The sequence below is a fragment of the Megascapheus bottae genome, chromosome 18 (genome assembly GCF_031878675.1).
Source record: "Megascapheus bottae isolate mThoBot1 chromosome 18, mThoBot2.hap1, whole genome shotgun sequence".
NCBI lineage: Eukaryota > Metazoa > Chordata > Mammalia > Rodentia > Geomyidae > Megascapheus > Megascapheus bottae.
This window is the reverse complement of record NC_143526.1, coordinates 19,188,276-19,315,735: the sequence shown is the minus strand read 5'-3', so window position 1 is coordinate 19,315,735 and position 127,460 is coordinate 19,188,276. Positions and strand designations below refer to the sequence as shown.

Sequence of the window (127,460 nt, the reverse complement as noted above, 5' to 3'; positions counted from 1 at the left end):
GTCAAGAAAGTCCATGAGATTCTTTATCTCCATTTAACCACTAGAAAAATGGAAGTGAAGCTGTGGTTCAAAGTTGCAGAGCATTAGCCTTGAGTAAAAAGAGCTTAAGGACAGAGCCTAAGCTCTGAGTTCAAGCACCACAAACAATCCCCCTTCCTCCCAAAACAAAAGAGTAGAGCAGATGAGGTAAGGCATTGATAGCTCAGGCTTATAATCTTAGTTACTCAGGAGGCTGAAACCCTATGGTCCAAGTTTGAAGCCAACCCAGGTAAGAAAATCTGACTTTTTTTTTTCTTGCCAGTCCTAGGGCTTGGACTCAGGACCTGGGCACTGTCCTTGGACACTTTTTGCTCAAGTCTAATGCCCTGCCTCTTGAGCCACACCACTACCTCCAACTTTTTCTGAGTATGGGTACTGAGGAATTGAACCCAGGGCTTTGTGCATGCTAGGCAAGCACTCTATCACTAGGCTGTGGTCCCAGCCCAGAAAATCTGAGATTCTTATCTCCAATTAAGCACCAAATATCTGGAAGTGGAAAGTGGCTCAAGTGGAAAGTGCTAGTCTTATACATAAAAATCTAAAGGACAGTGCCCAGGTCCTCAGAATACATAACATACACACACATATATGCGCGTGTGCGTGTGCGCACGTGCAGAAATAATCTGAGGTACAAAATAGAACAGGGTAGGTTATAGCCAGACACCACTGTATTTTGCCATTGTATTAGAGACATAGATAGGACATTAAGGGGCTAAACAAGATAGGATTTAACCTTTCTATTTTGAAAAAAGACAGCCCATGGTATTGAAGCTCTGTAAATCCCTCAGTGATCCAACTCCTTCCAATTTACTACTCCCTTATCCCTAGGAACCAGAATACCGCTTTTGTTTTTAGGATCTGAGAAGGCTGTTCAAACTCTAGCTACTGCATGTACATCCCAGGCAATAGAGGAAAAAAGGGAAGAAGGCAGGAGATACATTTTACTAGTGTGCTGATGTCAAAGATTTGTACAAGCTATCCCTTGCTTTCAGATAAGGCTGCAAACAAGAATGGGCACATTTTTATGAAAAACTAAATGGTTCTATTAAATGTGGAAGATGGAGAGAGCAAACACTGGAGAACAGCCTGGTATATACAGACACAGTTTCCTAGGACCATGTATGAAAATTCTCCTGGTCCGATCTGCTCAATGATCTGAATTATGGCCTAATCACTGATGTAGAGGGTTTGTTTATGTGTGTGTCTGAGCACACATGCATGTGTGTGTTCACACACCTGCACAGAAGCACCAATAACAGGGACGATTTAATAATGTCAGTGCTTTCTAAAGATATGATTCTGTTTTGTTCCTCTATATTTTTCTACCTGTTATATCAAGACATTTAAAAGTATTTTTTTATGCTTTGCCACTTAGAAACTGTTTTCCCTCCCTTATTATTTTGATATTGTTCCTAGTTTTGCATCTATTAAAATATACTATGTTGTAAGACTGCATTTTTAACATCAATGTCAAATTTTAATATCAATGTTAACTTATAAACCTAGAAAACATATACTACCTTTCAGAAGATACTGTATTTAGTTTATACCTGCGGCGAGCTCCTCGACCAGCGAGGAAGAACGACCACCACGCGAGGATTCTTCTCAAATCATACTTTAATGGAGAGCCTTTTGATTGAAGGGGGAGCAGGAAGCGAAAAAGACCGAGGCATCAAAAGCAGCAGCTTATATAGGGAACAGGAACACGGATCGCTCCACCATTGGCTGCCGCCCTACAGCCACAACGAGGTGCCGCGGGATTGGCCAGGGATCATCATGTGACTCACGCATGCGCGTTTGTCCCGGCTCCCTACAGCTCCCCCTTCTTGTTTTGAGCATCAGGCAAGAGTAGGGGTCTGTTCTCTGAAGAGGATAAGGACAATGCAAGGCCTCCTCTCCAGGCTCTTTCCCAGAGGGTGACCCGCCAGTCCGATGCCCTTTTTTCAGAGGTGGGAAATTTTGGCATCTACCCACATGCAAACAGACGTGCTCTTCTCGAGAAAAGGCATCTCCCTTTTCCCAAGTGCAGTGCATACGCCTCGCATCCTGTTTGCTCCAGATCTTAAGCTGCATACCTGTCCCTGTGCAATGGGATCTTGTCCCCCGGGGTGCAAAGGCTATGCAGAAAAATAGGCTCAATTGCCCTTTAAGGCTGGAAGCCATATTTGGGGTGAGGATCCAACTTCCAAGGCGGCTAATGCTTGCGAAAATCATTACCTTATCCCTCTGTGTTTGGGCTTGCAGGCGACAGACCAACCATAGGCAGACCACATGTCCTTTTCTTTCCAAGCTTACTTAACCAAACTTGGGGGGAGTCATGCATTTCTAATGCTGCAAAAGCCTGTTTTATAATAGCATTATCTCTTTTTCGTTTATAACTCATTTTACATAGCATCCAACACAAAATCCCCAACCCACACATCATTAATCCCAATAAGGCTAAACTTCCAGCCCATTCTTTTACCCAGGAGGACGCCTGTAATATCCAATCAGTAATTTTCCCGAAAAGGGGCCACATTTACCCTGGTTGAATTAACAATCATAATTTCATATCTCAATTGGCTTGTAAGGTTTTCAAAATCATGTGACCATTGTCCAGTTAACATTTGACCTAATTGCCTTGATAAATTAACGGTATAAAGACATAATTGTCCAACTGTCTGCCCATGGGAAGAAAAGGTAACTGCAATGATGAATTGGTCGTGAAAAGATACCGGAAACCACGAGCGTCATGCTTCACAGGCATCGGTATTGGAAAGATCTTCATCAGCGCCCACAAAATCCTCTCCTGGGCCATCACTGGATCTGCTAGTATTACCACCAACATGAGAATGATCTTCATCGTCAGTGCCTTTCTCGGGTTCTCCTTCCACCTTTCGCGTCAATCGCAATGGGACCCAAAGCGGTGTTTCCTGCTCCTGTGGAAAAACACAAACAGCTCCCCTGGATCTCCTTACTACGGGATCCGGTCCGCACCAATTATTTGTAATAACATCCTTCCATTTAACCATCTCAGTTATAATTTTAGAGTTCTGGGCAGCATGTCTATCTGCTGCTGACTTATCATCACTATTTAAAATTAAAAAATTTAAAGTAAAAAGTGCAAGGGAAAGTCTTTCCCTGGGAGATGCTCCTTCCGCAATTCCCCCTTTCTGTTTTTGAAGTATTTCTTTTAATTTTTTGTTGGTTCTTTCCACAATTCCTTGTCCTTGCGGATTGTATGGTAACCCTGTTGTATGGGCTACTTGCATTTGCGCACAAAAGGCGCGGAAACCATGAGAAGTATAGGCAGGGCCATTATCAGTTTTTAAGTGAAGGGGTTTTCCCCAGGCCGCCCAGGCTTCTAAACAATGTACTTTTACATGGGAAACCTTTTCTCCTGCCAAGGGCGTGGCATGTACTATACCAGAATAGGTATCCACTGAGACATGTAAATATTTTAATTTTCCAAATTCCGCTAAATGAGTAACATCCATTTGCCATAGGGCATTTGGTTTTAGGCCTCTAGGGTTTATCCCCACATTAGGAGAGGGGAGAAAAATCACAAGAGGAGGAATGGGCTGTCCATTAATATCTTTTACTGACCTGCATTCATTGGCCCAATGTTTTCCCTTCTTGCACCTAGGACATGTTCCTGGCATCTTTTGAACTCCCTGAGGATCCTGGGGAGCAGTTCTGGGACACTGGCGTTTAAAGTGTCCAAGTTGGCCACATTTGAAGCATCCTTTACCTTTAGAGTCCTTGGCCGCTCGGGTGGCTGACAGTACAGCTGCAGCCAGGCCTGCATTAGTTAATGGCCCCCCTATTTCCCTGCAGGCTTTTATCCATGCTTCCAGGCCCTTTTCCTTGACCGGCATAATAGCTCTCTGACATTCCTTTGTACATTGCTCAAAAATAATTTGTTGGACAACTGGCATAAAGACTTCAAGATTTTCAAAAACGCGCTCTGCCGTTTCGAGCACACGGGCCACAAAATCGGAGAATGGCTCCGTGACAGCTTGAGTAACTTTGGTGAGGCTGCCCGTGACCTGGCCTTTGTTTGGGATTGCCCTCCAGGACTTGTAAAAAACCTCATTTATTTGTTTATAAACATCCCAGGGGAAGTTTGTCTGATCGGCAGCCCATTGTCCTTGCCCTAGGAGCATGTCCACGGTCCACTAGGGCCGCCCTTCTTGTACATTTACTCTATATTGAGCCTGAGCTCTGTCCATAACTATAGACCTGAAGTCAAGGAACTGTCCATAATTGAGGCATGTCCGCGCGACCTCATACCAATCATTAGGTGTCATAGCATTAGCAGTTAGTCTTCTAAGCAAGGCAGTGGTATAACTGGCCGCAACTCCATAATTACGTACTGCCTCCATCAAATCCTTTAACTGTTTATAGGAGACTGGTTCAAAGGTCCTCTCCTGGGTAACTGGGTTCTCAAAAACTGGGAACGCAGCCGCCAGGCGGGACCACGTGCTTCCTTTTATGAAATGACTTTTTCCCGCTGCCACAGGATAGGGCGGGGGCGCAGAGGGCATGGCTCTCTCTTGCTCATTTCCTTTAGACACTCCGGCCAGAAGAGGTCGCTGAACTCCATACCTACCCTCCTCATACCTAGCAGCCGCCTCCTCCAAGCCTTTTCCCTCTTTCGGGTCCTGTTCCTCATCTGAATTGTTAGTCACTTCCTCATCTGAGTTGCTTAACTCCTCATTTGAATCGTTTAGCTCCTCATCTCTAGACTCCCTTATTTGTAAATGTTGAAACCTGCCCGGATCCGGGTAAGACTGCCCTGGGGGCGGCTCCATTGTTCTTATGCCTTGGTCCTCCTTATCTCCCTCCTGCACGGTATCTTGAAAGGGTGCGTCCACCCTCTGTTCTTTGACATAAAGTCTCCCTTTTTTATTTTCTTTCCCTTTTCTCTTTGGCCTACCCTTTTCCTCCCCATTTGATTCTGCCTCAGAGAGACTATCCTGGTGCTTCGTCAATGTCCTACTGGCTCTCTTAAGAATCTGTAAGTTGCCGCAACGCAGACAAATGCAACAAAGACACACCAGCAGCAAGCAAGGAAGGACAACAACAAGCACCCAGAATTGTACCCAAAGAAACAGCATATCTGGGGATCTCAGCTGATCAGGCTGATACTTATCGACGTCTCCTCTCCGTATGTCGAGTTCTGAATCCTCCTCGGCCTTTTCGCTTGTCGTCCTGTCTTCCCAAGGTCCCGGGTTTCCGGCACCAGTTGCGGCGAGCTCCTCGACCAGCGAGGAAGAACGACCACCACGCGAGGATTCTTCTCAAATCATACTTTAATAGAGAGCCTTTTGATTGAAGGGGGAGCAGGAAGCGAAAAAGACCGAGGCATCAAAAGCAGCAGCTTATATAGGGAACAGGAACACGGATCGCTCCACCATTGGCTGCCACCCTACAGCCACAACGAGGTGCCGCGGGATTGGCCAGGGATCATCATGTGACTCACGCATGCGCATAACTTAGGACACGTAGTCGAGCACCGCATTGCCTTATGTGAAGTCGTTTACCTCTAAGGAGTCAGGAAACGGGCGCCATCTAATGGTGTTTGTCCCGGCTCCCTACATATACCAATCTTTTGGGGTTTTATTTCTGTTTACTTGTATATAGCATGTCTAATTTTCCTGATCAAGTGGTTAATTAATAGTTCATAAAATCTAAACCAGATGAGATCCAAGAGTGTTAAGGCCTGAAAAGTACATTTTAATTTTAAAAAGAATTAGCATTTTTTTGAGGGTAGATACCCTTCCAGAGCATTCTAAAAACTTGAAGGACAGAAATGTTCTCTTGCTATGAACAGAAAAACCACTGCAGATCTCATGAACATTTCAAGTGCTAGAAGTTATACAAACTTGGAACTGCTTTTCACGGAGTGGGGTCATGGTCACATTTCCAGGTATTTTCCCAAAGACTAGTTTACTTCATGAAATGAAACAAAGTAGTTCCATACCAAATAGCATTTTGTTTTATTCATAAAGTATGAACAAAACTACTGAAGATAACAAACTGCATGAAAGTTTTTAGCTTCTGAGCTAGAAAAATAAATTATCTTGGTAGCTTTATAAATCTACATTATTTCTGGAGAATTTAATGTATTACACATACATATTTTCCACAGACTTAAGAATAGATGTTGCTCTACTTTTACACAGATTGTAAAAAAACGTTGATCTAATAAGGATCATGGTTTGAAGCCACCTGGGGTAAGAAAGTCTGTAAGATTTTTTTCTCCAATTAACCACCTAAAATTTGGAAGTACAGATGTGGATCAAGTGCTTGAGTGGTAGCTTTGAGTGAAAAAGCTCAAGCCTTGAATTCGAGCCCAACTGCCAATACAACAAAACCAGTCTAGCTAACAAAACTAGTCTAGCTAATTTAGAGTAAGTTTCTACTAGTAGGAAATTAACTTCCAAATTTTAAAAAATCCTATATACCTTATTGTAAAATTCAGGAAATTTAATTGTGACTAATCTGTGAAAATGTATATTACAAACCAGTGTATCCCTAATTAGGTACAACAGGTATGTATGGAAACAACCTTTATAATGGTCAGAAAAAGACTTGTTTACAGTCCTGATAGTCCTTCTGCTATTTCTGTACAGTTTAGGAGAACACATTCTCAGTCCAAAGAAACAGTACCAGGTTATTTGACTCTCTGTTTTTTTCTTGCTTGAAATTGTTCTGTTTTGTTCTTTACAGATTTGATCAGCAATGACAAGGCAGGATCGATGTTCTTCTTTTGTGCACTTTCAATCTCATTCTCCTTTTTCTTTATTGTCTGAATAAGATTTTGTTCTTTTTGTTCTCTTTGGCGAGCTTTCTCCTCGAGGATCTTTTCCATTGCTTTTGTTTTCTTGAAGTTAGGATCTGAGGGATCCACATTGAATAAGTGGGAAGTATACATTGCTTGAAACCGGGCATCACTAACATTTACCTGAAAATTCAAAAGGAGTAAATAAAGGTGGTAAGGTGTTGGTCATAAAAACACAAAATCAGTAGTTTGCTCTGATCTATTAGAAACTTGTTTTTCTACATTAAAAAAAAAAAAGTCAACTAGTTGTACAAAGGCGTTTCAATTCAACAAATCACATTATAAGTACAATGTCATTCCTTCCATTGTTCTCCCCAGTTCCACAAATGTGTTGTGGCATTTAAGTCACACTCCTGGAATTCCACATTGTAGAATATGCAGGGTGTGCTGCAGTCATCAAATGGCAGCCACCTATTTGAAAGGGCTCTAGAATGGTGTAAGCACATGTACCATATACATGTGTGTATGTGTTGCAACCTACAACAATGATGATTATTTTGAGCTGAACCTTGGTCCCCAAATTAAGTGGCTACTGAGGGTGACTCATACAAAGAGATTTCAAAAACCTTGTTTGCCTTTCTTTTTGGTAAAAAAACTAACTCATCAAGAACTTCAGTATAACTGAAGCAAATGTGAAACTGTGTGTAATGGTGCTATGGACTGAACTTAGATTCTTGCTAGGCAAATGCCCTATTACAGAACAGCACTTCAACTGCCTTTAGAAGCTAATGAGGCTAATGACTTGTATTCCTGGTTACCTCAAAATCATCCTCTATTAATTCTTTCCTTTTCATAAGCTGTTTTCTCTTCTTTTTGCTCAGATTCTGGTGTTCCACAATCTTGCTGTAATTGAAATGTTTCTTGCCATCTTCTTCCTCATCCATCACAAGTAAAGCCATTTCAGCCTGCAGAGAGGAAAAAAAGTTGAGCTATATAACTGTATTTCCCCACTGTTACTTTAAAAGTAAGGAACAGTGAATAGAAAGACATTAAACTGGAAATATAAGAAGCTAGCCAGGTTCATTCACAGACAGTGATGCATTAGACTTAGGGGTAGGAGAAAGGTGATAGCTTGTACTTAGTTCACTTACCGAAACCAATTAGTACATTACAAGAATAACATTCCCAACTCTGTTAAATACAAATTTCTTTTTTAGCTTGCTCTTTTAAAGTAATAACATTGAACCAAGAAAATGGCACGACATCTATTTTGTGATGCGAATTATATTTTCCAGATGTGTCCTTTAATAACCAGATTTTCTTTTACTTTGGTAATATTAAAAAGTATGTGGCTAAGATATTTAGTTATGTATTGTTAATTTCAATGAGAATATGGGTTTTTAAAATGAAAGACAATAAAAATTCTTGTGTACAATTTCATCTAAGTTGCATGTGTCAATTATTCACTATGTATGTAACAATGAGCATGTTCTACCTTTTGCTTTTCTATTTCCGTTTCTTCCTCTGGAGATGGGCCATCTTTTGAAGCTTTTGTTGATTTTTTCTTCATCCCTGAAACAACAAATCAACATATAATGGTTAAAAATTACAAGACAGCAATCTATTCACATTATAAACAAAATCTCAAGTTATCTAGGAATAATCTTAAGTGTAAAAACTAAATGAAAAAAAAAAAACCACTTAGTACCCAAATAAGGGTGTGAACCATTAATACAATACTTCTGGATGGCACAGCTATCAACAGTATAGTCTGTCAGGCATGATGGCCAATGCATTTTTGTAATTTTAGCACTCAAGAGGCTGAGGAAAGAGGACCAGGGTTCAAGGCCAGTCTGGACTACACATTGAGATCCTGTCTTTTTTTTTTTTCTCTGTATATTTTTTATTGTAATTAATAGAAGGATTACATTATATTCACCAGATAGAAGATGCATTACTTCACAAACATTGATACCCTTTGTCATGTCTTGGTCCCCATTTCCCCTCGCCCTTTATCTTGTTTTACCTCCTTCCCTATCCTATTTCAAATAACCAAATAAACACATATACAATATATCAGATAACAGGTGAAATACTGTGACAATATGAGATAACCGTGGGACAACAAAAGAGATGAGAGATAACATAGTACTTTAAGGACAACAATCACTCATTATATGGCTTTTCTTTCTATATCCTAGAGGTCCTTTCATTTAGCATCATACTATATGGCCTTATGTATCTAGGTTTTGTTTTATTGTTAAGTCTCTGCTAGGAGAGCCCAAGGTTTCTACTGATTATGACAAATGAGGGAAACCATTGAACCTATGTTCCTTTGAGTCTGGCTTACTTCACTTAATACAATTTTTTCTAAGAGACCCTGTCTTAAAACCAAACCAACAAAACAAAACAAAACCACAAAACAAAAAAACAAGTAAATAACCAAAAAGTCACCATGCTACACAACAAATACAACAGAAAACAATGGCTTAAAACTCTTGAGAGTGGAAGCAGGGTACAGTGACTCATACCTCTAATCCTATCTATTCAAGGAGGCTGAGATCCCAGGCTTGTGGTTCAAAGCCAGCCCTGGCACTACAGTCCTAAAGTCTGTGACACTCTTATCTCCAAGTAACCTCCAGAAAACAGGAAGTGGTGCCATGACTCAACAGGCAGGGCATTAGCCTTGACTGAAGAGCTCAGGGACAATGCCCAGGCCCAAAGTTCAAGTCCCATGACCAACAAAACAAACAAAATTTGAAAGTGAGATTATTCAAAAACTTACACTGGGCATCGTGTTCCATTCTGGAAAATTACCTAATAGACATGATGGAAAATAAGATGTGCAAAAGACTGGATAAGAAACAGTTGATCTTAAAACTCACCTTGACAAAAATAAGTTGATAGTCACAAATATGAGTTCTCCAAGAACATTTATTTGTATTTGTATTGTGTGTGTGTGTGTGTGTGTGTGTGTGTGTGTGTGTGTGTGTGTGCGTGCGCGCATGTGCTTGCCATTCTTGGGATTTGAACTTAGGACCTGGGCACTGTCCCTGAAGTTTTCTGCTCAAGGTTATTGCTCTGCCAGTCAGGCCACAGCAACACTTCTGGCTTTTGGGTACATAATTGGAATGTCACAGCCTTCCTGCCTGGGCTGTCTTTGAACCACAAGCTTCAGATCTCAGCCCTTCTGAGTAGCTACAATTGCAAGTGTGAGCCACTGGCAAAGTGGCTCTCCAAGATAAATGTGCTCTTTAGCTAACTTTCTGGTGCTATGATCAGGAAACTACTTATGGTAATGTGGCTCCTGACTAAGGTCTCTAAATGCTTATAACTTTGGTGTTCCCTTGAAGAATGCCTCTTAACAGTGGTGTGAAGTATGGCATGAAGAGCTCTGAACACTATGTGGAAGGGCCACTGGAATGGTATCTGTACCTATTTGGGAAATGGGAATTGCAGGCAGCAGGGACAACTGAATACCGTCTCCTTATATCTGAGCTATCTCATTGAGCAGCTCACTATGAGTCCTCACAGTACAGAAGAACCGGCTGTCTTACTGGTCTTCTAGATTTGAACCACTGTAATTGCCAAGTATAAGCCTGCAAGTGCAAGAGCTTAGTGGACCCTAAAATCCTCTGGTCATTATACTACTTTTAAGTAAGTAGTTAGACAATTTGACCTTTGGTGAAGCCAGATATGAAATGAACCCAAATATGTGATATATGAAATCTATACATATATGTGATATATACAAAAAATTCAGCATTGACCTATGAAATACCCTTAGCAAAAACATACAGTCTGAACTAAGGTGAATGACTAGGCTATTCTAAATTCAAACTTATCACAAATATAGGGACAGAGGGAAGGACAAAAATCTACTACAAAGTAGAACGCGGAGCATTAGCCCACTAACCTAGCTCTGAAAAAGGCAATGTTTTAAAAAGGAAAAGTTTATAGTCTTATGGCCATTAGAATGTACCAGAGATAACATGCACCATATAAGCCCTGACTGAATAAGAGAGGGAGAGAGGGAGAGGGAGAAGGAGAGGGGGGGCGAGGGGGAGAGGGAGAGAGGGAGGGAGAATATGAATGTACTGTATGTATATATAGTGCTATAAAATTCCCTTGACAACTGTGGCTATTCAAATACTGAAGAACACAGATAAAGCAAACAGCAAATAGCAAGAACTGCTGAATATAGGTGATAATCTCATTTTTCCCCATTTCTGAAAGTTTATGAATTTTCACATTAAAACAAATGGTTGGCTGGGTGCTAGTAGCTCATGCCTGTAATCCTAGCTACTCAGGAAGCTGAGATGTGAAGATCATGGTTAAAAGCCAGCTGGGGCAGGAAAGTCCATGAGACTTTCTGGTTGTTTTCTCTGATTAACCACCAGAAAAACCGCAAGTGGAGCTGTGGTAGTGTTTGCTTAAGCAAAAGAGCTCATGGACAGCACCTAGGCCCTGAGTTCAAGCCCCAGGATCAACAAAATAAATGAACAATAAACAACAAAAAATGGCTGCTAATATTATAAACTGCCTGACTTTTCTATTTAAAGAACTCATGTAAACCATTGAGAATATTAACAGTTAAGGACATAAGTTGTAGAGAGCTTGTCTAGCATGTCTAAGGCCCTGTACCAAAAGAAAAGCAACCAAAACTTCTAAAAAAAAACCCCAACAAAACAATACTTAGAAATTATAACACTCAGTGATTATTATCCATGTCACAAATGTTAACTGAATGTCCATTATGTTTCATAAAGGAATGGCAAATCTGCAGCAGGCAGGCCTTGAGATGCAGTGGAGACAGGAAAAGGAAGTGGAAGGTAAGGTCAGAGTGACAGAGAAGTTAGCATCTAAAACTCAGGCCACCCACAACCTGATCTCAGCTGACACCATCATTTCCTATTTGCTAAGAAACAAAATGCAATCAGCGCCAGGAGTTTGGCCTAGTGATAGAGTGCTTGCCTAGCATGCACGAAGACCCGGGTTCGATTCCTCGGTACCAAATATGCAGAAAAAAGTCAGAAGTGGTGCTGAAGCTCAAGTGGTAGAGCTCTGGCCTTGAGAAAGTCCAAAGACATTGCTCAGGCCCTGAGCTCAAGCCCAGGACTGGCAAAAAAAAAAAAAAAAAAATGCAATCAAAAGTGAGCTTTAAAATGCTCCCACAACAGGGCTAGGAGTGTGGCGTAGTGGTAGAGTGCTTGCCTAGCATGCATAAGTCTAACGACAGTGCCTGGGCAGAGTTCAAGCCCTAGGACCGGGGAAAAGAAAACAAACAAACCAAAAACAAAAAAACCTCCAAAAAACAAAGAAAAAAAAAAAAAGGTCCCACAACAAGTATTCTCTGCTGTACAGGAAAATGGGTTTGAAATCCAACCATTTACTATCTGGTGGCCTTAACTAGAAGCTTAATTAATTTAACTTCTCAGTAACACATTGCACTATAAGGTTTCTGTGAATACTAAATGAATTTAAAAAGGTGAGTGTTTAGAACAGTGCCTGATAGACAATTAGCAGTATTTAGGTGTGGGTTGTTACTCTGATGATTACTTGCACACATGATGTAAACCAGTTCCATTACTTGAATCATGGGTTTTACCTCTCATTACCTTTCATACACAATTCTTGTAATTATTCCCTATTTCCCCTGCATCACTGATTTTTCCTTCTACCAGACCATTTACATCAGTGCATAGAAATCACGAACCTCTCAATTTAGAAAACAACCAACCAGCCAGGTACAGTGGTACATGCCTGTAATCTCAGCTACCCAAGAAGCATAGGATCACAGTGTAAGATTGGCCCTGGAGAAAGTTAAGGCCCTTTTGGAAAAATAAAGTCAAGCCGGGTGCGGTGGCACATGCCTGTAATCTTAGCTACTCAGGAGGCTGAGATCTGAGGATCAAGGCTCAAAGCCAGCCCAGGCACTAAAGAACTTGAGACTCTTATCTTCAATTAATCACCAAAAAAAAAAAAAAAAAAAAAAGGGAAATGGGACTGTGGCTCAAGGGGTAGGGTGGTAGCCTTGAGCTGAAGAGCCCAGGGACAGTGCCCAGGCCCAGAGTTCAAGCCCCATGACCAACAACAAAACAAAACAAACACACACACACACACACACACACACACACACGGGACGAAAGAAAGATAACTAAAGCCAAAAGTTGTGGGGTGGGATGGCTGAAGTGGTAGAACCACCACCATTAACAATCATGTAAACCACCAAACAGAATGAGGCTTGACCTTTTTTCTTCACTAGGCTAAGGGCTACCTACCTCTTCCTCCTCCCTTACCAGGCTCTTGGGGTTGCTTTGCTGACTATAAAGACTGTACAGACTTAGGGCCCAGTCCTTGGATCTTGCTCTATCTATGCAACTCTTAAGGTTCTTTTATCCAGCTTAAGGTTTAAGACATCTCCATGCTGTTACAGCTTTTTTATTTCTAGCCATAACGCCTTTTAAATTCAAAGCTGAATTCCAATTGTCTCTTGAGATTTATTTTGCTCATAGAATAAAAATGTATTTCTAAGAATTTCTAGAAATCCCCTTAGCATTATTGAATAGATTACATCAATTTAGGATTAGCAATTTAGAAGAAAAACAGACATGGACAATTTGCTGCAAGTAAGTGTTACTGGAACTATCAATGGTGAATGCAGGGACTTCTGAACATGTAGGATATTAGATGAGATGCCCTTGCCTGAATAAGAGAGAGTGTGCAGAAGCTAAGGGCACTTAACTCTGGAGCAGTTGGCTTGGCTTAATGCTGAGCCTACTATATTCCAGTTGTAGCAGTCTGAGCTGGTGCCCTTATTTGTAAAATGGAGATTTAAATAATGACAGCTACCTTTTAGAGTCTTGGTGGGTTAATGGATTAGCAGATAAGAGTACAGTTATACTTAGTAAAATAATTAAAATTTTCTCTGTGCCATGAAGTAGTGCTATTATGTAAATTAATTATTTCAATTCATCTTTATAACAATGCTATGTGATGGACTTAGTATTTAATTCTAATTTTTGTAGATGAAGAAATCAAGGAACAGAATGGCTAATTTGTCCCAGGTTTAGTAAGTGAGAGAATCATGGTGCATACCCAACCATTATGCCTCAGGCTCTTTAATGACACATACTCCTTCCTTCACAATCAATAGTTACTGTCCCAGTAATGGCCCTTGCAGCTTAGAATGCAGTTGATTGTGAAGTAACAAAATTAAAGATGCCAAATATGCGATTGTGGTTCAAACACTGCAGGGAAGGGAGGATAATAAGCAAAGCAGAGACCAAAGTCAAGAGAAGCTATGGAAACTGCTTTACATGTCCCTGTTGTGATCATGCAGACTAGTAAGAGAATATGCACAGCGAAGTGAACAGTGTGCAGCTCAGTGCTACCATGGCATCTGTTGTACTTCCAAGAAAGAATACTTACGGAAGGCATCCCTTCTCTGCAACGTGAAAATCTTTAGTCTTATCTGAATTGTTTTTAGGGAATGACACCTCTATCTAACAATGCTAAGTTTCTGTCTGTGGCAATGTATTTTTATGGTTAAGTATCAAGGCTCCAATTATCAGAGCTATGTTTTTAACTCCGTCCCCTTCGCTACTTGTGCTCTAAGGCGGCCTTCTGCAGAAAGTAGATAAGGGCCATATGCAGAGGATCACTGTGCTGCAGAAGGAACACCAGGCTGTACGTGATTAATGTGCAAAGGAGATAAAGATTCTCACATACAGCTGTGGAATATAATTTCAAAGAGCCCACAATGAACTGCTCCAGATTTTATAACAACCTGGTGAAAAGTCATAAAAATAACATGAAAGGCAGACTGCAGTAGGGAGAAAAAAAGGAATCTTCAAGACTGTCAAGGCTAAAAGTGATACCCCATTTGAGCATGATGAAAATTTCCTTACTCACAAAAATTTACTATCTGCTAGGCTGAACTATTTAGTGAAAAGATTAATAAGTATAGAAATCTTTTCTGAACTGTTAACAAGATCTTATTAAAGGAGTGCATCTTCCCTCTGGAAAATTTTCCCTCTGGAAGTTTTTGGGCTTATACATACAACCACAAGGAATGAAAACACTAAAGTATAAAGAAATCTTCTGACTATGTGAAGTTATTTCTTTTCTCTTTTTTTCCACTTATGGTTAATTTCATGTGGCTACTATATCTGACTTTGTTACCTGGTGTATTGTATAAACGTTTATTTGTTTATTTGAAATAGGGAAGGGAAAAAAACAAGATGATTGGAAGGGGGTGGGGAGAGGGCAAGAGGGACTAAAACATGAGAAGGGGTTCGAGAAGTAATGTACCCACTACCCGAGGAATGTAAGCCCTCTATACATTATCCCAACAATATAATAAATTAAAAAAAATCTTCTAGCCAGTAAGAAGTAGTATCCCCTAAACTGGGCTTGGAAGCACATGCCTGTAATCCTAGCACTTAGCAGCTGAGACAAAAGGATCTTGAGTTTCAGATCAGTATGAGCTATATTAACATTACACTACTACAAAAATACAAAAGGTTTGGTAGCTGTAATCCTACCTATTCAGGAGGCTGAGTTCAAAGGCAGCCTGGGCAAACAAATCTGATATTCTTTTTTTTTTCTTCCACATATTTTTTATTGTAATTAATAGAAGGGTTACATTATATTCACCAGATAGAAGGTGCATTACTTCACAAACATTGATACCCTCTCTTATCTAAGATTCTTTTTTTTGGGTAATGGGGCTTGAACTCTAAGGCCGGGTACTGTCCCTGAGCTCTTCAGCTCAAAGCTGCCACTCTACCCCTTGGGCCACAGCACAAATTCTGGCTTCCTGGTGGTTAACTGGAGGTAAGAGTCTTATGACTGTGATCCTCACATCTCAGCCTCCCAAGTAGCTACGATTACTGGCAGGAGCCACCAGCACCCAGCTAAATCTGAGATTCTTATTCCCAATTAACAATCTGGAAGTAGAGCTGTGGCTCTAGTGTTAGAGTACTAGCCTTGATCAGAAAAAGATCAAGGACAGTGCCCAGGCCCAGAGTTCAAGCCTTACAATTGGCATACATACATAAAAATCTTATGTCCTTCTGGAAATGCTATTAGAAAGTATACAAAGATAAATTCTAATAGGTCAAAGGTCAAATACCAACAAAGAGTACAAATCAGATGTTTTATAGTTGACAAAATGCCCTGAAGTGTTCCTGTCTGCCATCTTTATGATGCAAGCTGAACATGTTCATAAGTATTATTCTATTCTGGCTCTTAACCTTTTAACCATGTGCTCCATGATACTGAGCTAAGCATGGACCCAAAATATGTCTTCCCTCTGTCCTTCTTGAACTATGACCCCAAACTGAGCTCAGGAATGGGCCAATCTCTATGGTGCTCTTCTTTATACACACAGATTATTTCTCCAAATAAATCCCTATGTTTCATTGTTAAGGAAAGACCTTCACTTAGAAATAACTCTCATGTTCTCTTTTCTTGCTACAGGTAATTAGTCTTTTCCATTATTTGACTTTTTGGTTGGGCTTATTTTTAGCTTTGTATTAATCTCAATGCAAGCCCCTACATTAAGATACAATATTCACTGTGCTTTTCAAGTTGAGTTCTATAGTACTGCCTGTGATAAAATATTACAAATGTACACAGTCCATATATTTTACAATGTTTTTGCCTTGCTTAATGGCGAACTTGAACCACCCATTTTTCTAAATATTAAAAAGTCAATTTTGTTATCTTACATATTTTTGGAAGCCAGTCATGATCCTGCATAATGACAATATTTTACTTCTAAAGTGTTCTATAATTATTTATTTTGAGAAATAATGAAGGCAATACTGTGCTGACACAACTTATATCACTGCAGTTATTTTACTCAAGAAAAAAATCCCATAAATTGAGAACCTTGAACCAAAAATCCAACTTTCCCTTAAGTTCACCTACTATAAAGCCTTACATCCTTCCTCTGCCAAACACACACATTCAAACTTATCACCATTTACTTCTAAATAAATGTTCCCTAGAGCTATGAGTATCAGGGAAATGTCTGAAGTGTTAGAATGCCTACCTAGCAAGCTCAAGACCTGGAGTTCTGTTCCCAATATGGGGGGGGAGGGGAGAGGGAGAGTGCCTTTCTGTTCTTTAAAATGACTAAACAAACTCATTGCTTAAGACCAGACACAAACAATTCTTTTTCAGAAACAGTCTAGAATCAAGAGTATACCAAAAGCAAGCAAATACCTTTCACTTGGGAACTTGGGATACTAACTTTAGAGAATACTAATACACAATTTAAATATGCGGATTCCAAGAAACTGGCTGCTCTATGCCATGGAACCATTTAACTTACTCTTTGAATCCTATTCTGAGTTCTGTAATCTGACCAGATTTCGCATGCCAAATGAGGCACGTTGGACAGAGAACAAGGAAATTGTAATTTCTCCATTATGAACTTTGGTTTAGCCAGAGGATAAGGCTAAAATCCATCATCTTCTAAAAATGACTACACAGGTATGATAAAAAGCAGAATATGCTAAGTTTCCATTTCTCTTTCCAATTCCCAAGAATCTCACATCCTATAATAGACTTTATTCATTTCATCAATAAAATGTCAGTGCTAAATGGCTATAACAACCAGGAAATAATTTTAAGCAATTTTGACTTTCCTGTTGAGAACTATTCTGGCCCACTAGTCTGGAGGGACAAGAAGCCGGGAAACTTCATAAAAATCCCTCTCTTTACAATGCTAGCTTGGAGTCACTCCAAGAGCAAGTCTTTGGGGTTCATGGGTATGGTATAAATATCAGGGGAAAGGAAAAATGCTTACAGTGGTCGCTGTAGTGATTTTTCCAAGTATGGCCAAAACCTTCCCAAACACATTTACATAGCCCAAAAAGGTAAGAATAAAAGCATTCCAGAAAGAATAAGTGGTACATACAGAATGGAAACAAGGCTGTTTCCTGAATTCAGGAAATGAGAAACCAAATAGTTTAAGGACAAAGAAAAGGGAGAGTAAGAGAAAAGCTAGCTGTTAGCTAAAATTAGGTAGAATAAATACAAAAAGGACAAGATGAAAGTAGGTGCTTTTGAGTATTTGAGCAAAAAGGCTAGTATATTACAATTTCATCTATAAATTAAAAATATACATCTCAATACAAATTCACCTCATTTTGACTTTTCTGTAATCTCTGCAGAGAGAGATCTAAGTAGATGTATAACAAAGAAATGGCAAAGCACAAGATTGAAGAAAACCAGTCTCTCCATTTCTTCTCATCCTTTCATGAGCTACCTCTGAATAGTTCCCCACTAGACTGTTAAACCAACCATGTTACACAAAGTCTCCAATACTAAACTTATTTCTTGCTATATACAGGGGCATGCTGGCCCTTCCCAATATGATCAATGGACAGGCCTCACATAACAGACATCCCCATAAACTACTAATGGAGCAACCCAAATTTTAGTAAATTTGTGTGCATTTGTGTGTGTATGTGTGTGTGTGTGTATGTGTGAATATGTGTGAATATTCAGGCTTGAACTTAGGGTCTCATGCTCTAACTTTGTTTTGTTCAAGGCTGGCAGTCTATCACTTGAGCCATACCTCTATTTCCTGCTATTTGGTGTTTAATTAGAGATCTTAGATCTGAGCAACTAAGATTATAGTGAGCCACCACCACTTAGCAAAATTTAGTTTTTTGTTTGAACTCAGGGCTGCTTCTACTCAAGGCTAGCATTTTACCACTAGAGCCACAATGCTATTTCTGGCTTTTTCTGTTTATGTGGTACTGAAGAATCAGAACCAAGGCTTCATTCATACTAGGCAAGTATTCTACCTACCCCTAAATCACATTCCTAGCTCCAGTTATTTTAAAGAAAATTACTCTTTTTTTTATTCATGTCATGTTTTCCTTTGTATTCCAATTGAAAATTCAAATGCAACCTGGCTTACCTATTTTTTTAACCTCTTCAGCAAAGTATGGATCACTCAAATCAACATCTGAAGGAAGTTCATCTTCACTGGCTTCTTCAGCAAGAGCCTTAAAGTTGAATTTAAAAACACAGTTTCATTATTATAAAGACTCGTGTGTGTGCGCGCGCGTTGTGTGTGTACACATGTATAATTTTCTTTATGCATGTCTTTGGGGAGTGACAGTGAGACTCTATTTCAAATATCAAAACATAAAACAAAACATGACCTAGGAACAGTAGGACATGCCAGTAACCCTAGCTATTCGGGAGGCAGATATATAAGGAGGGTATGGTTCAAGGTCAGCCCAGGACCAAGGTAAGATCCCTTTGAAATAACCAGGTGTATACCAATAATCCTAGCAGTGCAGGTGGTACAAGTAAGGAGGATCACTAAGACGAGCATGAATAAAGAGTGACAGATATAACTGAAAAATAACTAAAAGAGAACTGGAGATATAGACCAAATAGAGCACTTGTCCAGCTAGCACGAGGCACTGAATCAAGCTCTGGTATACAGAACAAAAAACCAATTAAAGAAAAATACCTATAATAAAACAAACAAACAAAATACTCCACTGCATCATCCAACTTTGTGGCCTTTTACTTTTGTAGCACTAAAGGCAACAGTTGTAGCAAAAGCGCTGCAAATTCGTTTATAGCGAGAAACAATACAGTATGATAGAATAAACAATAGGCTGAGAGATTATGGACTCTGGTCTCATCTTAGGCATTTATAATCAATGTAATAAATCATTTGATTTCCTAAATCACAGTATGGCACTAGACATATTCATTTAAGATTCGCCAAGTTGTAAAATGCTTTGGTTATCAATGATAACATTCATAAAGCAATGATACTACTGCCAGAAAGCTGCATGAGGTCAGTGACAAGATAAGGTTTTTAGTGATAAAACCTCAAGTCGTCTCTGCTGTTACAACTCTGGAAAAAATATTCCTTGAATGATGGGAGTCAAGTTATACTTTCCATAGGTACTCAATATTAGTGCAGAGAAAGCATTTTTCATGAAGGGCTTGATGACAACAGCAAATAAACAAGCCATACAATAATCAACAGTGAAAAATAGATGAACAAAATAGCAGTATACAGTATAATCTCAAGTTAAAAACTTCTACACAGCCAGATAAAAATGGGGTGTATCTGTAATCCCAGCTTGCAGAGTCTGAGGTTGGAAGATTATGAATTTGAGGCCAGCTTGGGCTACAAAGTGAAGCTTTATCTCGTCTTTTGTTTTCTGGGGGTGTTTTCTTTTGTTTTGCTACAAGACTTGTACTTGAACTCGGTACCCGATGCTTTCCATCACTACCAACTCAGCCATGCCTACAATCCCAGGAAACCTTATCTTACAACCAAGACATGTGAAAGGGTATCAATGTATGTGAATTAATGCACCTTCTATCTGGCAAATATCATGTAACCCTTCTATTAATTACAATAAAAAATATATGAAAAAAAATAAAATGAAACAAAACTTTTTTTTTTTGCCAGTCCTAGGGCTTGAACTCAGGGCCTGATCACTGTCCTTGGGCTTTCTCAAGGCTAGAGCTCTACCACTTGAGCCACAGCATCACCTCCAGCTTTGTCTACGTATGTGGTATCCAGGAATAAAACTTGGGTCTTTGTGCATGGTAGGCAAGTACTCTACCACTAGGCCAAACTTCCAGCCCCAACAAAAGCTTTTGTACAAATATATTATTAAGTAGAAATGTTTTTGGTTTTTGTCTTTATTTTATTGTTGGAATAATGTACAGAGGGATTACAGTTACATTTGTCAAGTAGTAGGTGCATTACTTCTCGCACACTGGTATCCCTTCTCATGTTTTTGTCCCTGTTTCCCTCTGCATACCCCCTCCCAATCATCTTGTTTTCCCCCTTCCCCTTTTGTTCTGTCAGTTGTGGGGCTTGAACTCTGGGCCTGGGCGCTGTCCCTGAGCTCTTCAGCTCAAGGCTATGGTCCTACTCCTTGAGCCACAGGGCCACTTCTGGTTTTCTGGTGGTTAATTGGAGATAAGAGTCTAATGGACTTTAGTGCCCGGACTGGCTTTGAATTCTGATCCTCAGATCTCAGTCTCTCGAGTAGCTAGGATTACAGGCATGAGCCACCACAACTGGCTAGAAATGTCTGTATACAATTCTCTTTTTCAAAAACAGAATGGGATCATACTATTTACATCTATACATTGACTACCAACATCCTTCATTCAGGTAGTACATACACATAAAACATCACAACCCATGGAGAAAGTGGCTCTCAGCTTTTACTAAGATCATATACCATTCTGTGGTCCTGAAGAAAACATTTAAGTTCTTTCTTAAAATGGGGATGAGAATAAGGTCTACTCTGTGAGTAGCTACATTCTGAGATAACAGATGAGGAGGGTGTCCTACATATTTGGTATGCAATAAATATCTGTCTGTGACTATCATTAGTACCTTCTGTTTCTTTTTCAGTTTTTTCTTCTCTTTCTTCTTCTCTAAAAATTGTTCCCAAGGTGTTAGTTTATCCTTTCCTTCCAATTTGTTTTTGACCATCTCTTCTGCACTTTCTTTGAGACCTATGGAAAAAAATACAAACAGTTTAGCTGAAAAATGCTGTATCTTCTAGCATTTTGAAGTTTATCTATCTGTCTGTCTGTCTGTCTGTCTGTCTATCTATCTATTTATCTATCTATCTATCTATCTATTTTTTTTTTTTTGGTGCCAGTCCTGGGGCTTGAACTTAAGGCCTGAGTGCTGTCCTTACCACTTGAGCCACAGCTCTATTCTGGCTTTTTGGTGGTTAACTGGAGATTAACAGTCTCATGGATTTTCCTGCCTGGACTGATTCTGAACCTTGATCCTCAGACCTTAGCCACCTGAGTAGCTAGGATTACAAGTGTTGAGCCACCAGTACCTGGTCAAATGTAATTCTTACAACAAGATAGTTGTTATACTCCAAGTTGATAGTACTCCAAGATCACACAATGACAGTGAATCAATTCCTATGAAACATATTTCCTACTAACAAGCACTAATAAACTTCAACAGATGAAACTAAAATAAACCAACATATCTAGCAACTTGATATAGGATCAAGTTACTACAGAAAACCTCTTTGATAGGAAGGAGTGGTAGCACACAGCATTTAGTGAGGCAGAAGGATCATGAATTCAAGGACAGCTTGACCCTTAAAGAGAAAAAAAAATGTCTGAAAGAAAATTATTTTTTCAGGTTTGAACTTAGCCTGTGTTCCCTAGAAACTATAGGTGAACAACAATTAATTGGTATGATAATCCCCAGAGAAATACCCCAAGAAATAATTCTCATTCCTCTGTAAGAACACATGGTAAAGATCAAAAGGACAAGCAGCTTTACATTCTATCCTGTCTAGCTTAAGTTTTTTCAAGGCTCTTATTCTGCTGTCACTGATTCATGTTCCTAGGTGACTTATCTATTTCACCATTCTGTATGTCAAATTACACTGTGGTTGTATCTAGTAATAAATAGAATAGAGCACAATGAGTGAGGAGTTCAAATTCCATCTCTGGGCCTTCCAAGCTGTGTGTGTTCTTAGGCATTGTCCTTGGGCTTTTTCCTTAAGGCTAGCACTCTGCCACTTGAATCACAGCACCACTTCCGGCTTTTCTATGTATGTGATACTGAGGAATCGAATCCAGGTCTTCGTGCATTCTAGGTAAGATCTCTACCACTAGGCCAAACTCCCGGCCCCTCATTAATTATTTTTTAAAGAATATTTTGCATCATCTATGTATCTGAAATCATCATAAAGTTCTCCAAAAAAGGCGGGCGTCAGTAGCTCATGCCTTTAATCCTAGCTACTCAGGAGGCTGAGATCTGAGGATCACGGTTTAAAGCCAGCTTGGGTACAAAAGTCTGTGAGACTCTTCGATTAACTACCAGAAACCAGAAGTGGCACTATGGCTCCAGTGGTAGAGCACGAGCCTTGAGCTGAAGAGCTCAGAGACAACACCCAGAGTTCAAGGGAATAGCATTATCAAAAGGACTAAAAAAGCATTTACATTTCCCTTTACTATGGCACTAGTGAGGTTCCATAAGGACTGGTCAGCGTTGGGACTCCCTGCCCCCTTCCTCCCTTTTACATTGTATAGTATGGGCCTCAGTTTCCCTAACAGAAGAAAAACAAAGCTGGTATGGATCAGATGTATGCAACCACTCCCTCCCACAGATACTTTACTTCTCCCTCAAAATATCTGGTAGAACTCCAGGCTTATGAAACAACTAACTAGAGTGCTTCTGGAACATAGGCCCCAAAGAGAAGTTTGAAACAGCTGGAATAGATGATCTCTGAGGTTCCTTCCTGGCTTTTAAGCCAATATTTAAACTGCAGATTTCTAGGACTTAGGAAAGTATTAAATTATATACACACTCAAGGTTATGTAGATTTCTTTTTATTACATATTGCTGGTAGGACCTCTGATTTGCTGGATGTAAATGAGAAACACAACTTTCAATTAAAAAATATTTCTTACAAGGAAAAACATAGTTCATTTTACAAAAAAACTAATCAGAATAGATCTGTGTTATTTACTTTAGGTAACTAGAGCAGTGGCTTAACATAATTCTACTAGAAAAACTTGCATATAATGTTCAAAAGAACTTATGGATACCCAGTGATCATCTCTGTATCAAGATACAAGGGCTGTAGGCAATGAACACTCACACTGGTAGTAAAGGTTTTGGGAAAGAACTAAGTATAACTCCTACAACTTCAAAAATGATCATAGATTCCACTAACCTGGACTGTTATGGTCTTCTGCTTCCATCTCCTGAGCATTGGGATTATAGGTATATGTCACCCACATTGCCAGTTCTATTGATATTTTGATATCAAGAGCTATCATGTGCACTGGAAAATATTTAGCAGTATCTCTGGCAATGCTGTATTCAGCTGTGAAAGCAAAATGTCTCTAGACACTGCCAAAGTCCTGTAGCAAAGTATTGCCCCTAGCTGAATACCACTGTTCTAGACAATGATCTGAGATGATTTCTGAAAAGACAGACTATGGAATTATTTGTACCACATAAGTGATGCATTGCATTATTTGATACTTGGTTATATAATGTCTTTCTACTTTGTAAGTTTCATCTTCATATGCCCTCTCTTTAAAAACTGGGTCCAAACAGCTTAAAGTCCCTTTTCTTGTATTCTATAATATTTAACATACTGCCAAACATACAGTACGTACTTAATAAACACTTAATTGATCTGTCTTGAAGGAAAATTCTTATTTCAAGCCAACTGTTTGATCTTTCATGTTTGGAATGTATTCTCTCCAACAGAAAATGAATCAAAACTTAAAAGTCTACATAAACGGTCTTTATTCCTAAATAGTTCTTGTGGGTTATTTTTTTGTTTTTGTTATTTTTTTTTTAGAGGAGACTTCTTACTCTAGAATAATCAAAAAATATTCTCAGGAAAGAATATTTTCTGGAACATGGTTGGTTTATTATCATAAAGAAATAGTAACCTCAGTTAAATACAGCCTATAATTTTTTTTGTCCTGGCTCTCACTTAATGTACCAAAATAGTAGAATGACAAACACATTGCAAAGAATTAACACACCACTACGATAACTCAAAAATGCTTTGTTCTCATTGTCATCATGAGGTCACTTAAATCTTCCCACAGATCACAGTTGTTTATGTTCTAAGTTCTTAAAAGTATGCCCATCTCAGAAATCTCTTGGCAAATGCACAAGGACATTCTTGAGAGTCAGCCTGAGCCTCATTTGAGAGAAGCCACTATACGACTGAAAAGAAAAAAAAAAAAACCCTTCATTTATAACTCCTTTTTAACTTTACATAAATTTGTTTAAAAATTCTTCAGATATATCCAAGGAATGCTAAATGAGGTAAAAATAGCAACAATAATCCCAGAAAAAAGAGGCAAAAGTCCCTTTCAAATCAGGAGATGAAGCCAGATGATTTAGTATGACAATAGTACTAATTTCAGTGTAATCCATTCAGAATTATTTTGTCAGTTTGCATGCATTTGAAAACACTCATAAATATCCACTCTTACAGTGGATCTGCTAAAATAAAAGAACAGGCATTCTATCTGACCTTGCTCATACAAAATACTGAAGTCTTCAAAGGACAGGTCAAGAATATCTTAAAAGTAACTCATTTCAATACTATAATAGGCATGCTTCAAGCTTTCTGATATACGCTGGAACTGACACTTTCTTCTACTATATGAAAAAAAAAGAGAGGTAAAATGAGGACTATAAAGTTGATGGCCTTTGTGGGAACTATTTATCATATAACTTAATTCTGTATCTTCCAAAATATTTGATAAAGTATGCACCGAAAATACCCTCAACTTGCTGATTGAACAAATGTGAATATTTTCTGCTGCTGTTTGCCTAAAAACTTCCTCGCTGGGTAGGTACTTCTTTATAATTGTCTGGAAATTAAGTTTATCATGAGCTCTAATTTTTTTCAAGTTTCCTTTTTCCTTCTCTTAAAATGGGGCCTTCCATTCACAAACACCTCTTGTTTATTGCAAATCAAACTGTCCCCGCCTCTTGCAATCAAAAAGTTTTTAAAAAGTTGACTTCAGACCTAGAATAGCCAAAACAATTCTAGGCAAAAAGAGCAATGCAGGTGGTATTACAATACCAGAATTCAAACTCTACTATAGAGCCATAATAACAAAAACAGCATGGTATTGGCACAAAAAAGACCAGAAGATCAATGGAACAGAATAGAAGATCCAGAAATAAAACCACATACCTATAGTCAACTTGTATTTGACGAAGGAGCCAAAGATATACAGTGGAACAATCACAGCCTATTCAATTATTGGTGCTGGCAAAACTGGGCAGCCACATGCAGAAAACTAAAAACTGACCCTCGCCTTTCTCCATGCACAAGCACTAACTCAAAAATGGATCAAAGACCTCAATGTCAGTCTGGAAACCTTGAAACTGCTACACTATAGAGTTGGAGAGACACTGGAACTCATAAGCACAGGCAAAAACTTCCTGAACAGAATCCCAGGGTCACAACAGATTGGAGAGACTTGATAAATCGGACTACCTAAAAATAAAAAGTTTCTGCACAGATAAAAGCATAGCCGCTAAAGTAGAAAGACAGTCAACCAACTCGGAAAAGATATTTACCAATAATACATCATACAAATGCTTAATATCCAGTATCTACAGGGAACTCAGGAAACTAATCCCCCCCAAACCCAACAAACCATTCACTAAATGGGCAAGGCAACTAAAGAGTCTTATCAAAAGAAGAGGTTAAAATGGCAGAAAAGCATAGGAGAAAATGTTCATCGTCTGTGACCATACAGGAAATGCAAATAAAAACAACCCTAAGATACCACCTTACCCCAATTAGAATGGCCAAGATTTTGAACTCAGACAATGACAAATGCTGGTGGGGTTGTGGAGAAAAAACCCTACTGCACTGCTGGTGGGACTGTAAGCAAGTTCAGCCACTCTGGAAAGCAGTGTAGAGGTTTCTTAAAGAACTGAAAATTGGGCCGGGAGTTTGGCCTAGTAGTAGAGTGCTTGCCTAGCATGCACGAAGACCCGGGTTCGATTCCTCGGTACCACATACAGAGAAAAAAGCCAGCAGTGGTGCTGAGGCTCAAGTGGTAGAGCTCTAGCCTTGAGAAAATCCAAGGACAGTGCTCAGTCCCTGAGCTCAAGAACTGAAAATTGACCTTCCCTACGATCCCACCATACTACTCCTGGGCATCTACCATGAACATCATAACCCAGGACACCTGCTCAGCTATGTTCATCTCTGCACTATTTACAAAAGCCAAGCAATGGAAACAATCCAGATGCTTTACTGCAGATGAATGGATACAAAAATGTGGTGTATATATATATATATATATATATGTATATATATATATACACACATACACACACACACATTCACATATATGCAATGAAATTGTACACAGCCAACAGACAAGATAAAATAATGGCATTTCCAAGGAAGTGAATCAATCTAGAGCAAATCATGTTGAGTAAGACAAGTCAAGACCAAAGGAACAAAAGGTGCATGGTATCCTTAATATGTGGCTATTAGATCCAAACAGTAACAGTACTAGAGAAGGAACTCAATATTTACGCACCCAATGCTATGGACATGATATTGGAAATATAAACACAACTACATAGACATAAAAATCTACGACTCTGTAGACATGTTTTATTATATAGATTAATATATATCTATGACCTACAAACCCTCAGCCTAATTTTAATTGTGTTCTAAAATTTAAGTGCCAGTGATTGTTACATAGAGATTCCTTTCTTGAATACTTGTTTGTTAAATACATCATATTTGAAATATTATGTAAAAATCAATGTTAATAAATCCTTTAATAAAAAAAGAAATTAAGGTAAAAAAAAGTTGACTTCAAATACAATACAACATTTGGACCTCATTAAGGAGCTATTGTTTCCTGTATTTGCCTGCAGTTTATTTTTATGTTTCTCTGCTTTTCAAGCAGTTTGTAACAAAAACTGTTCTAGTATTGACAGACTAAAATTTTGATGAAGGTGGCAAAGTCATTTTCCTAATGAACTCATGGCAAAGAGACTGAAGAACTATTTGTGCCACTCTATATTGTCACATGTGCTTATAGACAAGTTAGAAAATTTATGAAAACTCTTTAATAAATGACTAAGATATAAGAAAACAAAGGGGGAAATCTAGAGTCCAGTTTCAACAAAACAACTCAAAAAGAAATTCAGAAGCTGGAGTCTTCCTTGAGGATACACACTAATCTGACATGTCCAGTATGTTCTCAGAATTGTTATGGGCAAAGGAGCAGGAGACAAAGTTTGGCATCTGATCATGGTGGATGGTCCCATCAGAGACCACTACACAAAGCCAGCACCCTTAAATGTGCCCTCAGCAAATGTCCCTCCCTCGTCAGGCAGAAAAAATACATTCCCATTTGGGGTCTGGATGTGGAGTAAGTAAAGTAAAAATATACTTTACCCCAGAGAATTTAAAACCACAAGGCCATAAATCCATGGACTTGTGGCTGAATTCACACTACATGTGTGGTCCTAAATATTCTAATTCAAAAATCCAGTTTAAATAGATCTTGGATTAGGAATGCTCTTAAACACCTGGCAACTCTTAAAGAAACACTGCTAGCTGAACCGGCCTAGTGGTAGAGTGCTTGCCTACATGCATGAAGACCTGGGTTTGATTTCTTAGTGTCACATACATAGAAGAAGCCTGAAGTGGTACTGTGGCTCAAGTGGTAGAGCTCTAGCATTGAGAAAGCCCAAAGAGAGTGTTCAGACCCTGAGTTCAAGCCCTAGGACTGGCAAAAAAAAAGGAAGGAAGGAAGGAAGCAAGGAAGGAAGGGAGGGAGGGAGGGAGGGAGGGAGGGGGGGAGGGGGGAGGGGGGAAGGGGGGAGGGAGGGAGGGAGGGAGAAAGAAAGAAAGAAAGAAAGAAAGAAAGAAAGAAAGAAAGAAAGAAAGAAAGAAAATAATTTGCTGGACACTGTGGCTTACGCCTGCAATCCTAGCTACTCAGGAGGCTGGGATCTGAGGATCAAGGCTCAAAGCCAGCCTAGGCACAAAATGCCCTGAGACTCTTTATTTCTGATTAACTTCTAGAAAAAGGGAAGTGGGGCTTGGTTCAAGGGTAGGGCGGTAGCCTTGAGCTCAAGAGCTCAGAGATAGCTCCCAATCCTAGTTCAAGTCTCATGACTCACCAGACAGACAGACAGAAAGAAAGAAAGAAAGAAAGAAAGAAAGAAAGAAAGAAAGAAAGAAAGAAAGAAAGAAAGAAAGAGAAAAGAAAAGAAACACTGCTAGCTGAGCACTGGTAGATTATGCCTATAATCCTAGCTACTCTAAGGACTGCAGTTCAAAGATAGTCTGGACAGGCAAGTCTGTGAGACTTTTTATCTCCATTAAAATACCAAAAACCCAGAAGTGGAGCTGTGACTCAAGTGGCAGAACACTAGCCCTGAGTAAAAAGAAATGGCATGGTGGCTCACACCTGTAATCCTAGCTACTCAGGAAGCTGACATCTGAGGATCTCAGTTCAAAGCCAGCCCAGGCACTAAAGGTGAGATTCTTATCTCCAATTAATTACTAGAAAATGGGAAGTGGGGCTGTGGCTCAGGGGTAGGGCAGTAGAGACAATGCCTGGGCCAGAGTTCAAGCTCCATGACCTACAAAAAAAAAAAGAAAAAGAAAGAAACTCAAGGACAGTACTCAAGGTCCCAAGTTCAAGCCTCACAACTGATTAAAATAAAAAAAGAGGAAATTAAAAAAAGAGGAAATTAACAGATCAGAGTATAAAAAATAATTATAAACAAAATGTAATTGAAATTAAGTCAATGGCTAAGTTAAACAGCATAGTAGACAGAACAAAATGGTGAGAAAAACAACAAAGGGCAAACCAATGCAATTGCTATACTCACAAGACATTATGCTGGAAATGAACTTTACAACTTGGGAGGGGAGATTGGGGGGAAAAAGTGGGAGAAAAACGAGGAAGGAGGTAATGATGCTGGACAACAAATGAACTCACTATCTTATGGACGTAACTGTAACCCTTCTGTAGATCACCTTGCCAATAAAATTAAATTATCAACACGAATAGAAATAAAAATCAGAATTGAAGAAATTACCCAGCAAGTTGTATAGGCTCAAACTGTATGGGAAACATGAATAGTCAAACACAGTGTGAGAGAGTAGCACACTTATCACACAGGACTTCCATAAAAAGACAAGATAAAAGACAAACCTTATTTCCAGAAAAAGCTGAAACTGGTGGTGTGAAACAAGCCCAATGAAATTAAGGGTGAAGCTGAAGAACTAAGACAGCTTACAAAGTACTAGGCAGAATACAAGAATGGAAGCTTTTGGGAAAAAATGGTTATCTTTTAGAAGTAATTATGAGCACACTGTACAATCAAGAAATTCTCTCTCTATATATACACATACAAAGAAATTCTTCATATATGTATATAAGGCTAAAAAGACAAAAACAGTTTGAAAAGTGCTGTTTATTATAATAGTAATATGCTACAAAAATTGACATTAGACTCAAGTAGATGTTGTGATAAAATAAAAATTCCTATGTATAAATGAAAACAAATAAATCATATCTGAGGGTATATATCCAGCTAATTATCAAAAACACAATGCTTAAATAGCAAAAGCAAATATCAAAAGAATATCTGCTTTTATAAGGCTCAGAACTAACAAAAACAAATACAGACTATTTAGGAAGATGTGTTTGTGGTAAAACTATAGAGAAGAAATGGAATGATGAACACAAAATGAGGTAAATACTGTTGGGAGACAATAGGGACTGTAAACATTGATGAAAATCTGTGAGTACACAGATGACTGTTTCAGTACTTTTTTCTCAATGGAGTAATCTATGATTTTTGCACAATAAATTATAAAAATTTTAAAGATAAGTCAGTGAATGTTTACTTTTTGTGTTCAGTTGGCGTTAGTCATTTCTTCCTCACCAAATGGTAAGTAAAATCCAGGTTATTTGAGTGTAAGCTCTCAAGGCCCTTTTCATGATACATTAACCTCTAAACTTTTATTGCTATTACACTTTTGTGCTGAATAGGTCTTAAGCCGTATATTTGTGAAGGGAACCAGTAAGCTGCTGGTTTGAAATTCAGGAAGCTCAGGGATGTCTAACTTGCTTTCCTACTGGGAGAGCTTCTGACCATGGAAACTATGAATATGTAAGGATAAGATAAGGCTGATGCAATAAAAATGACATTTCTAAGCCAATTAAAACATTTTTTCCTTGTTGGGCCTATTAATGTGGCTCAGTGGTAGAGTGCTTACTTAGCAAGAATGAAGCCCTGGGTTCAATTCTTCAGTACCATATAAAAACAGTAAAGGTTAGAGGTGGCTCTATGGCTCAAGTGGCAGAGTGATAGGCTTTAGCAAAAAAAGTTCAGGGACAATGCCCAGGCCCTGAATTCAAGTTTCAAGACTGGAAAAAATTCCTTGTTATGAAAATAAAAGGAAATGAAATACACTTCTATTTCCCCAGTAGTCTAACATTTTCAGACGTTTATATCTACATTCGAACAACATTTTTCTGGCTACAATTTACACCTTTTCTTCATCAAGAATATATACATATACATATATATATATATACACACACAATATATATATATTGTGTATATATATTGTATATGTAGACATTGTGTATATATATATACACAAACTCATATGTGTATATAAATGAGTTTATATATATGTGTTTATACATAATTTTTTCCAAGTCTTTTCATTTCCTTACAAATGGGGCAATGTCAAGGGTTCTGATGAAAACATAGAATTCCATTATGTATATATATCACATTTTCTTGATCTTCTCATCTACTGAGGGACATCAGGGTTGGTTCCATATTTTAGCTATGGTAAATAATGTTACAGTGGACATGTACTGGTTAACTTTAGTGTGGTCTTGTTTGTGATCATTTGGAAAAATACCTGGGAGTGGGAGAGGAAGAGCTCTATGTTTTTAGTCTTTTGAGAAACCTCCATACTGCTTTCCAGAGTGGTTGAACAAGTGTACACAAACAGTGTAGTAGTATTGCCTTTTGGCCAAATCCCCACAAGCTTCTGTTATTATTGTCTTGATAATGGCCATTCTAACTGGGTGAAGTAGAATCTCAATGTTATTTTGATTTGCAATTCTTTTATGGCCCTACATGTTGAACATCTCTTCATGTACCTACTGACTATTCTGACTATTCTTATTTCTTCTTGAGAAGTCTCTCTTTATTTATGTATTTTTTTTATTATTATTATTTTTTGCCAGTCCTGGGCTTGGGCTCAGGGCCTGAGCACTGTCCTTGGACTTTCTCAAGGCTAGAGCTCTACCACTTGAGCCTCAGCAACACTTCCAGCTTTTTTTTTTTTCTATGTATGTGGTACCGAGGAATCAAACCCGGGTCTTTGTGCATGCTAGGCAAGCACTCTACCACTAGGCCAAACTCCCGGCCTCTCTTTCCCAGCTTTTTGATCTTGAGAAGGTATGTGCTTCAGTTTTCTCTTCTGCAAAACACAGTACTAACCACTTTGTAGAATTTATTGTAATATTGCATATAGAGAAGCTAACATAACTCTTGGCACATGGTTGGCACACAAGTATATTAACCTTCCCTTCTATGTAGGGTATTTTAAAATGTAATTCTTCTGAATTGAAATTATGTATCTAAATAAATTACTTAACAATCCCTTTAATTTCCTAATAGGAAGATCAACTAAAAATATGTTTTAAAACAAATCTAAAGTAACAATGCTTAGAAAAGTTTGATTACGAAACAGAAAAGCTTTCCTTGTTATGTAAGTCCATTCCTAAGGAAGCTTATTCTTTCCAGCTACATGCTTCAATTCACTACCAAGGCACATCATTCCAAATATATAAAGGAACTGATCCATGTCAAAGTAGTAGTACTTAATCTTTGGGCATACATTGATCAGATCTTCAAGTTCATGCCAAATAATTTTACAGATAAAAGTTCTATATGCTGATGGAACTAAGGATATATTAAACAAAGGGCATGTGTTTTAATCTTCACTTGATGCGTTATTCCACTCACTCTTGACAAAGATTAAAGTGAGAAAGGAAAGTACCCTCATACTCCCTTCTGCCAGTAGATTATATCTGGCAAATGTCAATGTAGAAAGAACACAAGGTTTCTCCCACAGGAAATTAGCAAATTAAATTCACCAAGACACCAGTTCAAGTCATATAACTTTTTATCAGCTCAGCCGGTGAGCAATTGTCTACAATAGCTTACCCATTAAAAATGAAACAAAAAACTGAGAAAGACAGTAGTTTTCTTCAGTGCACAGGAATGTAGTATATAATCCTAGAGTAAAATAAGATCAACACAGAAGCATTTATGCCCTAGCCTTTACATGGCTTCAGAACCTAAACCTATTATTGAAACTAGATTGGTTTTAGGTTTAATTTTATCAATATTTCTGAGTCTTAAAAAATTAAAAAAAACTGCCTCAGCATCACAAATTAATAGAACCCTTTCAAAGGCCATTAAAAGGTTATAACACTGTAAAGTACCTAAAGTATAACACCAGTAATTATTTATAAATTAGCAAATAGGAAGAATGAAATGTGAGAAAGACCTTATGATTTTATATAAAGTTTACTTGAAAACACATAAAAATAAATGAAATAAGAAAGCAAAATAAGATTATCAACTATATGCATTTGTGTAAAATAGTCTCTAAAAATTGATGTATTAAATTAGGAAAATTTATAGGTTATATGACTCTTCAATTTTAGGAGGAAAAAAGGTCAGCAGTAGCAAAACGGTTCAAGCAAGTAATCTGAGTGAATTCTGTCAAAAGAAACATATGAAACATGTGTGAAGAAAAGTCATAGACTGCTATCCAGGCAGTCAGTATATATAGATAGAATGATGATGTGGTACAACCACAAATAAAACAGGCAAAAATTCTGCTTTAAAGACTAAAGAATTCATGACTTCAAACAAATCAACATAGCTGTGGCCTCTGGGAAAACAATCTATATAGCAAACTCTCTCTTTTTGAGCTGACTTTGAGCAGATTCCAACTCTAAGGCAAAGTCAAAGAAAAGTCCTATGCCTGGATGCAGGGGCCACAGAGACACCTGGTGTTATGATACATGTGCAGAGGAGGACTGCATTAGAAGATTCACTCTAGATCCTTGAAACCAAAGGTCCTTAACTGGGATTATAGAGGAGGGATGGAGGTAGAAAAGGAGAGATACAAGGGGGGAAAAAAGAGGTACACAATTAACTTGAAATGTCTTAAGATCTTTTAGTACCTTCCTTAAACCACTAGTGTAAAATTATCTTTAGGTTTCACTTTCAATCCTTTTCAAGAGCTTTTGGAAAAATATTTATGAAAAAACAAAAACAAAATCATCACACAAGAATGAAATCTTTTAGTAATCCAGAAAACGAGAAAATTTCTACCAACTCTATGGAGAAAATAGCAATACTTTCAGATAACCCTAGAAGCTTCTCACTTTTATGATACATGACATACATGATTCAATTTTTATTTTGCACAGTGTGAAGTTTCAGCTTATTACCTTATAAAGCCGTCACAACCAACCTGTTGATGATTCAAAGAAGGAACACACTTTAAGTTTTAAACATCTAGCCACTTAAGAGCTGTGTGGCTTTGTACAAATTATGACGGTACACTGACTTGATATATCCTCCTCAGCTTCAAAATAGGAAGCAAGCTCAAAATTCTTTTAGTGAATTTTTAAGTTTAGGTTTTTCCATTTAATCCTCTCAACTCAACTCAAAATTTCAAACATCTGGTTATTTTAAAAGTTCCAACCAAAAAACCATTTTGTGAATATATTTCAAATAGTGAGCACATTGGCAATAGATGGAAACAGAGATATAGCCAAAAGTAAATAGTGAACAGGTCTGAGATGTCTGAAAATTAAATGTCTGGAATGGAGCTGTCTAACAAAATGAATGCACAACTGATTGAAAAACAAAGTTTCTGAGTAAAAACTAAAAACAATGGATAAAACATGTCTATGCATGTAAACTTCCCAAAGGAAGATTGAAGAGTCAAGATGAAATCATGAAGCTGGGAGGAGAGGAGGAACAGACACCAAAAATCAAAGCAAACCACACTTAAAACAAGGAATAGTGACTTAGTGGCTTTATTTTTCTGAAAAGTTTGGTGTTTTGGCGATTCAAGTCATAGAAAGAATCAATGAATGATAGAATATGAAGAACCCATACTGACCCTCTGTGGCTGAGTGAAGTAAAGCACCAGAAAAGTTCAGTAGTTCAAGGTAATTATTACTGAAAACTCCTTTCTTTTCTTTTCTTTTCTTTTCTTTTCTTTCTTTCTTTCTTTCTTTCTTTCTTTCTTTCTTTCTTTCTTTCTTTCTTTCTTTCTTTCTTTCTTCTTCTTTTCTTTTTTAAACATATGTGGTACTGAGGAATCAAACCTGGGTCTTCGTGCATGCTAGGCAAGCATTCTACCACAAGGCCAAACTCCTGGCTTCTCTCACTCTCTTTTTTTTTTTTTTTTTTGCCTGTCCTGGGGTTTGAACTCAGGGCCTAGGCTAGCACTGTACCATTTGAGCCATAGCACTACTAAGGAATCAAATATAAGGCTTTGTGCATGCTGGGCTTTTTCTTAGCATTTCTATTTTTAGGAAGCTAGTCTATGAAAATAATTCAAGATACAGAAAAAGCATCCTAGACACTTTATAGTATCTGAGACACTTGTCATGTGAGACTTAACAATTAAGATATTGACACTGGCTGTATTTTGTTGGTCTTGGGGCTTAAACCCCTGGCCTGGCCACTATTGCTGAAGTCATTTTGCTTAACCAACTTTGAGCCCAGCTCCACTTTGTTTTCTGGTTAACTGGAGTCTCATGGACTTTCATGTCTGGGCTGGCTTTGACCTATGATCCTCAGATCTCAGCCTCCTGAATAGCTAGGATTATAGATGTGAGCCATTAGCGCCCAGGGACACTGATAGTTTTTAACCAATGATGAAGGAATCACAAGCTGAATCAGTGCAAAGAGGTAAAGTTACCTAGTGAGGAAGTTGTAGAATAGTAGTAGTCCTGACTGCCTATATATTTTTGCTTCTACCCATGGCATGGTTACATACTTAAGTATGTAAAAGTATTTCTAGAAAGGGAAGGCATTTTTGTTCAAAAATAGTTTTTTAAAGTTAAAAGCCTCCCCCCCACCACCCCAAGCCAGCCAATTACTTGGCTGAGGATAAAAGTGAAAGATCTAAGGAAGGACTGATATTTGTGGGTTTGGAAACTATTTGTTTTTAAGGCCATGAGTCTACTGTAGTGAAAGACTAAAATACAACTAAATATTCAAACAACAGCAAAATGGCAAAAAACCCCACAACCTACCAAAACAGTGGTAAAACATAAATAGTAAAATTACAAGTGATAATATTTCATTTCTAAATATTCTATGTAATAGTAACATTCCAACTTCAAATTAAAACATCAAGATGAGATGCTGAGCACGCTGGATTGCCCATACAATTCCAGCTACTCAGGAGATGGAGATTGGGAGGATCAGAGCTTAAGGTTATCCTGGGCAAGAAGTGAGCTAGATCTCTATCTCAATCAATAAGCCTGGCATGATGGCATATATCTGCCACCCCAGTTACAAGGAAGGTTATAGGTAAGAAGACTGGTAACCTGAGGCCAGCCCTGGGCAAAAACTCAGGATTTTTATTTTTTCTCGTGCCAGTCCTAGTTTTTGAACTTAGGGCCTGAGTGCTCAGGAACAGTGCTCTACAATGTTAACAACAGCTCCACTTCTGGTTTTGTGGTGGCTAGACATAGAGTCTCATGGATTTTCTTGCCCAGGCTGGCTTTGAACTACAATCAGATTTTAGCTTCTTGCATAGCTAAGTTACAGTTGTGAACTATTAAGAGTCTATTTTCAAGATAACTAAAGCAAAAAAGGGCTGGAGACATGGCTCAAGTATAAGGCCATGTTCAAACCTCATATGAAACAACAAAAAAAATTAGAAAAAAATCAAGACAAAAATGTGCCATTAAATAGAAGGAACAATTTCCAATTCACTCCATGCCCACATTACCCTAACAGCTAGAACATTACAATAAAACTACAGATCAAAATTCCTCACTAACACAGGAACAAAAACTTGTATCCAAGGATTCTATATCCATACCTGCTACAAACTAGCGACTAAAAAACAAAACAGCAGGGTGTGGTGACTCACACCGGAAACCTTAGCTATTCAGGAGGCTGAGATCTGAGGATTGCAGTTCAAAGCCAGCCCGGGCACTAAAGGGCACTAAAGACCATGAAACATCTCCAATTAACCTCTAGAAAACAGGAAGGGATAGGGAGGTAGACTTGAGTTGAACAGCTCAGGGACAATACCCAGGCCCAGGGGTAGGGCAGTAGCCTTGAGCTGAAATGCTCAGGGACAGTGTGCAGGCCCAGAGTCCCAGCCCTACGATCAAAAAACTAACAAACAAACAAACAAAAAATCACCATGGGATTTTTTTTGTTTTGTTTTGTTTTATTTTGTTACATATCTGATGTATGTACCTGTAACCTCCCCATGTATCACTTTTATAATAATAATAAATTAAAAAAGAAAAAAATAACAATATGCACCTGAACTGAACATGCAGACTTTTTTATGTCATTAGCCTTTAAACATACAGTATGACCACTCTGTGCAAAGCCCTTACATTGTACAAGATATTACTAGTAGTCTACAGATGATTTCAATTATATAAGAAGAGGCATGTAAGTTACATGCAAAGAAAAAGCCATTTTGTATAAGACATTAGAGTGTCTGTTTTGGTTTCTGGAGGAAGTAGGAGGGTTCCCAGAATCAATTCCCCAAGGATAGAAAGGGACTGGATGTAAAAAGCAATAATCTTCAGAAACAGTACTGTTTATTAAAGCATATACTGACTTTCCAAGGGCTGTTGAAAAAAATACCATGTATGCCTTAAAACAATCTCTATAGCCTTACTATTCGTTTATCTTTGACATTGTTTTAATTAACATTTTAATTGTACTATACCATATTTCTTTGACTATTTACAGCAAAACTGAGCTGGAAGACCTTATTATACGCATTTTGCATTAGTGATATCTCATGAACTAAAAACAAGTAGAAACTATGGGAGTAAAGACACTTGGTGCTTCAACTCAACCCTCTCTGTTCTAACAATGCAGGAATTAAAACCAGGAAAGATCTACTTGCATAAGTGATTTGTAGTTAGTGGTTAAGAGTAAGCTGGATTGTTAAATGAAATAAGCATTGCAAAGAAAGAAAAGTATTAGGAAAAGAGTAATACAGTGATTATGGGACCAGATATTTTGAGAAACCTTTCTTGCTTTATATGGTACAGTATTACTGTAATTAAAGCAAATGAATTATATTATTAAATCATTTCATTAAAAATAGTAAATTGCCAAGAGTTTAAAATGCTACTCCTAAAGTGAATGAAATACTATGTTAATTTAACCAAAGTATTTCTGTAAAAAAAAAAAAAAGTATATTTCCAAAGTTACCTTTATATCTAAAATACCTTCAATACCATCAAGAAAACCAATGAAACATTTATTTATGTATTCCTTACCTGGAACCCACTTAATTTCCATTTCCATATCATTTTCTTTGCCTTTCTTTTCTTTTTCTTGAATAACCTGCAAGAGCTGCCTGTATTTAGCAATTTGTTCTTCATCATCTTTCTGAGGTTTCTTTGTTTTCCCATCTTCTACAATGACTCCATCACCTAATTAAAAAATAAAATTGTAACTGAATAAAAGAAACAATTTCTAATTTGTTTAGATTGCAGCCACTCCAGCAGCTTTCTAAAAAATATTACCATAGACATACTACACAGAATACCATAAAGAAATAAAAAATTCTAAATCTTGTATGAAATAAAAATCAGTTATAATAAGTTAGCACTGTCATTGTAGTACACTTTGGAATTAGTGTTTTCATGAAGTCATTATTTATTTATTTATTTTTTTGCCAGTCCTGGGCTTGAGCTCAGAGCCTGAGCACTGTCCTTGGACTTTCTCAAGGCTAGAGCTCCACCACTTGAGCCTCAGCACCACTTCCGGCTTTTTTCTATGTATGTGGTACCAAGGAATCGAACCCGGGTCTTCATGCATGCTAGGCAAGCACTTTAACCACTAGGCCAAACTCCTGGCCCTCATGAAGTCATTATTTCAAAATAATTTGCTGAGCTGGAAGTGTGGCTTGATGGTAGAACACTTGTTTAGCAAGCACAAAGCCAAGAGTTCAAATCCCCAGCACTGGAAAAAAAAATGTGTAGCAAAGTAATTTGCCAATTATATAACATCCTTGGAATTCTTTATGCTACCAGCTACAGGCCATTAAGGGTGGTATATTAGAACCTTTTTGCTGTTTACTATCTAGCCCAGCAGCTTTAACAATGTTCTGTGCAATAAAAGAAGGGCCAATGTTGTTGAAATAAATTTAGAACAAGACAAACTTCTCAGATGAAAGAAGTTGCTTATACTCCAAATCCTTTCCATTTGACTGTGAATAAGCATACCTCAAAGATCTTATAATCTATCAATGATCAAAATGAATTAATTTCAGTTCAAAAAAATATTCACATTTGGGCTGGGAGTTTGGCCTAGTGATTAAAATGCTTGCCTAGCATGCGCGAAGACCCGGGTTCGATTCCTTGGTACCACGTACATACAAAAAAGCTGGAAGTTGTGCTGAGGCTCAAGTGGTAGAGCTCTAGCCTTGAGAAAGTCCAAGGACAGTGCTCAGGCCCTGAGCTCAAGCCCAGGACTGGCAAAAAAAAAAAAAAAAATTCACATTTCTATTTTCTAGTTTTACAAAAATAACTAGAATACAAAGAAACATTCATGGGTAACAAATATCAGAGAAATTTAATACATAAAGCTTCTCTGCTGTACACTTTCATTCTAATTTTCTAAGTCAAAAACATAAATCAGGGAATGGCTCAGTGCCTACCTAGTAAATGTGAGGTCCTAAGTTCAAACCCCAATATTGGGAAAAAAATACACATACATATATATGCCACAAAATTATGTGTGTGTGTATAGTAACCTATACGTTGATGTAAAACATAGACTTACTAAATAATCTCAATATAGGAAAATTTAATGACAACATAATGAAGTCCCACTCTTTTATAATCTATAACTAAGTAGTCACCAAAAATGTCTGTCATTATTAAACATGAAACTATAAGATACAAGTATTCACACACTGTCCTTACTTTAAAAAAAAACAAAAACGCCAGTGTCAGCCAGTGGCTGACACCTGTAATCCTAGGTTCACAGGAGGCTGAGATCTGCGAACAGTTTAGTTCAAATCTTGCCTAAGCAGAAAAATCCGTGAGACTCCTCTCTCTAATTGCCACAAACTCACAAGTAGTAGAAATGTAACTCAAGTAGTACAGTGCTGGCTTTGAGCACAAACGCTCAGGGACAACACCAAGCCCCGAGTTCAAGTCTCAGGACTGGCACACATGTGCTCACACATACACATACAATATGAAAAAACTGGTTAATAGTTTTATTTTGTCTAAATTAACAAAAAATGGCTAAGGGCATTCTTTCCATCCTATCACACTTTTACATTTTTCACTGAAACAGCTGAAGTTCATTTTTTTTCCTGTTTGTGCTTTGTGCCACAATAATAATGTTGGATGGAATTCTGTCATGGATCCTGTAATTCAATGGATAAAACATCAGGAACACATTAAGAAAATGGCAATGTATTTCTTTCTATTAAAAGCTTACTTCTCAAAACGTAATTAGAAGCAAGCTCCTTCCAGGTTGAAATTTTAGTGGTAAGTCTCTGATGGCTTACTTTAAATTGATTTTTTCCAGTACTAAAATTTTACTTTCTGAAGCTCTAAAATGTGGGATAATTCATGTAGGTCTGTTTTCTTCTGAATTCAAGGACAATACTTTGTGAAAGTTTTAATGTGAATAAGAATTAAAAAATGTTTTCAAACAGTTAAGCTCCCCTTATAAACAATAATCAGGAAATATCTAGTAAGTCCAAAGCCTTCAAATATACTAATTATCTAAGATACTAAATTACAGATTAAAGTAAGCTTGCAATCAATTAAAATACTAAAGTAAAAGACATGCTCAAAAAAAAAAGTGAGTAGTACAGTTCAACAGAAAGGCATTAATCTCTATAGTCTTAAGAAATAAAAATAGATACAAAGTAGTAACCTTTATAAACTTTGAGCATCATATTTTTCCAGCCATGAACCAGGTACTATTAACAGGATGCCTAGAAAACCTGATGCAAATTATTTTCCCCAGGCAGTCAAGTCAGAACTTCAAATAAGTACAGTCCAAAATCTTAAGCATTTTATGTTTCTTCAAACCAAAATTGCAAACTATTTGAAAAACTTGGAAACAATCTTTACAAATGTTCATGAAATACCTTTTTGCCTTTATTTCAGAGCTGAAAGTAAAGCAAAAATGTCCTATAAGTTTCAGAAAAGTTCTAAATATCTACAGAACATGGAGTATAATTTTTCCTATTTATTTCAGAACTGATATTAAAGGATAATGACTTGTAATTCTCAAAAAAGTGCTAAATATCTACGCAGACATATAAATTTATCTATGGGGGAAAAGATGTAAAATAAAAGCTATCTGAGAAAACTTCTATATTCCGTGCACATGAACAAATAAAATGTTCAAATGCCCCCAAAAATTAACATTTAGTTAGCCCTCAAAAATGTGAAGTCTTTAAAAGTATATTAAAGTCTTTAAAGCAATTATGTGGTTTCATTAACAGGCGACATCTGAACAAATAAAACTAGAATTATTAACCATGATTTTTCAGTGCATACATGGAACACCATTCCCTGTGGTATTTTATAACAACAACAGCACGTGTGGGGAAAAAAAAAAAAAAACAAACCAAAAATAAAAACTAGCATCCTTTGTAGTAGTCTAAAATAATGACAGACCAAATCATAGGAAGTAACTAATAAAATTAAGGCTCAACAGCCCTACATGAATACTAAAGAAAGTAATTTAGATTTAATTTTCCCTGAGGCTATAAAACAAAAAAGAATGTGTACCTTAAAATTTTTTTAAGTTGTAGTACAAATGGGTTTCTCTTCAACAAATCAGTTTATAAGTACAGAGCATCTTGATGAGTCACCCCTTTTATCATACTTCATACTCAACTCTCCACCCACCTCCTACTATAAGGTGTATTTTCACATATGCTCATTGAATATTATGAATGCATTCAGCCATCACTGCTCTTTTTCATTCATTTCCTTAGCACCACATACCCATCAGAAAGCCATGTTTCAGCTTCCTAATATTCATTTTGTCAAACTATTAAATGTTCAAAGAGGTCTCATGAAAACCCATCTCCCTATGTGTACAATTGCTTGTTTTAGTTCTAACTTTCATGACTTTAAAAAGGACCCAGATCAGTTTCACTGTGGGTTTTTATTCTTAATAATGTGGTGATTTGGAACAAGTTGGATAACTGTCCTTTTCTTAGTCTTGGAACTAATAAGAACTAGTTTTATGACTCTCGTCCTAAACTAGCTCTTGCACTGATGAGAATCTTCTCCAAGTGATTCACTGAAGAATTGTGGGATAGGGAAGTCTGAGGAAGCTGTAAGAAGAGGAAGCTGGTAGAAGGGAATAAGTGATGGAGGAGAATGTTCAGGTAGACTCCTAATATCACGCGGTCCTCAGGAAGCTTCGAGTGTAAGTTAGACCACAGAGTTGGGCTTTTGCCCAGGCAAATGAGTTGGACTTTTATATTCCAAGTGATAATCAGGTACACATCAAGGTTCACTTTCTCTTTAATTGGAATAGTTCTTGTATTAAGTATGCTACTTGAATTTGAAAGTCTTTGTTAATTACTTAACAAAGTGCCTAGTACAAAAGAACATGGCAGTTGTATGTAATAAGAATTATTATTGAAGAAACTGAGCAAGTTATGGAAGAATCACACATCCAGCTAGGGTAGAACCTTGGAAGAAAATACATGCTTGGACCTTTCCCTTCAGACTGTAGTAGTCACAGAACCTCTGAATTGCAGGCTTACATTCTGGATTGACTGTTACTTAGTATACTCTGGGTGGTTGTGATCTTCAAAATACACAGAAACAATTTCTTTTTCTGTGTGAGATCTTGAGAGTAGTTCTGAACTTTTGAGTATACATGATTAACAAGTGAAATGCATTGTTTCTTGTGGGTGTTTTATATGGAAGTAAAATTGATTCAGAAATAGCATACTGCACACTGCTTACACAATCATATTTTTTAGTTAAAAGGATATACTGTATAGACAATTTCTTAATTCTACTCAATATTTTTCTTTATTCCTGTGTGTGTTCTGAGGACTGAACTCAAAGTCTCCTGCATACTAGGCAAGCACACTCTCAGCAAGCTGCATCCTAACGTGTTTTCTTCCTCCCTATTCTCACTTTCTTCTAACCTTTACATGTGTACCTGTGTGTGTGTGCAGATGTGTTTTAACAGTACTAAGGCTTGAACTCAGGGTCTCATGTATCTTATTTGACTCCCTCCACCCCCTCAGTAATGAGGCTTGAACTCAGGGCTAGAGTACTGGCCCTGAGCTCTCTTGATCAAGGCTACTACTACCACTTTAGCCACAGCTCCTTGTTCCATTTTCTGGTGGTTAACCTGAGATAACAGTCTCAAGGACTTTCTTTCCCAGACAGGCTTTGAACTTCAATCCTCCTGAGTAGTCAGGATTACAGACATGAGCCAGCAGCGCACGGCTGATTTGGCTTTTTTACTCAAGGCTGGCACTCTTATCATTCTGGCCACTCTTCCATTTTGGCTGTTAACTGGAGATAACCAGCAAAAAGCCAGAAATGGAGGTGTAGCTTACATGGTAGAACACCAGCCATGGGGAGGGGGGTGTGTATGTAGAGGGAGAATTCACCTAAAATTTTTTCAAACATGTCTGCCAGTAAAATAATACTATGTATCAAAATTATACTTTGCAGACCTCTTCAGAATTCATTTGGGTCTTCCCTTAACTTACGGACAGAGACATAGTTTCATTAACAAGTCACTAAAAGACCAACAAATACCTTGTAGCTCTTCGATCTCCTCTTCCTCTTCACTAGAGGAAGCTAGATATGCTTGAAAGTCCATGTCTAAAAGCTCTTCTTTTTTAAACTTCCTGTTGAGTGTTGTGATTCTTTCATGGTCAGTCTCATCCCAGGTGATCTCCACCTTTCACCAATGAATAGAGGAAACAGACACACAAAAAATGACTCAGAAATGTCAGCAACTCATGCCTATTAAAGAATACCTACTGTTAATTTGGATATTTAACACTAATTTGAAAAAGTTAAAGCAAGCTGGGTACTTGTGGTTCATGTCTGAAATCCTAGCTACTCAGAAGGCTGAGATTTGACAATCATAATTTGAAGGAGGCTGGAGACAGTGCCCAGGCCAAGTTCTAGCCCCACAACCCACAAAAAACCAAACTAACAAAAAAGTTAAAACAAATACATGAATAATACAGTTAATAAGCAGTATCCTATTCGTGAAAAAAGGAAATACTTGTACCTTTCTTTTCCTAAATCTCAAGACTCCATTATTGGTCATAACAGAGTATGTAGATTAATTGTGCTAGAAAACAGTGGGTTCAATTTTTCAAAAAAGACTAAGAGCCACAAATGAGAATGGTATCTATTAGACAAAAGTACACTAAACCCCCACAAGAGGGAAGGGTTTTAGGTGTTCTTTCTGTGGTGCTGAGAAATCCAACACTGGAAATTTCATATTTCAGGCAAGTGCTCTACCACTGTTTCATCCTATCCTCAAGTGATCTGGTTGAATAGTGTGTGGGCAAGAGAGAAAAGAAAAAAGAACCATTAACAGACAACTGAGTCAGGCTTAATGGCATAAGGATCTGGAAGTCAATTCTAACAGCTGTGGTAAGTAACATATGTGTATTTGTCTCATTTGCATTTGTGCATAAAATTTTTGAATACTGTCCATTTCTAAAGATCCTGTAAATAAATAATGCACACATCACTTCTTAAAGCAAAATAACACAGCTCCGTATGTCTAAAAGCTAAAAAATACCGTTGATGTTCCCATTGCAGCAGATGTGAAGTACTTTGGTTTATATGCTGTTAAATCCACTTCTGAAGCTACATCCTTGGGCTCATCATCAAAAGTAATATTATCTGGTATAAACCTAAGAAGCAAAGAGAATATATAGTTAAACATATGCTGGAGTTATAAACAAATAAGAATTTAGATTCTTCACTAATTAGTTATGGTTTACATATACATACATACATACATACATACATACATACATACATACATATCAGATACATTTCTACAGAACACACATGTAGAAAGGCAAACATCATTAGATTTAGCATTGGTAAAAACAATTCTAAGATTCATAAACTAAGAGTCTGAAATTCCACTTAAGAATCCTTATATTAGGAGACAGTATAACTGAAGGGAAAGCACATATATCTATCTCAAAAACATCCAGATTCCTAATGGTACATTCACTGGCTTACTTTATGACACTCTGAAGATCAAAGTGATTTAATAGTAAGTGTTTTGAACACAAAACATATGTACATGAAATGTCATTGAAAATAAAAGCTCAAAGTTCATTCCAAAATCTAAATATATCCTTATAATTTACTTCACAAATAGATAGCTTTTGAGTGTCAATTAGTCATAGTAGTTCATAATTAGTCACAGTAGTTCATAATTTTTAGTCATCAGGCTAAGAAATAGAATACAGTTGTTACAGTTAGGTTTTACAACTTACGTAAGAGACTTTCCACATACATAAAAATCATATAATTTTATAAATACATTGTTTTGCTGTTAATGGACAGATTTGCATAAAACCTTTCTATAGGTACATTTCTGCACAGACAGTGGAAGAAAAATATCTGAGAGCATTTTTTTTTTTTTTTTTGCCAGTCATGGGGATAGAACTCAGGGCCTGGGCACTGTCCTTGGGCTTTCTCAAGGCTAGAACTCTACCACTTGAGCCACAGCACCACTTCCAGCTTCTTTCTACGTATGTGGTACTGAGGAATCAAACCCAGGTCTTCGTGCATGCTAGGCAAGTACTCTACCAGTAGGCCAAACTCCTGGGAGCAATTTTTTAAATGCTATATTTGCTTCTATACATATTTTCCAATAAACCAAAAAAAAGTTTCCATAAATAAATGGATAGCAGCAGGAAATTAACTCTTTTTTTATGTGTGTCATTTTAATATTATGCATGACAAATAAAACGGAAGAAACTTTTTTCCATGATCAATGACCTTATTTTTCTGGGTACCCAGAAAAGTCCCAGAAGGAAATATAACAAAACACTCCTAAAAACAAGTCAGCACCAATTTATAATATTCAAAAGAGAAAAGACACAAATGTTTGATAATTACTAAACAATCAAAACAAGAACCTCTACTGTTATTTTTAACAGTAATAAGGAAAGTTTGTCTGATTAGATCATGCCATTATTGCTATAATTGTAAGCATACTAATAAAATATTATACCAAATTATAGTATTTGATAATTTTTCTACCAGTCTGAATATCTTTGAAGCCTGAAAACCAAAGCAACTATGCATTTCCCCCCCTGGAGTATTTCATTTTGAGAACAAAGCCTCTAACACACCTATATCTAAAGAATGATTTTATTCCACATGTCACAGTGGAATGGTTTAAGGACTCGAAAGGGCTAGATATAATGATAAAATGGTATGGTTGTTTCGTTTTCTTAGAACTGAAATTCAAGCCAGCTAAGGCTCTTCAGCTCTGGGTTAGTGAAGCCTGAGCACCTGCTGAAAATAATGTGCCCGTCTGTAGACAATGACAGTAACAATATTCACTCACTGAACCAACAGTACTATCCAATCTACCACTGTGTGTCCAATCTTGATCCTGAGATGTTTTGGACAGCACAGATCCTGAGATACCAGTGACTAGCACATTGCTTTACCCCTACTTCAGTGCTTTTCGCCAAGTTATTTCCTCTAGTTCCAATTATAAAATAGCTGCAAATATATATTACATATAATACTTTACCTTAAAAAATACAGACATGTTTGAAAGAACATAACTATGGTAATACATGATATGTAACACTTTACATTTTATTCATTTTCCTTCTTAGAAGTTTACTCATAGGGCCCAGGAGTTTGGCCTAGTGGTAGATTGCTTGCCTAGCATGCACGAAGACCCGGGTTTGATTCCTCGGTACCACATATAGAGAAAAAAGCCAGCAGTGGTGCTGAGGCTCAAGTGGTAGAGCTCTAGCCTTGAGAAAATCCAAGGACAGTGTGCTCAGGCCCTGAGCTCAAGCCCGGGACTGGCAAAAAAAAAAAAAAAAAAAGAAGTTTACCCATATTATTATTTGAGAATGACAATGAACATAAAGCACTATTAGTTCAAATACTTTATTTTTATAATCATGCTAAGATTTAGCTGATAACAACTGGATTACCTTAGGTCTAGGAAAGAACAACTGCTTTCAAATTCCAGGCCATCACAGTCCTCATAAATTTTACTTGCTGTTTCAGGAGAATCACAGTCTACTACTGCATAATAATACTTCAGACGTTTAAACTGATAATCTCTCAGCTTTTCCCTAGAAGCCCTTAAGTAAAGAAGAAATCATTAAACTTACTTATATAGGAACAGAGAAATCTACCTCCCATTTAAAAAAAAAAGAAAGAAAAAGGATGAGGCTCTAGATTCAATCCCTAGCATAAAAAAACAAAAAGTAAAAGCATATGCATTTATTATTATTGTTATTATTATTAAAAGCTGGCCTTCAGGACTTTGCCTTGTGATCATAACATAGCCAAGCTCCTTTTCCTTTTCTTTCTTTTTTTTTTTTTTTGAACTCTGACAAGTATAGATTTTTGGTGTTTGGACTGTAATTATCTACAATTCCAACTGGGAGCAAGGCCTAGTGACAGAGTGCTTGCCTAGGATGCATGAAGCCCTGGGTTTGATTCCTTGGTACCATATACACAGAAAAAGCTAGAAGTGGTGGTGTGGCTCAAGTAGTAGAGCTCTACTCATGAGAAAGTCCAAGGACTGTGCTCAGGTCCTGAGCACCAGGACTGGCAAGGAAAAAAAAGAAAAAGGAAACTGACAATTCAATATACTTAACCTTTTAATCTTTTACTGTGCTTCTTAGAATAGTTATTTTAGTTTTTCCTTGCTTTGCTACCACATACAGCACTTTCAAGTAAAACTACTAGACCAGAACATTGTATTATAAAGTATACCTGGAAGGGATTAACTCAATCCATAAAAAATTCCTTGATATTGGCCCGGGAGTTTGGCCTAGTGGTAGAGTGCTTGCCTAGCATGCACAAAGACCCGGGTTCGATTCCTCAGTACCACATACATAGAAAAAAGCTGGAAGTGGTGCTGAGGCTCAAGTGGTAGAGTGCTAAGCCTTGAGAAAGTCCAAGGACAGTGCTCAGGCCCTGAGCCCAAGCCCAGGACTTGAAAAAAAAAAAAAAATTCCTTGATATTACAAAAAATTTGCTTCAGAATCCTTTGTCATGAAATATAAAAGGTTTTGAGTTTAATTTCATTTAATTACAATATATACTTGGAAGAATTTCATTTGTTTTTCCTACCACAAAATTGATCACAAGTTCTATTAAGTGCACAGATAGCTCCACCTAGTGGCTCAGAAATGATCAAATTATATTTCTACACTATTATGATAAAAAGAACCTTTTGCATTCATACATTTTCCTATTTAATCCTCAAATTAAAAAAAATCCCAAACTAACTCAGAGATCTGAGGGTGAGAAAACCTAAATTACTTTAATTTTGAAATATTTTTAAAACTTCAACAAATATTTTCAAGAATACATATATATTTCAAGAATATATAAATACTGCTGAAAGTGTGCCACTTTGACATACTCATGTTTCACAAGCTACTTGGATCATAAATGTTATAAATGCAAGCTTTAGTCCTTTTTTATTTTTGTGGGTCATGGGGCTTGAACTCAGCCCAGGCACAGTCCCAGAGCTCTTCAGCTCAAGGCTACTACCCTACCCTTAAGCCAAGCCCAACTTCCCATTTTATAGAGCTTAACTGGAGATAAGAGTCACAGGTCCTTTTGTGCCCGGGTTGGCTTTGAACCTTGATCCTCAGATCTCAGCCTTCTGAGTAGCTAGGATTACAGGCATGAGCCACTGTACTTGGCAGCATTAGTCCTTTTAAGGTAACCAGGACTCTAAATTATGACATGAATTCATGAGGTTTCAACTTATGTTCTATAGTGATTCAATACCAGTCCTTTTCAGGCGCATCTTCGGGAATACTTAGTAATTCTACTGGTCCTTGAACTTGCTCTTCCTTCATCCGCTCTTTTCCAAACTCTGAAGGATATATCTAAACACACACAAAAACATAATAGTGCTGTATACATTCTTTTCACAAAATAGACAGACATGTCAATATCAGGCCAAGGGTCAAAAACCTGACTCAATGAAGGTAACACTTCATGAAGAGTAAGGCACTTCTAAACTTACTACAGCAGCTTATGCATTTTGTGGAAATTTCTTTCAATTACATCATTTTGGCCAAAGAGTAACAGATATGGGACTTATGAAGAAAAATTGATCATTTCCTTCACATACCAACCAGAATGAGATGGTTCGGGTATCCAAAGGAAAAATGAAGAAAAGCTAAACAAGATTTTAAGTTTAAAGAACTATAAATATTAGGAAAAAAATGACTTGTTTAATTGGTTTACATGAAATGCACTTAGAGAAATATATAAGACCAATTTTATAATACTCATTATATATTTACATCACAGTATTTCTCAACTGTTTTTAGAAGAAATTCTCCACATAGTAAAAAACAAAATTGGTAACAATCTTACCATACACATATTTTAAAAAATGAATTACCAAGCTGGGCAACAGTGGCTCATGTCTATAATCCTAGCTACTCAAGAAATCTTAGCTATTCACAAAAGTCTGTGAGTCTCTTAATTTCAATTAACCCCAGGAAACCAGAAGTGGAACTGTGACTCACGTTGTAGAGCACAAACCTTGAGCTGAAGAGCTCAGGAACAGGGCCTAGGCCCTAGAGTTCAAGCCCTAGGACAGGACTGACCAAAAATCACTTTCAGTAGGTTTTCTTTTAATGGTATCTACTTTCAGAGAAAAAAAAATGCAATTAACACTTTGATGCTGATGAGCCTGAATAGACATTAATATATTTTCCAGTTGTCTGAAATATGCAATTTATCAAAAGTATTGAGGCAGAGAGTGTGGCCTCATGCGTGAAGCCCTGGGTTTGATTCCTCGGTACCACATACACAGAAAGCCAGAAGTGGTGCTGCGGCTGAAGGATAGAGCTGTAGCCTTGAGAAAGTCGAAGGACAGTGCCCAAGTCCTGAGTTCAAGCAAAAGCACTGGCCAAAAAAAAAAAAAAAAAAAAAAAAAAAAAAAAAAAATTGAGGCTTGAACTCAAGGTTCTCTAAACTTTTGTGCTCGAAACTAGTGCTCTAACACTTGAGCCACTTGAGCCACAGTTCTACTTCCAGCTTTTTGATCATTAACTGTAGAAATTCATGGACTTTCTTATTGCCTCAGCTAGCTCTGAACTGTAATCTTCAGATCTCAAGCCTCTAGAATACCTAAGATCACAAATCTGAGCTACTGGCACCTAGCAGGAATATTTGAGGCTTTTGTTTTGTTTTCTGTTTTTGCCAGTGCTGAAGCTTGAACTCAGGGCCTGGGCACTGTCCCTGAGATACTTTTACTCTTCCACTTGAATCAGGGGCTTCATGCATGCTAGGCAGGCACTCTACCACTAAGCAACATTCCCAGCTCTAATGTTTGAGTTTTGTAATAGGTTGATATGGAAGCTTCATATGTAGTCATATGTTGGCCATATTAATTTCTTCCTTTCGTTTTTCTGGCTTGGAAGTGTTTACTTACAAGCAAAATACATTTTCTTTGGTCATTCTGTTTCTGTGGTTTGCTTCATTCTAGAGTGTATCATGGGCCATATTTGGTCACTACCTGAACTAAGGTGTCTATTATTTTTGTCCATTTGTCTTGACAAAACACATTTAAGAGGTTTATTTTTGTCTAAATTATCATTTAGCTTACTTATTCCATGAATTTATGCCGTTTTTTTCCAAACCTATAAATTCTCATAAGACCATAAAAATACAGACATTCCCTTTTTGTGGTGGGAGAGGGTCATTTTACAGGGGCATTTCTCAAATATTCATTAGGTATTTTTGTTTATCCTTTTAGATGTATACTGATATCCTTTTTCGTCAGTTGTGGTACTTGAACTCTGGGCCTGGATGCTGCTCCTGAGCTCTTCAGCTCAAGGCTACTGCCCTACCCTTTGAGCCACAGCCCCAATTCTGATTTTTTGGTGTTAATTGGAGATAAGAGTCTCATGGACTTTAGTATTTGGGCTGTCTTTAAACAGTGATCCTCAGATCTCAAACTCCTGAGTAGCGAGGATTACAGGGGAGAGTCACCACATCCAGCTAATGATATCCTTTTTCTTAACCTTCACTATAACTGGAACTTTACTAAGAACTGTAATAAAGTAGGGGTTAGACGTATGGTTCAAGTCATTGAACACCAGCCAATGAGCAAAAGCAAATGGGTTCAAGTCCTAGTCTTGGACAAAAAAATTATAGAACATTAAAAAAAAATCTTTACATAGAATAACTGAGACCTGTTTCAAGGACTGTGCTAATAAGTAAGTACCCTAAATGTATTCACTTAATCCTCATAGTACTATTGTGAACACATTTATGATATTAATAAAGCAGGACTGGGAGCATGGAATAGTGGTAGAATGCTTGCCTAGAATGCAAGAAGCACTGGGTTCAATTCCTCGGTACCACATACACAGAAAAAGCCAGAAATGGTACTGTAGTTCAAGTGGTAGGTACAGTGCTGGCCTTGATAAAGTCCAAGGACAATGCCCAGGCTCTGAGTTCAAGCCAAGGACTGGTAAAAAAAACAAAGAAAAAAAATAGTTCTTAAAAAAAAAAAGAAAAAGAGAGACAACAATCACTCATTATATGGCTTTTGTGTCTATATCCTGGAGGTCCTTTCATTTAGTGTCATACTATATGGACTTATGTATCTAGGTTTTGATTGTTGTCCTTAATGTACTATGTTATCTCGCATCTCTTTTCTGTTCTTTGGTTATCTTATATTGTTAAAGATTTTCACTTTGTCATCTGATATATTGTATATATGCTTATTTGGTTATTTGATATAGGATAGGGAAGGGGGGAAAACTAGATGAGGGGCAGGAGTGGGGGAAGCGAAATGGGGACCAAGACATGAGAAAGGGTATCAATGATTGTGAAGTAATGCATCTTCTATCTGGTGAATATAATGTAGCCCTTCTATTAGTTATAATAAAAAATACATGGGGAAAAAAAAAGAGATTACTAAAGTAGTCAAGATTGCACAGCATTTATAAAAATCAATATTCAAACTTAAGTCTGTGTCACATGCAAAGCTTGAATTTTATGCTGGCTTGTAACACAGTGTCTCAACTTGTAATATAGTATCTCTAACTTGTAAGAATAATAGTTTCCTTCATGTATCTTATATATGAATATAAGATTAATAATTGCCTAAAATTCTTTTTTTTTTTTTGGCCAGTCCTGGGCTTGGGCTCAGGGCATGAGTACTGTCCTTGAGTTTTCTCAAGGCTAGAGCTCCACCACTCGAGCCACAGTACCACTTCTGGCTTTTTTCTATATATGTGGTACCGAGGAATCGAACCCAGGTCTTCGTGCATTCTAGGCAAGCACTCTACCACTAGGCCAAACTCGCAGTCCAATTGCCTAAAATTCTGTTTTCTTTCTAATGTAATTTGAATTATTTCTTAATTGGTTAATGTTAGTAATTTTTAAAATTTATTTTATGCAATTTATTTTTTTACTAGACTTTGTCCATTTAGGGTTATTTATTTTTGTTTAAAACAGCTTGGCTTTGTACACCAGGCTGGCCTCAAATTTATGATCTCTATATTCTAGTCGTTCACGTGCTGGGACTACAGGTATATATCACTATAGTTGGCTTTCTTTGCAGTTTCAAAGTATAATAACAAATGTAAGACCTACAAATAATAGCTCTATCTACCCCTTTCTAATGCTTATACTTATTTCATGCTCACCTGTATTAGACTATTCCAAGATTAATTACATTCTTTAAAAACAATACTACAGTTTTTAAGATTTTTGTTGTTGTTGTTGTTGCTGTGGTTATGGGGCTCGAACTCAGGCCTTATCCCTCAGCTTTAGCACTCAAGGCTAGTACTCTACCACTTTGAGCCACTAATCCACTTACAGTTTTCTGGTGGCTAATTGGAGTTAAGAGTCTCACAGATTTTCCTGCTCAGGCTGTCTTTAAACTATGATTCTCAGATCTCAGTTGCCTGAGCAGCTAGGATGACAGGCATGAGCCACTGGTGCCTGGCTATTTAAAGCTATTTTTTTTTCTCATTTTAAAATGGGTAAATAGATAAATTTCATTTCAATTAAAAACTTTTAAAACTTCATATAGATGTAACATTTGCAATAATCACAAAACAAGATAATTTTCTTCAGAAGTGAACGGCAGAGCAAGCTACTGTGGGTCTGAATGTTCAACACTATTCAGCAGTGATTCTTAAAACACACACCAAGCAGATGAATTCCCAGAGAATCGTGTGGACTGAGAAAAGTCAATTCCAGCTTATGCTATGTCTCATTCTCTGTATGTATTAAACTTTCTTAAACCAACACTAAGAATTGAGTCATGGTCTTCTTTTTAAAGCTATTTTTAAAAGTTAGACTTAGGTTAAATGCCTAGAAATATTTACCTCCAAATGAAATCAATACTTACCTTTACAGAAAATACAACACCTCCCTTTGGTTTAAATGAATTGAATAGAGCCAACAAATCCTTGGCCTTTAATCTATCCCAGTCCATGTTGCAAACTGCTAATCGACGTGTAATCTGAAGGAAGAAGATTAAATACTATTATTTACACCATTTCAGTGATGTGAAAATTAAAGACAAAAAAAGAATGTACTTCTTTTCTCACATTGTAAAGCTCACTAGTACAGTTGTTACATAAAACTTTCTCAAATGAGAGAACTTCAAATGAGCCCAACAATAATACAATCATATAGATACTTTCTCTTAGATTGTGACTTAGATTACGATCATAAGGTGATTTTTTTCTTTTTTTGGCCAGACCTGGGTTTGAGCTCAGGGCCTGAGCACTGTCCTTGGACATTCTCAAGGCTAGAGTTCTACCACTTGAACCTCAGGACCACTTCTGGCTTTTTTCTATGTACATGGTACTGAGGAATCGAATCCGGGTCTTCATGCATGCTAGGCACTCTATTACTAGGCCAAACTCCCAGCCTGACTTTTTTTTTTTTCCATTATAGAATATGGCTACAATATTCTTTTTTTAATTAAAGAATTCATTAACATTGATTTTTATATTTCAAATGTCATGTTTAACAAACAAGTATTCAAGAATGGAATCTATATATAATCACTGGCACTCCCAACTTTTTTTTTAAATGCCTGTCATGAGTCTTGAACTTAGGGTCTAAGCTCTGTCTCTCAGCTTCTTTCTGCTCAAGGCTAGTGTTCTACTACTTAGTGCCACTTCCAGCATCTTCTGAGTTGTTTATTGCAGATAAAAGGTCCCATGGACTTTCCTGCATGGGATGGCTTCAAACCATGATTCTGAGATATCAGCTTCCTGAGTAGCTAGCATTATAGGCATAAGCTACCAGCACCCAGCATGCGGTTAACTTTTTAACCACTACCTTTGATTAGCTATTCTGCCACCCATGCATGAGAGGTAAGGTTCACAGAAACAAAAATATAAACTATCCACAACACAGTATGTTAGAAATGAACTGGGGTGAGGGGAATGGGAGAAAACCATGGGAAGGGGTAATAACGTTCAAAAAGAAATGTACTACCTTACATATGTAATTGTAACCCCTCTGTATATCACTCTGACAATAAAAGTTAAAAAAAAGAAATATAAATGACCAGCTAAAATTTTTATGTGACTTCAAATTAAACTTAAAGTAGCACACACACATATACAATGTATAGTATATACATACACATATACATATTATTCTAATATATTACATATTATATAACATACACAAGTATATGCATGTATGTATATATTATATGCTTATGTAATATATATATGTTAGACATATACATATATTTTCTCCCTCATTATCAGTAAGTTTAAATCAATTAAGTTATTGTTACCAGAGGTTGGAAAATGTGACTCCGTAATAGCAAAAAAGAATACATTCTGTACATACTCATGTACGCATACACACAAATATTTTTATCAATAGTTTTCACACTTTGGGGTTTGGGAGGAGGGGGGTTCCAGGGACCAAATCCAGGGTCTTACACATGCTAGGAAAGGATTCTACCACTAAGCAACACCACTAATCTCTTCCCATTTATTTAATGATACCAATCCTACCATCTGTTATAACTCATGGTACTACTTTATTCATAAATGATGTACCAAAACGGTACCTCATCAGCCCGAGGAGCATCTTTATCTAATTCTCTCCAAGCATGCTCAACACCAGGTTCTTCAGGAAATACATCAGCCCAATCATCTTCATCTTCAGAACTAGTTTCTATATTTCCTTTCCCCCTTGCAAGATCAGGGCCACTGTCACTTTCATCATCATCATCACTGTCGTCTTTCTCTTCATCAACTTCACTTCCATCATTATCAGCTGAGGTTCCATCATCACTTGTGATTTCATCTTTAGATTCCTCATCACTTCCTATTTCATTAGCATTATCTGAATCTTCGTCCACAGAATCTTCATCAAACACCTTTCCATCATTGTTTTCTGCCATTACAAATTGAACCAATAGAAAAGTTAAGGGTAGGGGGAGGAAGAAAAATGAACCCACTGAATTAAATTGAATCCAAAGTAACTGTTATTAGATTCCGTAGATATATTACTTAAATGAAATGGAGGAAAATATAAATTCAGTAAAACTTATGCTTAACCAAATTACTTAAGAGATATCTTAGTATATACTCAAATCATGTAAGTAGATTATTTATGGTGTATTTTTTTTCCTGCTTTTTGCCAGTCTTGGGGCTTGGGCACTATCCTTGAGCTTCTTTTGCGCCACAGCACCACTTCCTGTTTTTTCTGTTCATGTGATACAGAGGAATGGAACGCAGAGTTTCATGCATGATAGGCAAGTACTCTACCACCAATCCACACTCCCAGTTCATGTCTATATTTAATGCCCTCTATCAATTCCTAGTTTTGATGGAGGCATGGCTCATGAAGCTCTGAGTTCAAACCCCTGTGCTACTCATAAAATAAAAATAAAATCTAATTGGATCACAAATGACAACAGGTATCAATCCAATAAAAACAATTAAGTCAATATGAACATGAGGGCTTGCACACATGTACACACACATACACAGCTTATGCACATGACATATACACAGCTTTTTGATGTACACTTTTCTATCCAGGCTCGTTATGAACCACAGTCCTCACATCTTTGCCTCCTGCGTAGCTAGGATTATAAGCATGAGACAGCAGCACGCAATCATACTACCTTTTAAAAATTTGGATAACCTGGTTAACTATTTCAAAATTCATTTCACTTCTTTCCTCATTTAATATGGCTATGTAAGACTAAAAATTACCCACTTTTATTGGATAGTGTTACTTTAGACCACTGCACAGACTTTTCCCTGTATAAGAGATTTACAAAGGTGTAGGGAAGGTGAAATCAAAGCCAACCTCCATACATCAAGCCATGCACTCAGCAGGAGAAGTTAAGGTAGAAGGTGTCTACTGAAGTGACAACCCACTGTTTCATTCCATCCCCCCATTAAAGTGTGAACCCCTGAGATGATCTGTGTGCTGAGAGGGCTTACTTTTTTTCCTAATTAGTATAAAAGCATCCTATAAACTAGCGATAATTTTGAGCTGGGAGAGTATGCCTTACATAAGTTCTATTTTAGTATATACTAGGTGTTAAACAGTTAAATGAACTGATGAATGACATCTGATCCTACTTAATTTCTTCAGATAACATCTCTTATCATATGACAATATATAAAATTTCATCACATTAAATCATTTAGATTCAAAGTTGTATCTTGTAGTGCCAAATCAAAAATAATTGCTGTCTATTTTTCTTTCTGTATTGTTTACAAAATAAGGATTTGGCCATCCCAACATACTCTGAAAATAATTATCATTCTACCTTTTTTCTTTTTAGCACTAGTTTAAAAATACTGTACCACCAAAGAATCATTATTCTCAACCAACCTGGTTGTTTTTCTCTTTTTGTCTTGTAACAACTGGTCTTAGGAGACTTCACAATTTCAGATGTCCTCAGTTCTGCTGCCCTTAGTTTTCCTTTGGGAAAGGTGTCTGTACTATGTTCAATGATATTTCTTTTCTCCTTTGTACTTTTTTGGGTAAATTCACTACTATTCTTTTTGGGCCTTATTTCTGAATCTGTCGTCTTAGATTTACATGCGCTTTTCATTTTTTGACTTTTTTTAGAATTATCTAAATCATTTTTACTTATAGAATCCTTTTGGTCCATTTTCTTCATTTCTTTGTTTTGCTCTTCAATCAGACTATTTGAACTATTTTCTTTAAAGGTTTGGGTTTTCTTCTTTATTTTCTTTTGGTTCAGTGCTTTGCCTTCTTCATCAGAGAGATCAGAATCAGAATCTGACAGGTCATAGAAACGTTTCAAGTCTTCTGTAGTGCTATGGTTGATGGGTCGCCCTCTTTTGTCAACAGCATAGTTCAATTTGAACTTTTTGTCATGAAACATGGCTCGAAATCTCTTGTCAATCTTGACTTTTCTATCCTTTTCAGGCATTTCCCAAAATCTGGGGTCCTTTGAAACCCGCCTAAACCGCTGGTCATTCATTATTTCTTGTTTGGATGACATTTTGAAATCTTACCAAAGAAACCAAATACTGAAAAAGAAAACAAATGTTACAACAATGAATAGCCAGTAACACAATTAGGATATTTTAACTCACAATAAAATGTGCGTAAAATAAAGGGACATGAAGTTCAACCCCACCTTCCCAACTTATTCTGGGTTACATGGAAAAAAGCAAAAACAGCCAACTGTTCTCTTTTCCATTTGGAGAAATAAATTTAAGGCATATCATACAGAACCTTGGGGTTTTATGATGGGTAGTACTTTATTAAATTCACTTACAATTTTTATATGCCCATCTACATTTCTGTAGGTGATGCAAGTTAAGAGCTAATGCATTTAAAAAATACTACTATGGGCCAGGAGTTTGGCCTAGTGGTTAAAGTGCTTGCCTAGCATGCATGAAGACCCGGGTTCAATTCCTCCGTACCACATACATAGAAAAAAGCCGAAAGTGGTGCTGAGGCTCAAGTGGTAGAGCTCTAGCCTTGAGAAAGTCCAAGGCCAGTGCTTAGGCCCTGAGCTCAAGCCCAGGACTGGAAAAAAAATAAATTAAATAAATAAATAAATAAATAAATAAATAAAATACTACTGAAATGTGAAGGTCCATGCATGTAATCCCGGCATTCAAAAGACCAAAGTAGGATAGTGAGATGCACACCAGCAAAGGTTACAGATAGAATGAATTACAAATTAGACTATAGGGATGATTTCCTGTCTCAACACTTTGCCAAAAGAAGAAAAAGAGCAACACACACACATTGCAGTTGATACCATTTGTTCCCTGATTCTCTTTCACCTGCTGCCATTCCCAACACAAGTCCTACAATGTTAGTCTCCTAATCAAAGACCAAAATCAAACCAGATTTATTTAAGAAAGTTCCTTGTTTAAATTTACAATTGGACAAGAACAAGACTACTAAGCACTCCACTTAATATCTCTCTTTTTTCCTTTCTTATTCTTCTTCCTCTTCCTCTTCTTCTTGAATTAGCTATTCTGGAAGTAACTAAGGCATCAAAGGGTCAATTACCCAAAAACACACTAAAATGTACAGGTTCATGTCCACTGACTGTCACACCCTTAAGCCTCTGATGGTTTGGCTTTAATGGGATCTGAATGCCAAAAGCCAATCAACTGCCTATTAACCTACCTACAACAGAAAATCTAACACTGGAGGCCAGCAGATACTTGGAACCCACACACAAAGGGAGAAATCTCCCCTCCTTCCCCCCATCTCAAAAACAACCAGCAAAAAGTTTTCTCTTCTTTTTAATTAAAAACAAAAACATGGCCGGGAGTTTAGCCAAGTGATAGAGTGCTTGTCCTAGCATGCACGAAGACATGGATTCGATTCCTCCGTACCACCCACACAGAAAAAAAGCCGGAAGTGGTGCTGTGGCTCAAGTGGCAGAGCTCCAGCCTTGAGAAAGTCCAAGGGACAGGGCTCAGGCCCTGAGTTCAAGCCCAGGACTGGCAAACAACAACAACAACAGGGCTGGTTTCGTGGTTGAGAGATGAGACAGCCATAACACACTCGAGAACCAGCATGGGACCTAATGGGACCTCAGCACCGAAGCAGTCATTCCCTCAGCCCGGAAGTCTACCCACCCTCACACCCCGGCAAAAACACTGAGGAAATCTGAAGATGGCCCAAAAAATGAACAAGAGGAGGACGAGGCTCACTCCTCCCCGGTGTAGAAGAGGCCTTGACAGAGGCGGGTTCACCCTCCGAGTCCTTCTTCTTAAGCTCTTCCACCACTCACCACAGAGGATTCCTCCCGGAGACTCACGTGGAACCACACCCACAATCCTCCGCGCGACGCTCCGCGCCGGAACGGCACGCGAACGGGACCAAACTACCCGCGGTTTCCTCCCTCTCGGAGAACGTCCTTCCTACCCTTGCGCTTGCCGTAGGCGTTCCGGCGCATGCGTACGGCCGCGCGCCTGCGCAGTTTTGTGTAGCTGCGGGAGATGTTGAGGCGAGTAGGGCTTCGCCGCTCTTGGCGGTGGCTGGAGACGCCTGTTTTCCCCTCGGGGGGTGGCGGCCGTCGGGAGGTCGCTTCTGGTGTCCCTCCCTCCGGTGTGACCGTGACTAGAGCTCTAAATATCTTCGACCGGGATTTGAAGAGGAAACAGAAGAACTGGGCGGCCCGGCTGCCCGAGCCGATGAAGTTTGACTACCTGAAGGAGGAGGTGAGGCGGGGAGGCCTTGGGAGGGTCGGGGTCGGCGCGGGGTCCTCACTTCCGGCCCGGAGGTTCCCCTCCGACTTCACCTGTGTGACCTTGAGCAGAAGCTTTGCCTCTGGGCCGCTACAGTTATGGCTGGAAAGCTAGACTTGGATATTTGTAACAAGTCATTCATTCATTCACTCATTCATTCGTTCGTTCATTTATTCTACTTGGCAAACACCGCTGAGTTACCTGTATGGCCGGGTTCTTGCTAGACTTTCAGGAGGTTGGAAGAGGCGACCAGAGGCTTAAAGGAAATGTTTCAGCTAACAAGCAGTAAGGTGAGGAGAAATTGAAGTGATGCCCGGGCGGCGTAGTGAGAAAATTAGACGAGGTGAAATGGAAGGTGGAGTGAGCCTTCCGAAGGACAGGGAAAGACTACTACGTCCAGGAGACCCAGAAGATCTTGCCTTAGTGAAACTCCAATAAGAAAGAGAGTGGAAAAAGGAGGGACCCCGGGTTAATTAGAGCCCTCTGGGGCAGAGAGGCTTTGACTCGGTTGGTTTTCGTCCAACTGTGTTAATGCTGGTGTGTGTAATCCGCTTGATGGGTTTTTTGTTTTGCTTTTTGCTTTTTTGCCAGTCCTGGGCATGAGCTCAGGGCCTGAGCACTGTCCTTGGACTTTCTCAAGGCTAGAGCTCTACCACTGGAGCCTCAGCACCACTTCCGGCTTTTTTCTATGTATGTGATATCGAAGAATCCAACCCTGGTCTTCGTGCATGCTAGGCAAGCACTCTACCACTAGGCCAAACTCCCGGCCCCTTAATGGGTGTTTTAAATGTAAAATACACACCGGATTTCAGTATGTGATGCAAAAATGCCCCATTATTAGTTCTCGTGTTGACTACATGATACTTAAAATGATATGCTCCACATACTGGGTGAATTAACTAGTGGTAGAGTGCTTGCCTAGCATGCATGAAGCCCTGGGTTGGATTCCTCAGTACCACATACACAGAAAAAGCCAGAAGTGATTCTGTAGCTCAAGTGGTAGAGCTCTAGCCTTGAGAAAGTCTAAGGACAGTGCCCAGGCCCTGAGTTCAAGCACCAGGACTGGCAAAAAAAAAGATTAATTTCTCTTCCTCCATTTTTTTTTTTTTTTTTGTGGGTCATGGGGCTTGAACTCAGCCTGGGTCCTGTCCCTGAGCTCTTCAGCTCAAGGCTACCCACCCTGCCCCTGGGCCTGGGCATTGTCCTTGAGCTCTTCCTCTTCAGCTCAAGGCAACCACCCTACCTCCAGTCTAGCCCCACTTCCCATTTTCAAGAGGTTAATTGGAGATGAGTCCTATGTCCTTTTGTGCCCGGGGCTGGCTTTGAACCTTGATCCTCAGATCTCAGCCTCCTGAGTAGCTAGGATTACAGACATGGCTTCATGATCCTTTTTTCTTAAAAAGATATTTTAGACATTTTTTAAATTACTCATTCGATGGTCAGTGGGAACAGGACCACCCTAGAGGAGTGTAAGAAGTAGTATGAAGTAAGGAGTAGTATGAAGATTGTTACGTTTTAAGAAAATTAAACTTCAACCTCCCAATTTGTGTATATCAGTTTGGGAACCTGCTTCCTCTTTGTTTGGATACACTTAGTATTGAGAGCTGGACACAACACAGTACTCAAATCTTAGTAGATATTTCTTCAGGGTTACAGCAAAACTGCAGGCAAGTATAATAAGCTCTTTCAAGCTAGTGCATCAAAGAACAATTGAGTAGTAGCCTGAGCAGACAAATGGCAATGTGTCAGATTGCAGGAAGGCTTACATTGAAGCAATTGAGAAATTGATAAAGTGTGTGGCAGAGATAGAAAGTCAACTTCCAATACATTTTGGGTGTTCCATCTGTAATCCACTGTACTTACTATTCTGAGTCTGCTGGTTTCCTTCTGAAGAGTTCATGATGTCATGTACTTGGGAGATTTCATTCCTGATGCCTCTTTCCTCTCACGCCACAAGAAAAGCATTCCAATTACAACTTGACTGAAGCCTTGCCAATGTGCAGAATTACAATAGATGAGATAGTTTCTGGGAGTTCTTTTAGTAAATGAAAGTTATTGGTATTAGGAATGATTACAGAGTGACCACCTCTGGGAAAGTACTTCTGCTTTACCTCCTTTTGTAGCCCTCTTCTCTCCAAAAGTATATGTAAAGTTCTGAACTATTCAGTCTTAATGGCATCTCTGTGATGTTCATGAGGAAATGATGAAGCTAGTCCAGTAAAAGCAGGTTTTGCATTATAACCTTTATTAAACTGGGATAGAATTAGGGGAATGGTGGACTTTCTTGAGGTTTAATTTAATTTGCTAGTGCCACTCAAAAAAAGCTGTTAATACAGGCCAGTTGTAGTGGCACCTGCCTATTATTCCTAGCACTCAGGGGACAGAAGCAGGATTGTGAACTTGAGACCAGCTAAGTACATTACACAGTGAAACCTTTTCTCAAAAAAAGAAACAAAAGAGAAAAATGAATATATTTTAAGATTTGTTTTCCTTTTCTCTGAAAAATATTTCATAAATTTCAAAAATTTCTCATGATGCTCACTGGTTTTGGACAGTGAGCACAAAGAGTACACTAGAAAAATGTGGGAGACTCTTAAGTGACCATAAGCTTTAAAGTGATATGATTTGTGTTTTCGGAAAAATAGGAGTTTTACAAAATTTGTTAGTGAATTTTTTTTTTTTTTTTTTTTTTTTTTTTTTGGTTGTGGGACTTGAACTCAACCTGGGCACTCTCCCTGAGCTCTTCAGCTGAAGGCTACCTTCTACCCCAGGGCCTGGATGCTGCCATGAGTTCTTCAGCTCAAGGCTGCCACCCTACCCCTTGAGCCATAGCACCACTTCCAGTTTTCTGGTGGTTACTTGAAGATAAAAGTCTCACCTTTAGCGCCCAAGCTGGCTTTGAACAGCGATCCTCAGATCTCAGCCTTCTGAGTAGCTAGGATTACAGGTGTGTGCCACCATGCCCAGCTTGTTAGTAAATTTTTATGTATTGATCTGTAATAAACTATCTAACTATATAAGATCTGTTTTTACTTTAATATGTCTTAAACTAATATAGGTGGCAACAGTGTACTTACTGTGTTCCTGTTAACTTTCCCTCTCCCTCCCTTCTCTTTCTGCAGGTCCTGGGATTTGAACTCAAAGCCTGAGCTTTGTCCCTGAGCTTCTTTTGCTCAAGGATAGCCTTCTACCACATAAACCACAACTTTACTTCTAGCTTTTTTGTACTTAGTGGTAGTAAGAATCACATTTCTCCTGCCAAGACTGGCTTCAAGCCTCAGCTCTCAGCCTCTTGAATAGCTAGCATTAACAGGTGTGAGATACCTGTAGCTAGCTAACTTTTCGTTTTAAAAATCATATAAACTGTTTGGGTAAAATGTATATATGAGTGTAGGCATCTGTATATACTTTTAAGATTTATTTTATTCGAAGCTGGGTGTGGTAGCTCATACCTGTAATGCTAGCTACTCAGGAGGCTGAGATCTGAGGATCAAGATTTATTGCCAGCTCAGGCATAAAAGGACCTGAGACTTATTTCCAAGTTTCTCTAGAAACTTGAAGTGGGGCTTGGCTCAAAAGTAGGGTGTTAGCCTTGGAGTGAAGAGCTCAAGAAAAGCGCCCAGGCCCAAGTTCAAGCTCCATGACCCACCAAAAAAAAAAAAAAAAATATATATATATATGTATTGTTCAGACTTTATTAAATAATTTTTTTCATTAGCTACTTAGTTATTAAATAATTTGCTTCAGATTATTTTTCTCTATATTTACTATGTTTCTACTTAAGTTGCTGTGGGATAATTGAAAAAAGGATAAAAAGAAGGACTTATATTGAATCTTAAGTAACCTGTTCCTGGGGAAAAAAATGTTACTTCTAATTCTCAGCTTACTGATGGCATTGCATTTTGTAATATTTCAGGTTGGAAGTCGGATTGCAGATCGGATATATGACATAGCCAGGTAAATGATTGTACCACAATGAAATTCAAATGCAGGATCTGAAAACAATGATGTGTAGTTTATGCTTTAATAAAAATAGCTATATCACTTGTGTTTTAATGAAGGGGATATTAAATTTTGCAAATTAGTTTTAATTTTACAAACATTTTATGTCATAGCTCTGAGCAGAATGCAGTCAAATTTATGTAGAGACTTGTGATAATGGCTAATAGCATGTTATAAACATGATTGGGGTTAAATGATTAGAAATGCCTGTTTAAGTATCCTTGTATTGTGATAATGGCTAATAGCATGTTATAAACATGATTGGGGTTAAATGATTAGAAATGCCTGTTTAAGTATCCTTGTATTAATGTCCTGTCGTTATAGACCTAAAGTTTTAGACCTGGAGAGATAAACCAGCCAACAGTAGAATGCTTGCCAAAAATATGCAAGGCCCTTGAGTGTAAGAAGAAACAACCAGAAAAAAAGAGTAGTTATATATTGTCAATGCTGATCTTTTGTTAGCTTTAAAAACTAACCTGTCTGATTTTTAAATGTCTTATTTGTAAGATTTGAGGCCCACTTAAATATTATAATCAGTGATAATAGCAACTAGTTTTATTGAGGATTTATTCTGTGCTAAATATTTTACATGGACTATTTCATGCAATTATCACCAATTCTGAGAGACATAGTTATCTTTTCCATTTTATAGATAAGGACATTGAAGATTCAACAAGGTTAAAGCACCTACACATAGTCACAGGATTAATAACTTGAAGACATAATATTTGAACTCATGCCTTTCTCATTCCAAAACCTGTACCATACTGTGTATGCTCATAGTCAATATAGGTCAGTAGGTTTAAAAACATGGCCATGGCCAAGTTTCTTCCAACTATATGCTAGTGTTCTGTGATTTTGATGTAAATTAAGAATTGACCAGACATTTTGTCTCAGTATTTCTGGGGGAAAAAGTTACTAGTAGATAAATTATTAACTTTTCTGTCATAAATGACTTCAGACCTATGGACTAAACTACATTTCTGTACTGATTTAGTATTAAATGATATATTTAAAGGAGATAACACAACATGGACAGTGCTTGTTCTGACTGAACTTATCATATTGGTTGCTTCCTACTAGTTGAAATACTTGAGTTGACATACTTAACACTGAGTTTTTAGTAAAATGTACCTGTTATTTTAATGTTGCTTTTTTTTTTTTTTTTAAATTCCCGCTTAATGCAGGGGACCAAACTCAGGACATAGTATGGACAGGCAAGTTCTCTGTCACTGGGCCATTGCTAGTCCAAGTTTAACATAATTCATGTGAACATTTCTAAGTGTGCTGCCTAGATAAATTTGAGAAGTAGGGATAATTAGTATGTTCCTGATAAGTATGCCAATTTTTTCAGGTTAATTTACATGTTTTATTGAATTAAAATACCCTAAGAAGTCTGTCTAATTCACATCATGAGTCAACTTGTATAAGCTGTTTTGTTTTGTTTTGCTTGCAGAACCAGATACCTCACTCCACTACAACTTGAACACTAAAGCTTGTTCTATATTAGATGCTATTTGTAGGTGGGTGCCGGTGGTCTATACCTGTAATCATAGCTACTCAGAAGCCTGAGATCTGAGCATGGAGGTTCAAAGCCAGCCCAGGCATGAAATTCCATGAGATTCTTATCTCCAATTAACCACCAGAAAATGAAAGTGATGCTGTAGCTCAAGTAGTAGAGTTAGCCTTGAGCTGAAGAGCTTAGGGACAATGCCAGGCCTAGAGTTCAAGTGCTGCTACCGGCCCCCCCACCAAAAAAAAAATGCTATTTGAATGGATATTTGAATGGATTGAACAGACTCATGATAGATGTAGCTTATAAGATTCAGGCAACAAAGGTAGTGGGTATAAATTTCTGAACAGTGTTTTGACTTAACCAATTTGTACTTAAGAAAAATAAGCTCTTAATTGTTCAATAGGCTTATTACAATAGGCTGTAATTTCTTTGTCTTTTGTTTTTGTTAGAGATTTTCCTCTTGCTTTGGATGTTGGTTGTGGAAGAGGTTATATAGCACAACATTTGAATAAGGTATATTTACTCAGTAACTTAATTTTAGTTGATGACATAAAATTGGCTACTTTTTTTTATTGTTAATGATTAAGTAGTTGTACACAAGGGTTGAATGCAGTTCCACAAGTCAGTTTGAGTGTACAATGCCTGGACATTGTCACCCCTTTCTTCCTTCTCCCTACTTTCCCCCTTTCATCCTTATCACAAGTTATGCAATTTATTTTTTATTAATTTTGATAAAGAGTACTTTAGCTGTTTAGTTAAGCCTTTGGGTTCCTCTCCTAAGTATACCCTCCTTTAGTCAATGTTTTTGTACATTAATGCTTTGAGCACTGTAAGTGTTATCATACCTAGTTGTATTTTACATCTAAGTAAGGTATTTATATACCATACCAGTATTAATGAAGAAAAATACTATTACAAAAGTGGAAAATCAATGTGATTAGCACCTTTTCCTTTAGAAATTTCAGCAATTGTTTCACTTTATTTATTGCTGCATTTATAGGTTTCTTTGTTTTTGTACAATCTGATCACCTTTAATTATTCATTGCAGGAAACTGTTGGAAGGTTTTTTCAAACAGACATTGCAGAAAATGCATTGGTAGGTAGATTTTTAAAACATTTGACTTCTGACCGGGAGTTTGGCATAGTGGTAGAGTGATTGCATAAGATGTACGAAGACCTGGGTTTGATTCCTCCTGTGCCACATACAGAAAAAAGCCAGAAGTGGTGCTGTGGCTCAAGTGGTAGAGCTCTAGCCGTGAGAAAACCCAAGGACAGTGCTCAGACCCTGAGCTCAAGCCCAAGATGGGCAAAAAACAAAACAAAAAACACTTGGCTTCTGATCTCCCAATTTGATTTCTATTTCTTTATTTTCTTTGAAATGAAAATAGCTCTTGGAGCTGGGAGTGTAGCCTAGTGGTAGAGTGCTCACCTCACATATGAAGCCCTGGATTCAATTCCTCGGTACCACTTACACAGAAAAAGCCAGTAGTGGCATTGTGGCTCAAGTGGCAGAGTGCTAGTCACAAGTAAAATGTGTCCAAGACCCTGAGTTCAAGCCCCAGAACTGGGGCAAAAAGAAAATAGCTTTATTTTTGGTCTGATTATTAATATAATACTCATGAAGAATTAAACAGCAGTAAAAAAGAAAAATATATGTAGACCTACCACTCAGAGGCAACTACTAGTGACATTTGGTTAACATCTTTTTAGACAAGTGACTATCCTTATCCCTATGTTTATGGAATAGTATTGTGCAGTGTTCCTCATATTGCAGAAAATTTCATTCTTTTTTGTCAGTGAGTATTATATATGAAAGTATGTACCATCTTTTCAAATGGTTACATAATCTTCCAGTGTATGAATATTTTATAAGTTAGTTAATTGAAGCACAATATATATACGTACATGTATATATAATTTTCATTAAAAAAACACTAAGATGAAAATTTCTTTGTGAAGCATCTGTGTTTTTCTACCTGAGAATGAATCCTAATAGGATTTATGGATTCATTTATGTTACACTTTCAATATATTTCTCCAGATAGTCTATAGAAAAATTGAATTATTTGAAAGTAATTTTTTTTCTCTTTTTTTCTTTTGTGATATTGTGTTTATCAATTTGCTAGGCAAAAATTAGCAATAGCTTCTTTTTATGTGAGTTTCTTTGATTATTAGGTCAAACATCTGTTGATGTCTTTTCACTATTGGCTTTTGGCCTTTGATTTCTCTTCAGTTTTGTAAGCTATTTTGTGGCGAGCCTATACTTTCAATGACTTTAGCCTTCACATATTTTTATTCTACGTTGTAAGAATTTGTGTTTTAGCGATATCAGTCCATCATATACATTTAAATATTTTCCACAATCTGTGTTTATATCATTTATTGCCTTTTAGAAATTTTATCTTAAAGTATCTTATATAAAGAAATACTATGTAATATGTAATACTTTAAATATTATATAAGTAATTATATAATATAAAGTCATATAAAGATATATAAAATATATTTTTTATTAGTTTCTAGCTTTTGAATCATTTTTATATAGGCTTTTAAAATCTAAGTATACAAGTATTTGACTACATTTTCACCTAATGCTTGTGGCGTTAATTATTCTACTGAAATGCTGAATTTTGAGCATAAGATAGGTATTCTGTTTGTTTTCTTTTGTTTGTACGAATATCTAGCCAGTGTTTTCTTACTGATTTTCTGTATTACATAAGATTTTTTGAGTGTCTTATATTTTCTTTATACAAACTGACAAATAAGTAGGTCATTAATTTCAGTTTAATAGCCATTGAGTCTACTTAAGCAAATTTTTGATATTTAATTTCTTTGTCATTAGAAAAATTCCTTAGGAACAGATATTCCTACTGTCAATGTTCTAGCTGATGAAGAATTTCTTCCCTTTCAAGAAAATACATTTGACCTGGTGGTTAGCAGTTTAAGGTTGGTAACTTTTTTTAAATTATATATTGTAAATAGGAGATTTATGATATAAAATTTCATCAGGTAAAGAAAATAGACAGTGCAGCATTTTTTGAGTAACTTCTTAATCTTTTTTTAATAAATTGTAATTAATTTATAAACTGTTAAGATTAGTGAAGATTTAAAGATTCGTGGTTCTCTAGTAGAGAGATATTGTGATGTAGTACTTCAATTTTTTAAAAATCTTCAACTTCCTACATCTTGTTAAAGCTCATTTATGAAAGATTTTCCCCTATATAACTTAGCATTTTGGAATTGTTCTTAATGGGGACCAGAGATTGAAAAAGTATTTTGACTTCATCAGTCAAGTGTTAGCATCCTTATCTAAAGCCATTTGTTAGATAAAGAAAAGCTAGTGTTTCCATTTATTCTTCTGTATAGAAACACAGCCTTCAAAGTTCCTTTCTTTTCTTTTTCTATTCCTTTTTTTTTTTTGCCAATCCTAGGACTTGAACTCCGGCCTGGTCACTGTCCTTGAGCTTCTTTTGCTCAAGGGCACTACTCTACTAGTTGAGCCACAGTGCCACTTCTGCCTTTTGTGTTTGTTTGGTTGCTTTGGGACAGGTTCTCCTATATAGCCCAGGCTAGCTTTAGATTTGTAGTCATTTCCCCAGCCTACTGAGTGTTAAGATTATATCTGTGTTCTACCACACCTTGCTGAAAACCAGTCTAGATCTAAGGGAAAGACCTTTGAGCAGAGAATCAGAACTTGACTTTTAACTTTAGCTTTATCTATTTTTTATTTGCTAGTAATTAATTCTATTGCTTTCAGTTGTGTGGTTTTTCATACTAGTTAGTACTAATCTAAAGCAAATATGTGTTTCTGTATTTTAGTTTGCATTGGGTAAATGACCTTCCTAGAGCACTTGAGCAGGTGAGAGAATTTCTTTTGATTCTATTATTGTTATTTATTATTAGAAACTGACAGCATAGTGTGGTAGTACATGCCCATTATGTAATCCTAGCACACAGGAGACTGAAGCAGCAAGACCATGAATTTAAGGCCAGCCTAAAGTTCATCAAAAATGATTGGCCAGCCTCAGCTACATAGTAAGACATTAAAAAAAAAAAAAAAAAAAAAAGATGCTGGGCACAATGGCTCATGCCTGTAATCCTAGCTACTCAGGAGGCTGAGTTCCAAAGATCATGGTTTAAAGCCAGCCCGGGCACTAAAGCCCATGACACGTAAGAGTCATCTTCAGTTAATGTCCAGAAAACCAGAAGTGGTGCTGTGGCTCAAGGGGTAGGTTGGTAGCCTTGAGCTAAAGAGCTCAGGGACAACACCCAGACCCCGAGTTAGAATCCCACAACCCACACACACAAAAAATTAAGGGCAGGGAGTATAGCCTAGTGGCAGAGCGCTAGCCTTTAGTAAAAAGTGTCCAAGGACAGTGCCCAGGCCCTGAATTGAAGTTCCAGGACTGACAAAGGAAAAAAAGGAACTGACAAATGTTTCCATTTTCATCAACTATTTACTTTTAAGTCTGACAATTGGAGAAAAATCAGGTATTATTTTCTATAAGTTGGATATACTTGCCAACCTTTGACATGTTAAGATGTATATCGGGTGAGACTCTCCTCTTAAGAAATTTATTAAAAGAGATGTTTTGAGTGTATTTATGAGAAGATTTAATACATGTGTCAATATTAATTTAAGGCATGTTCTATATGGATTGTTTTGAATTCATAATTGCCTATAAACTGTCTATAGATAGGAACATACTCATACTTGTTGTTTGTTTGTTTTTAGTTAGTACTTAAGTTTGAATTTAGGATCTTTCACTTTATAGGCCCACAATCCATGCCTCCAGTACTACTTTTCCACTGGTTATTTCTAGGATAGGATCTTGCTGCCTGCATTAGCAAGTGACTAAGCCATGAGCCTCCTACTATGCTTCCTGTCAGTGCTGAGATCATAGGCTCACACTGCCTTATCTAGCTTCCCTCTGAAGATGGCATCTTCATGGCTAACCTGGAACTATGATCTTCAGATATCAGCCTCCCATAGAGCTTGGAATTAGTCTCTTACCTCTGTGCTCAGCTATCACTTAAGAGTTTTGTGCAAGAGCTGGCCTCAAACTACAATTTTGTTCTTAGTCTATAAGTTAACGAATGTTATAAGTATGAACCACCAATGACTAGGTGGAAGCTTTTTCTGTTTGTGTCAGCCCTGGGGCTTAAAATCAAGGGCCGGGCACTGTCCCCTAGTTTTACTATTTGAGCCACAGTGCCACTTCTAGATTATTTTTATGCTTAATTGGGGATAAGAATCTCACAGGATTTTCTGACTAAGCTGGCTTTGAACCATGATTCTTAAATCTCAGCCCCCCGAGTTGCTTAGAATTATGACAAACCACCAATGTCCAGCTTAGAAGCTATTTATATTGCTTTGAAGTTATTTATATTCGTATTTTTCCTATTCTTTATACTTAGAACAGTTCGGTGTTAGGTAACTTATTAATTTATAATAGGATAATTTACATTTTGCTCTGTACTCATTATTGTCAGTACTAAGTAAAATGTTAATTGACTTTTTTTTTTTTTTTTTTGCCAGTCTTGGGGCTTGAATGCAGGGCCTGGCACTATCCTTGGATACTTTTTGCTCAAGGCTAGTGCTCTGCCACTTAAGCCACAGCTCCACTTCTGGCTTTTTCTATGTATGTGGTACTGAGGGCTTTCTGCATGCTAGGCAAGCACTCTACCACTAGGCTAACTGAAATTTATCACTGACCACCTGTGGTCACAGGACAAAAAGATCACTGTGGCTTGGAGTTGCTTAGGAGAACTTCATGAGGAAGAAATTACTTAAGCCAAACCTAGATTAGGAAGAAAGCATTCCAGGAAGAATCATAGCATAGGAAGGGAAGTTCAAGAGCCTCAGTAGCATAAAGATACAAAGAGGAAATTTATTGAAGGGCTTCATGTTAAGTGAGAAGACAAGATATATTGGAGCCATCTATAGGAGGCCTTGCTTATCAGGTCAAGAAATTTATTCTTGATGCCATTCAGACCTATTAGAGAATGTCAGAGATAAAGTGATAGGATTAAAAAGCTTAATTCCCTGGGTTCCCTGGAGGCTCACACTTGTAATCCTAGTAACTCTGGGGGCATATATATAAGGATTGCAGTTAAGCCAATCCAAGCAGGAAAAAACATTAAGACTCTTATCTTCAATTTAATCCCCAAAACCTAAATCTTAGATACTTAGTATAAGAAATAGAGTCTGTTGACAAAAGAAGGAAAGAATACTAAAGAGGCTTAAGGGAAGAAACCAAAGATTTTAGTGGTTTGCTTTGTAATTGCTTCAGAATATACTAAACTGAAATTTAAGACAATGCTTTGTTAGAAATTCTAGTCAAATGGTTAGAAGTGCCAAGTAAAGCTGAACAAGCTCAAGAGCCTGAGGTTCTTGGTGCTGCCACTAAAAAAAGTGAACTAAAATTACCTCCAAATTAAAAAAAGTAAATAAATAAAACTTGATTTGAGTTCTGATTAACTTCAGAATTCAACCCTCATCCTCACTGGTTATACATTATGGTCTAGGAATATTGATGAGTAAAAATTTGTGATTCTGAAATTCAATCTAGCCACAAGTTTGCATGGGTTTTTTTTTGTTGTTTTGTTTTGGTTCAAAGCTAGAAAATTTTACTTTTCCTAAAGAAAATTAATGTGTTACTAAGTAAATTCTGTGACTCCTAGTGATTTCTCTGTGGGGTTTTCTTTTTTCTTCACAGTACAGCTCAATATAATGACTTAACACAATATTTGTTAGGCTCACAATTTTGTGAGCTAGATTTAGTTAGGAAATTCTTCTGGATCTGGCTTGGCTCGCTCATAAGTCTGTTATCAGCTGCCAGATTGGGTGCTGGCTGGTTTAGGTTGGCCTAGCTGAGACAACTAACCAATCTCTGCTTCCCGTGCCTCATATCCTCTGCCAGCTAGCTTAAGCTTCACAGCGTGGTGGCTGGGCAGGGCTCCAAGAGAGCAGGTGGAAGCATGCAAGGCCATTTGAAAACTAGACTTGAAACTAATACTCTCACTTCTGCTTACTCTTTTGGCTAAAGCCACTCATGAGACTGTTCCAGATGCCAAGGAGAAGGGAAATAGACTCCATCACTCTATAAGAGTCCTAACAAAATGACAGTGACATTTCACAGGTCAGAGGCATGGAGCAGATTGTGGGTTTTACAATCTGTCATACTTTAATTTTTACTTAAAAAAAAAAATTGGGAGGCGGCAGGAGTTTGGTAGAGTGCTTGCCTAGCATGCATGAAGACCTGGGTTTGATTCCTCAGTGCTGTGGCTCAAGTGGTAGAGCTCTAGCCTTGAGAAAAGCCCAAAGACAGTGCTCAAGCTCTTAAATTCAAGCCCCACAGCTGGCCAAAAGTGGTTACCATTTAGCCTTAAAAACAAAATGTAACATATTCTTATAGCTGCTAATATTGAGTGATTTGCCTGTCTTTTACATCTACATCCTACAGCAATGGCTTTCGAGATATTACATATTATCTGATTATTTGACAAAACAAGATAGATAGTAAAAATGTCAATTTAGATATGATATATTCTTTTGGTATTTTTACCTATAGAATTTTGAATAGTATTGTCTTGTATTTATTGCAGATTCATTATGTTTTAAAACCAGATGGAGTATTTGTTGGTGCAATGTTTGGAGGTGACACGCTCTATGAACTTCGGTGTTCACTACAGTTGGCAGAGACAGAAAGGGAAGGAGGGTTTTCTCCACATATTTCTCCTTTCACTGCTGTTAATGATCTAGGACATCTGCTTGGAAGAGCTGGCTTCAATACACTGACTGTGGTAACTATCAAGAGAATCAAGTAATCCATTTTAATCACACTGTTCAGAAACAGCTTTTCACTGGGAATGTGAAGCCCTAGGTTTGACTCCTCAGTACCACAGAAACAGAAAAAACCAGAAGTATTGCTGTGGCTCAAGTGGTAGAGTGCTAGCCTTGAGCAAAAGAAGCTCAGGGACAGTGTCTAGGCCCTGAATTCAAGCCCCAGAATGGGGGGGGGGGGGATTGAGTTTGGCTGGGAATGTGTCTTAGTGGTAGAGTGCTTACCTAGCATGCATGAAGCCCTGGGTTCCTCAGTACCACATTAAAGAAAAAGCTGGAAGTGGTGCTGTGTAGCATGCTAGCCTGGAGCAAAAGTAGCTCATGGACAATGCCCAAGCCCTGAGTTCAAGCCCCAGGAGTGGCAAAAGAAAAAAAAAATAACTTTTCATATTAAAGGTGGACCAATATATGATATATATTGGTCATGTGGGGGCATTTTCTCTTGCTAGTACCTACCCCTCCCCCCCCTCACACACACACACACACTCTCTCTCTCTCTCTCTCTCTCTCTCTCTCTCTCTCTCTCTCTCTCTCTCTCTCTCTCTCTCTCTCTCTCTCTCTCTCTCTCTTTTATTTTTCTTTTTTCTTTCTCCAGACAGGGTTTCCTGACCATGTTTGGTATGCATAAATACTACTTCATTGACTTTAGACAGGAATGTAATATTTTTACTATTTGATACCAAAGTAATACTCCATTAGAATCTTCAAATGCAGGGTTAGTGTAATATTGCTAGAACATTGCAAATGATGGTAAAAACCAGGTTTTCTACAGGGCATGTATAATGTACTACCTCTTACCACCAGCACACCTAAGTTGAAGCAGTACAACATGAGGCAGAAATGATTGTGCCCTTTTCTATGTGTGTGGTAGTCATGGTAAGACATCTTGTATTCTACTAGGACTAGAGGGTTCTTAAAAGAATATTGTCAGTATGTAGTCAGTGGTATGGTGATGGGGTAGGTGTGCTATGGGTAAAGTTTGAATCCTTTTCCAGCCCTTTTACCAACTAAATAAATTCAGGTGATAAACTTCTCTTTTGTAAGCATTGGTTTCTTTTAAAAATGCAAATCTATCTCTGGTGGCTGTTGTATTAAGTGAGATAAACAATACAAAGGACTTGGGCTATGGTGTAGGTGCAATCATAATAATTTCTTCCCCATCTTTTTTTGGGGGGGCTTTACTGGGGTTTGAACTCTGGGCCTGGGCTCAGTCTCTGAACCTCTCTGTGCTCAAGTCTAGCACTCTTCCTCTTGAGTTACAGTTCCCATTTCTGGTTTTCTGGTGGTTAATTGGAGATAAGAGTCTCATGGACTTTTCTGCCTGGGCTGGCTTTGAATTGTGGTCATCAGACCTCAGGCTACTGAGTAGCTAGAATTACAGGTGTGAGCCACCAGCGCCCAGCTAGAAATTTATTTATTTATATTTAATTTTTATTTTTTGCCAGTCTTGGGTCTTGAACTCAGGGCCTGAGCACTGTCCTTGGTCTTTCTCAAGGCTAGAGCTCTACCACTTGATCCACAGCACCACTTCTGGATTTTTTTCTATGTATGTGGTGCTGAGGAATCAAATATCAGTCTTTGTGCATGCTAGGCAACCACTAGGACAAACTTCCTGCCCCTACAAATTTTATTTTATTTTATTTTTTTCCGGCTAATTTCTTTTTTATTGTCAAGGTAACATATAGAGTGGTTCCAGATACATTCCTCAGGTAGTGGGTACATTATTACTTCTTGAACATTGTTACCCTTTTCATGTTTTTCTCCCACTTTCCCTCCACCCTAACCCTTCCCAGTCATCTTGGTTTTCTCCTTTCCTTCCCTATTTCAAATAAGCATATATACAGTATACCAGGTAACAAAGTCAGATACAGTAACATCATGAGATAAACCATAAAGGAAAAAAGAGAAAAGAAATAACTTCACATTAAGGACAGCAATCACAAAGACATTTTATTTTTCATCTTAATATTTCTTGTGTGTGTATGCATGTGTGTTCATGTGTGTGTTGGCCCCCAACCGAGAATTTTTGAAAATAGTTTGTTAATGAATATAATATATATAAATGGAATGGTCTTGGTTTGTTTAAAGTCCATTTTAAGAAATGTCCATTACTCAGATAAATTATTTATTTTTATTTTGTGTGTATGCACCAATCCTGGGGCTTGAACTCGGAGCCTTGGTGCTGTCTGTGAGCCTTTTTTACTCAAGGCCAATGCTCTACCACTAGATCCACAGCTCCACTTCCAGGTTTTTGGTTGTTAATTGAAAATAAGAGTCTCATAGGCTTTCCTGACTGAGCTGGCTTTGACCCATGATTATCAGATCTTAAGTCTTCTGAGTAGCTGTGATTGTAAACATGAGCCACTGGTGCCTAGCTGACAAATAGTTTCATTTAAAGGCATGTATATAACCTGGCCTATGTGTATGTTACCCCTCTCAAAAAAAAAAAAAAAAGCCCAACTGAACTATATATAGAAAATGAGATAGTGCAAGGTCTAAAGTGAAAAGAAATCTCTTCCTTAGTGTAGACACTGTCATTCTTCCCCAGTATTTATTAACTTTATTCTATACTTTTCTTCAAAATAATTATTCCCCACAGACCAGCATATGGTATATGATCTTAAATAGACATTTTTTTTTTTTTTTTTGCCAGTCCTGGAGCTTGAACTCAGGCCTAAGCACTGTCTTTGGGCTTTTTCCTCAAGGCTAGCGCTCTGTCACTTGAGCCACAGCACCACTTCCAGCTTTTCTGTGTATCTGGTACTGAAGAATCGAACCGAGGCCCTCGTGAATGCTAGGCAAGCACTATGCCAAACTCCCAGCCCATAGATATTTTTTTTAATTGTTTTCTCAGCTGATGCTTCTAGCCAAGCATCATGCTGGTTATTTTGGAGATAGACTTTCAAAGACCATCTGCAATCCTCCAGATCTCAGTTTTCTGAGTGTCTAGGGTTATATGCATGAGTCACTGACACCAAGCCAAATAGATGTTTTATTTAATCAACCTTTTCATAATGACATTTAGATTTATTTAGGACCAGTCTCCAATACAGACAAATTTTATCTTAGCAGGTAGCCCATAAAATTTTATCTAATTACTGTGTCCAGGGAAATGTAGTTGTAATATGTAAAGATCAGAATTTTTAGTCTTGACCAAGAGAGTTATAGCTTGTATAATATAAAATAGAAATATTCTGTGTTGTTCCATGGGGAGAACTAGAACCAGTTGATGGAGTTTTAAGGAGATTTTTCTCCCAGTGTGGACATTATGAAAGATACTTTCTTTAAAAACAAAAACAACTGCTGGATACTGGTGCTCACTAGCTACTTAGGAGGCTGAGATTTGAGGTTTGAAGCTAATACTAGCAGTTAAGTCTGTGACACTGTTATTTCCAATTAACTACCTTAAAAGGTCGAAACAGAGATGTGACTCAAGTGGTAGAGTGCCAGCCTTGAGCAGAGAGCTCAGGCATAACTCCCTGACCCTGAGTTCAAGCCCAGTATGTGCACAAAAATTATTAAAAAATTGTGGAGCTAATGTGTAGCTCAGTTTTAGATTGCTTGCCTTGAAAATGAGAGGCCTTATTTAACTCTAAAAAAGGGATTAGAGAGTTGGGGGAAGAAGACAAGAGATGGGAAGAAAAAAAAAGAAAATTTCCTGCTTTTCATGGGAAATTGCCAATCCAACCCCTTTTTAAATTTGAATTTTTATGATGAATGTCAAATGAATATTATTTTTCTTTTTAAACAGGACACTGATGAAATTCAAGTTAATTATCCTGGAATGTTTGAATTGATGGAAGACTTACAAGGTAAGGCATTTTAAAGGACTTTCAAACTCCGTTTGAGAGACATTTTGAGTCTACTCTGGCACTCACCAGGCTAAGCACTAGGAATCCATTCATGAGAAAGGAGACTCTTCATGAAGGTTATAATGTACAAGTGGAGGAAGTAGAACACCTGGAGCTATCACATAGTTCATGGTCATGCCATGAAGTATAGGCACATATTATAGAACCTTCTTGAAGATTGTCAAAACTTTCCTAACAGATAGGATAGGAAAACACTTTGGTACTTCATAAAAAATCAGATAGTTGGGTAAGTTTAGTCAGTAGGATTGATCCTCACCTAAGAGACCTTTCCAAAGAAAGCTTGTTTGAGGAAATTGAGATTAAGCTGTGAAACAAAGATGAGTTACATGTGCAGAAAAGGCAGGGAAGTGAGCCTATGCAAGAGTAGTGTATGCAAAGGCTCCTTAAAGAGGAAAGAAAATGGCAAGATTGGAAAGAAAGGTGTTTAGCAGAAATACCAGGGAAATGTAGAATTACCTAAACCAACGGTAAAAGAAGTTTTCAGAGCCAGAGGAGGACCTGAAATGTTAAAGTATCCTAAGCCAGGTACTAAAAACCCCTCAGTGAAACAGAGTGATTGATTAGCCTACAGAACAAAGAGAAGTAACTAACCTAGAATTAGAGAGGTAACACAGCCAGATTGTTAATCTAGGCAACCTAATTCATATCCTGAAATCTCAACTGTTCTAACCAAGTCAGAGGTTGGGAGACTTCCAGGTGTGTTGCTTTGTTGACTAAAGATATCACTTTGAATTAAGTTTAGGAATTTTACATGTGAGTAATACTTTTTCTCTCCCTGCTGGTAGGTAGTATGTGTTACTTTAGTTGCCATTATTATTAATTCACAGAATAAAAAAGTCTAGAATGTTACCTAATTTTATAAAACATGTTACATATCACCTGATGAATGCATAAGAAATTTTCCAGGCTTTCACAGTAGTTTTAAGGTATGTTCAGTTATTTTTTTTTAAGGCAATACTCAGTATTGTTACACTAGTAAAACCTAATAAGCTTCTGGTTTTGTTTGTAAAAGAAAACATTGAACTTCATCTTGAAAACACTGTGAGAGTCTTAATTACCTGCTGGCTAAAATTTTCTGTTATCCCAAGCCCAGGTTGAAACTGAAGTCACATTGAAAAAAACAAACAAACAAAAACAGGTTCTGAACCTTGAACTCTAGGCCTGAGCATCATCCCTAAGCTCCTTTTGCTCAAGGCTAGCATTCTACTACTTCGCTTTTTTGTGTGATTAATTGGAGATGAGTCATTTGGACTTTTTTGTCTGAGATGGCTTTGAATCAAAATGCTCAAGATCTCAGCCTCCTCAATAGCTAAAAATTTTGTTAGTAAGTAATTTTCAATAAGATTTCATCATGATATACTATGAAGTGTGATTACATTTTAAAGATGTAAAATCAGATAACATATTAATGGGGATTAAAGCACTTTGTCCCAGTTACATAAAATTGCAATCCCAAAGTCTAGATTCTTTTCACTATTTCAATCCTACAAGTTCATTGTGGAAGTGTACTTCCCTGGTGAGGAAACAGTAGACATTGGCAGTGATTACTGCCTGTGCTGTGTAGCCATGCTCTTGAATTTCTCTATGACTGAGCTGAGAGTCATACTTGCAGAGCAACCTTGTTAACATGTATGTGTGAATACTGATTCTTAAGGAATTTTAAAATGTCTGCATTGTATATTTACTTTTTGAGTGTGTGCGTGCTCACATGTGTGCCAGTCCTGGTGTCCCTGAGTTTTATTGGGTGTTGTTGTTTGTTTTGTTTTGTTTGCTCAAGACTATGCCCTACTACTCCAGCTACAGCTCACTTGGTTAGCTGTTGGGTAGCTAATGGGAGATCAAAGTATAATAGGCTTCCTTGCCTAGGCTGTCTTTTGAACCATGATCCTCAGATCTCAGCCTGTTGAAGAGCTAGGATTACAAGCATGAACTACTGATACCCAGCTTATACATATTTTAAAAATTAAGATCTGGTTTTTATCAATGATTTATATCTAGTGAGTAAGTGGGCCCAAGCAGTAAGAAGTTGAGCAGAAACTAAAACATCACATCCAGCATTGGTTCCTCTTTCCTTTGGGTCATTATGAAATTACTATGAAGGAGAATATTTGGAAAGTATATTATAAGGTGATCTGAAATATTAGCACCAGAAACCTTTAGAGGTCACCTTCAAGATCCAACGTGCTTGATCTAGACCAATTTCTTCATGATATAAAGGAATAAGCTCCACAGTTTTCTTCATGTACATGTCATGAATTCTGATATTAGACTCATATGATACAGAAAATTGAGTTCAAAATCAGAGATGTGCTATGTTAGAGAATACGAGGAAACTTTCAAATTAGAGAAAAGAAACTGAGTTATTGAAGCTAACTCATTGATTTCATAAAGCTATTAAAAATTTGGTAAAATATTATTTTAACCTATTATGAATTCAGGGAAGTTTATTTTTTATTGTGAAAGTAGAAATACAAAAGAAGATGACAGTCACAGTAAAGTTTAATATAAAGAATAAATACTGTCTAATGAGTCTTCTAAATTTCACACATATACTTACATATACTTACATGGCTGAGGAGTTAAATACTGTGGTCACTGTCTTGTCATTCTTCAAAAAACACAACTAAGTTGCATACCAGTGCCTCATCATTGTACTCTTCAACTACCTGAGAGCCTAAGACCATGATTTAAAGTCAGCTCATGCAGAAAAGTCCATGAGACTCTTCAACCAGCCGAATGCCAGACTGGTAGTTCAGTTATAAGCAAAAATAGCTGAGCAAGAGCAAAAAGCCCTGAAGTCAAACCCCAGTATTAACACATACATACACACACAATAATAATAATAATAATAATAATAGTAGTAGTAGTAAACCTACACCTAAAAGATATAAAATGTGGCAGCTGTAAAAAGGCTTTTGTCAATACTGTCAATACTGATGACTCACCTAAGGGTCAGTCATCCTTTAAACATTGAGATTTCCCTTTTTTATTTGTCTTGCTATTTAGGATGCTTCAAGTAGTTTTTTTTCAGAATCACTAAGAATGCTAGCTACATGAGATTTGTGACTGTCGGATATTGTGGATGGATAATCTGTATGTTGTGTGAGATGTGTTAACTCTATACTGTTGAGCTGCTTGGGTTGTTTGTTGTATTCTCTCAAATTGCCTGTTGTGTATTTTTAGGGATGGGTGAGAGTAACTGTTCTTGGAATAGAAAAGCCCTGCTGCATCGAGACACAATGCTGGCAGCTGCAGCTGTTTACAGAGGTAAGGAGCCTGCCCACTCCTTTCTCCCAGGCATTACTGAGTGTCTCAGGCTCTGCCATGTCAATTCCCATAATATTTCTAGGGCTTTTTTTTTTCCCCCTGCTTATGTGCCATCACTGATGTCCTTGCTATAGGTTTTATCTTTTTTTCAGGCACGTTATTTCCTTACTGTTCAGCATTATCAGTATTAAGAATTTTTCTTGTGTAGTATTTTCAGAATCTTACAGTTATCCAAGTGGTTTTTAGATGATTTTTTCCCCCACGCATTTTTTCAGACTTGAATCATTATTTACCTCTATAGAAATGTACGGAAATGAGGATGGCTCAGTACCTGCCACATACCAGATCTATCACATGATAGGATGGAAATACCATGACTCTCAGGTAACATTATTAAGGCATCACTTTTCTTTGTGGGTTTATATTTGTTTATTTTCCATTGTTTACTTAAAATTTTATTATGTACAACAAGACTAAGAAGTTAAATGGGGCTGTAATAATCTATTTCTAATACCTTTCATCTTTATTTTCAGGCAAGACCAGCTGAAAGAGGTTCTGCAACTGTGTCATTTGGAGAGCTAGGAAAACTCAATAATCTTATGTCAGAAGGGAAAAAATCACAATAAAATACCTTATGCAATGTTTATGTGTTCCAGAGTTTTCATCAGAAATGAGTAGCTCTCAAAAATAAAATGTTGTCTGTAAGCCATTTACTGGCAAACTTAAGTGATGAGAATAACCTAATACTACATTTACACTTAGTAACCATTTCACATTCATGGTTCTTATTTTCATACGGATGCTGCCATCTGATGATTTGGTTGTCTTTATTTTGTGCAAATCCAGCCTAAAAGCAAAGAAGATATTTTCCTGAAAACTCACAAACGTAGGTTCCCATGTAAATGCATAACTTGATAGAAAAACAGTGTTCGTGCTGACATTTTGTACTTTTTTCCCCCTTCTGTTTTTTGTTGTTATTATTTCTGTGGGAGGGGCACAGCCATGCAGATTAGGAGAGGAACAAATTGATAGGTTCTTTAAAGTTCTAGCTCATTTACAATAACTGCAGCAAGACAGTTAAGCCAAAATTATTTATCTCACTGTTGTCTTTGTCTTGAAGAGGAGCAGAGGACTATTTCTCCAAAGCTTTTCTGTAGTTTTTGGATGTTGAAAGCATGTGAATCTTTATTGAATCCTCTTCCTGTCCTTTTTTTTTGTTTCTGTTTTTGTTTTTTTGTTGTTGTTTTCTGTCAGTTGTAGGTTTGAACTCCAGCCTGAGTGCTGACCTTGAGCTCTTCAGCTCAAGGCTGGTGCTCTACCACTTTGAGCCGTAAGTTCTACTTCCAGTTCTCTGGGTGGTTAATTGGAGTCTTGATGACTTTTGTGCCTAGGCTGGTTTTGAACTGTGATCCTCAGATATCAGCTTCCTGAGTAGCTAGGAAGCTAGGATTATAGGCATGAGCCACCGGTGCCAGCTTGCACCTCTTTTTTTTTTTTTTTTTTTTGCCAGTCCTGGCCTTGAGCTTAGGCCTGAGCACTGTTGTTGGGCTTTTCTCAAGGCTAGCACTCTGCCACTTGAGCCATAGCACCACTTCCAGCCTTCTTCTATGTATGTGGTACTGAGGAATTTAACCTGGGTCTTCATGCATGCTAGGCAAGCACTCTACCACTAGACCAAACTCCTGGCCCTTGCAGATTTTTGGTTTATGTTTGTTCATCTTTTTTCCCAGTACTGGAGTTTGAACTAGGGCTTCACACTCTCTTGTTGCTTGCTTATTCTACCACATTAGCCATGCATTCATCCTGGAATTTTTGGAAATGTAATCTCATCGATTTTTCTGCCTTGAGCCTTCAAAACTGGATCCTCTGGATCTCAGCCTTCTGAATAGCTAGGATTATAGGTGTGAGCCATCAAGGCCTGGCTAAGACAGGGTCTTGTCCATGTTCTAGACTAACCTAAAATTCACATTTCTCCTTCTGCCACTTCTCATATGCTAGATTTACAGGTATGTGCCACCATACCCAGCATTGCTCCCTTTCTTAAAACATTAGATGTGATCTTACTCCTTTTTCACCTCCATAGTCTAGATGGGACTGCCATAGTTTTATATTCCATCCTACTATAGGAGAGAGGCAAACATTTTAAGGAATTAAAGACAAAATCACACGTAAAAGTCTATGCAGTGATTAACCATATTATTTGCTTATCAGATTTTCTTTTGTTACTTTCAGACTGTTATTGTCATCCTAATCCAAGTTCATTGTTCTATTTTCATCTAAGGCTCAAATTTATATGGAAGCAATCAAGCTCAGAGAGTTTAGAATCAATGGGAAGATGATGGTGGCAGAAAGTAAGGAAGCAGCTGGGAAGCGAGGAATAGCTTAGTGTTATGTGTATTTTCCCTAATTAGTGATGAGCTAGTTGAGCTATTTCATTTATCCTAGACATGGTTCCAGCCTCCTCCTCAGGCTCAGATAAATATCTCTTCCTCTTTTCTCTTGTCTTTCTCTTCCACTTGCCTACTGTTCCTTACCCCCCCCCCCAAAAAAAAACCCAAAACAATCTTATCTGTAAGGGCCATGTCTTATCCTACACAAAGCATACTTTGCAATGACATGAAACTGAAGAGGGATCTACTCTGGGCCATCTCAAAGTATGCTCCATTGGTTTAAAAAAATCTAAGAAAAATGAGTAGACCTAATTGAGGATACTTGATTAATATGACAGTAATGAAAATATGAGTGAAACTGGTAAATTATTTTTTAGTTGATAGCAACTTGAAGTGCATTCTTATCAAGCTTTGTTTTGAACACTCAGGAAATTTTTTTTCTGAATAGCCATGTTTTCCAAATGATTTAAGAGTTTATCCTTTCAAGCAAAAATACTTCAAAAAATATTTGATTTTATTATATATATATTTAATCAGATATTTTTTGAATATATATACATATATCTGATCAGGCCAGGCGCTGGTGGCTCATTCCTGTCATCCTAGCTACCCAAAAGACTGAGATCTGAGGATCATGGTTCAAAAGTCTGTAAGTGGTGCTGTGGCTCAAAATAGTAGGATACTAGCCTTGAACTGAAGAGTTCAGGGACAATGCCCAGCCCCAGAGTTCAATCCCCAAAACCAACAACAAAAAAAACATCAATTTTTTTCCCAAAAGTTGTTAATCTTTAAATGGCATGTGGAGAGTAACTTGTACTCATTGCATTGCTCATTCCCTATTGACTGGCCCCAAGAATGATGAGATTTCTGTAATATACATACTTTTATACTGGTAGCAAAACGCTCTTGCTCAAAGTTTTTGCTCACAGATGGCACCCTACCTCTTGAGCCATGCCTTCACTTCTGATTTGTTTGTTGGCTGATTGGAGATAACAGGAGGGTTTACAGTTTGACTTTAAGTACAGATCCTCAGATAGCTAGGATTATAGATGCTACCTGTATACATCAAGTATGTGGTTTGATTTTAAGATAAGGGAGTTGTTGGGCCCAGGTGTGATGTTTCATACCTTCAGTCCCAGTTTCTCCAGAGGTGGAAATCAGGAAGATCAAAGTTTGAGGCCAGCCTGGAAAGTTATTAAGACCTTATCTCAACAAATAAACTGGGAAGATAGTTTAAATGTCATCCTAGTTATGCTAATCATAGAGTACCTGCCTAGCCAGCCTGAGGCCCTGAGTTTGTTACAGAAGTAACAAGTGAAATAGTTTTGTTTATCACTCTTTTGTAACATTTTTCCATCTACAGGTGAAATAACTACAGTGTGGGCTTTTTTGAAAGATGATCATCTGGGGAAAAGAAAGATAGTTGATGTAGGATTATCTTTCTCATAAGTGATCATCAGCCTGTTTTATGAAGAAATTTTCTGAACCTTTTGAAGGAGCAAGGAATGATTTTGTTGTTGCTGAGATAAAGTGTAGTTTCAGATATTGGTATATTTTGATCATCTACGTGGATCCTTGACAGGTTCTTGTTGGTTAAAAGAAAACATTAATTTGAAAATAGCATGTACAGTGAGTCCTAGTACATATCAACAGGTAAGGTGGTAATACTTTGCTATCTGTGATAGTTTTTATCCACATTCTTTAACTCTTTCACACGTGAAGATCCACTTCCCTTAGTACAGGGAATCCAGTCACTCCATCTAACAAGTAGGGTGCAGAACTAATGTGTGCTTCCAAGTCTTGGTAAAAAGTCATTGCTTCTCTTGAATCATTCACTTTAGAGAGAAAGTTCCTTTCTGTTTAGCTGCCATATTGTAAAGCCACCTAGTCAGTTCTGTGAAGAGGTTCTAGGATAAGGAGCAGAAGGCATCTGCCAAGTGGCACCTGAAGGATCTTTTAAGCAAATCTTCAGTCCCAAGGACATTTTAGGTGACTGTAGTCCCAACTAATATCTTAACCCTAACCCTCATGAGAGACTGAGCCATAACCACCCAGCAAAACTACACCCAGCAAAACTTCCTAACCAGTCAAAAATGTGTTGTTTGGCTGGGCGTGGTGGCTCATGCCTGTAACCCTAACTACTCAGGAGGCTGGGATCTAAGGATCGAGGTTCAAATCCAGCCCGGCAGCTAAAGTCCGTGAGACACTTTATTTCCAATTAACAACTAGAAAACGAAGTGACACGGTGGCTAAAGGGTAGGGCAGTAGCCTTGAGTGAAGACCTCTGGGACAGTGTCCATGCCCAGAGTTCAAGCCCCACGTCCAGGAAAAAAAAAAAATGCTTGTTGGTTATGGTGGTTCCTAGCTACTTAGGAGGCTGAGATCTGAGAATCACGGTTCAGAGTCCTCCAGGCAGGAAAGCCCATGAGATTCTCATCTTCAATTAACTATCACAAAGCTGGAAATGGAGTTGTGGCTTATAATGGTAGAGTGCCAGCCATGAGTCAGAGAAGCTAAGGCAGAGACAATGCCTTGTGTCAAGCCCCAGTTTCAGCATGTACACACACACAAAAAAAAACCCCAAAAAACATTAAAGCTGGCTTCTACAGCTCACACCTGTAAGTAACTACTTGAGAGTGACATGATTGAAGTATCTTTAGTTCAAAACCAGCCTAACAAAAAAGTCTACAGATAGTTTTTTTCCCTTTTTTTCCTGTTTTAAAAATGGCTATGTTCAGAGATGTGGCTCAAGTGGTAGTGTGAAGCAAGCAAACAGAATGAGCACAAGGCTCTAAATTCAAACCTAGTAGTACTAAATTAAGTAACTAATGAATCAACACTACAGGGGGGCTACCACACTGGGGTAATGTGCCTGCCTAGCAAGTATGAGGCTAGAGTTCAAGCTCCAATACTGCCAAAAAGGTTTAAAAGATATTTGTTTAAGGCACTATGTGTGCTTTATTGTCATTGTTTCATAACAATGAATAACTAATACACTCTGGGAAAAGTTGAGTGCTGAGTTTGTTAAATGTTTATCTACAAAACACCCTACTTATTTAGAATGAAGGAAGTTAACTAGTCAGCCTGAAGTGTTCTTGTCCACATGTTCAATTCCCCAGTATCCCAAAATAGAACTGTTATCCTCAGGTACATTTATCACGACTCAAGTTTTATTTCCCAAGACTATTAAAATCAGTTTTTAGAAGTGTGATAGGACTAATTCCAAAGTGATGCTAGAGAATTTGAAAGGACAGACCTTGAGAATTTACTGAGCTATGTATCTGTAAGTGAATTCCTCAGTTAGTTCCCTTCTGTATTAGCTGTTGAGTTGCTGACAGCTTATTATTTATTTGGATGGCCTGTTGACACTGTGCACTTGTTTTCAGGCTCTTAAATGAGCACAGTGCTATCGAAACCACATAGCTTTTTAAAAACCAGACAGGGTCTTGTCTTCCTAGCCATTGTTGGCAAAGGTTAACTGTCCATTCAAAGTAGTCAAGGTACAAGCAGTATAAAAATCTCATGTGTTTGGTTACCCCTTGCTAGTTTCTCAGAGCCATCCTGGCAGAATCATCAGGACTACTTGAGAGGGGGAGATTGCAAAGAGGAAAATTCCCCAGGAGAACTTGCTAGCCTTTACAACTAGACTTTACCAGACTACAAGCAGGAGAAAGAACAGACCTAGGGTTCAGGATTCAGTGAGGCCTGGGTTCAGTCCTAGCTCTGCTTGCTTGCTTTTTTTTCTTTCCTTCTTTCTCTTTCTTTCCTTCCTTCCTTCCTTCCTTTCTTTTTTCTTTCTTTCTTTTTTTCTTTCTTTCTTTCTTTCTTTCTTCCCTTCTTTCCCTCCCCTCCCCGCTCCCTTCCCTTTCCTTCTCTTCCCCTTCCCCTCCCTTCCTCCTTTTTCTTCCTTTCTTTTTCCAGCCCTGGGTTAGAACTCAGGGCCTGGGCACTGTGCTTGGACTTTCTCAAGGATAGCACTCTACCACTTGAGCCACAGCACCACTTACGGCTTTTTTCTGTATATGGGTTGCACATACACGAACCAAGGGCTTCGTGCTTGCTAGGTGAGCACTCTACCACTAGGCCATGCTCCTGGCCATTCCTACTTATTCCTTTTTTTTTTTTTTTTCCAGTCATGGGGATGGAACTCAGGGCCTGAGCACTGTCCTTGGGCTTTCTCAAGGCTAGAACTCTACCACTTGAGCCACATCGCCACTTCCAACTTTTTGCTATGTATCTGGTACCTAGGAATGGGACCTGGGTCTTCATGCATGCTAGGCAAACACTTACCACTAGGCCAAACTCCCAGCCCCAGCCCTGCTTATTTCTTACACTCAAATTTCATCTGTCTGATCTCAGAATTTTCATCATAAAATTGCAGATTTTGTTTCAGTCTCAGAGGGGGTTGCTGTTCTTTCAAGTTCTTGAACTTTTTCAAGTAATTCCCTCTTTCTCCTCTTGGTTGACAATCATGGGCTTAGGAATTCCCCTGTCACTGTAGTCAGAAAATGGGGGGAGGCACTGGACAGTATGATCTGATAGGAGCCTGACCCAGGACCTGGATCCCAAGATAAAATGAACAAGTCTGCCTTCCCTTCTTTACAGTGTCTCCAGTGAACCTGTTAACTGGGCACTTTTCCCTTAAAAGCTGATTGTGTCAGAAGACAAAATTTGTGAAGAAATACATTGTGATTTACTTTAGGTTTTCTAGTCTTGAGAGTAGTTTAGAATGCATTTTTAACTATCTGAGCTATAAAAGAAGAGTAGACTTAGCTTGGAAATCTGCATATGAAGGAAAAGAGTGGACATAACAGTTAGGCAAAAAAAGAAAAAAAAAGTACAATTGCTGGGCCTGGGAGATAAAGTAGGCCCTGTCCTTAGGAAATACTAGTAGAATCTATAGGAAATAGAAATGTAGCTCAGGTGGTATAGCAGTGTCCTTAAGGGGAAAAGCCAAGCTGAATTCAAGCCTAATATTGACTCAATTTTTTTAAGCCTAGCTTAGTGTTACAAAAACACATAGCAATATGAAGCAGCATGGGACTATGAACTATGAAAAAGTACCAGAGAAGACAGCATGAACCTTCAAAAGCAAAATGTATACACATGGAGTTGAAGAAGAATAAAGAATACTACCAGATTCTGTGAGTGGACAAGAATGCTACTGAGGATGAGGTTAAAAAATAAATATCAGAAGCAAACCTTGGCATGGTAGAGCCAATGCCCAACTTCAGAGGGGAGAGGAAGAAACTCCAGAGAAGCCACAAGACTTCACCTTCCTCTTTGATCATAAGAAAATGACTGGCTGTGACAATGCACAGGACTTGAATGAGGAGGCCAGAATAGAAGTGATTTTGATGTAGACAGTATCCTCAAAACATTCTACAGGGGCTGGGAGTTTGGCCTAGTGGTAGAGTGCTGCCTAGCATGCACAAAGACAGGGGTTCGATTCCTTGGTACTACATACATAGAAAAAGCTGGAAGTGGTGCTGTGGCTCAATTGGTAAAGCACTAGCCTTGAGAAAGCCCAAGAGCAGTGCTCAGGCCCTAAATACAAGCCAGTACTGACAAACTTCTTCTGTGATCTTGGGGCTTCCACTTTGAAGCATCCAGGAATTTTTTTTTTTTGAGAGCCCAAAAAATGCAGACTTTCACTTAAACCTTAAATGTGGACATAGTTCACCTGTCTTTATCATGTCTGTGTGTTGTTAACACAGTCTCATTTCCTCATTTGGAGAGGGGAAAGGGGAGCCCGTTCCAAAGATGAAATAGGGTTTGGACAGAGGCAGCTCGTGAATTTTTGTTTTATCATTTCTTTTTTTTTCTTTCATATATTTTTATTGTAATTAATAGAAGGGTTACATTATATTCACCAGATAGAAAGTGCATTACTTCACATACATTGATACCCTTTCTCATGTCTTGGTCCCTATTTCCCATCTCCCACCCCTACCCCTCATCTTGTTTTCCTTCCTTCCCTATCTGACTTCAAATAACCAAATAAGCATATATACAATATATCAGATAACCAAGTGAAATGCTGTAACAATATGAGATAACCAAGGACAGAAAAAGAGATGAGAGATAACATAGTACATTAAGGACAACAATCACTTATTATATGGCTTTTGTTTCTATATCCTGGAGGTCCTTCCATTTAGCATCATAAGGAGAAAAATATTGCTTACAGTAGATTTTGAGAATTACTTGATTTAGTCCTGGTATCTGAAAAGGAAGAATCCTTTTTACAGTATAGGGAGGATAGCGACTAATGGGGGAGGCAGAAATTCTGTGTACCCCTTCTTTTGGAGGATCATTTAATGATACACTTTAATTACTAAATGTTTCCCAGAGCATTAGGGGGGCAGAGGTATGGATAATATGTGGATCTAGTAGCTGTGACTGGCATCAGAAATGAGGGGCAAGCTGGTAGAACTGAACCCTTTGCCTTGTAGAATTTAAAGTTAACTCCAGTTAGCGTCAGCATTGAACTGAATCACAGGACACCTGGTTAGTGAGAGGTGACGAATTTGTTGCTATGGGAAAACCTCCCACACACTCTGTGAGAGGAAAGGAAAACAGAATTTGTTTTCCTTATTTTAGTCTATGGTCCTCTTTTAAATCCCACTTCTTTCTTTGGCACTAATTAGGATAACTTGATACCTTATTGTTTTGAAAAACAACATGTCCATTGTCTCATCTGGCTTCTGGCTTCTGGTGATTGCTGGTGTTCTTTGGTCTTTGTGCTTGCTAGGCAAGCACTCTACCACTAAGCCAAACTCCTGACCCCCACTTAGTTGTTTTTTTGTTTTTAACATGGAAGCCCAACCTAAACAATCCAAGGCAATATCTTCATCTTTAATGTCCTGAATTACTCCCTTTGGCAGGCTACAGCAGAGAATGTGTTGTATGGACCAGTGAATGAGCAGAGCCTTGGGGCTCAGGAAATCTCCCTAAAGCAGCAGACACACATCTCATCTCTGACTTTAGCTACAGTTGTAGTAGACCCTGAAAATTCAGATTCATACTAGCTGTGCTTAATACCAAGAGAAGATGTAAGGCTGTTTTTTTAATTTAATTTAATTTATTAATTTATTTTTTGCCTGGCAGACTTTCCTTAAAACTTCTTGTAAGCAACCTGGAAAGGGTGCAAGTAAGTACACTCTGGGATAATCTCAAATAATTCAGAAAGAATGGCATCCTGAGCCTCTCATCTTTTAGCCAGACAATTCAGGGAGATATTTTGTTAACTTTTCAGATCTTGTTAGAACACAGTCCTCCGTTTGCCTACAGTGTTGATTTCCATAATGGACTTTTTTTTTAATGGCTTTTTATCCTTCAATTTGAAGCCCTAGGATCTCCTCTCAAATGAACTACAGGTACTCAAATTCTTACGTCGGTCTCTACTTTTGGGAAATGCTAAACAGAGACGGAAGGTTCCCAGCAGAGCATCCTTGAGAAAGCCACAAAAGTACCCCATGGAGGTAGGTCAACCTGGTGGCCACCTTCATAGGATGGCTTCTGTGACAATTTAGCAAAATATCTCCTGTTCCTTAATCCACCTTCCCAACACCATTATCCTCTTTAATCAAGGAAGATCATAAAGAAAATAGGATGAGAAATCAAAAGGAAACAGGACAGAACAATTTACACTTCTATCCTCTTTTATCAGGGTATTAGTCTTAAACAGGGAAGCTGCCTTCCTTCCTATTAACACAACTGCTTACAATTGTCAACACATTTGTTCTAGTCTCTTTTCTTATGGGCAAAAACTGTTTAATAATTGGCATCATAGTATTTTAATTATGCTTTTAAGTACTATCTGAAGAACTGATTGATCTTTGAGTTACATGTCACAATGTACTTCACAATGTCTGTGGAGAATGAAGCAAGTTATCTCAAGAAAATTTATTGATACCTGGTGGATGCCCTCATACTGTCATCTTCTATTGCATGCTTCTTGAGGATAGGGATGACATAGTGCTCAATTTTATTCCCCCAGATCTTGGCAGAGTGCTTGGAACACTAAGCACTAGTGGATTACTGAATGGAAGAGTAGAGATGGTCTAGAATGCCACCCTCCACCACTTTAAGTGATGCCCAAGTGCCCATCTCTATCTCCTCAGGACTTTCCATTGTTGTTGGCAGGCAAAGCTGCTAAATGCCAGCATCTGCATCTGTTTGCTCATGTGCTTTCTCTAAGTGGGAGTGCAGAGAATTAATGTTCCCTGAAAGCACCCATCACCAATGAATGCTGGGAGCAGCTGTGACTAAATATTTGGCTTTATTGCCCTTGGATAGGATAATTATGAAGTAAGTGTTCTACCCAAGGTATTTCTAGTGACTCACAGTGGTAATTTTCTTGATACCTTCATAACAGTCCTTTACTGGCTTTTTTTCTACATACACATATGTACACATATACACATACATGTTTGTACGTACAGATGGATGGATGAGTAGATGTATATTTTGGCAGTTCTGGGGATTAACTCAGGTTCTTAAGCTTTCTAATCCTTTACCACTTGAGCCATACCCCCAGTCCTTTTGCTCTTTGATTTGTTCATTTTTACCTAGAGATTTCTGATTTTGCCTATGCTAGGCTTAGATCTTGATCTTCCTACCTCTACCTGCAGTGTAGCTGAGGCTACAGGAATGTGCTACCATACTCAACTTCTAAACTACTTGCTCACAAATATCTAACTCATAGATTCTAAGGAAACCTATACTAACAGAATCACCCAGCTTAGATTTGTATGTGACACATGAAGCTCTCTAAAGCAAGGTCCTTCCTTCTCATAGGATTCATTCCTCTTACTGACTGGTTTCAGATCTTTGCATAATACATAAATTATTTAGCCTAACTCATTCATTCTGAGTCCTTCCATGCCACAGCTATCTGGGGATTGTCATCTTCTTTTGTTGGCTGTTTTCTAGACTCAGCAGTGGCTCTACAACTACTATAGGAATGGAAAGCTTCATGTTTTCTTGCTTAGCAATCATTATTCTGGTTTGATGTGCAGGCTAGTGGGAAGATTACAACTGAATGTTGTTACTTTTTCCTTTAGTACTTTTAAGAATGAATCTTGGAAGAGTCCCTGTATATTTGCCATGGGTCAGTGTGCTCCGTTTGTTCAATGACATGGAGAACAGTACAAGATGGTATTTTGTCATAATGGGAAAATAATGATGGCTTATAGGCAAAAGCTCTTACATTCTTGTTGAGTCATCTTGAAGCTGTCCCCAGGGTGAAAGAACTGCTTTGGTGATCACGTTGAAGAAGAGTCCTAGAAATGGACATTTTAGTCACTAAACTCCTAAACCACTCCTGTGTTCAAAATCTGTCCTACATATTCTTCCAAGTTCTGTGATCATCTTGAACTACTCCCCATTACTTAAAAAGGAACTCTTCTGGGCTAGGAACATGGCCTAATGAAAGTGTGCTCTCCTAGCATGCACAAAGCCCTGAGTTCCATTCCCTGGTACCACATACACAGAAAAAGCTGGAAGTGGTGCTGTGGCTCAAATGGCAGAGCTCTATCCTTGAGCAAAAAGTGTCCAAGGACAATGCGCAGGCCCTGAGTTCAAGCCCCAGGACTGGCAAAACAAAAACAAAACAAAAAACAAATTAAAAAAAAAAGGAACTTTTTGTCCTTAAGTTGGACTTTTTTTTGAATAGGCAAGCAGAATAATTTCCTATCAAGGTACTCCATGTTTTGGCTAGAGAATAAATACAGGACATAGATTGATTTGTGACTTTTTAAAGTTTATTTATTTATTTATTTATTTATTTTGTAGTACTGAGGTTTGAACCCAAGGCCTCGTGTTTGCTAAAAATAGGTACTCTACCAATTGAGCTCTCCTACCACTCTTCCCCCCCTGGTTATTTTCAAGATAAAGTCTTGCTTATGATATGGCTGGTTTTGACTCCAACCTTCTCGTTTGGTGTGTCCCTTCATCAGTGTGCCTGACCATCGTACTTCCCTTCTAGCTTGAGATAAAAGGCTAGCACATGATGTGTCATCATTGGTTGAGATGGGGGCTCGTGAACTTTTATGCAGAATCTGATCTATATCTAATTTGCACCTCTCAAGTAGCTAGAATTACAGACTTGAGCCACTGTGCCTTTTGTTGCCATAAGTTTTTAAAAAGTAGTCAAAGCAACCCTGTAAGGGGCTTATTCTTGATGTCAGGGCTTATGGTAATCCTCTTACATACATTGTCTCATTTAATCTTTATAGCAGCTCTCTAAAATACAAATTATTCTTCCCACATGACGGGTCAAGAATCTAAGACTAGAGAGGTCTAACAGCTAGAAAGTTTGGGGGGGGCTGGGATTTAAGCCTGACCTTCAACATAAATCACAGCCTCTTGCACTGTCCTTGCCCACCCATCCTCCTTTTTCTCCCAAGCCTAGGTCCTGGATTTGCTTATCAGGGGAGCCATAGAACCTAACCTTTTCACGTATGCCTAGAAAAATGATGTCATTTCCCTTAATGGCTCCAACTCCTTCCTTTCTAGGCAATACATGATAAGGTATTCATTAGCATTTCAGTGGCTCACAGGATTATTGCTAAAGATCTATTTGTGCAAGACTTATTTGAAAATTTTGTCTATCAAATTTTTTGTTGTTGTTATTGTTTGTTTTGGGGGTTTTTGGTGTTTTTTTGTTGTTGTTGTTTTTGGTTTTTTTTGCCAGTTTTGGTGCTTGAACTCAGGGTGCAGGCACTATCCTTGGATACATTTTGCTCAAGACTAGTACTCTGCCACTTGAGCCACAGCACCACTTCTGATTTTTTTCTGTGTATATGATACCAAGGAATAGAACCCAGGGCTTCATACATGCTAGATGAGCACTCCACCATTAGGCTACACTCCTAGCCCCTTATCAACTTCTGATGTGTCTATATTCCTGTTTGGTATATCTGTAGGAAACAAGAAACCCAGCTGCCCTGTTGAAAAGAAAGGATATTTCTGAGGAAGCAGCCCTTGAATAACATGAAAATAGTGGTCTTTGTCACCAGGATGACAAGTTTGTAACCATGTCTTAATGAGTTCACAACCTCTCCTACAAGTATAAAGTTGATTTTCCTCTCTGTTTTTTTTGTTTGTTTGTTTTTTTTCCTGGCAGGGGGAGAGCACAGGATCTTGGACTGAGACATTATGCTTACTAGATAAGCATTCTACCATTTGGCCATACCTCATCCCTTCTTTTTAGTGTTCTTGAGATAGTATCTTGTGCTTTTTGCCCTGGCTTGCCTTGGACAGTAATCCTCCTATATTTTCCTTATCCCATCATAGCTAGGATTACAGGCATACACCACTACACTACAACATGTCTCTGAAGTTATTTCTTTAGGACAGGTCTCAAGCTCTGTCTACTTCCTGTTACAGGCTTGGGTGAAAAATCTGCAAGCAGGTTCTTGATTTGGTTGAGGAAATTCTTTAATTTTGAGGATAGCTTAACATAAACCCATGATCACATTTTTGGATCATCCAGAGCCTACCTATAACGATTTCTAAGCAAAAAGATGAGGGTGGCAACAAGTAGGCCAATCACAAATAAATCCCAGTATGGTCCAACGGTGTTGTCCAGTTTCATCCATTTCCATCTCATTGTAAACTGTTGACAAGTGACATTTGGGTTAAAAAAAAAGTTCCAAATTACCACTGTATTCAGATCCATCATCTCCTTATTCACCTCCCACCACCAGCAGATATCATCAATTCTCCTTAGCTTCCTGCAGTCTTGGAAGAGACAATCTTTGTAGGTTTATAGCTCTTAGAGAGGGCTTAGCTACTACCATTGGAATAACCTCCAGGATTTATAAAATTTTATTTCAAATTCATTTCAAATTGTAGCTCTTTGTGGTACCATTTGCTACCTGCCATCTGCTTACCAGTCTGAGATTTTTGATGGCAAGAGCTGTGTTTTGAACAAGTATATATAGCACGTTATTTCACTTAAGGCTTTGAACATAGTTTGTGCTGAAAAAAATATCTATCAAATGAATTCATTGGATGTACTACAAAGTGCCAACACATACTCAACATAACACGTAAAGCTGCTCTGCATGGTAAATATGAGTGAATGCTACTTATCAAGGGAAAGCCATCCAAAAAAATTCTCTTTTTATGATGGGCCTCAGAGTCCCTTAGAGTTACTTATTGGAATTCCAGAGCCTCAGGGCCTATTTGAGACACACTCACATTAAAAAACAGGATGTCTCGGAGCAAATGCATAGTTTCCAGTTTCATAAGGGCAAAAAACACAGGTATGTGAGCATCTGGACTTGTTTGAGCAGCCATGTCATACAATCTTCTGGCCAAGTGGATGTCCTAGAAATAGAACAACAGCCAGTCCTCATTAGCTACAGGTTCTTGAAAGATAAAAAGAAACCATTGTTAGAAATGCCATAATTTATGTTTGGCAGAGTGGTTCCCTAAAGATGACCATGCTTTCATCTCTAGAACCTTGAAGGTAAATCATATGGCAAAAGGGCTTTTGAAAATGTAATTAAGGTTATAGATCTTAAACTAGAGTATCCTATGCATTCAGATGGTTATCATATAATTACATGAGCCTTTAAATAGAACTATGTCTACAATGAAGAAGAAAACCAGAGGTTCAACTCAACATTCTGGAAGAGGCCACAAGGGAAAAATGAGAAGAAATTCACACAGCTAGCAAGGAAACAAAATCCTTGATCATACATCTTAAATTCAGCCAACCAACTACCTGAATGAGCTTGAGAGAAGATTCTTCCTAGAACCTCCTGTGAAGAATACAACTTTGATTTTTGTCATGTGATACCCTATACAGAGGACCTACTTAGACCACCAAGACTTTTGATCTACAGAAACCATGTAATAATAAATATATGCTGTTTTAAGCCATTAAATACGTATTACAAAGAAACTAAGACAAGCCTTAAAAAGCTTTCTTGGATAACTTGGACCAGCTCTTTATACTTGTGATTTCAGAGAAAGGGATAGAGATCATTAGATACTAAGGCACAGTTTCCTAAAATAGACACAAATGTAGGTAATTAAGGAACAATAACAATTATTTATAGTGATCACCATCATATTTATCTTACCTGAAGTTATGAATTTATTTGTAAGTCCTTGAAGACAAGGTCTTAATAAAGTGCCTGTATTGTGTAGTAGTCTTCAACAATACTTTATAGAATGAGAGAATATAATATTTTGGCTCTTGGGTTGGAACTTGATTCCTCAAATGACATAATAATATATTGTCAGGGACTTTTTTCTGATAAAATTAGATAATGGCAGAGCCACTTTCTGTGGCTTATTATGCTTGCTTTATTTTTGCTTTGTGAAACTGGTGAGAAGGCTAAGGTGTGTTACTTGTCAAGGTTGAGGTGTCCTGAAAGTGTTTTGCTTGACTGACCATGAATCACTTCCAAAGAAAGGTAAGAGGAAAATTGTTTTATGAACTGCCATCCAAATATGTTATTTTCTGTTGGCTCCAGCACCTAGGCTTCAACAGAGCCCTGGAGGCCTCTGCTAAACCTGTTTCTTGAGTAGTGTCTTCTGTCAGTGGTGTTATGTCATTTCTTTTTTTATAGTTTTAGAAGAATTTATTTTATTGTCGGGATAATGTATAGAGGGGTTACAGTTACATACAGGTACATCTTGCACATTGATATCCCTTCTCATGTTTTTGTTCCCGTTTCTCTCCCCCTACTCACTCCTAATCATCTTGTTTTCCCTCCTTCCCTTCCTTATTTTGAATAAACAAGTAAACCTATATACAATATACCAGGTTAACATTTCTTAGCCAGGCGCTCGTGGCTCCTAGCTACTCAGGGAGGCTGAAACCTGAGAGTCATAGTTCAAGGCCAACCTGGGGACAAAAGTCCATGAGACTTTTTTTTTTTTTTACCAGTCCTGGGGCTTGAACTCAGGGCTTAGGTACTGTCCTTGCACAGACTAGTGCTCTGCCACTTGAGCCACAGCTCCACTCCTGGCCTTTTCTGTTTACGTGGCACTGAGGAATCAAACCCAAGGCTTCATACAGGCTAGGCAAGTACACTACCACTAGGCTATGCCCTAGGCTTCTATGAGACTTATCTCCACTTAACCACCAGAAAATGGGAAGAGGCACTATGGTCAACGTGATAGAGCATTAGGCCGGGAGTTTGGCCTAGTGGTAGAGTGCTTGCCTAGCATGCACAAAGACGGGTTCGATTCCTCAGTACCACATACACAGAACAAAACAAGCCAGAAGTGCTGAGGCTCAAGTGGTAGAGCTCTAGCCTTGAGAAAGTCCAAGGACAGTGCTCAGACCCTGAGCTAAAGCCCAGGACTGGCAAAAAAAAAAAAGTAGTAGAACATTAGCCTTGAGCTGAAGAGCTCAGGGACAATGCCTAAGCCCAGAGTTCAAGCCCCACCACTGACAAAAAAAAAAAAATCCATAGCTTTGAAGTCTGGTAAATAGATTTGTTGGCGAAAGAGGCATGTTTTTGCTTAAATTTTAGGAGACTGGAACAAATATTTCTGGCAACAGAGAAAATAAATGTAAAAGCTCTAATTCTAATATATTCAGTGAATAGTCTTATGATAGCACTCTGCTGATTGTAACAGCTGTGTTAGCCCCACATGGGAAAGGCAGCTTGAGTGAAATGCAACTTTTGGGGAAAGTTAGCTTTGTCAGTATCACAGTCTTCCTTCCTTCCTTCCTTCTTTCTTTCCTTTCTTCCTTCTTTTTATTTATTTTGTATATGTGTCAGTTATGGTGCTTGAACTCTGGGTTGAGTGCTGTCCCTGAGCTTTTCAGCTCAAGGCTAGTACTTTACCACGTTGAGCCATAGCACCACTTCTGGTTGTCTAGTGGTTAATTGGAGCTAAGAGTCTCACAGACTTTGGTGCTCAGGCTGGCTTTGAACTGTGATCCTCAGATTTCAGCTAGGATTACAGGCATGAGCCACCGGTACCTTGGCCCGAAGTCATTCTTTTTTAAATTAGTCACTGTGAGGTTACTTCTTGAGGCACAAGCTCTGCTAGTTCTGTTACTAGGAAATAGAAAAAAAAATCAAGAAACACTACTAAAGTGGAATGAGCTTTCCCTCTGCCCAGCAGGCCTCAAAATTTGGAGTAGAGTAGGATGTGAAAATGTTTAAAAAGTTCCAGACAAATTTCCAAATGATACTGCCCAATTAGAACAACTCATAAAATAAAGTTTATTGCTAAACTCTAGAAATGATCCTTCGTTAAAAAAAATCTTATTTAGTAATAAGTTCAAATCAAGGTGAGTAAAGTGCTTTATACCTGTAATCCCAGCTACTCTGAAAGCAGAGATTCCTGGATGATTGTGGTTTGAGACGCCACCATTCAACAACAACAACAACAACAACAACAACAGCAACAAATCTGAAAATGACAGTGAAATCCTGTGAGCAAAGCCATACAAGAGGTATACATAAGAGAACCATGGTCTGAAACCATCTAGAAAAAACAAAAGGCAGGCCAAGAGTGTGGCCTAGTGGTAGAGTGCTCACCTAGCATGCACAGAGCCCTGGGTTCAATTCCTAATTCCACATGCACAGAAAAAGCTGGAAGTGGTGCTATGGCTCAAGTGGTAGATCACTGAAAAATAACTAACATCAAAAAAAAAATTAAAAACCAACCCCAAATCATTCAAACAAAAAATGTCTTCTTGATAAATAGTGTTCATTAAAGATGGTCAGACTCTGTAAATGAGAATTCCATTTCATAGTATAATCCTTATGTTTCACCGGTCTATGGCATATTAACTGAATTCAGTGATATAGGGGTTTATAGAAACTATCCTGAAGACTTTTTTATTTTTAAGTAACCTAACTAAATTCCAAGTAAAATGTCAGGTGTGCCAAAGTATTGCTTAATATTCAAAACAGTTTGCTGTAGTTCAAAGATTCAGAACTATCTAGCAACCAAATTCCTAGTTTAGGAAAATGGTTCAATTACCTGATGCAACTATTCTATGGTCCCAAATGTTTGAGTGTCATAAAAAAATTTCTTGTACTGAGACAGATGATGTAAATGGAAAAGTAGTTCTTAAAATAATAAAATGTCATGGTCTTATTTTGTATATGCCCTATGTAAATTAGGGGAAGTTTTGAAATTACAGAACTGAATAACTGAGGAAATAAAGCCACCCACATTCCCACTATAGAGAGATAACTGCTACTTTTACAGACATTGTTCTATCTTTTGTATGTTTGTTTCTTTAATTTAGGGATTTTTTTCACCCTGCGTAATGTATTATTGTCTGCTTTTATTTTTGTTGTTATTGTTGATTGTGGGGCTTGAACTCAGGTCCTGGATACCGTCCATGAGCTCTTTTTCTCAAGAACAGCCCTCTGTCACTTTGAGCCACAGCACCACTTCCAGTTTTCTAATAGTTGGAGATAAAAGTCTCATGAGCTTTTCTGCCCAGTCTAGTGTCAAACCACAATCCTCAGATCTCAGCCTTCTAAGTAGCTAGGGTTATAGGCATGAGCTACCAGAACCTGACTTGAATAATATTTTCATATCTTATTGTATATCATGGAGATGACTAATACTTATTCAGTATTTATTTGTGCCAATCCCCAATGCGATTTAATCATCATGACAATTCTGTAGGGAAGGTGATATCAACTATGTTTGGAAGAAGTACAGAGGGGTTAAGTTACTTAAATTCTTATAGCACTTAAGTGCTGAGTGAGAATTGAAATTCATATTGTCTGCTTTTAATCCACTGACACAGTAGGTACCAGATATACACTACTATATAATAATCCATATCTTCTACTGGAAAACATTCAGTGGTTTTATAAATTTTATAAGTTAATACATATATATATATGGAGAGAAACTATATATAATACATAGAGTATATGTAATAGAGACTATAGACTAGATACAATATAGACTAAGTCTATATATAGTCTCTATATTTAAATCTAGTCTATTTATTTAGTCTAGATACATAGTCTCTATATAATATATATAGTCTATATTTACATCTAGTCTGAATATTTATAGACTGACTAGATAAGTATATGCAAAGTGACATTTATTCCAAATTATAATTTTTCCTTTTTGTCTTACTGTAGGATAGTTATTATATGCTTTCTTCCTTTTAAAAATGGTTATTATGTATTTCTCATACTTACTATATATTTTAGTATAGAATATGAGTATCTTAATTATCTCCTATTCCATAAAATTAATTTTCATATCCTTAACATGTTTAGTACTTTGCTTTTTATTCTTATTTATTTTTATTGTAATTAATAGAAGGGTTACATTATATTCTCCAGATATAAGGTGAATTACTTAACAATCATTGCTACCCCTTCTCATGTTTTTGTCCCCATTTCCCTCCCCCACCTCCCTATCTTGTTTCCCCCTTCCCTATCCTATTTCAAATAAACATATACAATATATCAGATAACAAGATAAGATACTATAACAATATGAGATAACCAAGGGACAGCAAAAGAGATGAGAAATAACATAGCACATTAAGAACAACAGTCACACCTTATATGGCTCTTATTTCTGTATCCTGAGGTCCTTTCATTTAGCCTCATCCTATATGACCTTATGTATCTAGGTTTTGCCTTATTGTAAACCTTTGTTAGAAGAGTCCAAGGTTTATACTAATTATGAGAAATGAGGGAAACCATTTGGTGTTCTCATAAATAAGACTCATTCAGTCCTGAATCCATTTAGGTCAAACAACTCACTGAGCAAAGTAGTGGTTAGTGAAGCTACGAGAATAACTAGTTCTCATCACTATAATCCTACGTTCCTTTCCTAAAGACAGATGCAAACAACAATGACCCAGATTTTTACACTGATTTTCCAAGCCATGATTTATACCTCACTTTCCTCCCTGCATGTCTTAAATACCTAGAGGTCTTAAATAATAGTCATATTTGATTCTCAGAGAAACTCCAGTAATATTACACTCATTGTTTTCATTGGTTTACACGAAAGAGGACAAGAGCTTGGATGGTGTCTTCTCCTAGGCTCATTTACTTCCATTGCAGTAACTTTTGGGATTTAAATTAGCAGGATTTTTTATTTTACTTGAATTTCCTAGTTAATGTGACTATGAGATGACAAGAATTAATCTTGAAACTTTGTTTCTGGATCCTTATTTCTCTAATGGCTAAGATTAAAGGTAGTGGTTTTTCATTCACTAAATCAAAAAGTAAAGAAAAAAAGGGAGGTGGGGAAGCAAAACAACACAAAACAAAACAAATCTCATCTAAGATATATTGATCAAAGCAAACTATTCATAATTTAACAAGAATCCTAGCAGAAAAGAATAGGGAAGTGGTCAGAGAGAAACTTTTTTCCTGTTTGTATCAACAGCTACTGTTTGACATTGTGAAGACGATGACTAGCAGAGACATTCTTGGTGACTAAGAAGGAAAACCAAATCCTCCAACATGACTGGCCAGCAGGACCTGGCAGGCAGTATCTCTCCTGCTCTGTATGTAGTTCCTGTGTACTGACAGGATACCTCCAAGGATTCAAGACAAATATGGTCTTCTTGTAATGAGGATGATGCTGTCGGAAGACTGAGTGCTTTTTGAATCACACAGGATAGGAGAGCCAGCTTGAATTTAACACCTGGAATGAGGCATTTCCATGCCTTTCATAAACAAAACTCATCTTGGGTTATTATGTTTTGTGTGAGGAATTGTGAATACAAGCTTTAATCTTAATAGAAGCCTCTTCCTTAGCAGTTGCTCAGGATTGCCTTCTGATCTAAATATCAGTGATTTCCCCGCATTTGACTACAAAGCTCTTTCACAAAGCCTTGTTCATTCATTTTATCTTCGAAGTGAAGGCCAGACCAGGTATCATTAGTTCTGTTATACTGATAAGGTGACAGTGGGAAGCTACTAAGAGTTGCTAAGTAACATCCAACAGATCATCCAATTTAGCTACTTGGTCCAGTCTGTTCTCCTTCCATTTTTTTTTATAAACACAGGTGGCTTACCACTGCTAGGAATGGAGGAAACAGGCTTGGATTTGGATTTGATATCTTTTCTACTGTCTAGGGTGCCAAAACTGATGAATAGTATTTGTCAAAAAGGCAGGCTGCGGGGAAGAACAAGACATTGGGGTTCTGGATAATTGCCACCTAGAGAAGTCTCCTTTGGCTGCCAGTGTGCACTGTTTTTGCAGTTCTTTGAGAGGAAATTTCCTACCGATAATTCTCCAATTAGTACTAGCACAACTGAAAAGAAAACAAGAGCATAAAATATCCAATATTCTCCACATTATTTTATTCTAGAAATGCATTTAGGAATATAAACGCTGAAGATAAATACATTCATGTGCACTAAGACTAACTTAGTCAAGAGCCCATGTTTTCCTCTCCTAAAATATCTGAGTATCACACAGGTTTGGGTTAAAGCTCTGACCCTTCCACCAATGAGCTCTGTAATCTTAGCTTGATTCATACATTTAGGACAATTACAGTGCTTCACCAACAGACTGTGTGATTTAAAAGACAGTGCACATATCACACCTAGCCCAATGATTATCATCATTGACATTTAACACAACTTGTTTATCCTGTCAGACCTTGATGCCATCCTGTGGTTAATTAGACTCACTGATTAGGGGGTTTCCCCAATAGCATCTCGTAATGTTAGTGCTCTTTCATTAATGAATATGCATTTATTCTCTTGGGCCTTCATAGGATACCCAGCACACTGTTATGGGAATGTTAGTTGCTCTGTAAGACATTTCTGACATAGTGTCACCTCAGTTTCGAGTACTGTCCTCATTCCACTTTGTCCTCTATTACAGAGGACTTGGAAGTCAGTGGAAATATCAGTGGACAAAACGGCTCTAGGAGGAGAGGAATAGAAACAAGGCCCATGGAAAAAGGTATGCTGGGAGAAAAGTAGGAACTTATGACTCAAATTGGCCTAGGCTAGATTTCTGCTATTTATTATTTATGTCCTTGACGTAAATCGAGAAAATGATATACCCTCATAGGATTCCTAGGAGAAAAATAGTATTAATAATATATATTGACATAAGACTCAGCAAATGCTAAATCTTCTCCTTCCTTCCTCTACACTGATGGTATTAACAGAATTCAAAACATTTATGGATTTTCTCTTCCTATCCATCTGGCATTGCTAGAGTTAAACCAATGTACTTACCTTTGCAATACCTAAGCCATGTTCATACATATAAGCCAGATTGAACATGGCTTGTGCACTGTGATATTTGTCAGCTGCAATGCTGTAATGTGTAGCTGCAGTTTGGTAGTCTTTCTTAGTTCCATAGCCATAATAATGGTAATCTCCAATTTTTACTCTAGCAAATGCATTGCCTGGAGAAATATTAGAAAGAGAAGAAAAATTATAACTCAAGTGTTATTCTCAGTCTAATGATCTGTAAAAAGAAAAATGAAAAATGGGAGGGAGAGGGGAGGAAAAGAAAAGTAGACAAATGAAGACGGGGAGGAGGATACAGTCATAATGTTCAATGTGTACCCTGGGAAACTAAGAAAATTGATGAGGAGATTGAAAAAGGGGTGACATCATCAAGATGCACTATATTTATAAACTAATTGTTCAATGGTAATTCCTTTGTACATCTACTTAAAGATAATAAAAATATAATTTAAAGATTATATGCATATAATTACAGCCTGAATGTTATATATGAATATAAGATTTTACCTTTTAAATTCATTTCTTTTGTTGTTGAATTTGGTTGTGGTACTTGAACTCATGGCCTGGGCCATGTCCCTGAGCTCTTTGCTCAAGGCAAGCACTCTACCACTTGAGCCACAGCACCACTTCTGGCTTTTTTGAGTAGCTTATTGTGAATAAGAGTTTTATGGACTTTTCTGCCTGTGCTAGCTTTGAACCATGATCCTCAGCTCTCAGCCTCCTGAGTAGTTAGGATTATAGGCATAAACCACTAGTGCGCCCAGCCCTAAATTCATTTCTTAGGGGTAGGTAAACTCCTGGGAGACTGATTCCATTTCCTCCCATTCTTAGAATTCATTGTTGCAGGTCTACTCTTTTACATTACCCACTTCTTCTGTCCCAAGTCAACCCCACTATCCATTCAAACAGGATAGAATATCTTCTATGAATTCACACTAAACCTTTTCAAAATTGTGTTGTGTAACTCCCTATCTCCAGAGTTTTACTCCCAGTCTTTCACTGGAGGTCACCTTTCTCTTAGAAATGACTTGTAAGAGGAAGGGAGCCCATGTGTTTGTGACAGAAAAGTAAGTGAGCTTGGTGTGGTGACTCATATCTATAATCCCAGCTACACAGGGGGAGGAGACCAAACTGCAGCAAAAGCATCAGACCTTAATTTTTTTTTAAAAAATGACCAAATTAGAAAGGGCTGGTGGTGTGGTTCAGGTGGTAGAGTGCTTGCATAGCCCTGAGTTCAAACCCCAATCTTAGCTGTAACCAATTCATCATAGTCTAGGAATCTTTGGAAAAGAGGAAGTACTAAATATAAGTGATACAGGACTAATTGCAACATTTTCTCCTTATTTAACCTAGAAAGGGCCTAAAATCCTTTGGAATGTATCCCTTTGTGTAATAAAGTTATTTTCACCATCCTTTGACTCAAGGAATCATAACTCTATGGGAATAGAGAACTTTGGTGCATTTTCAAGCTTACAAGCCAAGTGCCCTCTCTGAGAAGAGAGGGCAGTGAACAAGCTTGTTCTTCAAAGATTCAGTTCTACTCTAATGAGGGGGACTCACTAAGCCTGACAGGTTTATCTGTGGATTAATTGACAGTAGGACTCCTGCTTTAATTTCACAATTACAAGACAGATGACTGCATGCTGATGTGTCAATACCCTCTTTACATGAAGCAACAGCTAAAAGAGACCAATAGTGAGTGATTAGCAGGAAAATTCCATTATGAGATTTCCTTACCCCAAAAGAGCTACTCAGCAGCCATATCTTTGGAGATACTTATTCCCAACCTTTTGTGACACATAATTATTTTTAGCACAGCGACTCTTTTTTTTTAAGACTGAGGGAATTCTGTTTAATATTCATGTTTTTCTCATTTTCAATTTCTCTTTTCCTTGATCCAATTTCCACACCATTTCCTAGTCTGAAATAAACATGCATTTGTTGCAACTGAGCTGAGTTGCCATAGCTGACAGATTGCTAGTGTGGTTTTCCCCACTCCAAATAAGGTCTTTATTGCATTTTATTAAACACAGAATTTCTCACTAAAATCACAGTGATGGCTTGTTGCTGCTTTACCAGCTCAGCTGGATCTGAGAAAGCAACACTGTGACTTTTTTCTTTTGCCTCATATTAGCAGCAGTTGAAAATCATTTTTTATACTCTTACTTCCTGCTTAAAAGAATGATTTGGCCATAGCATGATTTTTAGAACAAGTAATTGGAAGTAAAATTGGTCTTATTATGTGGGTTCCTCACATATCCAAAAGCCAATTCTGACAGCTTTGCAACATCTCTGTGCTCTTAATACTGTAATTTTAGGGAGAAATTTGGGAGAAGCATAATAATGCAAATGCCACCTGTCAATGCTATTCCTGGTAATATTATTTCATATTCTTTACCACAAGTGACATCAATGCACACAAATGGACATGAGAACTCCAGTCAAGGGAAAGGTTATTACTATTCATCTCTACTTTGTTTTGTTTTAATTCTAACAAACTAATAGCTATAGTAAAGATCTGAACTTTGTTGTAATCTATACATTTTTCAAAAAGAAATCAACTGAGACTTAGATATATAATTAATTTTGCCCATAAACTCAGAGTCATAGGTCATGTCACTGATTAATTTCATAAACAAATCAGCAAATGAGTGACTGAAGCCAGAACAAGATAACTGTTTTCTTGTGTAACTTATAATGTTTCAAACAACAGGTCTAGTGCCATGGAGGCAGAACCATAGAAAATTTCCTAAGATTTGCTAAACCACAGGACTTTAAGAATAATGAGAATGCCCAGAAATGACCTCTAACATCAATATGGTGCCACCTACCTGATATTCTGTACCTGTACACCTATGCACAAAATAACATAGCTGAACCAAATTATTTAGTGACTAATCAGGGACCAGGTATGTGCTTTTTTTTTTTTGGTGGGTCATGGGGCTTGAACCATGCCTGAGTGATGTCCCTAAGCTCTTCAGCTCAAGGCTACCACCCTACCCTTGAGCCAAGCCCCACTACCCGTTTTCTAGAGGCTAATTGGAGATAAGAGTCTCAGGTTCTTTTGTGCCTGGGCTGGCTTTGAATCTTGATCCTCAGATCTCAGCCTCCTGAGTAGCTAGGATTACAGGAATGAACCACCGGGCCTGGCTGTGCTTATTTTCTTAATCTAGATTTTATACCTTGAACAGCTGCTCGATTCCATAAGAGAAGTGCCATTGGATACATCTTCTCTTTCTCAAGAATGTTGGCCTTTTCTGAAAAACAAGGAAACATTCCACTAAGGAGTCTAAAAGTGCATCTATGGTAAAGTCACATATGCATAGGTATGACTGGGGAATTACAGAGAATTTTAACTTATCTTACTAGATTCCAAAATGAATGCTGAATTGCTTTGAGCTACTTCATACCCCATTTCTGCAAGCAGTGCATACTGAACAAGAGAAGAATCTATATCACCATCCTTATAGGCAAAGTAGGCTGTCAGGAATTTTTCAGCCCAGTGGCCTAGTTCACAGACACCTTTATAAAGCTGTATATAGGAAGAGAAACGAAGCACACTAGTTAGTCAAGATACTTCATACCAGGAAAATGATTGATGAACTCAGTCTGAAGCTTCTTCTGGCTAGTCAGACAAGAATTTTAGATCGAAAACATGGTTTTTGCAAATTATTTGGGGGTAAAGAGTTAATACTTTTCCCAGACACAGAGATTTCAATTGTATTCTTCCTTTTTGATTAAAAAATTTTCTTTGGCTTCAGCAGAATTTCATTGGGGTGATTTTAAATTTGTAAACTAAACTTTCCAGGTTTGAAGGTTTATTTTTCCTTTTCCTTTTTTTTTTTCAGGCTTGGAGGTTTTTCTTGACAAGAATGTATGGACTATGTTTGTTGTTGCTGTTATCCAGGGCTTATTTTGGTAGTGATGTGCTGCATGGGCAAATTGCAAGGCTATGATGACTGATGTGGAAAGGACAGAAGAAGGGGAAAATAGTGCCTGAGGGAAAAGGTGACATAATCTCAATGGAGGTATGCAGAGTTATATGGGGACAAATGTCAACTTAGCTGAATAGCCCTTATGTAACCAAAAGAGGTTAGCCATACATAATTCATTAGGAAATTGGCAAAGGAACAAATCTAAAGATAGATTATTAGCTGGCAGCTTTTTAAAATGAGCTTCAGAGGGACTGCAACTTGGAAGTATTTATATTAGTGTAGCGAGGGGACATATTTCATAAATCAATGAAGGGCATTAAGGTACTAAAGGCATTCTTTTGAAAAGTACATTACTGGTGTAGGCTGAAAGAATACACTATCAATTGTCATCCAAATCATTGAAAAAGAAAACCTAAGGTCCTTGCTTTCCTGGGAAAAATAATGGGCCACATTTTCTAGGCTTAATCAAACCATTCTTTTCCCAAGTAGCAACTTCCAATCCAACTAACAGTGCCAAGTTGCCCTGATGTGATTGAAGACTGAAACAGAGCTCCTTAACTGAATTCTGAGGTAAGATCTGAATGGGATGAAAGCTAAATGCAACAGAGAGATCATTTCTCTTTCCTTCTGTTCCTAATCCAAGCCACATCACTGTTTTCCTTCTATGGAATATGTTGATGCTCATGCTAACTGGGGGAAAAAAAAAGAGGTAACAGCCAGAAAAACCAAAGACACTAAGACATTACAGACAGTATCACCTCCTATGCGGGATAAATGAAAAGAGCTGTAAAAGCAGTCCCAGCTTTACCTCCACAGCAGTTCTGCAGGATCGTAACACTCCTGTTCCTGTGGCGTACATCTCCGCTAGGTAATAAATAGCAAGGGGCTGCCCACTCTGAGAGGCCAAGTAAAAATATTTGAAGGCAAGCTTATAATCCTTCCACACTCCAGAGCCAGCTGAAAATGAAAATATCTATGAGTCACATTTGTTTCATTAGTTGATAGTATACCCTATGGATACAATGGTTGTTATGATGCCTGCTATTTTTAAATAGGATGGGGGGGTGGGAAGAAGCCAAATGTCTGCTGCTGCAAATCTACTATGAGGACAAAAATAGGGAAAGGTATGTTCTCGACATCATTTGGGAAACTAAGGAAGTTGAACCACTTGTCTTATAGAAATACCTCCTTCATACGAAGTAACTAATGAGTTAGTAAAATGAGTTAAGGAAAATTTGACTTAATGGAAAAGGTGGGCCCTGATGATTAGAAACTTATCATGATCTCAGAAACCTTTCCATCATTCCATGACAGGGCACCCCTGCCCACAGCCACGGAGCATGGATCAGGAGAATTCAAACTCCTGGAAGACCAGCTCTCAATTAATTAATCTCAGAGCCAGGAGAGGTATTTGGTGCCAGAACAGAACAAAGAGCCAGTAGATTCCCAGCAACAGGAATTTTTGTCCTTGGCACTCCCAGAATTCTCAGTTTTGAATTGTGTACCTCTAGATACTTGGAAAAGGAAGGCGTTTTCATTACATGGTCCTCAAATCTTTTCCAGCTCTAATATTTTGTGGCCTTAGTGGTAATGCTGTGTATGGATTCAGGACAAAAGCTCAGGTTTGTGTGGTAGCACATGCTTACAATTTTAGCCCTTGGGAGGCTGATATCAGATTGTGAGTTTGAGACCAGCCTGAGCTACATAGTGAGTTCAAGGCCAGCTTAGGAAGCCTTACTTTAAAAGAGAAAGGAAGGAAGGAAGAAACAAAGGGAAGGAAGGAGGGAGGGAGAAAAAGAAACAGGGGAAAAAGGAAAAGAAAGGAAGGAAGTGGAGGAAAGAAAAGGAATGGCAAAAAAGCAAGAGCTGGGCATGGTGGCTCACGCCAGTAATCCTAGCTACTCAGGAGTCTGAGATCTGGAGATCAAAGTTCAAAGCTAGCCCAGGGAACAAAATAGGACCTGAGACTCTTACCTCCAATTAACTTCTAGAAAACTGGAAGTGGGGCTTGGCTCAAGGGTAGGGTGGTAGCCTTGAGCTGAAGAGCTTAGGGACATTGCCCAGGCTGGGTTCAAGCCCCATAACCGACTCCCCCTCCACAAAAAAATGCAAGGTTTAGGAAGCAGATTGCTCTAATTAGAATCCCAACTCTACTAATTATGTGGTCCTGGAGAAGATGTGTGACCTCAATTTGAGGTCAATGAAATCATTGACAAAGACTTCATATTTTGTTTTTTCCCTCCCATAGATCTTTCTCATATTTATATTACACAATTTTTTTCTACCTTAAGTTATCAAGGATTAAAAAATATCCTCTATCATGGATAATAAGGTCTCTACCTAGCTGGGTCCAACCAGATCTCATCCCACCAACTTTTTTCCAGAAGCTCTTTTCTCTGGTTATAACTTATGTCCATGATTCTCATGATCTAGAAATGAAAACCAAGAAGGTTCTCATTCCCTTAATGCTTTTTTTTCCTGTAGAGGCATACTTTTTCGCCTTCCCATTAAATGCACAATTTTGGAAGGATTTCTTCAACTTTAAGCCACACTTTTTAATTTTTTTCTTTTTTATTGTCTAGGTAATGTAGAGAGGGGTTACAATTACATTCGCCAGATAGTAGGTGCATTGCTTCTCACACATTGATATCCCTTCTCATGTTTTTATTCCCATTTCCCTCCCTCTCAACCCCTCCCAATCACCTTGTTTTCCCCCCTTCCCTTTCCTATTTCAAATAAACAAATAAACATATATATGTATATAATATCCCAGGTAACAAAGTCACATACATTAACAATATGCGATTAACCAATGTTAAAGCCACACTTTTTGCAAGAGCTTTCTTCTCTCCATTCAGAACCTACTGTTATCTGGCTTCTGTTCCAGCTAATCCAATACTTCCACCTACATTCTCATATTGATGAATCCCAAGGCTACTCCATTTTTCTTAGTATTACTTTATTGTTGTTGTTGTTAAAAACCAGGCTTCTGATTTCATTTTCACACACATACTGCTCATTCATTGACTCTAGAACTCTACATACTTTTTGCTCATTTAGTTCCCATCCAGAATTCTATATTCTGTTTCTATAACCATGCCTTTTCTTTCTTCTTGGTGAGTACCTTCTCTTTTGCCTATCATTTCAACTGATAAACACATTTCTGATCACAGCTCACTTTTCCTTTCCCTCATACTCATCTCCTTCTCTCTTAACTCACATCCATGTTGATGAGTCCTGAATCCTTCTCTCCAACTTTGACCTTCTCTTGTGAGTTTCATGGTTACTTCTGATATGTGTGTGATACCACATTGGCTATCATCTCAAACTTAACCTCATCACTGGTGAGCTGCTGACTTTGTGCTTTCTTGCTTCTCCCACCTCCCCCACCCCCCACCCTTTCCTTCATTCTTCCTCAAACCTATCTTCAGCTTGTTGCATGAATTCTCCAGGCACTCACATCAACCCTTTGAATTATTATAGAAAAGTAGCAGATTTACTAATGCATATGTAATTCAAAATAAAGCAGTCATATTTATAGTACCTACAGTAGTACATGAAGCCTAACTGGAACTGTGCATTAGGCCATCCTTTCTCTGCAGCTTTCTGAAAGTATTTAAGTGCTTCGGCATAATTCTGAAAGATAATTACATTCTATTATTCAAAGCTATATGTACCATTCCATGGTAACAATTATCTTCCACTTTTAAAGAGAATATAACCAGTGCCATATAGGCTAATAAAAATATCATCAGAAATATAATTTATTTTGTTATTACATTGGATTCTATTAAAATAAGTATCTCACTTCCACTATAAATTATATATCTTATACAGTGATAACAGGTTTTTATTTTTTTTTTCCAGTCCTGGGCTTGAGGTCAGGGCCTGAGCACTATCTTTGGACTTTGTCTCTCAAGGCTAGAGCTCTACTACTTGAGCCTCAGCACCACGGCCATCTTTTTTCTATGTATGTGGTACTGAGGAATCGAACCTGGGTCTTTGTGCATGCTAGACAAGCAATCTACCACTATGCCAAACTCCTGGCCCACTGACAGCAAGTTTTATTAGATAGTTTTGTTGAAGGTCACTCAAAAGGCTAATCTAAGAAGATTAATTTTTATACCATTAAAATCCTCAAGAAACAGATATTTTGAAGCCTATTTAGAATCTATGATTCCAAAATACAATTAGGGTTTTTATTCTTGTCATAAAACTGATTTTACTGAATTGTTTTATTCTTTATTACACGATACAATAATTTTGCCAAGCAGGCAATAGAGACTACTTCCTATAAGTTAATGAATAACACATTTTACCCTATAAATTACTAGAAACATATTGAAAGGATAATAATATTATCTAACTTACCACAGGGATACCTTTTCCATGAAAATGAAGGAGACCAAGTCCATAAAGACCAATTGCGTTGCCCTAGAAGAATTTTCAAAATCCAAGTAAAATATCAGAAGGATTCATAATAAGGAAAGTCACCACAAAATTATTCAGAATATTTGAAAGGCACTCAGCAAGAGATTAATGAAGACATGTTAATCAAGCAGTTAGAAGGTTATTCTGACCTATCTAACTTGTCTTTTAATAGTTTCATAACCTCCCTTAACTACAAAACAGAAGAGGGAAATGAAAGTCAAATGTTTCCTCCATTCTTCAATACCTACCTGATACTTGCTTTCTGTGTGATTCTTTTTGAAGGACTGGCGTGAAAGAGGAAAGGTAAATGAACTATGATTTTTGCCTTGAAGAATTTATAGTCCAGTGGGCTCTGAGCCACTTCAAATATGTGGATCACATTTCTTAGTCATGTCAAATGTGGTGAAATCAACTGAGAGCATTGTGGATATCTGAAGAAGGGCACTGAACTTTGTGGTTGAAACTAGAAAGCTAAAAAAAGACTCTTGGGCTGCAAGTTTGGCCTAGTGGTAGAGTGCTTGCTTAGCATGCATGAAGACCCATGTTCGGTTTCTTGGTGTCACGTACATAGAAAAACTAGAAGTGGTGCTGTGACTTAAACGGTAGGGTTCTAGACTTGAGGAAAAAAACAACAAGATCTGTGCTCAGCTCCTGAGCTCAAGCCCAAGACTGGCACAAAAATAAATAAATAACAAATAAATAAATAAAATAAAAAGAAAGGTAACATTTGAGCTTAGTGTCAAAAGGACAAGTGCATTTTTTTCAGAGGGGGAAAATCTATCTAGACAGTTCCTATGTATTTTAGTCAAAGGATGTAAATGACATAATTGCCCAAATGACATTATAGCTACTGTGTAAACCTCAACCCAGCCACTAAAGAAAAGAAAGCATTATTAGCCTGTTTCTTTATTCAAGTTTGACTACCTATATCACCACCGAAGTTTTTTTTTATTAACTTGTTGCTAAGTAATTATTATTTGTTTTCTGAATATATGATGAATACTCTAAGGAGGGAGTAGTTAGTACATTTAATACTAGAGGTACTTTAGCCCATGCTCAAATATATTGATATGTAGCATATCAATCCTGGTTGAAGAATGAATCTTGAAAGTGATTTCCTAGTTAGAAAACATTCTTCCTCAAGCAACTTGCCCTCTGGTGACTGCAAAAAGCCAAGTCTTGATCACTTAGCTTTCTTTTATCAGTTTTATTTTATAGATATTTCTTTGAGAGCTTGGAGAGGAAAGAAGGAAGAATGGTGAGGAGAATGTTGCAAAAGCTGTGATAAACTGCTTTTGTTCTCTGAGAAGTCAGAAGCTCATTGGCTGTTTTAGTCCAAAAATACTGTTTAGAATCTCATGTCAGTTGGGACCAATACAGGTACCAATACAGGAACCTCCAGGCTCCAGGTACCTGGGGAGTACATTAAGCAGGTGATGGGGAGAGTAGAGGAAGTCAAGGCAAAATTCCATGTCTTCTCAGTCTAAAGGCAGCAGCAACAGCTCCTGCCAGATTTTGCCACAAGAAAGGCAGTCCTGTGTGGTAAGCTCTTGCTATTTTACAAGAAAAGCTAAATGTGTACATTCCCCCCTCCCCACCCTCTTTTCAGTTGGATCATGTGCTGCAAAGTTTTAGAGGCACATCTCACACAATGGTGTGAAAATCCAGCCATCACACTTAGGAACCACAAAAGGATCAGAATAAAGAAGGCCTCTTGTGCTATTAATGTATGTAACAAACAAAACAAAAGGATATATTAAAAAAAAAGGATCTGATCAAGAAATCTAATGATAACAGATGCAGGCCGGGATGTGGCCAGGAGGGATCACTACCACACTGTTGGTAGGAATGCAAACTCTTTCAACCACTATGGAAAGCAGAATGGCAGTTCCTCAAAAGACTAAACATAGAGCTCCCCTATGACCCAGCAATTCCACTACTTGGCATTTACCCAATCGTCCAGAAACAAGGACATACTAAAGCCACTAGCACAATGATGTTCATTGCAGCACTATTTACCATAGCAAAGACATGGAACCAACCCAAATGCCCCTCAGTTGATGAGTGGATCAATAAAATGTGGTATTTATACACAATGGAGTTCTATGCTGCTGTCAGAAAGAATGACATCATCCCATTTGTAAAGAAATGGAAAGACTTAGAAAAAACATATTGAGTGAAGCAAGCCAGACTCAAAGGAACATAGACTCAATGGTTTCCCTCATTTGTCATAACCAGTAGAAACCTTGGGCTCTCCTAGCAGAGATTTACAATAAAGCAAAACCTAGATAAATAAGGCCACACAGGATGACGCTAAATGAAAGGACCTCCAGGATATAGAAACAAAAGCCATCGAATGAGTGATTCTTGTTTTTAATGTACTGTTATCTCTCATCTCTTCTGCCATCCCTTGGTTATCTCATATTGTTACAGTATTTTACCTTGTTATTGATATATTGTATATATGCTTATTTGGTTATTTAAAATAGGATAGGGAAGGGGGGAACAAGATGAGGGGCAGAGGTAAGGGGAGGGAAATGGGGACCAAGACATGAGAAAGGGTATCAATGTTTGTAAAGTAATGCACCTTTTATCTGGTGAAATAATGTAACCCTTCTATTAATTAATTAAAATATGTATATGTGTGTAAATATATATATATATATATATATATATATATATAGGATCTGAATGTTCAAATTCTGGTGACTTTTTTTTTGTTTGAGACTGGCACTTGATGCTTTTGCCCATTGGCTGGTATTCAGCCATGGGAGCTACACCTTTAATCTCAAGTTTACCTTTTTTTCTTTCTTTTTCGGTTTTTTTTGTTGTTGTTATTCTTAAGGTGATTATAAGGTTATTTCATAAATCAAGTAATGAGTGCATTTCTTTTTTGGACAATGTTACTCCTTCTTTTGAAGTTTACTGATTTTTTTTTTTTTGCCAGTCCTGGGCTTGAGCTCAGGGCCTGAGCATTGTCCTTGGACTTTCTCAAGGCTAGAGCTCTACCACCTGAGCCTCAGCACCACTGCTGGCTTTTCTGTGTATGTTGTACCAAGGAATCAAACCCAAGTCTTCGTGAATGCTAGGCAAGCACTCTACCACTAGGCCAAACTCCCGGCCTGATGATTTTTAAAACACTTTTTATAACATGTGGATTGTAAGGCTGGGCTCCAATGGCTCCCATGTGTAATTCTAACTGCTTAAGAAACTGAATCTGAGAATAGTGATTCAAAGCTAGCCCATTAAGGAAAGTCTATGAAACTTATCTCCAATTAAGCACCCCAAAAACTGGAAATGGAACTGTGGCTCAAGTGGAAGGGCACTTTGTCTTGAGCAAGAAAAGCTAAGGGCAACATCTAGGCCCTGTTTCAAGCCCCAGTTACCCCCCTCCCTCCACACACTCACAAAATCAAAACAGAAAAATGCATGTTACCATTTCTCATGTTGCAACTTCCACATTAAGTCTGAATGTTCTCTGTCAAGTTAACTGAAATGAAGCTAGGGAGAAGATGCTCATTTATTTCACAAATATTTAATGGAGGACTTGCCTCTCTCTTCTTTGCCTAATCTTTTTATTAAGATGGAATATGAATGGAATAATAAAAGACCCCGTATAGCAAAAACACTTCTTAGCAGAAAGAACAGCGAAGGAGGAATTTCAATACCAAACTTTAGACTCTATTACAGAGCTATAATAATCAAAACAGCTTGGTACTGGCACAAGAACAGGCCTGAAGACCAATGGAATAGAACTAAGAACCCAGATATTAACCCACAGACCTGTGGCCATCTAATCTTTGACAAGGGAGCCAAAAAAAATAGAATGGAAGAAAGACAGCCTCTTCAACAAGTGGCGCTGGCAGAACTGTTTAAGCACCTGCAGAAAACTAAAGTTGGATCCTTCTTTGTCACCCTGCACCAGGATTAACTCCAAATGGATCTAAGCCTTCGAGGTAAAACCTCACACACTGAAAACTTTACAAGAAGGAATAGGAGACACACTAGGCCTCCTTGGCACAGGTTGAAACTTTCTCAATAAGGACCAAGAAACACAACAAATCAGAGAAAGGCTGGATAAGTGGGAGTGCATTAAACTGCAGAGCTTCTGTATGGCAAAGGACATAGCTAGTAAATTAATTAGGAAGCCTACAGAGTGGGAGAAGATCTTCACCAACCATACAACGAACAAAGGCCTCATATCTAAAATATATCAACAGCTCAAAAAATTGAATCAATCCAAAACTAATCTCCAAAGTAACAACCATCCCATTAAAAGATGGGCCAAAGACCTAAAGAGAATCTTCAATGAAGAAGAAACAAAAATGGCCTATAGACACATGAAGAAAGGCTCAATATCTCTGTTCATAAAAGAAATGCAAATCAAAACAACTCTAAGATTCCACCTCACTCCAGGATCAAGAAAACTAATAACAACAGATGCTGGAGGGGATGTGGCCAGGAGGGATCACTACTGCACTTCTGGTGGGAGTGCAAACTCGTTCAACCAGTATGGAAAGCAGAATGGCAGTTCTTCAAAAGACTAAACATAGAGCTCCCCTATGACCCAGCAATTCCACTACTTGGCATTTACCCAATTGTCCAGAAACAAGGGCATACTAAATCCACCAGCACAATGATGTTCATTGCAACACTATTTACCATAGCAAAGATATGGAACCAACCCAGATGTCCCTCAGTTGATGAGTGGATCAACAAGATGTGGTATTTATACACAATTGAATTCTATGCTGCTGTCAGAAAGAATGACATCGCCCCATTTGAAAGAAAATGGAAAGACTTAGAAAAAATCATATTAAGTGAAGTAAGCCAGACTCAAAGGAGCATAGGCCCAATAGTCTCCCTCATTTGTCATAATCAGTAGAAACCTTGGGCTCTCCTAGCAGAGATTTACAATAGAACAAAATCTAGAGACATTAGACCAAATAGTAGGACGCTAAATGAAAGGACCTCCAGGATAAGGAAATAAAAGCCATATAATGAGTGACTGTTGTCCTTAATGTACTATGTTATCGCTCATCTCTTTTGCCATCCCTTGGTTATCTCATATTGTTACAATTTTTCACCTTGTTATCTGATATATTTTATATGTGCTTAATTGGTTATTTGAAATTGGATAGGGAAGGGGGGAAATCAAGATAAGTGGGGGTTGGGTGGGAGGGAAATAGGGACCATGTCATGAGAAAGGGTATCAATGTTTGTGAAGTTATGCACCTTCTATCTGGTGAATATAATGTAACCCTTCTATTAATCTATTAATTTAAAAAAAAAGATGGAATATGGAGAAATGAGTCCTGCCTTATTCCTCAGGGTCAAGCAAAGCACCAGGGGCATGCTCATGTGCTTGTCTGCAGGAAGGTCATTCCAACTTTGGCTCCCAGGAGACAGCAGCCCCCACACCTGGGGTTGGAGCATTCCACTCTGGGCCTGGCCAAGCACACTGCCCTTGGCCCCAAAGAAACCTCTGCTTCCTTGTTAAACTCCATATAAGCCCACCCCAAAATCCAATCTCTCACTAACCTTCAATCCCTCAAGTAAGATCTGGGTCCCTCACTGTTCCTCAATAAGCAGTCCTCTGTTGACCATCAAGTCTTAGCCTATTCCTTTTCTGTTCCCTTCCATTTTCCTAATATTTAATGTACCTGGTTATGGATGAGGACCTTGTCCTTCTTATGACCTTCAGACAGTGGGAGAGAAATTAGGGGCAGCAAAATTGCAGACACCCAGCAGTAGAGAGAGAATGTGGGAAAGGAAGAAATTCTAAGCCACAGAAAGAGGACTGTGCTCTGCTCTAGAAATGAGTAGGACTTGGAATGGGTGACTCTGGGAAGAGTACACTATGAGAAAAGTACAGAGATGAGAGGGATGGCCGGACACATTTAGTTTGCAATAGAGAACCAGAGTTGTATGGTTCAGCATATCACAATATAGGCTCACTGCCAATTAATTTTTTAATTACAGGTTCATGAGTAAATAAGACAAGAGACTGTAAAATCTATAGCTTAGTGTCTTAGTCCTGATATAACTTTGCAACACGTGTAACAAGCAGTATTTTTTAAAGTAGTAAAATGAGCAATACATGAGATATCTAACAAAGCATCTAGCGATGACCAAAGACTATATGGTTGTGTCTATGCCATGCCATTCTGAATAATTACCTTACAGGGAATTTTAGATTTCTCTTATAAGGAAAGGAAGCTGAGGTTTGGAACAAGGCCATCTCAATCCCTGAATAGCTGGGGAGCAGAGTTAACTTACTCACCCAGCTTCTTGGGTGTTATTCCTTTAGGCTGACAGATCACTGTGGCTTGCCATATTATGAGATCATTCTGTTACCACATTTTCGTTCTGCTCTTCCTCATTGTCTTTCTAATCTAATGGTACTCCAGTTCACTGTCTTGCTGAGCAATGATCTCAGTTTCATATAAATTACAAGGGAGAGGAACCCAATACCAGCCTCCTCAGTAATTTACACCACAAGAACAGCAGCTACAAGCTGAGCGGCTTGTCATCTGTAAATAGGAGTAGTGCATATAGGCATTTAAAAAGTAAGAATAGTGAAGAATATTCTTGATTTAAACACATCTTGATTGTTGGTATTGCAGTATAAAATTATAATGCAACAAAATGCTTCCTACTGTGTGGGAATAGAATTTACCAGGGCCATTTACCAAGATTAGGCTGATGGATGTTGGGATGAGAATGTATTTTATGAATTTCAGAGTAGGCCGGGTGCCTGTGGCTCATGCTGATAATCCTAAAATCTTGGGAGGCTGAGATGGAAGGATTGTGGTTTGAAGCTAGCCCACACATGAAAGTCTATGAGACACTTCTTTCCAAGAAACTATTCATAAAAAGCCAAAAGTGCTACTGTGGTTCAAGGGTCACAGCACAGGAGGGTTAGGGGCAGCACACAATTCCTGAGTTTAAGCCACAGGACCAGCAAAAAAAAAAAGGAATTCTGAGTAAATCTGTTGACTCTTGTCTGGAATGGCATAGCATTTGCATTTAACTTATGTACATCCTCCTAACCTATAGATAACTTATAATACCTAATATGATATGAATGCTGTGTAAATAGCATTGCTCTATTGCTTAAGGAATAATAAATACCAAGACAAAAATCTGTACATATTTAGTATTGATACTCAAATAAGGATACTGGGTCTATATAAAATCCCCTTGTACTTAGAGCCATCCTGCTGTCTTGCTGGGTGGTAGAGGCTTTCCACCCAGCTCTGAAAAGCCTAGAGGTGAGAAAGTCTATTGTTTGAAATGCAGATGTCATGCTGGTTAGCCCCAGGTAAGCTTTGCAGCAGCAAATGCTCATCCTAGATTATTGCCCTGTTTGCTTTTCTTGCCTTTGGGTTTTCCCCTATGGCCTACTTGTGTTGAATCCAGTCTTCAAGCAAATGGTGTTTTTTGTTTTGTTTTGTTTTTTGGATTTTTTTTTTTTTTGTCTTTAAAAGCTTTGTTAAAGGTACATTTTGGGCTGCTAGTCTTTGAGACAGGGGTATATCTGCAATCGCAAGCACTCTAATAAAGACTGCTAAGTCAACATCTCAAAATGTAGCTTCTCTTGCTGGGCACCAGTGGCTCATGCCTATATAACCCTTGCTACTCAGGAGAGGCTGAGATCTGAGGATTGCAGTTCAAAGCCAGCCTGGGCAAAAAAAAAAAAAAATCCATTGAGACTCTTATCTCCAAACTACTCAAAAAAGCCAGAAATGACACTGTGGCTCAAGTGGTAGAGTGCTTGCCTTGAACAAAACAAGCTCAGGGACAGTGCCCAAGCCCAGAATTCAAGCTCCGGGACTAGGAAAAAAAAAAGTGGCTTCTTTGTATCTTGGGATTGAATTCCTCTATAACAATAGGATTGAAAAATATTTTTGTGCTGGGCTTGGTTGAATTTTAGATATAGAGCCTGGGATACAGAGAGTCAACTGTATCCTATATTCCTTCATAGTTCCAATCCATTCTTCCTTGGATATACTTCAAAGCTCCTTGTATCTACCTGATCTCAAACTTGGAATGATCATAGCTGATACACAAGCACTTCCTACAGTTATTGTTTTAGGTATTTCACAACATGAGGCACATATTTATTAACTCCTTAAAACCTGCCTGGCATGATATTATCCAGTAAACCTTATATTCCCATTTTATAGATGGAGAAGTGAAACACAGAAACACTAAGTCTATGATCACACAGTAAATTGCAGAATTTAAGCCCCAAACATTGTCTCCACAGCAATATATGTATTTTTATCATCTTTCCCTGGCCATCTATTTGGCAATTTCCTTCCTGAGCTCTGACCTTTGGATAGGATACTACAGAGGAGAAAAATAGATATTTCTTGGTTTTGTGGCTATTGATTGAGTTTTCCCTTCCTCTGTCCTCATCTATTTTAGTTTCTGTTCCTAGGCTACACAGCTTCATCTACCACACAGGGAAGACAGCTGAGCCTCTGTCTGACCTTCTGCTGGCCTGTGAGGGCAAGCATAAGTCACCATCCTTCCTGTATTATCAAAAAGATAAGTCCTAGCTCTCTCACATCAACCTAATGTTTCAGTTTCAAGGATATTTCTCTAGGATATGAAATTCCTCACTATCTGGACTTGGGACTTGGAAGTTAATTTTTGGGTAGCAGTTGCACTAATAAAAACCTGTTTGTGTGTATTTGTGCTTAGGGCAGTGACTCGAGGACATACCTTATCAGCTGCCATGGAAAAATATTTGAAGGCAGTAGCATTGTTTTGTGGTGCTGCAGCATTCCCCTCTAAATACATCTAGAGAAAAACAAATGAAAAGGACGAGTGAACAAAAGAATTTGATAGTATGAAAATAATTTAAAACCAACGGGAATGATTGTGAAACATGGTGAATGTAGCAATTGCTACCAAATTCTAATTTTGAAAGAATTTTAATTTTTGTGAATGTTACCTCAGTTTTTTTAAAAAAAAAAAACAAGAATAAAAAGCACAAACTAAAGGTACCCTGTACTTTATATATCTCAGAGTGACTTTGTCAAGAAATGGAGCCTATTTGTATTTTCTCAAGTTTCTGGCAACTAAATTAGTTTATGTCATTTATGTACTAAATTACTTTATGTGTGAAGCTGGGACCTCATTCCCATGGTTTCTAAGGCAACTTGGTTGCAGAGAATCAAAGGCAACACTGTGGAATGCGGGGAGAGCGGTCTTTCAGGAATAGGGAGCATCTTTATCCCAAGACCTTCTATTAGAGGAGGCATAAGAAAAATCTTGGAAAGCACAGAGATGTTTTTCTTTCCAGGAGTAGAAGGAAGAGGCCCTTGGTTGGACAGAGACCTATATCAGTCTCTGATGATCAGTTAACCTGGATTTCCTGTTCTGTGATGGGGCTCAGGAGATTCACAAGCTCATAGATTTACTCGGTGGAAGTGGAAGAGCCTGGGCCAGGCGCATATTCATATTCTCCTCTCTCTCTCTCTCTCTCTCTCTCTCTCTCTCTCTCTCCTCTCTCTCTCTCTCTCTCTCTCTCTCTCTCTCTCTCTCTCTCTCTCTCTCTCTCTCTCATCTTGTTTCATCATCCTGCCAGCCTAGGAAGGAATTCACCAACTAACCACCAAAAAACCAGAAATGTGCAGTGGTCAAACCGGGAGAGTGCTAGCCTTGAGCAGAAAAGCTCAGCGGCAGCGCCCCATGACTGACCCCCCAAAAAAGACTACCTTCCATTTTCCACCAAATGCCTGTTAAGCTGCTAAAATGAACGAGGCTTACAGACATGCTGAATTCAATGAGCTGGTACCATTCTTTTTTTTTTTTTTGCCAGTCCTGGGCTTGAGCTCAGGGCCTGAGCACTGTCTTTGGATTTTCTCAAGGATAGAGTTCTACCACTTGAGCCTCAGCACCATTTCTGGCTTTTCTCTATGTATGTGGTATCAAGGAATTGAACCCGGGTCTTCATGCATGCTAGGCAAGCACTCTACCACTAAGCCAAACTCCTGGCCCTGGTACCATTCTTAAGTGCTTTCTTAAGTGTGTGTGTGTGTGTGTGTGTGTGTGTGTGTGTGTGTGTGTACTCAAGGCCTGTGTATGCTAGGCAAAGAGCTCTGCCTTTGAGCTATATCCCTATCCTATTCGGTCTTAAGTGCATGAAAAGTTTTGATCAACATAAACATGTACCTTTCCTATAAATGCCATGGCATTTGCACTCCCGGCCTTTGCTGCCTTTAAGAAATAGTATAATGCTTTCTGGAGAGAAAGAGAAACAGTATTATTGCCAGTCACAAGTTAATTATATGAAATGGCTTTTTAAAAATCAAACTTTATTCTTTCAGTACACATTCAGAAATATCTATGAGCTGAGTTCTGGTGGCTCACGTCTATAATAGTAGCTACTCAGGATGCTGAGATCTGAGGATCGTGGTTCAAAGCCAGCCCAGGCACTAAAGTCTGTGTGGCTTTGTGGCTCAATGTGCTAGTGTGATAGCCTTCAGCTGAAGATCTCAGGGACAGTGCTCAGGCCCTGTGTTCAAGCCCCATGACTGACCAAAAACAAATCTATTCAAAGCATGATGATCCCAAATGCTACTTAATCCATAAACCTGAAGAATGGAAGTGTGTGTATATATACAGATCACATATAAAGTTTAGAATGTGAAGACTGATTTCTAACACTTGGCAATCAAGATAGACATGTGGATTTGTAGAGAAAGATGAATCTTGGTTTCAGAGCTAACAAGTCCATTCTTTTGAAAAAAGTGGGCTTCTCTGTTAACCCTGTATATTTACTTTTACCAAGTTAGCAGAGTGCTAATGTTTAGGTGTCAGAGTAAGACCAACCACATCTAACTGACTGCTGAAACTTGCAGAGGGGAACTTTCAATTTCTTATAAATGAAATAGGAGTTGGTCAAAACCTCTGATTTCATCTAGTTCATAACATAAAGTCAAACGTTCAGTCTAGAATACATAACAGCTGACTTTTTTTCTTATGCTGCTACACTGTCTAGGCCTTACCCCAACCTTCTAGAAAATCCCACGGAAACTATATGAAGTAATAAAACAGGGATCAACTCTAGGAATGAAATTTGGAAACACTGTCCAAAGTTACACTGGACTCAACTCTTGTTCTTTAAAATCTAAGCGAGGTTGATTGATGAGGATTCACTTCCCAAGGAGAAAATAAAGTTTAAGTCTGTAGATCTTTCATCTGGAAATTCATTCCTGAAATGTTGCCCTCTAATTTGCAAGCCACTCCCTTGTTACCGGTCAGGCTGAACATAATTGCAAATTACACCTTCTTGAACTTCATTACACCATGCATCTATTTATCCATCTTTTCCAGTGTTCATTTTTTCCATTCAAAACTCAATTACAATCTACTATGTGCTTGGTGGTATGTTAGGTATTATAGGTGATTTGTAGATGAACAAGATGATTCCTACATTTGCTATTTGACAGTGGTGCTGAAGAATATATGTTGATAACATTAAGACTGTGATAGGAAAAAAGGAATGCAAAAAAAGAAAAGTATATTGAGTAACAGAATAGAAATTATGCCTAGTTTTCTATGAAATGTTTATAGGACTTTTTTCCCCTTTAGGACCCCTACAATGTCAACCATCTTTGTAACATATGATCCTGTTGAATGACCCTCAGAGGCATGTAATCAATACTGGAAGCTTCCTGATTGTAGTTCCCATATTCTTGACATTCTGGGCCCATGGTATAAAGAGGTAGACAAAAGTGAGAGGCCTCACAAATGACAGAGATGAGTCACCAGTAATGGAAATAATTGAGAATCGGGGCAGTATAATAGGCAAAGATACAGAGATAAGAATTACAAAGCTGTGTCTAGGAAACAAATTATTCTAGGGTCACCAAAACAGAATAACCAAAATCTATGGTGCAAAAAAGAGGAGCATTAACTTTGAAAACTAGTCTAAGGAGTTCTGTTTTAGTTGGAAGGAAATAGAAACTGGTGCAGTTTATGAGCATTAGGGAGTCTTGAAGCCAAAATGTCTAGAATATTCTAGATTTTAATTAAATAGGAGAAAGTTACAGCAGTAGTGTATGATTTGCTAAGTTAGAGAACATTGATATGATAAAATAAAGACATTCCTTCTGAATATCTCTCCCATTAACACACTCAGGGTAGAATTGCTGTAGACTTTTAAATATCTCTGTGAGCCAGAGCTGAATATGTCTATAGGGAACTGTGGTATTTATGCAACGCAAACTACAGGCAGGGTTTGTTTTCCTCACTCAGATTCTTTTTCTCCATGCTTTCAGGGCACTCTGTCTTGTCTTTGTCATGTCAGTCACCCACTGATTTGTGAGATTATTTTCGATTTTCTCTACTCCAGCAGAGTTAAATAGTTAATGTTAAGTGTTCATAGAATACTTTAAGAATAAATGAATAGATGGGTGAATGTTTATGAATCAAAGAAGAGAGCTGGTAATCTTTACTGAACCTTCAGCGCAAAATATTGTTATTGAGAACAAAGATCAAGTGTGTATGCACCCATCCATCTTTCATATATTTGTAGTGGTTTATTTTCTTAATTCTAAGATATACATCTCTTCCTCCCACCCCCACACACCTTATTTGTACCCATCCTAGGACTCTCAGAGCCTCAGAGCCTGGACACTGTTTCCAAGCTTTTTTTTTTCTTCTCAAGTCCAGAGTTATATCACTTGAACTATAGCTTCACGTCTGGCTTTTTTTCCCTGGTTAATTGGAGATAAAAATTGCATGAACTTTCCTGCTTAGGCTGGCTTTGAACCTTAATTCTCAGATCTTAGACTCCTGAGTAGCCAGAATTACAGTCATGAGCTACTGGTGTCCAGATCCCCTAACTCATTTTAAGCAGTATACTTCTTACTATCAATGGAATACTATAAGGTAAGTTTATATTGGCACATTTTTTTTTCTCAGTAACAACTGATAGTGTCATAGGATAAGCGGTAGCATGTCCCAGGCACTATGTTAAGGAAAGTTCTATTATTTTAACTCTCTCTCTCTCTCTCTCTCTCCTCTCTCTCTCTCTCTCTCTCTCTCTCTCTCTCTCTCTCTCTCTCTCTCTCTCTCTCTCTCCTCTCTCTCTCTCTCTCTCTCTCTCTCTCTCTCTCTCTCTCTCTCTCTCTCTCTCTCTCTCTCTCTCTCTCTCTCTTCTCTCTCCCCCCCTCTCTCTTCCTCCATCCCTCCCTTCATTGTTCTATGAAAATCCCATCTTAACCCATTTCATTCCTGGAATGAAATGTCAAGGATATGTATTATTCTAAAAACACTTATGAGCATTTCTTTTATCCCAGGCTCTGTAAAACATCCTGAAAAAAAAAAGGATGAGATTAGCACTTTCATTTTAATTGGTGGTGAAAAAAAAGTAGTTGTCTTTATATATTTGATATTATTCCCCTTATTCTGTCAGGTAGATTAATTTTGCTTCATCCACATTAATAAAGCAGTTGTCTTTACACATTTGATATTCTTCTTCCTCTGCCAGGTTTAACTTAATTCTGCTTTATCCACTTTAGTATTATGTACCCAAATATCCTGCCCTTTCTTAATCCAACTCTTTGTGAGCCTATATATATTTAGAAATGCAAATGAAATGAAAATTCATGTGTGTAGAAAAAGATAATTTAATCAAGAAAAGCACATGTAATACTTTTCAGTAATTAAGGAATTAGTTAGAGAGTGGGTAAAAATGTTGGCTGTAATGGCAATACATGAGAGACATTAATTCAATCAAATACTGGAGGAGAAGAAAAAAAAGGCCAGATAGTTATTTCTGGGTGTTTGGGTATTATTTGCTGTGCAGTAAACTGCGTCATCACATTTTAAAAAAATTTTTCAGTTGATTGAGAGATGTCTTATTTCAGTTGTAAATTTCATTGTATCCCTATAAGAATCCCTATGTAATCCTTAAGTCTCTTGTAACTCTGGTATTTATTACTAGTCTTATGACCAACATGAAGTTTATAGTGGATATTTTCCCCTTATTTGCCAGACTTGGGGCTTTAACTTAGGGCCTGGGCACTGTCGTTGAGTTTTCTCAAAGCTAGTCCTGTACCATTTGAGCCACAACACCATTTCTAGCTTTTTCTATGTGTGTGGTATGGAGGAATTGAACCCAGAGCTTGGTGCATGCTAGGCAAGCACTCTTACCACTAGACCACATTCCTGGTCTAATATAGTGAGTATTTAAAAAATTCTCTTTTAGTAGCACAACACTGTGGAATTGGTCTCTATTGAATTGCTATCACTGTGTACCATTGGCAATTCTTATGTGATCAGATAACATACTGTCTTGGAGTTATCACATCTTCAAAAAGCCTTATTTCTTTGGTGGACTGAAACAGCATACTGACTCAAGTGGTGGTTTTCCAGCTAAAAAGCAATATATAATGTTTACCATGCTAGCATAGACCCATTCAAAGACTATTACTGAGAACCTGGGAAGTGCCAGGCACTCATAAACAAGACACATAGGAGTGAGCATGACATACCAGGACATACATTGCATTGTGAGAATACAGACAATAATGATCAATATAATTCAAAGAGTTACAACAAGTGTGATAGGCTGTGATGAAAGATTTGAATAGATGCAGAAAATCCTACCAGAGGAAGTAAGATCTAAAAAAATGAAAGTGAGATCTGGATCACATCCCTTCATTTTTCACTTTTCCCTGTGGGTCTGTGCTGCCACTCCTAAGTTATTCTGATGTAAGAAAGTTATGGTAACTTGTAAAACCGACCTCAGTGTGACTCTGTCTACTGAGAGAAATTGACTTCTTTGTCTCTTCATTCTTCCTCGCCTGTGAAGATTTTTTGGCAAAAAAAAAATGTGACAGAAGTGACTTGGAGTTCTCAGCTGAACCTCAAGAGACTTCTGCTGTTGTGTTGTTAGAACTTTTGATTGCCATGTGTAAAGCTAGGGCTGCTTGGCTGGAGGAAGAGTAAACTCTGAGATGCTCCAGTCATACTACCTGTCAGGGCTCCTGCCATCACAAACCACATTGCTCTGGCAAATGTTCCGTTAACTGCAGATGAAGGAGCAAACCTAGATAAGCCTACATGAGCCTGGACCAAACTCTGTTCAGCAGGGCCTTCCCAAAATGGTTGAACATCCCGAACCATGAATTCAAGTGGCTAGTATTTCAAGTCATCCAAGCTTGGAAGTAGTTAGTTGTGAAGACTAAGTTAATCATAAGCCAATGAGTTCGAGATTTTTTTTTTTGTGGTTGTGGGGCTGGGTGCTGTCCCTGAGCTCTTCTGCTCAAGGCTACTACTCTAACACTTGAGCTTCAGTGCCACTTCCTGTTTTCTGGTGGTTAATTGGAGCTAAGAATCTTTTTTTAAATATTTTTTTATTGTATTTAATAAAAGGGTTACATGATATTTGCCAGATAGAAGGTGCATTAATTCACATACATTGATACCCTTCCACATGTCTTGGTCCCCATTACCCTCTTCCCTGGAGCTAAGAATCTTATGGGCTTTCATACCTAGGCTGGCTTTGAACTATGATCCTCAGATCTCAGCCTCCTACGTAGCTAGGATTATAGGTGTAAGCCACTGGTATCCCACAAGTTTGAGATTTTTGACTGGTGCCGCTGAGAGAAGCATAAAGGACCAGCCTGAGTATGCCTCAAACAGTGCCTGAACCACTAGTATTGTTCCAGAATTAAACTTGCTTACTTGAGATGTCTGAATGAAGGGAGTAAGAGCCCCAACCCACCATCAAAAAGTTATAGAGGAAAGGGACCTGACTGATCATGTTCTTGCTTGTTGGTTTTTACAAACAAGGAGGCAGATCTTAGAGACTGTATGGAAGGCTGGGGCTGAAAAGGAAATATAGTATAATAGGAAGAGCACAAGTTTTGAATGCTGAAGACCTGAATTCAAATTCTCCTTCCTTCCTTCCTCCTTCCTTCCTTCCTTCCTTCCTTCCTTCCTTCCTTCCTTCCTTCCTTCTTTCCTTCCTTCCTTCCTTCCCTCCTTCCTTCCTTCCTTCTCAGTTATAGTTCTTGAAAGAAATTCCCTTACCTCTGCTTCTCATTTTGAAAATACTTAACATAAACCTGTGTGAATGAGCTTCTGGAACCTGACTGGGTACCTGGCAATTCCCATGTGTCTAACTTGCCATTAACAAGCCTGAAGCCCTTCACTGCCACCTTGGTTTGTCTTTTACCCTAGTCCAAGGTACCTATGGCACCCCTGTGGTGTTTATAATGAGTAGGGCTGATTGGAAATCTCAGACTTGGAGGAGGTATCATATTATACCAAGATTCATATGTCATGCATACAGTTCATGTTTGGGTGCCTTGAAACCCAATCAAAT

The 127,460-nt window shown here is 38.0% G+C and overlaps 3 protein-coding genes and 1 pseudogene across 8 annotated transcripts in view; 1 reads left to right on the top strand and 3 right to left on the bottom strand.

Moving 5' to 3' along the window:
• Positions 1–5,887: 5,887 nt before the first annotated feature.
• Positions 5,888–59,240, bottom strand: Esf1 (ESF1 nucleolar pre-rRNA processing protein). 2 transcript variants are annotated; one of them, XM_090351973.1, is made up of 14 exons: positions 59,181–59,240; positions 56,780–57,447; positions 54,993–55,321; positions 53,298–53,411; positions 48,698–48,798; positions 46,876–47,028; positions 44,469–44,583; positions 43,463–43,607; positions 37,964–38,119; positions 21,219–21,340; positions 18,747–18,834; positions 8,301–8,377; positions 7,624–7,770; positions 5,888–6,988 (listed from the first exon to the last, which is right to left on the bottom strand). In XM_090351973.1, the coding sequence occupies exons 2-14, from the start codon at positions 57,417–57,419 to the stop codon at positions 6,698–6,700; spliced, it is 2,478 nt and encodes an 825-aa protein (XP_090208099.1). In that variant the 5' UTR covers positions 57,420–57,447; positions 59,181–59,240; the 3' UTR covers positions 5,888–6,697. The 2 variants fall into 2 exon arrangements, with proteins under 2 accessions (XP_090208099.1, XP_090208100.1); XM_090351974.1 differs by having other exon boundaries at positions 59,101–59,199.
• Positions 59,241–59,372: 132 nt separating this feature from the next.
• Ndufaf5 (NADH:ubiquinone oxidoreductase complex assembly factor 5) lies at positions 59,373–80,784 on the top strand. 3 transcript variants are annotated; one of them, XM_090352782.1, is made up of 11 exons: positions 59,373–59,610; positions 63,554–63,594; positions 65,605–65,668; positions 66,204–66,251; positions 67,998–68,101; positions 68,975–69,014; positions 72,764–72,961; positions 76,753–76,813; positions 80,057–80,140; positions 80,442–80,524; positions 80,674–80,784. In XM_090352782.1, the coding sequence occupies exons 1-11, from the start codon at positions 59,389–59,391 to the stop codon at positions 80,764–80,766; spliced, it is 1,038 nt and encodes a 345-aa protein (XP_090208908.1). In that variant the 5' UTR covers positions 59,373–59,388; the 3' UTR covers positions 80,767–80,784. The 3 variants fall into 3 exon arrangements, with proteins under 3 accessions (XP_090208908.1, XP_090208909.1, XP_090208910.1); XM_090352783.1 differs by lacking the exon at positions 80,674–80,784 and having other exon boundaries at positions 80,416–80,501; XM_090352784.1 differs by lacking the exons at positions 59,373–59,610; positions 63,554–63,594; positions 65,605–65,668; positions 66,204–66,251 and having other exon boundaries at positions 68,052–68,101; positions 72,786–72,961.
• A 13,188-nt stretch (positions 80,785–93,972) lies between these two features.
• Sel1l2 (SEL1L2 adaptor subunit of SYVN1 ubiquitin ligase) overlaps positions 93,973–127,460 on the bottom strand; it is an 83,968-nt gene continuing 50,480 nt past the window's right edge. For 2 of the 3 annotated variants that reach the window (XM_090351975.1, XM_090351976.1), the window contains exons 11-20: positions 121,292–121,360; positions 119,837–119,914; positions 111,044–111,106; positions 110,221–110,308; positions 107,481–107,629; positions 106,104–106,269; positions 105,920–105,994; positions 102,720–102,892; positions 94,741–94,869; positions 93,973–94,153 (exon numbers count right to left, since the gene is read on the bottom strand). In XM_090351975.1, the coding sequence (XP_090208101.1) occupies positions 94,034–94,153; positions 94,741–94,869; positions 102,720–102,892; positions 105,920–105,994; positions 106,104–106,269; positions 107,481–107,629; positions 110,221–110,308; positions 111,044–111,106; positions 119,837–119,914; positions 121,292–121,360 (1,110 nt within the window). In that variant the 3' untranslated portion in view covers positions 93,973–94,033. The remainder of the gene's footprint in view (positions 94,154–94,740; positions 94,870–102,719; positions 102,893–105,919; positions 105,995–106,103; positions 106,270–107,480; positions 107,630–110,220; positions 110,309–111,043; positions 111,107–119,836; positions 119,915–121,291; positions 121,361–127,460) is intronic. The other variant, XM_090351977.1, reaches the window with a different exon arrangement.
• On the bottom strand, positions 112,707–112,799 carry LOC150050184 (small nucleolar RNA U13; annotated as a pseudogene).

Coding starts and splice junctions, on each gene's coding strand:
- Ndufaf5 (XM_090352782.1), top strand. CDS start 59,389: ATGTTGAGGCGAGTAGGGCTTCGCCGCTCTTGGCGGTGGCTGGAGACG. Junction 69,015..72,763: donor TTCCTAGAGCACTTGAGCAG/GTGAGAGAATTT, acceptor TATTTATTGCAG/ATTCATTATGTTTTAAAACC. Junction 80,141..80,441: donor AGCTGCAGCTGTTTACAGAG/GTAAGGAGCCTG, acceptor TTACCTCTATAG/AAATGTACGGAAATGAGGAT.
- Esf1 (XM_090351973.1), bottom strand. CDS start 57,419: ATGTCATCCAAACAAGAAATAATGAATGACCAGCGGTTTAGGCGGGTT. Junction 53,412..54,992: donor ATGCTCCTCGGGCTGATGAG/GTACCGTTTTGG, acceptor TTCTTCCTTCAG/ATTACACGTCGATTAGCAGT. Junction 6,989..7,623: donor TAATAGAGGATGATTTTGAG/GTAACCAGGAAT, acceptor TTGAATTTTCAG/GTAAATGTTAGTGATGCCCG.